At 39.9% G+C, this 123798-nt stretch overlaps 6 protein-coding genes across 7 annotated transcripts; 4 read left to right on the top strand and 2 right to left on the bottom strand.

The window, feature by feature from the left end:
* The first annotated feature begins 3622 nt into the window (after positions 1–3622).
* On the top strand, positions 3623–9834 carry LOC139478888 (beta-1,4-galactosyltransferase galt-1-like). Its single transcript, XM_071261563.1, has 2 exons — positions 3623–4748; positions 6431–9834. Exons 1-2 carry the CDS (start codon positions 3799–3801, stop codon positions 7311–7313), a joined length of 1833 nt encoding a protein of 610 aa, XP_071117664.1. The 5' UTR covers positions 3623–3798; the 3' UTR covers positions 7314–9834.
* Positions 9835–12684: 2850 nt separating this feature from the next.
* Positions 12685–51661, top strand: LOC139478973 (choline transporter-like protein 1). 2 transcript variants are annotated; one of them, XM_071261692.1, is made up of 21 exons: positions 12685–12770; positions 29539–29637; positions 33731–33832; positions 35460–35602; positions 37187–37426; positions 37578–37686; positions 38656–38719; positions 39436–39544; positions 40163–40229; positions 41543–41590; positions 42205–42276; positions 43207–43273; positions 43765–43823; positions 44379–44485; positions 45136–45189; positions 46263–46349; positions 46923–47038; positions 47943–48109; positions 48263–48355; positions 48756–48848; positions 49755–51661. In XM_071261692.1, exons 2-21 carry the CDS (start codon positions 29590–29592, stop codon positions 49815–49817), a joined length of 1908 nt encoding a protein of 635 aa, XP_071117793.1. In that variant the 5' UTR covers positions 12685–12770; positions 29539–29589; the 3' UTR covers positions 49818–51661. The 2 variants fall into 2 exon arrangements, with proteins under 2 accessions (XP_071117793.1, XP_071117794.1); XM_071261693.1 differs by lacking the exon at positions 12685–12770 and adding an exon at positions 20604–20662.
* A 1401-nt stretch (positions 51662–53062) lies between these two features.
* LOC139479222 (paramyosin-like) lies at positions 53063–59315 on the bottom strand. The gene is made up of 2 exons (XM_071262074.1): positions 58153–59315; positions 53063–53644 (listed from the first exon to the last, which is right to left on the bottom strand). Exons 1-2 carry the CDS (start codon positions 59231–59233, stop codon positions 53238–53240), a joined length of 1488 nt encoding a protein of 495 aa, XP_071118175.1. The 5' UTR covers positions 59234–59315; the 3' UTR covers positions 53063–53237.
* Positions 59316–85145: 25830 nt separating this feature from the next.
* On the top strand, positions 85146–86156 carry LOC139479276 (uncharacterized). Its single transcript, XM_071262139.1, has one exon. It carries the CDS (start codon positions 85146–85148, stop codon positions 86154–86156), a length of 1011 nt encoding a protein of 336 aa, XP_071118240.1.
* Positions 86157–100128: 13972 nt separating this feature from the next.
* Positions 100129–105706, bottom strand: LOC139478948 (protein mago nashi homolog). Its single transcript, XM_071261665.1, has 5 exons — positions 105604–105706; positions 103679–103737; positions 101995–102105; positions 101041–101123; positions 100129–100312 (listed from the first exon to the last, which is right to left on the bottom strand). The coding sequence occupies exons 1-5, from the start codon at positions 105698–105700 to the stop codon at positions 100213–100215; spliced, it is 450 nt and encodes a 149-aa protein (XP_071117766.1). The 5' UTR covers positions 105701–105706; the 3' UTR covers positions 100129–100212.
* Positions 105707–105943: 237 nt separating this feature from the next.
* LOC139479056 (WD repeat domain-containing protein 83-like) lies at positions 105944–120360 on the top strand. Its single transcript, XM_071261808.1, has 7 exons — positions 105944–106058; positions 108712–108936; positions 111350–111462; positions 111649–111781; positions 116980–117088; positions 118057–118171; positions 118842–120360. Exons 1-7 carry the CDS (start codon positions 105980–105982, stop codon positions 118983–118985), a joined length of 918 nt encoding a protein of 305 aa, XP_071117909.1. The 5' UTR covers positions 105944–105979; the 3' UTR covers positions 118986–120360.
* The last annotated feature ends 3438 nt before the right edge of the window (positions 120361–123798 follow it).

Here is a 123798-nt window from a genome sequence, read left to right as displayed (position 1 = left end):
GAAGTGTCATGGTGTGGGGTACTTTCTGTGGCAATGCACGTTCCAGGCTTCTTGTCATCCGTGGCAACCTCAACGCTGCTGCTTACCGCGACCAGGTACTGGCACCAGAACTTCTGCCTTTTATGGCAGCACATGGACCCGGTTTGATCTTCCAACACGACAATGCCAGACCCCACACAGCAATTTGGACGAGGAATTTCCTTCAGAATGCGGGAGTCAATGTCATGGACTGGCCGTCAAGGTCTCCCGACCTCAATCCCATCGAACACGTCTGGGATGCTCTTGGCAGAAGTCTGCGCACTCTCCGGAACCAACCACAGAATTTGCAAGATCTTGGCACCATTTTGCAGCAACAATGGCGTCGTCTTCCCAATCAAGTGTTCACAAGCATCGCAAGGTCCATGCGGAGGCGTTGTGTGGCAGTTGTCAACGCACATGGTGGCCATACACGCTACTGAACTTGTGTGCCATCAGATTCTCGTGCTTGGGACTTATGATTTAAACTGTTGATGTTATTACCGAATACCGTAGTTTCTTGGAACAAATTATGGTTACCACCGTTAAATAAAACCCTTCTTTGGACATAAATGATTAAAAATGACCTTCTCTGATACATTTGTCCATTGTAAATTATATATGGGATTACTTTTAAAAATGTTTTTAATTTGACTCAGTATATATCTTTTAAAATATTTGATTGTTACAGAGACACGTGACATCGAATAAGTTTCTTTGTACAGCTGCAGACGAGTGGGATATTGTTCCTTTGTGTGGATGTTCACGGAAACATTCCTCGCACAAGGAAGCTGCCTAAAATTTATACACATAAATTTAGTAGGTTGTAATTATGGTATTTGCATTTTGTTTTCCTTCATTTGCCGTAGCATTGAACCGATTCGTTCTTGTTCCTCTACGTCTTGATTGGGAAATTCTTCAATGCGCGATAAACGTTGTTTTCACAAGTCTTTTCCTTTGTAAGCGTGTATATATTACTGTCAATTTGTAAAATGTGATTCTCTCAGGCAATATATAAAATGTGTAAATATTTCAGTCATTTTGGCTGAAAAATCTGTCCAGATTAACTAAAGTTGATTAAGACGATCAAAAGGGCCTAAAACATCACAACAGATTACTATGTAGGATAAGAAGCCAAACAACATAGAAATATACTTTTCAACGTAAGATATTCAGTCTCTTGGTGATGACATGAAACATCAAAATGTTTGGAATTCGTCATCATTATGATACAGATGGAAATGTTTTTCAGTCACTTTGTAAAATAACTGAATATTTAGGCGTTTAATAAATTTGAAAATGTTACACATTTTGACAGTAAAAAATATATACATACTATAATCAAAAAAGCAATGCTCAGGTGAAATATTTACTTTGTGCTGCAAGTCAAAATAGTGTAAACGAAAATCGCAAAATTACCAAGCAAGTCGCCATTACCGATGCTACCCACAAAGATACCTACATTTCCTTATTATCTCGAAAACAGTAATTCATTTTGATGATCAATGTGACCATACGCCCATATTACTACCCATATTACTACCCATAAAAGTGACTAATGCGCTTACGAATGGCACAGCAGAGGTCGCGAACTAGTCTAGATTTCTGCTATACATCCGGGTACTCACTCGGAAAAAAACAATAACAAAGGCAACAACAAGTCCCGGGGAATTGCTTTAGATCAGTGCCCCTTAAATTCAGTGAATGAGTATGGTATTATGCCGCATTTAATAACACCCAGTAATATCACGGCGGGGGACAGTAGAAATTGGCTTCACACATTGTAACCATGTGGGGGATCGAACCAGGGTCTTCTGCATGACGGGCGATCGCTTTAACCACTAGGCTACCCCCCACCCACACACCCACACACAGAGTCTGGGATAATCAAACTGTTAATGATACAACATCCATTGCTTCAAACAACGAAAAATATGTCAGGTAATCTACAATTTAAGTCTTACATATACACAGAAAAAAATACTTGTGATATGTAAAGGTGCCTCAATTTCGGGTATCGTTTGCTCATTTCAGATGCTTTGTTTGTTGTGTAACGCCGCACTCGGCATTATTCCAGCTATATGACTGGTTTGCAAAAAATCGAGTCTGGACCAGACAATCCAGAGATTGACATCATGAGCATCAATCTACACAATTAGGATACGATGACATGCATAAACCAAGTCAGCGAGTCTGACCACCAGACCCTGTTAGTCGCCTAGTACAAGCATGGGTTGCATGGGTTGCTGAAGACCTATTCTCTACCCGGATCTTCATGGGTGCTATTTCAATGGAGGTCATACGAATTTGCAATTATATAGGAACTGAAAGAAAACACAGACTATATGTATTACATAGATGAACTCCACTATAATCTTGTGTGTACTATATATTCAGTTTTAATATACATATCTACAGACAGCATTTCCTTATTAATCAAATATCCTCTCTCTCTCACTCTCTCTCTCTCTCTCTCTCTCTCTCTCTCTCTCTCTCTCTCTCTCTCTCTCTCTCTGAACCATATTACTTTCCCTCCCGCCCAGCCCTTACTGTAATGATGTAGTTGTTTGTTTCTAGATAACTTAGATATTTTCATAGACTTAACGTTAGTCTACGAGCAACCGGTATGCCCCACCCTATCCGCGAACGGGCGGCACGGTAGGCCCAGTGGTCTAAGGCGCCGCGATTCGCTGTGCAGAGTTGCGTCCCTTGGGTACGCCAGAAACCTATGATTATGGGTTCGAATCCCGGTTCGACCCTATTATGTTTCTAGGTTTGTCAGCACCATACCCGTGCTCGTGGGTTTCAACGAAGTGGTACACGTCTAAGACCTGCATCACTTCGGGCTTTCCTCCCGCATTAAGCTGACACGCCGCGATATAACTGGAATACTTTTAAAAGCGGCGTTAAACCAAACTCACTCACTCACTTTCCGCGAACTCCAGGTGTCATAACTGATTTTCAGTGTCCCATTCATATAATTTTCACTGCTATTTTGCTCTTTACGCCCAATAGAATCTGTTACGGTGGATAATCAAGTCTGGTTATTCTCTTGCGTTATATATATACAATAAAATAATAAAGTCCACGTTAGTCCATCATCTTCTTTATATCAGTTTCAGACATAGTACTTTCGCTGTCTCATGACAGCGCTTTAGTTTATATATACAGCAGGGCATATATTACAAAAATGCTTGATTGGTGACATAAACGTTTACAAGCCCGGGTAACATATACCCCTGGCCGCGGGTAGGCCGGAAGTTTAAAGGCAGGTGTGTTGACTGCATGTGGAGAAGCATACGATACTGTGTTTATATACGTTTCTATTTATACTCAACATATATTCACACACTCACCGTACCGGGACCGGGTACGTTATTCTATGAAACAACACAAAGGTCGAACGGGACTGTGCATGGGGTATTTGTTGTTAACGTCAATGTATAAACCTGGGCATGAGAAGGCCAACTGTGACGGTTAAGACGTTTGATAGAACTCTTTGTATTCAATAACAGACATAAAGGCGGATAATATAATCTTTGTGTATTTGGGGTGGGCGTTGACAGACAACCCTAGGAGCTCAAGCACATAAACTGTAACGCGTCAACAGGTACAGGCGGGACTCGTCTTATTTCCTGCTCTGGATTAAAACATCACTGTGCAATGTCAGCTTTAAGATCGAATTCAAGGTCAATGTATGGATGCTGTAACCAGTGAGAGCAAGGATGCAACACAGAGTGCGTATTTAGATATGTGAAAACACGGTCGGCGTTTCGTATCAATATGTTGATGAGTAGACGAGAAAGAAAACAGTGGATGTTCGGGGGATTTCTGTTTCTGGTCGTGCTACTGAATCTCACAGGCCCAGCTCTTTTGTACTTCCAGACTAAAGCACGGGGCAGTATAGACTATGACGCCATCCAGGGTACAATCCTGTCTGATAAATTGAACTCAGCCACGTTCTCGTTTGAAGCTATCGAGAACAGGGCACTAGACGTGAAATCAGAAGTTAATAGAGCTCAAAAGAAGACGAGAGAAGACGATCCAGATAAACGACTAGGAGCACGTGACAAGAAGGTGAGCCCTAAATCAGCTGCTGGGAAGAGAGCAGGCGACAAATCCGAAGTTAAGGGACCTCCAGAAAGTGACAGGGGACATAATCCAAGAATAGCGATAGAGAAAGGACACGAACTCGAAGTGAAACATAAACAAGCTGCTGGGAAGGGAGTAGACGTAAAATCTTTCCGACAGAAACTTAGAGTTCCACAAGTAGAACCAATCGAGTTTGACGATGAAGCACTAGAAGGACTTCCTGAGGATAACGCTCCTGTAATAGTTGCGCTGAAGAAAAGGATAGAGGAGAATATCCCCGAAACTGAGGCTGATGTAGAAACAGATGTGGAGAATGAAGAGGCAGAAGAAGACAAGCGGGAAGATGTAGAAGTTTATCCCCGGAATGGCATACATGGTGATGATTACGCATTGTCAGGAACATTTGAGTATGACAGCGACTGGTTCCAAGCCGACGTTAACTTGGACGACGACGACGACAACAACGACGTGTATGCATTCTCCGCCCACTACGACGCCAGCGACGCTGTTGTCAGGGTCGTCGCCCTGACACCAACATTCCATTCTGTACCGCTATTTTGTAGATTCGAGAGCAAAGGACAGACACTCTTGTCTATCGAGGAAGGAATTGAAGTCAAAATGAAAGATCACCATGGAAAAAGGTATTTTTGAACTGTGTGGATGTGTGAATGTTGTTTCATGTCACAGGAATAGCGCAATACATGACGGCGACCTGTAAATAATCGATTACGTGCCAGGCAAACCAGTGATTGATAACCTGACCAAAGTTCTACTACCTGTAAAGACCCGGCTTAGAATTCCTCTTCGGCAACATGTACGTGTCGCAAGAGGCGATTAAGGGGATCGGGTGGTCAGGCTCGCTTACTTGGTTGATGTATGTCATCGTATCCCAATCATAATATTAGTATTAGTATAGTAAGTATCGTATTAGTTAAAAACCGCGTCAAAAAGCTGGCACATTGCTGGGTGCTGCGTTCAACAACTAAAAAAACAAAGAGAAAGGGATTCTTACCGTCGCCTGATTCCGGATCCTGTAACCGAGTTCGACGTTAAACAACAATTAAACAAACCACTATGTATTTCGGCCGGTCATCAAAACACTGAGGACTCTTGTCAACAGTCAATTGTGAGACGTTCATGCGAAGTTTAATTATTACGAGCAAAGACCGTCCGCATTTTTCGCAATATTATATATTCAGCGGCGCATTAATTTCAGCATTTACAGTAGTTCCCTTCTACTCGTATTAATGGAGCCAGCATGTATCTAATATCTGGCTGGCCTTGGCGGCTCTCGTAGCTCGACAGTGTGCCTGTATATTCACACAACATGCAGGCTGTTATAACATACCAGTAGGGCTGGGACGAGTCCAAATTTACTACCCGGGTACCCACCACCCTATTACCCGACCCTATCCGGGTACCCGCTGTAGATATTTAGAGATAGGTACAAACTGTCCGATTTGGAAAAGTTTGACCTTAGCCCTGGCAAAATGTATTAAGATACACGTGCAAAACGGTTTACTGCATGAAGTTTTATCTTTACGCAAACATATAAAAATCAGAAGGAATGGGTGCATTGTCAGAAAGAAATGGGAACATAAGTGACTTGTAGTGTAACCATAGAGTTTAAGATAATTTTTGTCATTAAACAATATATCACGTGACTAACCGGGTAGTCCTGTGGGTACCCGAGTCTTACTCAGGACCCATCCGACCCGAGTACCCGAGTTACACGCCCCAGCCTACATACCAGTATACGTAACTGTTATCTAACTACTGCATGCACTCAGATTCCCCTCTCCCGAATCATAACACAGACAGACATATATTATAAAACATCCAACGATCTATCTATACATCACCATCACTTAAACTGCTACAGGGTCGTTGAGGGCGGTCGGACAGCACAGCGGCGTGTTTCCTCGTCATCGATGTCGATGAGCCTGTTGTTAGACTCCTATAAGATTAAGTTTTCCTTCCTTGCTTGTGTCGTATGAATGTTCTTATCATTACTTGAGCTGAGTTGGATTTTAAACGCCGCTTTGAACAGTATTCATGTTATATCACGGCGTGACAGCTTGGCGTAGGAGGAACGCCCGAGGTGATGCCGGTCTTTTACCACTTTGGTGAAATCTACGAGCACCGGTATGACCCACGATCATAGGTTTCAGGCGTGCCCATGGGACACAACTCTGCACAGCGAATTGCGGCGCCCTAGACGACTTGACCATCCGTGGGTATTAAGGAAAACACACACATTTTATGTTGTGCATATTTATACTTGTGCGACGTAATTTATTATCGTGATTCATTTACTTTTCAGTTACACAGCCGCCGTCATTCTGTGCAAAGTCAACAAGGGAGGTCATCCAGCGAGATTAGCCGTTCTACAAGACAAAATCCAAACTCCAACAAAATACATGAAAGTGAATTACCCGAAGAAAGAGCACCATGCCTTCAGTGTCTGTGTGACGCCTTTCAGTCCAACTTATGGGGATGCTTACGAACTTGTTCAAAACACCGAGCTGGGTATTATACTGGGAGCAGAACATTTTACATTTTACGTCCAATCTGCATCTGGACCCGTCCCAACCTACCTGGACCGATATCAGGAAAGGGGGTTGGCAGAGGTGTTACCTTGGACCCCTCCTGTTGATGATGTTCACGGCTATGCCCAAATAGCTGCCATACAGGACTGCCTTTTTCGGAACAAAGCCACATCCGATTACATACTATTTCAAGACATCAATGAAGTATTTATGCCTCTAAAACATAAATCCTGGAAAGACCTTATCGAAGCTAAATTAAAAAACCAACATAAAGTGGCTGCCATTATCTTTCGAAAGAGTTTCTTTCCTTTGGCTGATGCTAAAGATTTAGAAGGACTCGAAGAATATGATATTCCTTTAGTTAAAAAGTATAAACTCTATGTCTTGTCCAATCCTTGGCGAGAATCCAAAGTGTGGAACGTGAAGATGAGATCTAAATTTATTGTTATTCCAAACAGAGTCGTTTCCCTTGGGATAGTTAATAACATCAGTAAGTTCAAGGACGGCTATACGTCCATCACCGTGGATGCACAGGAGGGTTTACTATATCAGTATCAAGGCCAGAAAGACGAAAGTAAACCCCTTGTTATGGATACCTCTGCAAGACGTTTTTCGGCGGATTTAATCGAAAGAGTTGCCGAATCATGGAACGGTTAAAAAAATAAAATGACAACACAACTTGCCGATCATAAAGAGAAAATAATAATAATAATAATACCGTGTAACCTCGTTTATCCGGAAACTTCATCTCCCGGACGATTACTGCTGGGAACGCATAAGTGACATTACTCCGTCCCCATGGTTCGTTAATTCAGACATTGCTTAATATGGACGACTTCATTTGGAAAGTTGCTGTTCGGATTATCAAGGTTCACAGTTTCGTGTTCAAAATACATTTTCATTCGTGACTTGTATTCGTGGATGCGTCAAGCATAAACACATCGTGCGGTGACGTGTTGCTTTGTGTGCAAGTGCCTCATCCTTGTATATTGAGATATTAGATATCGATATAGTGCTAGTCATTGTCGGTGCCCACGAAGTAGATTTTGTATCATAAAAGTCTAGCATGTAATGATGTTAACTCTCATATGATCCAAACATTTAGTAAAAGTGGCTTTTTAGTAGAGAAAATACCACTTTTGTCGTTACAACAGTGTTTATATCATGTTACCATAGCGACGCTGCAGCGTCAGTTTCCATGGAAATAAAGCCTCATTAGTTCCATTTTGATAAAGCGCAGATAATCAATACCCGTAGGAAATGCGAACAAGGGACATGTGATCTAACTGATTGTCCTTGTCTATCAACGCCAGCTTAATGAACAACGCCGTCGGCCATTGTTTCTCAGTATCGTGTATAATACCCTTCCTTATTATGCCAGCTGGTTGTTCTTGATATCACTTCAGATTCTGGCTTACTTCATCACCCCAGGGCACCCGTGACGACCCGGGTTAGAATTGGTCTACAAACACCCATGCATGTCGTAAGAGGCGACTAACGGGATCGGGTGGTCAGGGTCCGTGACTGTATGTCATCGTATCCCAATTGCGTAGACCGATGCTCATGGTGTTAATCACTGGATTGTCTTGCCCTGACTCGAGTATATGCAGACATATAGCTTGGAAATTGTTGAGTGCGGCGTTAAACAACAAACATTCCGGGACGAAGTAGATAATTTGTTCCGGATGCGTGTTGTTTTTCGATTATTTACAGGGTGTCGTGAATATATATACAATATTGATGACTCAGCTGTAACACAGCATTCACTCACATCTAATTCTGTTGATCAGAGAACATCACAAAATTCATATGTCAACAAGTAAGTGACGATAGTTTCAGGTCGCCATGGCAATATTCTGTCAACACTTTGCTACTCCAATATAGATGGAGCGTTTTCCCATCATCCGAAAGTTACTTGTGAAATAATCATATGTTTGTGTCATTTAGAAATGATTCAACAGCGAAAAGGCGGGATACGAGTCGCATTAAGACAATGTCGACTGGCGTTTGATCATCTCACACAACCTCTCACGTCTCGACAATAGTCTATCTTACAGACCCTCAAACAAATATATCCAATACAGCCTGTGCAAGTCTATAATGTTTGTCAAGACTAGATGACTTTAGCTTCAGGAAGATGAAGGAAGTCTCTTGGTCCCTCTTCATTCTGTTTTATACAACTTTAACAAGTGAACTGTTTTTTTTCTGTAAATTATGCTCATTTCAGAGACTAGATGTAAGTCTAGATGTTAGTCTAGATGTTTGTCTAGTCTCGACAAGGAAGTCGTCGGATACCGATAGCCCAGTGACTGTATTCATTATTTATAGCTGCTTTCAAAATCAAGCGGGTTGCGTGATGAAGTTGGTGAACTGGTTTAAGTAATTGGGCAGCCATATCGGAAGATAGAACAAGTATGACCTGTACCTGTTGTCAGATTCAGAATGTCACACTGCGCATGACCGTGACGACCCACTGCGCTCTTACAGGACTTCGTTCTCAAAGCTATTGTAGTTGTACGACAGCCGTAAGTTTGTTTATAGGAATTAACGACAGTCGCAACTCTAAGATCAATTTGTGAACCAGGTCTCCTAAATGACGTACAAACAACAAAATGTTATCGTGCTTCGTACATGAAGTAATTACGCTCCATTCATCGTCGGACAATGAAATTAACAATAGTATGTATGCAAAGGATATCAAACAAAGAGTCTATTAGATTTGCATTTACGTCTTAAGGGCTATCAATTTGATCTAATGAATTGTATTCACATTTTAACGCTGTTGGGTTTTCAACACAGGTCCGCGCATTGAGCCATAGACAATGCGGATACATAAGGTTCTAGAATTTCAGGAGATATTGTTGATATTTTTGCTATTCCAGCAGATAAGGTGTCATTATTGGGCATGACACGAAGGTATTATTGACCAAGGCTAACTGATACAGCTGTTTTTTATAGGTGTTGGGTGTGTTACACAACACAATCTGGCCATAGCTGTGATGTTCCTCGATGTCAGTCTATATAATTACCAAAACATTCTATAAAGCATAATGTTGTAAAAGTAAAATCGGCCATCTTGTGCATTATAACAGTGTCGATCACCAATAGGTAGTAATGTCTACTCCATATCTTATTGTCATTATAGGGGCTATAGGTAGCTTTCCTTGTTCAAATGGGCCACTTAAGGTTTGTGTTGAGCAATAAAGAAGAAAGAGCGTGTATTTTCTCTACTTGTTGACTGTGCGTGTTTGCACTAGGAATTACGCTTCAAACGTTCTAATGATACAATCTATGGGAAAGAAATGTTAAAACGCTAAGGAGTAACGTGTACGTACTATTTTGTGAGACTTTTGTAATTTGAGCTTTAAGTCAAAACTCCATTACTGTCGAAACATGAATGGAGGCTTCGCATGTATTGGATGAAGTTGGGTCCAATAATTTATATAATCACTTAATTAACAATTACATTCATAATTTACAGTTACAAACTCAAAAACGGATATACTGAAGCCAAACTGCGAAACAATATTCGATTATGCTGAAATAAATGCATACATATGGATACGCGCTGGCATAAACCATATCACATATGAACATAACATCGATATGGAATGTTTGCATTAAAAATCTAAGTTAATGTATTATTTCTTTTATAACTCTAGACATGAAATTAGAACAGTGGAATCTACAAAGCTTGTGTTCACACTTCGTGGGAACTGTTGGATATAATGATCTTCTCACACTCGACTATATGGCCCCGTGTTCCATGATTGATTTTTCTACTGATAACAATTAACCTGTTCAAGAACTTCGCGTGCCGTGGCCGCTTCGGTGGACATATTTCGCAACAACCTCTCTGGCAGAACTAGCAGACCAAAGAGAATATGATCAGATCGTGGATAGTATCAAATCGATAAAAATCGATGAATTTTGCAGGTTGAGCTGGAGCAAGGAGATTGGGTTATATTTGTTTAACAAAGATATCATTTATAATGTATTCGCGTGTCACCTTTCACCTACATGCTTGTGTGCTGTTTTCTGTCCTTGGAGGGTAGATCTAGTATTTATCCCCGTTACCTATAAAAAGTACGGGCTTCTCTTTAAACACATCAAACTGACACGCCAAGATAAAAATGATACTGTATTAAGGCGGCGTTAAACCCAACTCGCTCACTCGCTCACAAGCTACAGAAATGCCTTGCGATGACGGGTGCTTTCTGTTTATTCATCAAGAAAAATGATATTTACAGAATAAGTTAATAATGTTTTATTTATATAAATGTGAAGTTTTATATATTATAATTGAATTATTATGTACTGTGTAAATAGGAATTGTCTGAGGTTTCGTTGTCTTAAAGTACGCGGGTATTTGTAATGTCCATGATGGAAAGATTCATCTACTCATCCCTGTTATCTTTAGACCTCCGACTGATCACTCGACTCACCTCAATCTCCAGGTAATCTCGGCCAACCCAGGGAGGAATATATATTGGAAATGACGTTACTAGTTTCACTAGTTTACGTGATTATTACACAACACAATCTGGCGAGAGTCGCGATCCTTATATAAATATTGCTCGATATCAGATTGTAAACTAAATTTCTATTAAGCATAAAATTGTCAAATTAACATCGGTCATTTTGTTGTACAACTTACATGTTTAAGAACTATATGCGGATCGATCGGTCGGTGTGCGGTCTACAGTGCAATATCACTACGCCATCGCTACCCGAGGTATTTTGTAAATAATGGGGTGTGTCGAGTTGACCCGAATGGTTAGTGATGTAATAGTAAGGGATAGGGTTCATTAGTTATAAAAACCCAGGAATGGTATAATCCATTATAAACATTTTGTTTGTTTGTTTGTTGTTTTACGCCGCAATCAGCAATATTCCAGGTATATGACGGCGGTCTGTAAATAATCGAGTCTGGACCAGACAGTCCAGTGATTGACATCATGAGCATCTATCCACGAAATTGGGATAAGATGACATGCATCAACCAAGTCAACGAGCCTGACCACCCGATCCCGTTTTTCGCCTCTTACCGCAAGCGAAGTCGTCTTTTACGGCAAGCATGGGTTGCTAAAGACCTATTCTACCCCGAATTCACGGGTCTTATTTAGATGGGAATCATCGCAAGAATCACATGTGGATGTCGTCCTCGCCCAACATGACGATGATGTAGCTGTGGGGGCCCAGGGGCACAATAGGTCCCCAGTGACCCACGTTTGTCGTAAGAGCCTACCAAAATGAGGATCGGGTGGTCAGGCTCCGTGTATCATCATGCCCGATGGCGTGGATAGTTACTTACGCTTAGTCACTGGTGTGCCTGATCCAGACTCGATTTTTACAGCCAACATAGATATATTTGGAATATTGTTGACTGCGGCGTTACGCAGCATTCACTCAATGTTGATAAACCATTCGCGGGGAATCGAACATGGTGGTCGCTGAAACATGAAAGGTTATATACTTATTACATGAAATGTTGAAGGACACAAACAAAAATGTGCCAGATATTATACAAATCAGTTATATCAATTATGAAATCAAAATTTATGCGACCGTTACTTCTCACAACACTTCTAGCAATAATATTCATAAGGCACTCTGAATGATTATGATATGACGGATGAAACTAAAAAAGAAAACATTTCAGTTTTCCTTTTTATATAAAACGCTACCCTGAATACAGTCTGCAAGAGTATAACGCAAATGAATAAATTTTTTAATTAAGGTGTATTCCCACAACTTTGTACTATCAAACAACCATACATTCCCCTGCGAACATGCATGCAACAAAAGCTAAAAAAAGACATCTGTATATTCAAACAAAGCAAATACGCATACAAAAAACAAAAAAACCTTTGCATCAATACCGTCTTTAAGATTCATGAATAAATAATCACAACAAAGTTCAGGTGAATATATATCAGTCGAGCTGGCTTGGTTCAATATCGACGTCCATGTTGTTGTGACGTCACGGGCAGGTGAACCACGCCGGGTTGTGCTGAAGCGGATCCCAACACGACTCGCACGCTCCTCAATGTGCATTACCAGCCGATAAATAAGGATTTACTTACTGGACGAAGACACAGCTCAATATCACAGGTAGGTTTTCAGTATCATGTATGTGACAAAAGCTGCAAATAGGAACAACCTTCACGATGCGATTGATATAATATTAGCTGTGGCGAAAGCAGCTGCTGTTTTGTTTATCCTTAAATCAACGTAGAATAACATCTTGTTGCTGTAAGGGTAGAAACATTCTGTGATAGATAGATAGATAGATAGATAGATAGATAGATAGATAGATAGATAGATAGATAGATAGATAGATAGATAGATAGATAGATTATTTCAAATCTTCTTTAACAGTTTGTCAGAATGTGTTTGTAATATTTATGAGAATGTTTAATTTACGAGAATTAATAAAATACAAAGAAACAAAAACATTTATAGTTATAATTATAAAAAAAATACCTTAGGATGGTATACTTGGCAAATATTCGTTAGAATAAACTGATTTTGTAATTGTTCATATAGAATAGTGATAAATAGTTTTATAATTAGAAATATAACTATGCATTCCGAAATATTTGACCTTTTCTTTTATGTGGCTCGTATCGACATTAAAATTTTGAAATTGAATGAAATGAAGTTGTTTAATAATACAGGGAAGAAGGGTGGGTAAGACTGGAAATAGGCTGTAGAGTTCAAATATCTGTTGCATTTAATAATTCAGGTGTACATTACCATAGAAATATCAAACGTGCTTGGACTGCAGAACTATCATTAATATTCAAGCAATGAATACTCACATGAAATGTCGCGGAGTTACTATGTCATTTGTCGTTGATCATGGACAGTTCAGACGCTGTAACTATGGCAACCTTACCTTTTGAAAAATAACATCTAAAACAACGATTTTACTCTGTTATTACTAAAAACCTCGTCATTCTGGACATCCTTTAAGTGACATACCCCTTAACTATATATAGACAGTGGAACCCGTTGAAGGCGGACTTGACTAACAACTGATTTTTGTCATCACTTACGGTCCCGAATATACTTTGATGAATAATGATACACGTAGTTCCTTCAACCTAATGTTTATTTCATGTTTCTGTATCGCCTGCTATAATCATTTCTATATCTCCTGCTATAACCATTTCTATACCTCCTGCTATAATCATTCCTGTATCTCCCGCTATTATCATTCCTGTATCTCCTGCTATAACCATTCCTGTATCTCCTGCTTTAATAATTCCTGTATCTCCTGCTGTAATAATTCCTGTATCTCCTGCTTTAATAATTCCTGTATCTCCTGATTTAATAATTTCTATATCTCCTCCTATAATCATTCTATATCTCCTGCTATAATCATTTCTATATCTCCTGCTATAATCATTCCCGTATCTCCTGCTATAATCATTCCCGTATCTCCTGCTATAATCATTACTGTATCTCCTGATTTAATCATTTCTATATCTCCTGCTATAATCATTATTTTTCTCCTGATTTCATCATTCAATATCTCCTTCAATAATCATTTCTGCATCAACTTCAATAATCATTTCTACATCTTCTGCTTTGATCATTTCTACATCTCCTGCTAAAATCATTTTCATATCTCCTCCTATAATTATTCCTGTATCTCCTGCTTTTATCATTTCCATATCTCCCGCTATAGTCACTTCTATATCTCCTATAATCATTTCATTTTCTCCTGCTATAATCATTTCTATATCTCCCGCTATAATAATTTCTATGTCTCCTGCTATATTCATGTCTATATATCCCGCTATAATCATTTTTATGTCACCTGCTATAATCATTTCTTTTTCTCAAGCTTTAATCATTTCTATATATCCCAATGCTAATATATAATGCTAAAATCATTTCTATATATCCTGATATAATCATACTTGTATCTCCTGCTAAAATCATTTCCATATCTTCTTCTATAATCATTTGTATATATCCTGCTATAATCATACTTGTATCTCCTGCTAAAATCATTTCCATATCTTCTTCTATAATCATTTGTATATATCCTGCTATAATCATACCTGTATCTGCTGCTATAATCATTCTAATCCGGACCACTCTTTACACCGCACTGGACGGTAGGTTTTGCTGACTTGGGAGATTTTAAGGGGTTTCAGCCCGTGGGGATTTCGTGTCTGAATAGGTCCTTAACAACCTATGCCGGTTGTAAGAGGCGATGGAAATCGTTCAGGTGGTTAGGCTCGGTGTATTGGTTTCTATTCATCGTACCCCAACGGCATGGCTCGTTGCTGATAATATCATTCATTAGATTGTCTAGTTCAAACTTGATGGTATAAAGGTCGCCTTGATGTAGGCGTTGCTCATAATATCAGACACCAGTTGGATGGATTTGAGCCCGCCCTGATATATTGCAGAGTGCGGCGATAAACAACTAACAGTCTGTATTTCTTCATAATTACTCTTGGAATTCAACGTGAAAACACACAATAACGAGTCTGTGCTCGACTGTTATAGGTCAAATAATAGTAAAGAAACCCTCGAGTATTAGAGAATCCTCAAGTCTCTTAGTTTCTGACCTAGAGCTGAAGAGGATATAAGCGTGGAATTGGGGTGATTGTTAAATATATGCTCTGGCATTTGTAATAGACACTAGTCTGGTGCACGCAACATGATATGCATGAGATAAGCGGTCATGCTTAAAACATGTTCAGAACGTATGCATTGCCACACATGTCGTGTTATAAAAGCTGGACTATACGTGGAAACATTCAGTCACACAATGTATATCATGCATTGCAGGTAGACTGGAGAATCGATTTGTATGTTTTATATCAGCTGCTATAGGGATTGTGGTCTCTTAAGCATGTGCTTTGTAGGGTCTTTACATATGCTCCTTCAAACTGTCGAAAATATACCGTCATATAATTTGTTACCTCACGTCGCGATCAAGGGTTGAATAAGCGTCTGCTATCTCCTGTCAAAAAGTACTTCAGGGGGACTATGGTAATCAATAAAGGTACCTAAGTAAGTTATATAGTTTTTGGTCTTATCTCTAATTCTTGTTTGTTTTTCTTGCAACTCACTGCTCATACGGTTAGGCAGCGTTAACAATATATTCCGTTTCTCGTCCCATATTAATAAACAATGCCTAGGCTTGGTCACGCATTGTAACACCGGTACATTATTTAAGTCTGCTTTTTCAACATGCCACATCCGTGTGCGAAATACGCTGCAGTCGGAAAGCCCACGTTAAATCTCCCATATCAGTCAATCAGTCAGACATGCCTAGGTCTGGTTCACACATTGTAACACCGGTGCATTATTTAAGTCTGCTTTTTCAACATGCCTAGGCCTGGTCACACAATGAAATACCTGCACATGAAGTGCATAAAATATATAAAAATGCCCAACCCAAACCCCAACCCCAACCCCAACTCGAAACCAAAATTTACCAAACAATAAAAAAAACCCCCAAAAAACCCACAAACCAACAATCCAAAAATGAACCAAACAAAACATAGCAACAACAACATCGACTTACATTGACTTATACATGAATATATTATAATACATTTTGGGGATAACACTGTTCCTTCAAAAGGAGTGTCAGCACTATATGGAACAATGGCAAACGGTGTATGGTCGAGTAAGCTGTGATATTAATGTATAATCTTTAGTGTATTTCTTGTAAAGGGACACTGGGATCGGGCAATTTGGCACCCCCAGCAATTATTATAAACTGAGTCGTTATAAGTCGTGGAAACACTACTTTGGTTATCTGCATATCTCATTATGTGATCAATTTCAGTCTAGCCGTTATTGATAACCACGATTAGACGGAAGAAAATATCTTTTAAACACAGGTCACTAGTCGAACTGTGATGGGACACGAACACTAATGCGAGCGAACACAGTAGTTAAGGGAGAGAACTCTTTATTATGGTTTTTAAAATGGCCAATAGGAGCCTCTGCACAAACAAAAGTTTTGTTTGTTGTTTAACGCCACACTCGGCCTCTAAATAATCACTTCTAGACCAGACAATGAAGCGATTGATATTATGAGCAACAATTCACGTCGTCGGGGTACAATGACACGCAGTCAACTAAATCACCGAACCTATCACTTCGGTAACCTCTTACGACACGCATAGGCTGTTGATGATCACTTCAACTCGAGATCACGCAGGGGTCTAAACACAATGACGAGACATCTTAACCTAGACTGGAACGGCTTCCAGACAATGGTGTACAGTCCCTATTTAATAAATAGCTGTTGTGTAATTGGATCTGTAATCACATACAGAATACCGACCTTGACGGTAGACACTAGGCTTCCATTAAGATACGTGTTACACAGATCAATGCACTCACGTTACTCGATGTCCAGGTGGACGAGATGACCCCTGGGGATTATCACACTTCAGTGATTTTCTGTATCAGAACATTTGGTGTTGGGTAAATGGAAGGCCTCATCCCCTCTACACACTCAGTAGGATCAGGAGACTACACAAAGATATATAGATCCCCTGGCAGGATCCTTAACCCATGACGACTTAATGTCAATATAAAAACAATAACCAAAGCCACATTAGCCACATGTTTTCCACTTGAACAGCGATTCGCTGTGCAGAGTTGCGTCCCTTGGGCACGCCAGAAACCTATGATTGTGGGTTCGAATCCCGGTTCGACCCGATTATGTTTCTAGGTTTGTCAGCACCATACCCGTGCTCGTGGGTTCACCGAAGTGATAAACGTCTGAGGCCTGCATCACTTCGGGCTTTCCTCCCACATTAAGCTGACAAGCCACGATATAACTGGAATACTGTTAAAAGCGGCGTTAAACCCAACTCCCTCACTCCACATGAACATGTGATTTCTACTACTAAAATATATATTTTTGATATGGACATTTGAGTGAGTGAGTATGGTTTTACGCCGCTTTTAGCAATATTCCAACAATATCACGGCGGGGGACACCAGAAATGGGCTTCACACATTGTACCCATGGCGGGAATCGAACCCGGGTCTTCGGCGTGACGAGCGAACGCTTTAACCACTAGGCTACCCGACCGCCCCGATATGGACATTTGATTGTGTCATACCTTTTCGCGAACACCTGGTGTCATCACTGATTTTCAGTGATCCATTCATATAATTTACGCCCAATGGAATCTGTTTCGACATGTAATCGAGATTATTCTCTGGCGTTGACGTCTTGAATTTACATACATATTATACATAATCATGCCTGTGTATCCTGGAATATTAGGAATAAGCGATGCAAAGTTATGCATCCTCTTTTATGCAATGTATAACATCTGCATTCTATAACTACCCTGGACCCATTCACCACAAAAGCTGTGTTTTGGGCCTGATTTGAAACAAGTGACTTTAATAATAGCGGTCCAATCAAATTGCACCCACGAGCGAGAGGAAATGTGTGTGAAGCTTCTAATGGACAGTTGAGAATGGTGACGTCACTTCCTAAACTAAGGCGGGTACGAGTGGCCGAGTCGTCTAAGGCGGAGCAATTCGCTGTGCAGTGTTGCGTTGCGTTGCGTTGCGTTGCGTTGCGTTGCTTTGCTTTGCTTTGCTTTGCTTTGCGTTGCGTTGCGTCTGAAAACTATGATTGTGGGTTCGAATGCCGTCACTGCTCGATTATGTTTCGTGGTTGTCAGCACCACACCCACGGGTCTCCGCACCGGGAACATTAGCCACTCGGTCTCGATATGCGTTCTGTCAACACATTCCTTTTCGAACTTTCTTCCCCGTCAACAACAAACATGGCTGCTGTCTTCTTAAACTTCACAATGTGAGCTCTAGGACGCATGCATCACTTCTGGCTATTCTCCCACATTAAGCTAACACTCCGTCATATAACTGGAATACTGTTCAGGGCGGCGTTAAACCCAATTCACTCCTTAAGGAAGCTATGAGTTTGAGCCGCAGGATATTTATCATCACAGAATGAATACTTAATACACGTGGTTATCGAGGATGACAGTTATGTAGCTTAAATATAATTCATTTGAAGCTTATTTCTAGGCAATACCATAGTGGTTTAAGATAAGTGAGGTGAGGTGAAATGGGGTTTAACGTCGCGTCCAAGATTATTGCACTTATATAGCGACGTGCATGCACGTGTATGTGTGTGTGTGTGTGTGTCTACTTGTACTAGTCCGGACTGATGCCGATTTATAGTGCTAGCACACTGAGATACCATGCCGCAGTTTAACATCAATACCCCACTCAGACACACTATACTGACTCCGAGCCGACCAGTCCTTGTTTTAGCCCCTTAATGCCGAGCGCCAGATAGGGTAACAACAAGTACCATCTTTTAACGTCTTTTGGTATGACGCGGCTTGGGATCGAACCCCGGATCCTTTGGCTCTCAGGGCGGACGCTCTACCATTAGACCACGGAGGCGGTCCGTTTAAGATAAGTAGTCACAAATGATACCAGTACTAATCTCTTACGACAGAAGGGATTAAAGTATATTTACGATCATTTTAGAGTAGCTGAGTGGACACGCACGTCTCAGTTATCTGTTCCAAGTATACATCTCGGTCGCTTATGTAGATATGACGGGACATAAAACAATTACTAATGATAGTGAAGATGTTATCACAACTGATTTAAACCTTCCAAAGTAAAGTTGTTTATATTATCTATATAATCCCTGTCGTCTAAGGCGCCGCGTTCCGCTGTGCGGAGTTGCGTCCCTTGGACACTCCCGGAACCGATAATTGTGGGTTCGAATCCCGGTTCGCCCCAATTACAGTATGTTTCCAGGTTCGGCAGTATCATGCCCATGCTCTCGGTTTTCTGCAATGTTGTAAACGTCTAAGATCTGCATCACATTTGGCTTTGACACGTGATATAACTGGACTATTGTTCGAAGCGGCGTTAAACCCAACTCTCTCACTAACTCACTCAAGTAAACTGAGTCCAAGTAGGTGTATGCAGTTACTTTGACCATACATGTTTACTATTCAATGTTTTGTAAGGTTGTCCAACTGTTTCGAGAAGCTGGAAAAGCCATAGCTAAAGTCCCCTTCGCCCTGCTGATGCCCTTTATGGTAAGTGTAATTCAAATATACAACTAAATAAAATAAAATCAACTTTACTCGGGAAGAAAATTAATTCATCTATAAGCAACTCCACTCTGGGAGGATGAAATATTATCTACAGGAAACTTTACTCTGGAAGGGTGAAATATAATTTACAAGCAACTTCACTTTGGAATGATAAAAAATTATCTATCAACAGGAAACTTTACTTTCGAATGATAAGGTATTGTCTATTAACAACTTTACGTTGGAATGTTAAAATATTATCTACAAGCAACTTGACTTTCGAATGATAAAATATTATCAACAAGCCACTTGACTTTCGAATAATAAGATATTATCTATAAGCAACTGAACTTTGAAATGATAAAATATTATCAACAAGCAACTTTACTGTGGAATGATAAGGTATTGTCTATAAGCAACTTGACTTTGGAATGATAAAATATTATCAACAAGCAACTTTACTGGAAGGATAAAATCAGCCATGCAACTGTGTTCAAAGAATCGCACAAATAAACCCATATATCATGAGACTGTTGCTCTGAAACATCAATATCAAATGCTACATCTCAAACTATCAACAAGGACGCCATACACACTAACCATAACGAGTGTAGTTAATTACACCCCCTACTGTTTCGTATAGCTAGAGGTGTTAATTACACTTCAGACTTATTCTATCAATGCCTTGGATCGTAGCCACTGACACGTCGCCCGTTATTATCATTGCCCTCCGCTGGTATCACTCATTGAGCATTGTGAGTCATTGTGACATGACTCTACATATTCTACATTGTCTGCCGGGTACATACCCAGCTTAAAACTATAAGCCATGCAGAGCTGCCCTAGTGGTGGTCCGTCCTGTTTGAACGTGTGTAGTGTGATATACCACAGGGCGTCAAGAAGTGACTGTCGGTAAGTTGACGTGTTGTTTCTGATGCTTATAATTTTGTATCACATATGTAGATATTTTGCAGTCACAATTTCTGTCTGATAGTTGATGAACAGACATATCCCGCCTGACAGTTGTCATTTTTTAGTAAACCTTTTGGTCGCAAGCAGTATCAATTCTTGTATTGAGCAATTTCTATTCTCATTCTTCAGCTACATGTCTAATCATGCAATCTTGTAAATGCCTCTTGTTCACTGTTAGACACATGTACGTTCAAAAATACATCCTGTAATACCAGCAAAGCATCTGGCCTGTCCGGTCATGCTATTCAGATATGAAAGACACGCCAGTACCATACATGTTGGTTAATACATGAAGATTTCAAGAGATATTAGAGGTTCGACGCACAAACGAACATACTGGCATGTTGTGTGAATCGAAGCTCGTGAACGCATCACATGTGACGTCATAGATCCATGACTCGAGATGCACCATTTATCTTGCGCAGGATTAGGGTGTGAACATTTGAAATCACGTGCAGTATATCGTGATAAGAATAAAGACTCTCTGTGGTAACACTTGACTGATTGTAAGTTTTGTCATTAAATGGTACATATTGGAACCATCTCATCTTAACGTACATACTTTTCTATATGTTCCTGTGGTTCGCGTTTCTTTTGGCGGTGACTATATATCTCCTCCAGCCAGGTGAACATTTGTTAGCTCATTAAAATCAAAGCTGATTCAATACCTGATCTGACAAATCGACCACGTCACGGGAACCCTACGCGAACCTTGACCGGAGTAAAAGATCTGATTTAATGATATTGTAACATTTGTTGTTCAGTAGAGTTTTTGAGAACATAGCGGTTGGATGTAACAAAGACACGTATATAGCGAACCTGTGAAATAACACCCAAACTTATTCTTCTTCTACAATACTATAGTTCAATATTTCGCCATAAACGGAGTGTATTACATAAGAATCAATATAAATCGACACGCACGGAGTGTATTACATATGAATCAATATAGATCGACACGTGCCAAGTGTATTACATAAGAATCAATATAGATTGACACACACGGAGTGTATTACACGAGAATCAATATAGATCGACACACACGGAGTGAATTACATGAGAATCAATATATATCGACACATCACGGAGTGAATTACATAAGAATTAATATAGATCGACACACATGGAGTGTATTAAATGAGATTTAATATAGATCGACACACGGAATGTATTACATAAGAATCAATATAGATCGACACACAGAGTGTATTACATGAAATCGATATAGATCGACACACACGGAGTGTATTACATAAGAATCAATACAGATCGACACACACTGAGTGCATCAAATGAGAATCAATATAGGTCGACACGCACGGAGTGTATAACATGAGAATCAATATAAATCGACACACACGGAGTGTATTACATGAGAATCAATATAGATAGACACACACGGAGTGTATTACATGAGAATCAATATAGATCGACACACACGGAGTGTATTAAATGAGAATCAATATAGGTCGACACGCACGGAGTGTATAACGTAAGAATCAATATAAATCGACACACACGGAGGGTATTACATAAGAATCAATATAGATAGACACACACGGAGTGTATTAAATGAGAATCAATATAGATCGACACACACGGAGTGTATTAAATGAGAATCAATATAGGTCGACACGCACGGAGTGTATAACATAAGAATCAATATAAATCGACAGACACGGAGGGTATTACATAAGAATCAATATAGATAGACACACACGGAGTGTATTACATAAGAATCAATATAGATCGACACACACTGAGTGCATTAAATGAGAATCGATATAGATCGACACGCACGGAGTGTATAACATAAGAATCAATATAATTCGACACACACGGAGTGTATTACATGAGAATCAATATAGATAGACACACACGGAGTGTATTAAATGAGAATCAATATAGATCGACACACACGAGGAGTGTATTAAATGAGAATCAATATAGATCGACACATACGGAGTGTTTAAAATGAGAATCAATATATATCGACACACACGGAGTGAATTACATAAGAATAAATATAGATCGACACACACGGAGTGTATTACATGAGAATCAATATAGATCGACACATGCGGAGTGTATTACATAAGAATCAATATAGATCGACACCCATGGAGTGTATTAAATGAGAATTAATATAGATCGACACACGGAATGTATTACATAAGAATCAATATAGATCGACACACGGAGTGTATTACATGAAATCAATATAGATCGACACACACGGAGTGTATTTCATAAGAATCAATATAGATCGACACACACGGAGTGTTTTATATGAGAATAAATATTGATCAACACACACGGAATCTATTACATAAGAATCAATATAGATCGACACACACGGAGAGTATTACATGAGAATCAATATAGATCGACACACATGGAGTGTATTAAATGAGAATTAATATAGATCGACACACGGAATGTATTACATGAGAATCAATATAGATCGACACACAGAGTGTATTACATGAAATCAATATAGATCGACACACACGGAGTGTATTTCATAAGAATCAATATAGATAGACACGCACGGAGTGTTTTATATGAGAATAAATATTGATCAACACACACGGAATGTATTATATAAGAATCAATATAGATCGACACACACGGAGTGTATTACATAAGAATTAATATAGATCGACACGGACAGAGTGTTTTACATAAGATTCAATATAGATCGACACACACGGAGTGACTTACTTGAGAATCAATATAGATCGACACACACGGAGTGTATTACATAAGAATCAATATAGATCGACACACACGGAGTGTTTTACATAAGATTCAATATAGATCGACACACACGGAGTGTATTACATGAGAATCAATATAGATCGACACACACGGAGTGTATTAAATGAGAATCAATATAGATCGACACACACGGAGTGAATTACTTGAGAATCAATATAGATTGACACACGCGGAGTGTATTAAATGAGAATCAATATAGATCGACACACACGGGGTGTATAACATAAACATCACTTTAATGACCAAGTAACATTTTTGCAACGTCAAAATCCACAGTATACCAGTTTGTTTGTTTGTTTGTTTGTTTGTTTAGTACTATACGCCATAAATATTCTGGTGTCCCCCGCCGTGATATTGCTGGAATAGCAGTGTAAATTGATACTTATTCATATTTAAAATTCAAATCAGTTACAAGAAAAATGGAAACGACAAATAACGAAAGATTGACATGTGCATCTTTTTCATGATGACATAAAGTAGATGAGGACATCCTGTCATCTATTCGTTCAAACAGATTACCTTACCTTACCAACAACAACACACTCACACCGCACTACTTCTATTGTGTATGTTTCTTTGTCACAACGAAGCAATAAAATAACCTTGTTTGAACGAGATAGCACTACATGTCAGCACGTCCCAAGAACGCCGAGCCCCGAATCAGGTTGTGTTCAAACACATATCGAAACCAATCGCTATATCAGCGAAATTTATGATGCCATAAAGCTAACATAATGGTAATTGACCACGCGTGACCAGAATTGATTAGGAATATAGATTTGTCAATGACAGACAAGGCAATAATTAAGGTAGCGAATCGGCCAGAGGTCACAGCACTAGCGGGTTTTATAATAATAGATTACACCTGTTATTACTACGAATATACTACGAATATATTGCAATTTGTTTATCGGAAAATCTTAATCAATAATTTAATAAAATCAATATACCTTTCGTGAACTATGACCGACGAACGATGGTACTACTTAATTTCGTTTATCCGACATACTCGTTAATCCGACATAATCATATGCAACCAACCATGTCGGATTAACGGGACTTGACTGTAATTCAATTCACTTCAATTAGTTCCATAACAGTTTCATATGATTGAATTTATCATAATTCAGTAATTCACTAGGTTCAGATTTAAGTATTTCCATTGATTTTTCCATAGTGAACGAATATTCTATTCATGCGCTTCCTTGTAATAAAATGTAAACTGGCGTGAACCTCACTGTCTACAGAATACCTTCAGCAAAAAATGCCGTGAAAGGAAAACAATAAAAACCGGTCATCTTGCCCTATTGTTGTATGCGATTACACCTACACTGGTGAACAAACCACGTATCAGCAGTGTTACTCTCATTGTCAGTATATCTCCAGGCTGTGGACCGATGTTGCAAATGTCCGGAAACAACAAACACAATACGTTACAGTTGAGAGGTGTTTCGTGGGATTTGTTCCCGAGAATGCTAGAAACAATTTTTTTATGATTTTGTCCATAGGTCTGTAAACAATCGGGGACACGTGGGGTCCAGTCCTCTAAGGCGCCGCGATTCGCTGTGCAGAGTTGCGTCCCTTGGGCACGCCAGAAACCTATGATTGAGGGTTCGAATCCCGGTTCGCCCCAATTATGTTTCTAGGTTTATCACCACCATACCCGTGCTCGTGGGTTTCACCGAAGTGGTAAACTTTAAGACCTGCATCACTTCGGGCTTTCCTCCCACATTAAGCTGACAAGCCGCGATATAACTGGAATACTATTAAAAGCGGCGTTAAACCCAACTCACCCACTCATTCACTCACTGTAAACAATCGCCTACTAGACATAGTGGATATTCTGAAAAGATAATGTGCTAGGAATCCAAAAACAATGTTTGTCTCATCATTTCAGATAAAATATTTTGTCTAAAACAAAATTCCCAGGCCACAGAATTATAATCTTGAAGATGCGTAAAATGTATTGTGGGTGACTTGAGTGAGTTAGGTTTAACGCCGCTTTTAACAGTATTACAGTTATATCACGGCGTGTCAGCTTATTTATTTATAGACATGTAGCTATTTCATTTTTATATTACATATAAAAAGAATTGTTTGGGTCTTCCTATTTCAAAGATGCGTCATTCCCATGATATAACAGTTTGATAGATGCTGAACCATTCCAATTAAAAGTCGACACCTTCGACATCTTCACTACTAGAAATGATTAATTAATAATGTAATATGTGACTTTATTAAGAATAAATGTTTACTGCTTAAATGACATTGACCTAAACACTGAAAACGCGTCAATCCGAATATACATTTTCAGTAAAATCGTCCTATATAAACGAATCATGGGTATTAAGTAAGGTACGACATGTAAAGACCGTATCCGTTCAGAAGGCGACACGTGGATTCACTGAATACAAACGCTTGGAAACAGTTAAGCACCGCTTACTATATATTCGCTTACTATATAAATTTAGCCGAGTTATTAACGCGTCCATTCGTCACGCCGAGAACCCGGGTTCGATTCCCATCATGGGTACACTGTGTGAAGACTATTTCTGGTGTCCCCCGCAGTGATATTGCTGGAATATTGCTAAAAGTGGCGTAAAACAATACTCACTCACTCACTCATTCGCTCATGTAAGCGTATTCTGTAAAAGGTTTCTTTTGTTTTTCACAAAGTGATATACTTATATTGAAATACCACAACTAAAATCGATTATCCGATGACAATGTAATAGTTTACTAGTAATTTGAATACCCTTTCAGCTGATTCTACTGTTTATGTACATCATATGACTCGGTACTTGTAATCCTCTTGAGAATATTTCCATATTTCCTTCTTCATATTTTCAGAACAACGTGTTTGTATTGTTATCAATCGTGTAGTTGTCCAATTTTCGTTCATAAACGTTGATACTACTTAAGTTCGTTTTTCATACAAATTCGTTAATCCGACATAATCACTTGTAACCAACCGCGACTTGACCGTAGTGCTCTGGTACCAACATTTCAACAGGTATGGTGACATTTTTAGAAGTGTATTACAACAAGCTCAAGAACAATGTGATATGTGAATAGTTTCAAAACAAAGATGGAACTTCGGGAAATATTAAAATAAATAAGGGTTGTTTTTAATGTTCTATCAGAGAGACAGACGCACAGAAACACAGAGACACACAGTCAGACAGACAATGTATTTCAGTAACTGGCCACCGGCCTGTTGTGCATTAATATAGCATGATAACTCACGCAGATGAACAGGTGAATAGTTTTGCCCAATCATCGCGGCATTACCTAAACTGTCGTGTTTGCAGGTTACGAAACTGGATACCCATGTGTGTGTTAAACGTGAAACGTGAAACGTGAGAAAGAATAACCGGATAATACGAGTTGCAGCCATTGGTCACATACAACCAATCGAAGAAGCTTTGCCGTGGCTAGCCACACACACGTGACGTAAATCTTCTTTGTCATGAATACAAGATTGTCCCAGAACGACGGCCTGAACCTTTGTCACACAGTTATGGAGATGCTTAAGGCAGAGTAGCCGTCACATATAGATAGTATTTGCGTGAGAACATCTGAACGGAAATGTTGTCATTGACGTTTTATGTATATTATTGAGTTAGTGAGTATGTCCTATTTTTTTTGCAATATTCGAGCAATATATGGGCGGAGGACACCAGAAATGGGCTTCACACATTGTACCCATGTGGGCAATCGAACCCGGGACTTCGGTGCGACGAGCGAACCCTTTAACCACCAGGCTACCACATCGCCCCGTTTTATATTAGTCATAGATATATACATATATATAAACTGAACAAAAAATCATGAATATTTTGGGAAATCTTTTTTTGTAGTGAAGACTGAACACACAACTTCCTAAAAATATCCCCAAATCTATTCATGATCCCCTACTTTTTTTTCAGTATATAAGGCCCAATCACTAATATGACATCTTCAGCTTACTCTGGATATTTTATCTCTGGTTCAATTCCCTAAGTTGGGACAATGTATATAATCATGTTAAACGAAGGCGTTAAGCCGAACGTTAACGTATTAACACACTCAATCATAATGGGTACAGGCAAAACAATATGCTATCTTTTTAAGGCCATGAGAAAACGTAGTTCAAAACTTTTTCTTTTCCCAAATGTTGGATAGTCGTCGTACTATACATTTACTATACTTAACCGTTCGTACCGAATTATTCTTGTCTAGCATGTTAATCAAGGTATTTAACAGTTTGTGAAAGACAAATCTTGTGGCAAGATTTTCCAGGTAACCAGTGAGTATTACTGACGTTCTTTCAAGGATATAACACGTGTACTGTCAAAGTGCATTAGTTTTCGAAGATTGAAACGATTTCGACCCGGTTCTAAAAAAAGTGTTGAATGAGATTTCCGTGAACTCGCGTCAGTGCACGTGCAACATTTAAAACAACGTCTGAAGTAGTATTAGGGACGCCATGTATCGGGCTGCCATAAAATAGAGAGTCCACTTCAAGTAGCTAATAAATTAAACCAAGGAGTGGGTTTATAGTGTAACGTCACATCGGTATTATCTCAGTCATGAAGTACCAATGTTCAAAGGAGAACAGTGGATTATGGTAAGATTTGATAACGTCAAACATAACATGTCATTGCGTTTCCCGGAGACGCCTACAGTCTCGTGTTGCGGTAACTATGAGCTGCTCGAACTTGTCCGTGCAAAGCTAAAAAAACCATAAGTACACGATCTTGAATATTCGTTGAAAGAAGAAAGGGTGATTGGTTTTACGCCATCAAATTTCCAGCCATCATTCACACGTTGTACCCATGTCGGCGCGTCGAGCAAGCGCTTGAACCACTGGGCTACTGCGCCGCCTTTAAAAAAAAGAAATGTTTCTTTGAAATACAACACATAGAACAAGGACCTTTTCACGCATTCCCAAAACACAAGTATTTATATTTAATAACGAAACGTATTTGTGTACACAATTTGTGCCCGTTATCCTTTAATAAATGCACTAAAAATTAAGCATGAAAAAAACATCATGTTTTTTATTCCAAATAATCTCCCCGTTCACAAATTTGTAAAAACAAACCGAGAAACAAGGAAACACTATTTATGGCCTTATCTGTATGATAAAAATAATTCAACATGGACCATTAATAACAGGTTCTTAGACATAGAGATCTACATGATATACTTATACGACACTGGTAACAAAAGAGCGGTCCTATATTTTAACAACCAATAGGCGGCATAACCTCTCATCACATATGACGGGCAATAGTGTACCTGTTGTCATGACAACGTATATATTATTCACAGCTGAAATCAGCCTCGTTTCCGTTTGACTGGAAGCTTGAACGAAAGTGATCGATTTGGAATTAAATATATATGCTTAGAAAGAGCAACTACTTCAGTTGGACTTACGAGATGCATGAAAAGTTGCATGATATGATAACTGTGATAAAATGAACATATGAACAACAACAACAACAACAGCAATAATAATAATAATATAAAAAAAATAATAATAAAATGAAATGTATTTTTTGAAGTTTGAACTCTAAATGAACTATGATACAAAAGCAAAATGGGTGTGAGTAACATTAATAATATGAGACATGTCCTGTTCTACCCAGTGCTATGGAATCCTAGAAGGGACATTATCGCATTGTCGCCCTTACAAAAATCAAGCAAACAATGTCAAAAATAAAATCGCGACAACGCGATATTTTGACAATTTATATTTACCAAGAGGCTACAATGGGACAATGTCCATTCTAGGATTCCATACAATGTCTGTGAAACGGCACGTATATTTGTGTTTATAAACTAACTGTTCAGTTTACTCCATTTCATTTTATATCTAACTAAATATTATTGATCATGTTTTATCGATTTCACCAACCTCAGTGGATAGAATCATTAAACGCATACATGTGAAACGCGAGGGCAATAAAACAAGATGATTTCTATCGATATATTGACATTTGAAGAAAACAATATTGAACGTATTTTCCAACAAGGCTTGTCTATTTCAGATGAGTGATTCCAAGGCAGCCAGTGACCAGACACACTGGTAGCACCTCGCCATGGGGTGCTGTGGGGCTTATGACACGGTGGTGCAACCTGCGAAAGGGGTACGTGAAGATCACAGAGGAAGATACAGTGAAACTCTCGAACTCCAACTCCTTTAACTCGATTTATTGTGAAACAGATGTATCTTTATGATTCTTACCGGTTTTTTTCGTCATTCCGGTTGTTTCGAACTCTGGATCTTTCGAATTTTAAGTTCGAGTTTAAATTCGAGTTTCACTGTATTTGCTTCCCTTCAATAGACAAGAAACAATGTGTGCCAAAGGTCAACAGGTATCGACATGTAGACAACATATTTGTTATGAGATATGTTGATTTTTCAATGGTGGTTCTCTTGTTTTAATCATATTTATATATGGTCATATTTCCACCAGTGTCACAGATAACACTATATCTGATGTGTCTGGATAGAAGACAAACAGATTCCTTTAAAACTGTGTGATGTTCCTGAAAACAGATTTGTTTATAATGCACAAAGGAGCACGCCACGGTCGAAGAACACTGTTCCATTATATCACCGACTCTGTCATCACGTCACCTTTTCCAAAATAGTTAAAAGAGCAAGATAAGATGCGTTGGAATCGCGAATCTCTAAATCATCGTGTCCTCAAGTTAAATCAATGTTTCAAATCAAAATTCAATATGACCTGCAACCCTTGGGTCTGCTAAAATCTGCAACGTGTGAGTGAGTTCAGTTTTACGCTGCTGTGAACAATATTCTTGTTAAATGACGGCATGTTAGCTTACTGTGGGAGGAAAGCCTGGAGTGGTGCAGGTCTCAGACCTTTAACACCTTGGTGAAACAGTCGAACACGAGTATGGTGCTGACAAAACTAGAAACATCAATGGGGCGAACCGGGAATCGAACCAACAATTCCAGGTTTCTTGCGTGCCCAAGGAACGCAACTCTGCATAGAGAATTGCGGCGCTTTAGACGACCGGGCCACCGTTCCCCGTTATCAACAAAGAGATCTTTAGGGCAGAGATGTGCGAAACTGGATACCATGTTTAGTTCATTTCTGCTTCCAGGAATCTTGGAAGGACAACAAATTTAGTCCTCGGTAGCCATGATTCATTCTACATTATTTGGTCTTGACCAAGCCTTGAGCTATTTATCTTTTTCATGTACAGTAAAATACGTTTATAACGTACACGCTTATAACGAACAGACGGATATAGCGAAGTGTTTTTTTGCTCCCGTCCATTTGTTGAAAATATGCTTGTAACGAACTACGGTTATAACGAACTAAAATAAGTAGTACGTCCTGAATTGCATTGTCGGAATTGAGACGAACTACCCGCACACATTCTACTGATATAAACGGGTAGATATGGAAATTATATAATCGAAAGATGTGATAGGACATGAAAATATGTAAAAGTGGTTAAAAATGGTCCAGAATGACCTGGTCCAGAGAACCAGAACCTCTGGTTCTTCTGTGTGGTTGCCAACCACAGGACAGCCACATCCCAACTCAAAACACAGCTTAAGTTGATTATCGTAAAAAATATGCTATAGTGTTTTTTGGAGAATAAAATCATGGAGAATATGAGGCTAGTATATTGAAAATAAATGTACTACTTACTATTAATATGTTTAAATAAATCCTTAAACACTATAGGCTTGACATCTTCTGGGCATTCTATTGGGCCTGATTGTCCCCCTTGGTATGCCACGGCAATGCTGGCACTCTGACATTGCGCGCAATTTTTCATTTTCTGTCATTTTCATTCATTGTACCCGATCAATGAACCATGTGGTTGTGACGTTTATTACACGCAAGTAACCAGGATGTGAGACTGTGGACGGAATGTTTTACATGTGAAATGTGCAAAGTTTGAGTGAATTTACTTCGTGCGTTCACTAACTGTCTCGTGCAAAAAAATGGTCATTTCTTTCTAATAGCTGAAATGACAGGTTCCCTAAAATATAGTCTCTCCCGTATAAATTGCATTAAGAGAAGCAATATGCGCATTATCAATTTTCAGCAAGACATGACCTAACGTCATACACAAATAAGTCAATGTAGCTTATAGCATCAGCAGTGCTGTATCGTGTACGTCCGAACATACATAAGCGTGGTATAACGGGGGATTAGTGGTACACGCAGCTCAACATGTGCGACATGGTATAACATGGCAGGCACGTGTCGTATGTCAAAGTCGGGTTTACATACTGACAATGTCTCCGAAAGATGAGGTTGCTGATGTTGAGGCGGGGATGCAAGAGGAGAAACAGGTAGGATTTGATGTGTTCTTTAAAGTATTGTTTGCTGGATGGTGGGACGGGGTCCGTATATTCCTGAGAACGAGTCCACTTATCCTAACCATTATTTTAAAATTTTGGAACTGAGGATAAGATGCTGGGACGCACATCTGCAGACTACAGTAATTGGATGATGGCTGTGTCTATACCAGCAACAGTACAGCCGAATTAGCTCACTAAACCAGATAATCAAGTGATTGATAACACGAGACCGGCCGATGACAATTATGCATCACATCCCCTGTTGAAAACGAGTTCCGCAATATCTTAAGATGTGAACTCTTCTCCAAAAGGAGTATTATATCTACCACACGAATATCACCAATCTTCTAACTTATATACCCGACCCGTGAAGATCCGGGGTAGAATAGGTCTTCAGCAACCAATGCTTGCCGTAAAATGTGCCTATGCTTGTCGTAAGAGGCGAATAACGGGATCGGATGGTCAGGCTCGCTGACTTGGTTGATGTATGTCATCATATCCCAATTGCGTAGATCGATGCTCATGATATCAATCACAGGATTGTCTGGTCCAGACGCCATTATTTACAGACCGCCGTTATATAGCTGGAATGTTGTTGAGGTCGGCGTTAAACAACAAACAAACAAACAAATAAATGTAATATACCCGAACTACAGAAGCGTTTAACACCAACAAATCTGAATGATCTAAGAAAACCCTCTAAATTTGCAAAACCAAATTAAACCTCATAAAAATGAACCTTTTATAACCGTTATCTTTTAAGTGTATATTTATAAAATCTATTTTGTCATTGTTTATATTATTCATGAAGTGCACTTGCTTGACAAAAGTACTAGAATCTGTACAGAACGAATCCATTAATCAACTGTCTTAATTGATACTGCAATTTCAAACTCGACCCTCACAGATCATACATTGCCCATATACCACTGTTGGTGGGTTTCTTGAGAAATAAAAGCGACAAAACCCTTCCAATATTCATAAGAAATCTCTGCCAAGAACAGAGTCGATTGTACGATTCTGACTCATGAGGATGTGTTTATGAATCCCTATCAAATAGTGATTATATCAGGTGTTCGCGAAAAGGTGAGTCACAAAAACACGCAAACCAGGTCAATTGTTCATCTGAAAAAAAACCGTGGTAACACATGGTATTAGTCAAAATAGGGAATCGCATCGGGCATCATTTTACTACTGATGCGTCAAATTTGGAAATGTCCTCCATGTACGACTCTTGAAATAACATTACCTTTTCAAATGTATCCATTGTGAATAACTATGATTGAATTAAACAATAAAAAATAGAAATATAAAACGATACTTATACGTTTTGTAAATGTGAACAAACACTTTAAAGAATCAAGGGTCATTAGCGTAATAATGCTGTGATGAAAATTTCAGAAGAACTGGTTCAGTTTAGTTTCTGTTGAATATTACTGGTCGTCAAAATCATGAGGGGACAAGGGTGGTCAGTGATGCAAGGCACCGCAACTGGTTGTGCAGATTTGCGTCCCTTGGATACGCCAGAAACCTATGATTGTGAGTTCGAATCCCGGTTCGCTCCGATTATGTTTCTAGGTTTGCCAGCACCATACCCATGCTCGTGGGTTTCACCGAGTGGTAAACGTCTGAGGCCTGCATAACTTCGGGCTTTCCTCCCACATTAACCTGACACGCTGTGATATAACTGTGTACTGTAAAAAGAGTCATTAAACCCAATTCACTCACACACTTAATGTTAATAACATTGATGTTGCTCAGATTGAGATACCGACAGTCAATAATGTCTCAGTGTGTTTTCTTACTTGTTTATTGGGGTTTTGTCAGTGACTGACATGGAGTTTGATTTGAGAGGCAACGTAATACAGTAAGTCCCCCTTTTTCTTTAGGAGCCCCGACAGGTTGAGGATCACTTCACCGGTCCGACTAAAACCCGCTCATGTCGAGATGTGGTCTTCCTCATCCTCTTCATCGCCTTCATCGGGGGGCTCGTGAGTATTTAGTTTGGTTTTACTGTTTGTTTCATATTGTAATAGGGAGCACGGGTGGCCCAGTCGTCTAAGTTGCCGCGATTCGCTGAGTAGAGTTGCCTATGATTGAGGGTTCGAATCCCGGTTCGCCCCAATTATGTTTCTAGGTTTGTCATCACCATACCCGTGCTCGTGGGTTGCACCGAAGTGGTAAACGTCTGAGACCTGCATCATTCCTCCCACAATAAGCTGAAACGCTGCGATTTAACTGGAATACTGTTAAAAGCGGCGTTCAACCCAACTCACTCATATTGTATTGTACTGCAACGAATAGTCGTCATGACTATACTTACACTCACTTGATTTAACAATGACTTTATCATTACCTTATTTTTACCTGCAGAAAATTCGTATGATTACAGGGGCGGTCGGGTAGCCCAGTGGTTAAAGCGTTCGCTCGTCACGCCGAAGACCCGGGTTCGATTCCCGACATGAGTACAATGTGTGAAGCCACTTTCTGATGTCCCCCGCCGTGATATTGCTGGAATATTGCTAAAAGCGGCGTAAACCCACACTCACCCACTGTTATGATTACGGAAATTTACGGCTGATTCAAGTAATCAGTAGGTTGTTGAGTGGATAGATCAATAGATGGGTAGGTCAACCCGTAGAAGATATGCGTTCAGTTATCTTCACGTGAGGTCCATCGTTAGTGATGTCAAAATTGAATGAACTATTACATCATTGTACTAACTCACTTGGAACCTTTAGTCTTCGACGAATCCCGTGGCTGTGTTAGGAAAGAATTGATCTGTGCTGGCCATACACGTGAGAGGCGATTTAATGAGTAGGTTGTCAGGCAAGATGACTTGGTTGATCACGTGTCATCGTTTCTCGATGGGGTGGAATTTTACTCATAAGAATTCAAAACAATTAACAACAATTTCAAAACAACTATTTATAAAGAATTTTCTTAACGTTTGTTAGGGATACTATCGATTATATCAAAACATGGTACATAGATACATTGAATGGACTTATGTAATATTGTTGGGGCGGTGGGCTAGCCTAGTGGTTATAGTGTTCTTCCATCACGCCGAAGACCCAGTTCTGTTCCACACATAGGTACAATGTGTGAGTCCCGTGAAGATTCCGGGTTAGAATTGGCCTTCAACAACTCATGCTTGTCGCAAGAGGCGACTAAAGGGATCGGGTGGTCAGACTCGCTGACTTGGTTGATGCATGTCATCGTATCCCAATTGCGTAGATCTATGCTCATGATGTCAATCTCTGGATTGTCTGGCCAAGACTCAATTGTTTACCGACCGCCGTCATATAGCTAGAATATGGCTGAGTGCGGCGTCAAACAACAAACAAACAATGTGTGAAGCATATACCTGGTGTCCCCCGTTGTGATATGGCTGGAATATTGATAAAAGCGGCGTAAAAAACACTCACTCACTGTCCCATTGATGCATATGTGTTTTCGATCTTGCGTGTCAATATCCTGACAATAAATGCCTCATTAATCTGGACCACTGTCTTTCCCGGTTTAGATAGATTCCACTGTACGGGGCTAATATCAAGATATTTCTAATGTGATTTAACTTATATGTGCTGAAAAATATATTTGATTGTATCTGACCAGGGTTACGTCATCTACCGAGCAGTGGACCTTGGTCACCCCAACCGCCTCATCTACGGCGTGGACAGCTGGGGTAACACATGTCACACCATGAACGACCCCGTCGACGGAGCGCCCCTCTCTGGCCAAGATACGACCGGTCTGACGTAAGTATTGTACAACGTATTGTGTAATAAATGTTTATGACGGGTGACACCGGTGGGGCAGGATACGCTCACCTTTCAGAGAACGCCTTGTATCATCACAATCTGATAGTGATTCCTGAACACATGCTCATGATTAAGTCGTACAAACGACTCTTCTTTTTGTGTTGAGATTTTTTTTGTGAATATGGAAAATGTCTGGTCATTCCGGGGTTTATTTATTTTAAGAGATTTTATGAATGACGTGTCAAAATGTCTTAACGCCATGTAATGTACTGTAATGTTCTTAACACCTTAGTGTTAGTACTGACACTGACAGATTCTAGTCCTTTTTCGGGATTCGAACCCACACTCCCAGAGTGAGGCACCTAATCGCCAGCACACAAAGTCTTCGATCTAACCCACCCAGCCAGAGAGGATTCCACAAAACGAAAGTCTGGCAACTGGTAGTTTAGATAACGTGCTTTGTGTACCCCTCTGACAAGTGTAATTTGGCACGGCTCCTAAGGCCGAAAGCTATGATTTGTTTGTTTGTTGTTAAACGCCATCCTCAGCAATATTCAAGCTTTATGACGTTCGCTCTGTACATAATGGAGTCTGGGCCAGACAATCGAGTGATTGACATCATGAGCATTGATCAACACAATTGGGATACCATAACATTCATCAACCAAGTCAGCGAGCCTGACCACCCTATCCCGTAACTCGCCGCTTACGAGAAGCATAGTCGCCTGTTACGGTAAGCATGGGTTGCTGAAGACCTGTTCTACCCCGGATCTTCACGGGTCCGAAAGCAGAACACACGATGCCATTTAGGTAGTGCTCGAATGTAACAAATGTAATATTTGGAATAACATTTTTTTCATGTTTTGGACTGAGTCCCATCCCAGTCTCGAACCCACACTCCCCGAGTACGTGATCTAGACTACCAGTTGCCGGACTTTCATTTTGTGCTGGCGATTAGGTGTCAGTGGCGTCAGCCTAGTAACATGGTTGCGGGGGTCATCGGGTGTGCATAAGCTCCACTTAGAGGTCATATCATCTTTACAAGCAATGTCGTTGGATAAGCTCAGGGATGTTGAGAGTTTTCAATATTTGTTCGTAAAACTTGTTTCCGCAGTATAGAAGTACGGACTTTGGAATTACATAATGTGTAATACAACTGTATGTTATTAAACGGGTGATCTCTTCAAGGAGAGTAATAAATGGGTTTCATTAGACGACGATTGACCAATCAGACATATCTAGATTCTTTAACGAGTACTGCAAAATTTAAGTAATGCATTTGAATGTTACAGTAATTCATATCCAACAACTGAACGAAACGAGGTCTGATGTAGTTCAGCGTTGTTATCGCTTGAACAAAAACATATAACTGACATAAGCAGTCAAACTCCCCAGCAACTAACTGCCCTCACCATGACAACCCTTACACGAGACCCCTTTTATTCATAACATTCTAAAACACACCAACTCTAATTCCAACGATTCCAAACACTCGCCATCTTGGCTACAGTCACTTCCTTGAACAGCAAAGTATCAGAGTAACCTCCCTTACGCTTGACATAATGCTCATTTCTATCTCAGGCAGGTGTTCTACTACAACCCAAACTACATTGAAGCCGTCTCTAAACAAGATCTCACAGTGTCCACTATCATGATCTGTGTGAGCCAGTGTCCGGCGGTAGTCATCAACACTGTACAGGACTTGAAGGATCTGGCTCAGTCAGGGCCTAAACTGTGTGCTTACAATGTCGAAGTGACCGACTACCAGGCAGGACCTGCAAACGGATCCGGAAATTGTCCACCGCTTCCGGTTAAACAGCAGTAAGCTAACGCACATAGTTTGATTGGTCAATATAATATTTAAAAGTTATACTTATTTGTAAAATTAACATCTTGTAAACAAAATCTTAAAATTTGTTGATGTCATTCCTTACACTTCAGCAGTACATACTGTCTCATGTTCTTGTTTCAGTTCGTCGATATTCAACCGATGTATTCCTTCGGATCTTACCAACATCCTAAATCGTTTTGGAGACGTTTTAAATAAATTAATGGATCTCATTGACGAAAACTTTGCCGAGGTAAACTTTAATGAATTCTAAACTTCCTTCCTTTGTCAGTTTGAACAGTTTTCCAACTGTCATGATAAGTCATCACTCGGTACATTCGTGTCAATTATGAGATATACTCAGCTAAATTGTTTAAATGAATATCAGACCCGTGAAGATCCAGGGTAGAATATGTCTTCAGCAACCCATGCTTGCTGCAAAAAGGCAACTATGTTTGTTGAAGAGGCGATTAACGGGAACGTGTGGTCAGGCTCGCTGACTGGTTCATGCATGTCATCGGTCCCAATTGCTTGGAACGATGCTCATGATGTCAATCACTGGATTATCTGGTCCGACTCGATTATTTACAGACCGCCGTCATATAGCTGGATTATTGCTGAGGTCGGCATTTAACAACAAACAAACAAACAAACAAACAAACATTCTCTATTGCGCAAGACGGATATCTCGAATCCCGGATAATTCAATTCGTTTAGGTCTTAACTCTACTTTAAGCGAGTCTAACTCATAAAAAAAGAAACACAAACATATCTTATTGACGTTTTAGGAGATATCGGTGTTTGCATATGTTGCCATGGTGAAATGTAGACAGTGGTCGCCTGTGGGTTTACAGGTTTTACTCTAATGCTGTAATATAGCGATGCTGCGACAGTGTGATGAGTAACTCTACTGTCCCCACAATGTTGCTTCCCTTACATTATCTCACACGATGGCAAAACCAAACACATCCGCCAATTCCAAAATTGCTGGGGAAGGTGTTCTGGGGTTCAGGCATGTGTCGCTGACTATTGTCAGATAATTAATAAATGTAACTGCATGAACGTTTTCTGAATGGATACCCTCACAACTTTTGAGGTCAGGTATATTTTGATTTAAAAGGGAAGGTTTATGTTATTTATTATTGTTAAAATCGGGAAATGGACAGTTGCGAGGCTCTGACAATTCGTACAATCGTTACACCTTTATTTGTTCCACCTACAGAAGTGCGTGGAGGACCTCCAGAGGACGTGGCAGCAGATTGCCTATCTCTGCGGCTTTGCTCTCGGTAAGTTACGACGGTATATTTGCTTCTTGAAAACTGCCAGAAACAAAATAACCGTTTTAATTCATTGATGACAATCATTGATTTTGAATGAGATTGTCTCGTCCCATACGAGTTTAGTGATAGACCTTCAGGATATTAACTACATGGTCCTGTGGCAGATTGCACAATTTACCGTTATTTATATAAATAAAGATCAGATTACCGCCATTTCCTTGAAAACTAACCTTAGTTGTCAGAGAATGGATACATATATCAATTCATAAATGTCATACATTGACTCGTTAAAAGTCATATTTGTTGCGGGTTGACTGTTATATGTTAACATAATATTTTCGCGATCGAACTAGCACACCCGCGGGAAGCCTCGACGGAGACTGGTCAAACTGTTCAATACGTAAAAAGTATCCGGCAATAGGAGCTTGAATATCGGAAAGGGGCGAGTAGGGACGAATGAATAAAATCACCCAACTTACATTCCATATCAGGAACAGCGCTGACCAAATGCACCATGTAACCAGTTCAAATTAACATTATACGAACGTTTCGAGAAGAATTAAAAAACGCACGATTTTTGTATGATTGAGTACTGTTATGTGCAAAATGATGGCGGGAAAACCGAAGAAGTACCCATTCAGTTATTAGGAAATGTTTTGAGACAACAAGGATAAACAATTACACCCAATTTTTTTAAGTACATCCTTCTTTTCCTTCTGCAGCTGTCGCCATCGTGATGCTGGTCTTCCTCCGCTTCTTTGCCGGCCCAATTGTCTGGATGACCGTGATTCTTATTGCTGCTGGATGTGTTGGCGGCGTCGCCTTCTGCTGGTCAGTAGGCGTACACGACGTCTTGGTGCTGTAACCAATCAGCTGAAGGCCACACGTGATATATAGCTATGTCCAAGGGGTCTTGTAGCTCGTTGTTTTCTAAATGTGATGCTTGATGATGTAACCAATCATTTGAAGTCCACGAGTGACATATAACGATGTTCAAGGGACCTAGTAACTCGTCGTATTCTAAATGTGATACTTGATGCTGTAACCAATCAGCTGAAGGCGACGAGGGTTGGACAATGATGTCCAAGGGACCTTGATTCTAAGTGTGATACTTGATGCTGTAACCAATCAGATGAAGGCGACGAGGGTTGGACAATGATTTATAAGGGACCTTGATTCTTGCAATGTCCCAAATTTGCAGTATCCGAAATGGGAACATTTGGAGTATAAAAATTGGTTCAATTTTGGTTAATATTTTTCCTTATCAAGCTGTATGTTAAGTCAAGTCAGTAGGCGAGTGTCTCAGTTGCATACCGACGTGGAAAGCTGTACTGGAAAGCCTAAAGTAAAGCAGATGTAACAAAATTACCAACGCATGAGCACGGATATTGTTAAACGTGTTTATGTCAATGAAAGCAATGATGTACAAGTCGTACTTGTTTTCTGCAGGTACAGTTACACGAAGGAGATGACTAAGCAATGGCTGTGGGGATCCATAGGGGCGACCGTTGTTGCTGTAAGTACCAGATTTTTATAAAATCGCTTGGACGCGGAATCCTAACTGTTGAGAGGCAAATGTATTTAACACAAACGAATCTCTTAATCTTTTCGGTTTTTCGAGCACTTGTTCAAGCTCTGGGTCTGGTCACTCTGGTGTATTCCGTGTAAGAGGTCTGTTTGTGCGATAATGCTGGCAGTATAGTGAGTGGCCAATTCGTCCATCACAGTTTTGACTTCTTGGAGTAACCACTAAATAACATGCATAAAAGAATGAGGTGGTTGTGAGGCAGAGTCACCAACTAGTACCCCGGCCCCGTTCGACAAAGGCCGCCTCCGTAGTCTAGTGTTAGAGCATCCGCCTGGAGAGCGGAAGGTCCGGGGTTCGATCCCCGGCCGCCTCATTCCAAAAGACGTTAAAAGATGGTATTTGTTGTTACCCTGTCTGGTGCTCGGCATTAAGGGGCTAAAACAAGGACTGGTCGGCTCGGAGTCAGTATACTGTGTCTGAGTGGGGTATTCGTGTTAAACTGCGGCATGGTATCTCAGTGAGCTAGCACTATAAATCGACATCAGTCCGGACTAGTACAAGCAGCCATACAAACACACACACGTACATGCACGTCGCTGTATAAGCGCAATGACCTTGGACGCGTCGTTAAACCCCATTTCACCTCACCTCATCGTTTGACAAAGCGATCGTAGCGCTACGGCAGTCGTAAGTCTATGTTGAAGTATGGAAGTTACGATCGGCTTAGCGCTACAATCGCTTTGTGGAATGGGGCCCAGGTCATTCCAACTTTCCAATAATTCACAATCTGCACAACTATAGATATTATTATACGAAAATGTGTGTCAGAATTCTTGTATTCACGAACGAGACACGTGCGAGTGTAATAGTTTCTCTGTTGCCCATTATTTTTTAATCCCTTTGAGCTCCTCTTTAGAAAAAGGCTATGATCACGATCGCCGTCTTAAAAACACACAATTGTCGAATGACGTCAACCATGTTCAGCTATGACGTCATTTCTAGTGAGACCTCGCTCCGACTTACGTCACAATAAAAACTGAATGACGTCAACAATGGCGTCCGGATGACGTAAACAATACACTGGTAGGCGTTAAGTGATATTTGCACCAGCGCACATATACATTTTATGATAGGATATTTCTAAGGCTATATCACGATCTGCAATCTATAGTGGTATTGCTCTTTATACAACTGCCGAACACGACCCTAGCATAGCTATCATGTGGTATGGAGAAATATGATTATGCATATAATTTCGTCTTTTTGTCTTCTTACACCATTTTCTTTCAAAATTTTTTCAGGTCATAATTCTGTTAATCTTACTGGTACTGAGAAAACGAATCAAGCTGGTAAGTACCCTGATATATCTGTCAGAACTACAAAACAATGTTCATACACTGTCACTGCTGTACAAATGCAAATAAATACATTTCAACTGTTTGTGAAATGCATCTAATATATATTTTGTCATTACATTTGTTAGTATGTCGGACATCTATACCGCGTCTCTGACCAATTCGTATTACGCAATGCCCAATATGACGTAATAGCATATGACGTCATTACTGCTGTGACATCAGGTTGCGATGTTTGATGTCTATAAGCTCTGCCTTGGATGAAAACATGCCGCCGGTCCCGAATTCATTCCATTAATCTAGGGGTACGGGTGGACCAGTCGTCTTAGGCGCCACAATTCGCTGTGCAGAGTTGCGTCCCTTGGGCACACCAGAAAGGTATGATTGTGGGTTCGAATCCCGATTCGCCCAGATTATGTTTCATGCTCGTGAGTTGCACCAAAGTTGTAAAAGAGACCTGCATCACTTCGGGCTTTCCCATATAACTGGAATAGTGTTTAAAGTGGCGTTAAACCCGACTCACCGACTCCATTAATCTGAGTCCAAGTATACATTTACTGTATGCATTTACTCTGACCATACATGTCTACTATACAATGTTTTGTAAGGTTGTCCAACTGTTTCGAGAAGCTGGAAAAGCCATAGCTAAAGTCCCCTTCGCCCTGCTGATGCCTTTTATGGTAAGTGTAACAGAAATACATCTCCAGTCATAGAATAAATAGATCCAAGCAATGATATCCTGTCAAATCTAGTCAACGATTATTCAACTACCTCATTAAAAAAAGGGCATAATTCTTAAGACATTTTTTTATGTTAAATTCCAGTTTTCTCTAAATGTAGAATACTGTGTTGCTTTTTTGTTTTCCAAAAGAAAAGGTTAGATGTGACTAAACGCTATAACTATTATCTGTGTAGAATATGCCAGACATACACACAAGCATATCCTACCAGAACATTCCCTGTTAATACTGTCACATAATGGGGTTTGACTCTGTTGAATGTTGATATCATGTATCGATAACAATAAAACTCGATTCTAGGGCTTGATGGTTTTCAAGAAATTTTGACAATAGCCCATCCAAGGCTATAAATCCAAAGTATTATCGCAAGAAAATGTGAAACAAAATTTCAAATACGGCATCAATACATTTCTTATTTAATACCTTTTTTCGCATACACATAATCTGCAGGTGTAAATAAAAATGACAAAACCATTTCTTTAACCATAAAAAATATTTGCTAAAATCATAATCCGACGATCATAGTCATGTGAGCGCACGGTTCGCTGAGCATTCCTTGGGCAAGCCAGAAACCTATGATTGTGAGTTCGAATCCCGGTCAGCACCGATTATGTTTTTAGGTGTGTCACCACCATATCCGTGCTCGTGGTAATAGTCTGAGAGCTGCATCACTTCGGGCTTTCCTCCCACATTAAGCTGATAAGCAGTGGTGTAACTGGAATACCTTTAAACGCGGCGTAAAACCCAACTCACTCACTCATGCACTCATAAACACGTGTTTACATACTCAGCTGGTTGCTCTTCGTAGAAATATTTAAATGCAATTTCTCAAGTGACAATTTTCGAATATTTACTGCTGCCTTTTCGCAGACTCTGATCATCGCCGGGGGTGTGACGGCGGGCATGGTGTATGCATTCCTCTACATTGTGACAGCAAGTGAGTGGGAGATTTGTTCATGTCGACATTCCGAAATATAATCGTAGGTCTTGGCTCAAAAACATATACACGCTCTCATGGACATGTAATCAATGACGTCGTTTACTCGTCACGCCGAAGGCCCAGGCTCAATTCCCATGCTATATGTGAAGCCCATATCTCCATAATATTGCTAGAATAGTGCTAAAACGGCGTAAAACTTCAATCACTCACTCACTATTTCTTCTTCTCGAGTCTCCATCGGACAATATTTGCTAATGGAATGTCCATGAAATAGAAACAACACAAACCGTATCGCGATAACGATAGACGCTTTAAGGACAGTAACCTGCATTGTTTTCAATTGAATAATACTTCACGGTTGATAATTTCCTTTTCATTTGTACTTGGGTTACTTGACGTAACGATGAAGGGATGATAGAGGATGTACATATTGGATTACAATATTCCTATTCAATGCATACCCTGATTCTATATTATTACCACCACAGAGCATCCGGTCGCCAACTCAGCAGGCGTTGTCAGCTACAGAGAAGACGAAATATTAAAGGTATATAACTTTTATTTATTTATGATAACAGCGTTCAGTATAATAAGGTTCATCATTTCTTTCAGAACAGAAACTTGGTGCGTTCGATTCCCAGATTCGCCCTGATTGTGTTCTTGGTTAGGCAGCACCAACCATGCTCGTGGGTTTCATCAACGTGCCAAAAATCTAAGAGCTGAATCACATGTGGATATCCTCCCACATGAAGCTGGCACACCGTGATATGACTGAAATACCGTTCAAAACGAACAAAACCGAACCACCTCACACTTGAACTATTGAAATTATGATAAGTTATGCAACAGGAAACTGGACGTCTATAGTCGGTTAACTCCCTTGCCTCGGGAAGATGAATTTCAATGGCTCTAGTTCTTAACAGTTCATGTATGTAAGCAAGCAATTCGTTCTTCCATTGACTGGTTTATGTACTCCATGGTTAGGTTAAGAACCAGTGGACATCAGGTGTGTTTCTCGACCGTGCTCGGTTATTTACCAACCGATGGCAATGTTGTTGACAGCGATGTAATACTAACTGACGCTTGTCTGTTCTCTATCCAGTACCTGATAGCCTACTACATCCTGGGCTTTCTGTGGATCACCCAGTTCATCTTCGCTTGTCAGAGACTCGCCGTGTCTGGAGCTGTGGCAGTCTGGTACTTCACCAGGTACGTTTTCCAGACACGAGGACTACCTTCTTTGTGTATTCACGGTCCACAGTTGTGTCTCCTAGGTTGCGGCAATTGTGGGTTCGTATTTAAAGGATGACCGTCCTTCATGTGTTTTTCGGTTTCACAAGGCGGTAAACTTCTACGATCATTAAACGATGTGGTATAACTTGATTACTGTTCAGAGCGTTGTTGGTGCAGTGATGTATCGGAGTGGTCTAAGCGTTCGTTCGTCACGCCAAAGACCCAGGTTCGATTCCCAATCTCCAATTTCTGATGTCCCCCACCATTATATTACTGAAATATTGCTAAACGCGGCATAAAACCCTACTCAATCACTCCAAAAAGTTTTAAACCAAACCCACTTACTAGTGTTATTTTGTAGATTTATAAGATTTTATATATGACGATAAAGACAGAGAACTCTATCATCAGTTTTTGTAAAGATCGTACAATCCCTTTATGTTTATGTTTTTCTTTGTTTGTTGTTTAACGTCGCACTCGGCAATATTCCAGCTATATGACGGCGGTCTGTACATAATCCGTATACTGTGTGTATGCGTTAAACAACAAACAAACAAATCAAGCCTAAAACACTTTGATTTGTCTTCTACTAACCTGTATTAATTGGATGCAATCGTTATTTTCAGAGACAAGTCCAATCTTGGATGGCCAATAGCACTCTCTATCTCACGACTGGTCAGGTACGTTCTGCTTAATACCTCTCTGTCATCTGATGACATTGTGTATGCGCATAGCATATTGAGATAACATGTTGATCTGGTTTTTTAAGCAAAAGTAACAACGAATCTATCACTTTCTCCCGCCATGGGGCACATTAGAATTATGTTTGTTCATATACTAGTGAATATGAACTACATTATTAAAAGAGTCATCTAAAGCAATAAGACAAGATAGGCACGTGGGCCGCTTATGTCATCAGGGGTGAGGTGAGGTGAAATGGGTTCGAGGTGAGGTGAGATGAAGTGTGGTTTAACGTCGCGTCCAAGATTAGTCCGTAATTATAATGATACCGATTTTATAGTGCTACCCCAATGAGATACCATGTCACAGTTTAACATGAATACCCCACTCAGACACAGTATACTGACTCCGAGCAGACCAGTCCTTGTTTTAGCCCCTTAATGCCGAGCGCCAGACAGAGTAACAGCAAGTACCATCTATTTACGTCTTTTGGTATGACGCGGCCGAGGTTCGAATCCCGGGCCTTCCTCTCCCCGGGCGGACGCTCTACCACTAGACCACAGAGGCGGTCTTATGTCATCAGAAACAAATGATTAAATGTGAAATTAATACACACAAAAGACCTCTTCTCTGGAAAAAAATAAATCGGTCAGGATAGGTATCTCTTAGATAAGCTAACCTCAGTAGTTTCTGAGAAAACTTGTCCCTACTGCACACACTGTACACCAAGTACAATAACATAGATCAAGGGCCATAACTCTGTAAACAAAATTGACGGGACCAATTTTCGAACTCAGTCTTGACAAATATCTCTTAGATAAACATGCAAACTTTCATTCAAGTAACTTCAGTAGTTTCTGAGAAAACATGGCCCCATTTCACACAGTGTGCACTCACTTAAAAAGCACGGAACAAGGGCCATAACTCTCTTAAAAAATAAATGACAGGACCAATTTTCGAACTGAATCTTTACCCCGATGGTGTCGGACGTTGTTCATAATAGTTGTTCAGTCTCTGGTTTGACCATGTTATGGAAATCGATCTTTATCACATTATGGCGTTTCCCCTTCAGATACCATTTGGGCTCAGTGGCGATTGGCTCGCTCATCATCGCCATTGTGAAGTTCATCCGACTTGGGTTGTCCTTTATTGAAGGGCGGTGAGTGATTTCAGTCTGGTTTCGCCACTGTCAGTATAATATGGTCATGTTTGATGTGTGTAATAGTTATACATAAATACCAGGTGGATTCTACTTTAGTTATCATCTACTTTAGTGTTTGGGTAGCGTACTGGTAGCGTCACGCCAAACGCTCGGGTTCGATTCCCAACAAGGGCCGTATACTGTGTGTATATTTGTGTGCTCCCGATCGTGATATTGCAGGAATAATAATAAAAGCAGGGACAAATAAACCTCACTCAATATGTTTTCATTATGGGGCTAAAACGATTGAGTGAATGAGAGAGTGAGTTGGGTTTAACGCCACTGTGAGCAGTAGTACAGTTATATCACGGCGTGTTAGCTTGATGTGGGGGGAAATCGTTCTGGTATAGGAGTTGTATTAGGGCTAAAAAGTGCTACAATGGTGCTAAATAAGAATGATGGATGAAAAATGAGTTTGACAATTCTGCGTATGATGTGTCTCTATTGAGCGCACCAACTGATAGGATTAACATAAACATCGTGGCGTTCATTGATTTATTTATACAACTTTACGTTTTAATGTTTTCTCAGATTGAAAGGAGCTGAGAATTTTGTGGCCAAGTTTTTCCTCAAGTGCCTTGGATGCTGCTTATGGTGTTTTGAGAAGTTTCTCAAGTTTCTGAACGACAATGCGTATATACAAATAGGTAACTCATTGCTGTTAGTTCGATGCCAACGAAAGTAATACATGCACTCTAAACAGTAGATGTATATATATGTTACTGTATAGTGAAATATCAACATTAACTGTTGGTCAAAAGAATGAATACACCAATGCTTGACTGTTTATTCAATGGTCATGTATTTGAAATGGGTATCATAGTTGTGTTTTGGGTCGTAAGTTTGCAGTGTGTCGCTGACTGGTTTTCAGCCTAGTAAATATTCCATAACGTTTGTAATTGTTTGGTCAAATCCAATTTTCTAGTGTATACTTGCCCGGCAGTTGAGTTAAATATTCGTGGCTTGTGCTTTTATCCATTTGTTAGTCTGTTTTCATCAGATTGTTTACAGACTGCCGAGATGTATTGTAGCTATCAAATTGAATACGTGTTAATGCGACGATCTCAACTTTGAAGTATACACGTCTGTGTAAGGGAATGTGGTTTGGTGCTGCAATGAACTGTATATTTTAAAACAAATATTTGTCCCCGATAAGACTGGAACAAATATTTTGTTCTCAAGTTTTTAAATGTATTCGCTGGACATCCAAGCATCTCTCTATTTGCTCTGGTGTAAACATGGACCGTGGGGACCCGTGAAGATCCGGGGTAGAATAGGTCTTCAGCAACCATACTTGCCGTAAAAGGCGACTATGCTTGTCCTGAGAGGAGACTAACGGGATCAGGTGGTCAGGCTCGCTGACTTGGTTGATGCAGGTCATCGATCTCATTTGCGTGGATCGATGCTCATGATGCGCCAGACTCGATTATTTAATTACACACCGCCGTCGTATAGCTGGAATATGGCTATATATAAGTGTCGGCGTTAAACAATAAACAAACGGACCATACTTTGGGTATTTGCATGTATGTACACTGGTTTATGTTTCAGCAATAAATGGCTACGGCTTCTGCAAGGCAGCCAAGCAAGCGTTCCTGCTGATCGTCAATAACGCTCTCCGCGTGGCAGCGATAAACTGTGTGGGAGATTTCCTCCTCTTTCTGGGGAAAGTGGGTACAGTCGCTGTCGTTGCCGTTGTAGGCATCGAACTGTTTAGGGTGAGTAGAAATGTACGAAACAACTAGAGCGCGATCTGTCGCCCCATGGCGCAAGTACATTTATCAATTGTTCATCAGTATTATCTAAATATGTATTGGATTTGTTTCTTGAAGAACACTTTACGAGATTGTGATATTGATTTCTTGTTTCAGGATAGAACGGACGTCCACTACACCTGGGTCCCCATCACTGTCGCGTGCATCTTCGCCTACTTCATCTCCAGCTGTTTTCTGGCGGTGTATGAGGTAAGGGAGATAACTATTGTTTCAGAAATTGTTTGTGCACAGGACCTTCATGAACTGGAGGCCGAAAGGGCTGCTTCATGGCTTTTCCCCCCGCATATATTTATCAGAAAAAGATATTTTATATCAATACAACATATTTACTAGTTCCTTAATTCTTTTCAATTCAGTGGTGTGTCATACCAAAAGACGTATATGGACTGGCACTTGTTGTTACCCTGCCTGGAGCTAAGCCGTACCAGTACAAGCAGCCGCACACACGCACACACGCACACACACACACACACACACACACACACACACACACTCACACACTCGCTAATAACAATATTTCATATGTTGTCTTCTTGCTTGGAAGATCCACAGATCCACACTGATGCATATGTTCAACTTTTCTATCCAGATGACCATTGACGCCATATTTGTGTGTTTTGTGGAAGACTGCGACAGGAACGACGGTGTTCAGCGGCCTTACTACATGAGCAAGGGTCTGATGGTAACTAAATACTGATCCATCCATCTGTGCCAACTATAAAGTTATTTTATTCCACCAACTCTATATTCAGTTGGAAATTCATGAAATATTTCGGTAGTGGACATCAAGTATCAAGCAGAGCATTTCTAAAAACGTTTGCCTGATGAATATAGTTGACAATGTTTTCAATTAATCCCTGGTCATCAATCATCCTTATCATTTGAATTGTATACACAATTGGAAATGCCCCTTTTTTAGGAATATACATATATAGGAAAATATATTTCGTAAGGCACTACCTGCGGTTGGGTAGCCTAGTGGTTAACGCGTTCGCTCATCACGCCGAAGATCCGGGTTCGATTCCCGACATGGGTACAATGATTGAAGCCAATTTCTGGTGTCCCCCATCGTGATATTGCTGAAATATTGCTAAAAGTGGAGTAAAACAAAACTCCCTCACTCATTCGTAAGACATTATAAACATAGCAAAATGGAATGGTACTCATTTTCCGTTCCTAAAGTACACAATGGACAATTTCTCATTGAAGATTCAATCTACAATCATTGTTCGTTCAATTTAGGAGTTAAACTGGTATCTTCCATTCACAATAGGTTCCGTATTGATAACTGGGAGAATCAGGGCAGAACAACACAAAATATGACTCATTCCCGTGAGGATTCCGTGCTGGACTTGGTCCCCCAGCAATCTATGGGTGTGGTACGATGAGTTCCCCAACGACATGGGACATTGCTCGTAATACCAATCACTGGTTTGTCTGGTCCAGACTCTGTTATAAACAGTCCTCAGTCTGTTAGCAGTCATACTAGCTCATACCATCGACATGTTTCCACTAATCAGACAATCTGGGCGTAGCTGTACAGTTCCAACCCATTCTTCCAATGAAATGAGTATTAACTTTTTTTCAGGATTTCGTGAAGAACAGCGGAGAAGCAAAGGCCATGGCAAAGAAGAGAGAAGAGGTGTTTTGAGAGTCGGTCTGCGGCCGATGTACATACTGTTTATGTTATTGCAGCTATACCTACAAATTGGCGAGCCATCAATCAAATTTCACAATCAAAGAGTATTTTTAAAAGGATGTTTATGTCTACACAGTATTATACAGCGTTCACTCGCTGCCTTTCATAACGATAACATATATGCTGTATGTATGAATATACATGTACATTGTACATACACGGTCTCATTTCAAGCTCATGCATGTGGAAATGTCAGATTTGGGTTCAGCTCACACTTGAAGCGTCAGTAAACAGTGACTAACTCTGCCTACACAGAAATGATTAACCACATGCCCAATAACTAAATTTATATATACATGTATATTTATACCATTGCTGTTTCTGTATACGCATCGTACATTAACTTTCGTGCTGGGGGCATAGAGGGACAACCTGTCAAGAGATTTTCGAAATAATGAACTTTGAGATAACGAAGCTATCACTGTACTATGTGTGGTTGTTTTGACTTACTATTGCTTGTAAGTACTGACACTAACTGCTATGACGTCACTGTGACAAATGTTTGACTGACCTTTATTGATTTGTTATGGATGTATAACTGTATGCTGTGTTTTCAGGTATATTGTTAATCGAATTAATTGATCATCGGTATTTGTTTTTGTTTGAGATGTATGTATATATTGTTTATTAAAACGTCAACTCTTTATTTCAATCTGAATTGATTCATAAAACGAAAGTGCACGCCCTACTTTTGGGAATACAATCTTTTAATTTAACATTCATATTTCTATTTAAGATTAATCGTTCCACGCTTTATGAAATGGTCATCCTATTTTGAAAGATAACGAGTGGTAAAGGCTGCCCAGAGATATTTTACAGCAGTATTCTCTAAGACTTTCTTATGTTTTCCATGTAACATCATCGTCATGGACAACTATGGTGAGATGAATATCACAAAATAGGCGCATCCGTAACACTGTGATTGTTTGTCAAGGGAAGGTTCTGCAATTCGTGCCACAAACTCACGATTATTATATTTTGTCTAAGGCGCTGCGATTCGCTGTGCAAAGTTGCGTCCCTTGGGCACGCGAGAAACCTTTGATTGTGGGCTCGAATCCCGGTTCGCCCAAATAATGTTTCTAGGTTTGTCAGCACCATACCCGAGCTCGTGGGTTTCACGAAGCGTCCAAGAGACCTGCATCATTTGGATCTTTCCCCCACACAAAGCTGACACGCCGTGATATAACTGGAATACTGTTAAACCAAACTCACTCAATGTTTGTCAAAATATCAATAAAAACTGTAAGTAACTGCATTTATCTCATCCCTAAAAAAAGTTATTTTTCATTTGTGCGAATAAAAGTTTTTTGGTCATTTGGTTAGACAGCAACACCCACGATTATACTGTTGTGTGCATTACGATTTTTATAATAAGTATTGTTCCTTTCTCAATATAAATATGCGAAACTAACATTTACTTGTGTTGGATATTATGGTTTTAAATAACTAGTTTTATGATGTCCAACAATATCACGGCAACATGTACCTTGTCGAGTCAGTGGCCGAAAATAACAATGGTTGATAAGACGAACAAAAAGATGCACGACTATAAATGACAACCTATTACGCAAATATATTAAAATATACTAAGAATCTGATAAAAATGATATACATGTACATATCTGTTTCTGTTTACTAAGGTTGATAATGAACCATTTTGTGTGCCGAAACAACATGCCATATGTAACCCTACCATTACCACCAGTCCAGATCTGTAAAAGAAGTAAAATGTTTCCGACATGGGAAGTTAATTTTATGCACACAATCTATCTGGGGCTGTTTCATATGTTTTTATGTATTGGATGTTGATCTGGAAATAAACACATTTTCCATTGAACTGCTTTCTTTGATCTTTCCTCCGATATTAAGCTAGCCATCCGTAATATAAACCGGCTCACTCACTCCGTGATTGCTAATTTACGTACTCGTGTGGCTGAATGTGGTATGGGGGCATGAAGTATTGTATGTTAAGAATGTGGAGTTTTGGTGTGTGTGTGTGTGTGTGTGTGTGTGTGTGTTTATAATAATTGTGCATGGTGTGTGCATTTGATAATCCTTAAATAAAGGCAGCATGACACAAATAATTGAAATCAATGTAATCGACAAAACCCTTTCCATAATCATGAGAAATGTCCGTGAATCCATTGTACGATTCCGACTTTATCATAAGCATCTGTTCAGGAATCAAATAGTGATGGTACCAGGCGTTCGCGAAATTGCATTGTTAGGACAAATAGGTCTTGAAACATTACATATTTTTCTTTCAAATGTGCTCCACAACAATTGTTCCTCCGCATGATTTCCTGATGCTCATCCTTATGCAGGGGACCTTATAATTCTGTAAATAAAAGCGCCCAAACCCTCTCCATAATGATAAGAAATCTCTGCTGAAAGCCCATTGTACAATTCCGACTATCACGAGCGTTTGTGTTTGAATTGCTATCAAATAGTGATGATCGCGAAAAGGTGAACATATCCTGACCCGAAGGTAACACCCGTCACAAAAACATGACAAGGCAAGGCAATTGTTCGCCTGAAAATACACGAGAAGATATCGTAGAAGTCAAAATAGGGATTTGCATCGTTCATATTTCTTGTCACTAATGTGTCAAATTTGGAAATGTCCCCCACATGTCTACCATAAAAACTTTTGAAAGCCCCACTAAGGCTTTGCGTGTTGCAACCGTGATCAAACAACTTCTGAGCAAGAGTCGTATGACACTCTTGAAATCTTCGTAGAAGGAGCATGCTTGACTGTAACCCAAAAGTTTTGAAATGTAGACACCAAAGGCAGAAGCTGTTGAAATATTGCTGAAAATGGAAGTTGACTATTGGATATTATGTTAACTATAATCCAACGTATCCTTTCCTCGAGTATCCAGCGTTTTACATTCCATTTCTATTCAATTATATTAAAACCCGTGATCCATTCGCCACCATCGTTTCTTTTAAATCACCATCTACATTTCTATTTATGATCAAAATGACACTACTTCACGAACCTTCGGCATTGATCTACATTCAAACGTTCCATACTAAAAGCATATTAGAATATTTGGTAACGAAAGAAAGAGTCTTATAAACGTTTAGTTGGAAAAGATGTTTGGAGCATATTGAAGGCGAGAACTATTGAACATTATTGTTGGTTGGAGAGCTACTTTAGCTTCGTGTTTGGACTTAAATGATTAAAGTTGAGAATGTGTCCAGTGGTATTTATCAAAATACAATGGAGATGTGATATACTGGAATATCGACGATCACTCAGCTACAATATTCATCCCTGGTCGGTTGCGTTCACAATGAGGATAAACGGTTCCATACCATACAGTGCTGTCTGACAGTGTGTTGATGTTTCTCCCCAGGCAGATTAAGTCAGTCCACAGACAAGATAGTACCACCGAAGTGAGAATATGAGGAACCATATATCAAAGCTGTTAAATTGACCTGGACCCACACTTCTTCACCAGCCGTTACGTGACTGGCGGTTATAACCGAAACAACTTCATCATCACTATCTGTTGTTGTTTTCACCCATCCTGTTCCTATTGAAGTTCCTGACTTATGGATAGAGATGGTCAAAGAAACATCTGCCTGGTCAACATCCAACTGTGTCCAGAACAAGAAGGTTCCAGAGACAGGTGCTGTAAACCTTCCTGTTGTGCTGTTGTATCCAGACCCAGAATTGAGGAAGACACGGTGAAATATCAGAGAAGTGCCTGACTGGACAGTTTGTGTAGCGCTTAAATATGCTTGGAATGCCACGTCTCTGGTCTTTGAAGCTGAAGTAAAAGAATATAATATAATGACACAATGTAACTAATCATTTATGCTATGCATTATGTAAGAGACCCGTGAAGATCCGGGTCAGAATTGCTTTTCAGCAACCCACGCTTGTCGTAAGAGTCGACTATGCTCGCTGATTTGGTTGATGCTCCCTGATTTTGTTGATGCATGTTATCGTATCCCATTTGCGTAGATCGATGGTCATGATCTGAATCACTGGATTGGATCGTCTAGGTTAGATTATTTACATGCCGTCGTCATATACTTGGAAGATTGCTGAGTGCGGCGTTAAACAACAAACAAACATTAGGTGACATGACTGATATAAGTATGTACAGTTATTTTCATCACATCTATGCTTTTTCGGACGTTCATGTGTAACTACTATAAACAGGTTATATCTTGAACATTTATTACACGTTCTTGTTTCATCCCTTTAATGTTCAACGCCATACAGGGTAACCGCACAGGAACTCGATGATAGCGTGTATAGCATGATATATTCGTACAGAAAAAAATTCACACCCCTCTATATACATATAGACAAGGAGTGACACCCGCCATCCTGGTTCTTATTCAAGATTTCGCACTCGGTTCAAATCACAGCTCGATATAACATGAAATATGAATGTCACTTATTTCAACCTATTGGAACTTGCTAAACAAACCATAGGCTACACACTCATGTTCATCTGTGGTCACCTCACCTCGTATTTATTTTAAAACAACCCTAAGCTTCGCCGTCGAGGTAAACAAGAAAAATGTGTCCGGAAATTACGGCGCAACACGGGTTTGAACTCAGCAAACGTTTCTGATCTTCCACTTGACCTTAGAGGCAGTCAGGTTAATTGGGTGTTTTATAGTTCTAGCTTACTACCTATATGTACGTTATGATATTTAACTGAATTCCACTGACCAGTGCGTTTTGCCCTTCCATACATTTTTGTCATGGCAGATAATTAAGGTCGCGTAATATATTTAATTTACTTTTACTAATTATTTTAGGAATGTAAAGGATAACGAATAGTGATACCAACACGTTTATCTACTGCATGGGTTTATTGTCATCAATTCCAATGTATTAGGGTACAGTTTCGATGCTTAGAGTTATACAATGATAGCAATGATACAATTAACAGATAATGAGTATATTATTTCATGATGACAAATCATTACACTCTTCAAAAACGTATGGGATATTCGGAAATAACTTAAAATGTCAACTGTACTGTAACATATATTAGTTTCTAGTAATAGCTTGTACTTGTTCGGACTGATGCCGCCATATAGTGCTAACCCACTGAGACACCATGCCGCAGTTTAACATGAATACCCCACTTAGACACAGTATACTAATTTCGAGCCGACCAGTCCTTGTTTTATCCCATTAATGCCGAGCGCCAGACAAGGTAACAACCAGTACTATCTTTAACATCTTTTGGTATGACGCGGCTATGGCTCGAACCCCGGACATTCCGCTCTCCGGGCGGACGCTCTACCAACGGACCACTGAGGCGGTCATGTTAGTTTTGCGGTATCAAACGGAATTAGGTCACTGATTTTGACCAATCAGATTGAAATCAGTGTCATGGTAGAATTCAGGATAAATACGTCCCCAGATGACACCCGTAGTTCAAAGGTTCAGTGGTGAGTAAACACTCCACGTGCCTGGATGACGGTGTCATCCCTGCGTCTCGACACCCCAGTCAGACGTCGGATCTACTGAAGGGGAAAATGAAGTCACTGCCAATGCAAAATTGCTTTCATTCCATGCAGATTCTGTACAGTAAATTCTAGTGCCTGTATACGACCGCAAAGATGTCCAAGATCTGAATCCACTGGAGCATATTTCGGGCCGGCGTTGTTTTTAGGGTAGGTTGTCACTGCCCGGCAGCGATGGGGTCTGGCGTTATCATCCATGAACTGAGGTCCTAGGGCGAGTGGGTGATTGTCAAAATGAGAGTAGCTACTGTATCCAGGACATCTCGGAGGTACTGATTACCTGTGAGATTGCCTTGCATGGTGACCAGGTACAGCTTGCAATCGTGTAAGATATTCCCCAAATCATTACCGTGCCTCCAAATTAAGGAGGTTGCCCGGATGTTTATAGGCCCTATTCATGTGCCCCCAAATCCTCACTCGTCAGTCTGTGGCATCCAAAAAATGGCTCTTCCGCCGGGTTCTTAGATTCCAAACCCATCGTGCTAAACACTCTAATGGTAATTTGCGTTTGGGGGCGTTTGATGACTCTTCCGGACACCATTCCTGCTGCTCTGAAGTGGTACCTCAAGGTGCTGGTGCACAGACATCGATGAAAATTGGCACATCTTTGTCATTGACCCAGGTTCCATATGGCACACATGGAACAGTAGAATTACAAGGCCAGGGTAATCTTTTCTCAATATCTTGTATGGCCACCAAACTGTCCAAAGCTGAGTGGCATCGTCGTCCCATGGAAGCAATCAGATCCCGAATTGTAGTCTGGGGAGGATTGTTCACCCACTCTGCCTGCAGTGCTTGTGCCAACTGTCGGACATTTTGTGGTTGTTACTGACGTACACGCAGTCGTTGATCCAGTGCATCCCATAAATCCCCTGAAGGGCCATGGCAGGACCTGGATGTTGGGATTCTTGAAAAAAGGCTGTTGTCCGTTGGAAAATGACGTTGGCTTGTTGCATAATAGGAAGGAGGTGGGGCCGAAGAATCTCATCCGTGTAACGTTGTGCCGTTAAATTCTCCAGAGCTTGTACCAAATCTACTAGTGCAGGAGATGGCTGCCGACATCATCACACTACCACCACCAAATCCGTCCACTTCATGTATGCAGTTTCGTGCAACAAGACGTCTTCCATCCGCACGGCAAAGCATAAAACGTGTTGTGACCTTGACACCATTGACGTCGCAGCCGACGATGCAGGTCCGTTAAATATGACACCTCAAACTTGTCGTCTAGTGCGAATACCTTCAGCGCGTAAACGGTTCCTCACTGTCTGGGCTGATATCCCACGCAATCCTGGTATTACCGTAGTTATTGACGTGGCCGTGTTTGTACTTTCACGTAAGTGACGTAGCCGACGACTTCGAAACGAAGTTCAAATGCTAAAATACCCATCGCTAAAATAGGATTCCCTAGAGAACAATTTACAGCAGGTCGCGTCAGTGCTCCCATATTTTGTTAAAACGCAGTTACCGTTAATCCTATGTTAACAATGAGGATAAATCGCATGTTCAAACCAACAATGCTCTCAGTGGTTATTATTCTCTCAAAGCTGATTGGTTAAATAGTGCCGATGTGCGACAATGGGACACCACCAGTACCAAATATGTCATCTGCTCCTCTGACCTCGGCCCTTACTTCTTCCGCCGTTACAGGATGGACGGTTCCCTAGTTTGACTTATACTATATGTTCCCGTGTTTTTTCAGATGAACAATTGACTTGCCTTTGCATGTGTTTGTGACGGATGCAACCGGTTGGGCAGGATACGCCCGCCGTCTCGCAAACACCTGGCATCATCACTATTTGATAGTGATTCATAAACACAATCGAGATGTCTTACAAGTATGGATATGGTTTTGTCGCTTGATTTTACAACAGAATCAACTTCTACTCATTGTTTTCATCGGGTTTGTCCCGACCTTTGCCAATCACGTGTTGACCCATGCATTTGAAACTGATCGGACATCCTTGTGATGGTGCTGGGCGCTACATTGAAAACCCTGGCTACAGCTGATCGGGATTCCCCGGCCTGCAAGCGGCTGATGACGTTGTTTCTTTGCACTTCTGTTATTATTGGCATGTTGTCACTGTTCGATTGACGCAGATGCAAGGCAATCAAAAACCCTGTACTTTAATACCGTTCATAGTGCTGCTGCACGTGTAGTACGTGCAGCTCCATGGCTCTTTTGCTAATGCACTGGGCGCGTTTTTCCCGACTTGTGGTTTGTATGTCCTTGTTTTGATTATTGTGATCCGGGAAATTTATCACTGACACAATAACACATTAAACCTCTTCATTTTGCACCTCTTGGTCAGCTAATTTTGCTTTTATTGCCAAAAATATCAGTATTGCGTTACTTTTTTGAAAAGTATATTTATCATATTAATTTTCAGATAATAGTTTCATAATGAAATTAATGTATTGATAATTGGTCGATAGAAATACACTACCTCCTGGATTTGTGTGACACAATTTAGATCCAAATAAACAAGTACCACCACTTCATTCCTCGTAAAAACAAAGAAACAAATTAACATGTATATATATTCTGGCTACTGAACATTCTATAGTCAGTTACCATTTTGGTGGAACCAACGAACACCCATGTGGTGCATACCAAACAACCAATGATTGTAGTTTGGGTGTATCTGAGATTTAAACCCGCTATAAGCGGATCCAGGCATGACTGAGGGATGAATTGCAACTGTAAACTATGTTTCTTTGTCATAAAAAACAAGAAATGTGGGCATTTCAATAAATAAGTCCAAATTAGTGAGAATCTTACCCATAGTTTGAGCCACCTGTGCCAGGGCCTGTTTCACAGCTGTAGAATTTTTGTCGATATCAGACATAGTTTGCTTCATCGTCTGTATCTCAGAGCGCGTCATCGAGACATCATTCTGTACCACGTGGAGATCTGCGTCCATTGAGTGGAGATTCTTTTTGATATGGCCAACATCAAAGGAAGTTGCATTAACATCTTTCTCCAGCAGTTTCAGTTGAATGGACGTGTCTTGTGCCAGAGTCTTCACCGACTGCGTGTCCATGTTTTCCACCAGCTGCTTGTGTTCAAGGAGTTGTACCATAGAGGAAACATTTTTCGTCAACCGACGGGCTTCTGATTGCACTGCATACACTGTTGTGTTCAGGATGTCTAACTTGGCTAACACATTCACGTCCGACTGTAGGGTCGTTACGTTTGCTGAATTCGAGGTGACTTTATTATGCACATTTAAGTCCACATGAGACTTGAGGTCGTCGTAATCACTCTTTATAGTTGTCAGTACAGAGGACACATTAAACTTAAAACTGTGCAGATCTGACTGAAACCCTAACAGAGTTGAAGCCGTGGCGTTTAAGTCAGTGTGTACCGATTTCAGCTCAAGACCTAAGGCCTTTACATCAGCCGTATTGGCTTTGACATCATGACTCAAAGAATCGAGGATGGAAACATTCAAAGCCACTTTCGGGCTGGAAACTACCGGATTGACATTTTGCAGTTTTGATTTTACGAGAACGAGTTCCGTCTTTAATGTGGACACGTCATTTCTGAGAGACAAAATGTCCGCATCTGCAGATTGTTGCTTTGCCTCACTTGCGGCTAGTTCAGTCTGTGTATTCTGCAGGTCTTTCTGCGTTGTCTGTAGATCAGTCTGTGTAGTTTGTAGCTTGGCATTTGTTACCTGCAGATCTGTCTGTAACTGAACAGTGTTTTTCTGAAGGTTATCAACAGTCTGTTCGAGAAGTGTGACGTGACCCAGAACGCTGGTAAGGTCAGCACTACCGTCTGGTTTTGTCAACGGAAGGATCAGTCCTGAAACATAGGATGGCAGAAGGAAAAACAACAGTAATGGTTGTTCGTGCATCGTTACCCTCTCTATGTCATGTGTTGGATATACAACGGTACACCAGCACTGCTACCTGTCTGCAATTCTCTCGTAATTTAACACTTATCTCGGATCACGTGATGACCCAGTCCACGATGTCAGCGTAGGTTCATGCAGATTGTGGAGTAATGTTAGTCTTTAAAAATGAATTAACATATGCTATCCATGTAGACAAGTTTTCACTATCATACATCTCCTGCATAAAATGATTTGGGAATAAAAGACTTTAGGTATCTTATGTATAACACAATTGTTTGGAATGATCCATATCTTCCAAATATATAGAGGACTACCACTTAACATATATCTGGGCAAAGGGCAAGTCTATGACGTACAAATAGATAACAGACTCCAATGGCGTTTTCAAACTTCTGTTGGGAAATTTTTATATCATAACGGTAGTTTCACTTGTTTGACTCATGATGGCCATATTTGTTGCTGAGGATAAACTACAGCTTATCAAATTCAGTCGATTTGAATGGAATGATACTAATGATTCTAAAAGAAAACGTCCAATCAATTAACAATGTTCTTTTCAAACGACAATATCACCAATATTCGACTGTCAACCTTGCAGTAGTCAGACTTTTGTGCCCAATACTTTAGGGGGATGGCTTTCCAATGGTCAACTTTTCATTCGTGTCTAGCGGTTCCAGCAGCTCAAGCCTTTGGCGTCTACATTTCACAACTTTTGAGTTAGGTCGAGAATGCTTTTTCTACTAAGATTTCAAAGGCGGCATGTGACGCTTGCTCAAAAGTTGTTTGACCAGGGTTACAACATTCAAGCTCTTAGATGGGCTTTCGGAAACTTTTATAGCAGACATGTGGAGGATATTTCCAAATTTGACGCATCAGTGACAAAAATTATGCCGGATTCAGTTCGTTATTTTGACGTTCCCAATGTTTTGCTTGTGGAAATTAGTGACATATTAATGCCCTGTCTGTTACCTCGTTAATGTTATTATGCAAATGTGTTTATTCCTCCCTGGTTATTGGTTAAATCTTTCCGCAAACACAATAGTACCACCAAAGAGTGAGGTTGAATCATTAACATGGACTTAAAAGTTAACCCCTCGACTGACCTGTACCCCCCTCACTTCTTCATCTGAGTGACGATTGTAACAGAAGCAACTTCATCATCACTGTCTGTCGTTGGTTTTTTTCCGTAATCAAACTCATTTCAATGGTACTTGTAAGGTAGTCAGCTGAAGTGAAGCAGTAGTTTAGGTTGTACAAATTGTCATCAATAGTCACTGGATAAATCAGTTCTAAGAAAAGTTTTGTTATTGTGACGGTATTGGAGAGGTGAAAATGTCGAGCTCTCATAAAAATATTTGTGGTTCATTATGATTAGTTAATATGTAACAAGGGAGCTGAAGTGGAAAGTAAACTGTGATTAATTGTGCCTAAATCAGTTGGATCGTTACATGCATGTTTATAAATGATGGTACGTTTCAACCACATGTATGTATATACTATTGGTATTACTATATACGCTTTGATAGTATACGTTTTGTTTGACAGTATTTCAAATTATTGCAACTACATAATGAATTATATAGATAATTAGTCGATCTAAATGGACAACCATTTCTATACAGAAAGAATACACTTGCTAAAGGCTTCGCAGAGATTTATTACACCAGTATTCCCCGTAATTTCTCTGACTCTACAATAATAGTATGGATACCAAGTAATCGCCTCTCCAGTAACACTGTGATTGTTTGCCAACGGACAATGTAGGCCCAGTCGTCAAAGTCGTCCCAATTCGTGCCAGTAACCTACGGTCGTGGGTTCGATTCCATAATTCGGCCTAATTGTGTTTATAGGTTTATCAGCACCATACCTGTGATCGTGGGTTTCACCAAAGTGGTAAACGTCTAAGACCTGCATCACTTCGGTCTTTCCTCCCACATCATGCTGACGTGCCGTGCTATAACTGAAATACTTTTCAAAGTGACGTAAACCAAACCCACTTATTCAATGTTTGTCAAAATATCCATGAACACTGTAAGTAACTGCATTTATCTGATTTCTTATTTGCAAAGCTATATTTCAGTTATGTGAATGAAAGTATTTGATCATTTGCCTGGTCAACACCGTACACATGGCCGTGTTTGTGTATACTTAACGTTTATGTAATTCTATTTCTAATATATTTATGCCCGATAAGAAACTAACTTTCACATGTGTTGGGCACTTGTGCCCTTTCTGGGATAAAATCATGACCATCCCTTAACATCTGACAGGGAAAAGATAGCCGTATGGCGCGTTTCAGATAACGCTACAGAGTTTTCACATTCGCATTCATTGTAGATACACCCCTAGTTTTAGATAACACCTAAAGCGTCAGTGAATCAATCTACTACTTTTTGCAACTTCATTATAAATGAGCGGAACAAACCCGGGGCTTTAGTAGTAACGAATTAAATATTGTTTAAAAAATTAAATGTTATAGAGATTATAGATGTTTGCCACTTTGGTGAAACATAAGAGCATGGGAATGGTGCTGTTTAGGAGACTTCGGCAGCTGCAGACAATGTTGCTATAATAATATGTGCTCGCGGTCAAAGTAATTTTTTTTCATCATATCTATTAATGAGAAAATATTGTTTGTGACAATCATCATCGAATTTAAGTGTTTGAAACCATGCATTTGACATAACTATTTTCTTATTCCATTGTCCTTTGGCTTTGGTTCATATCAATTTTGTGGAAAGCCTGAAGACCTGGAACATCTGTCATAACAAATGTCATACCTGTGACATATTTATAGATAACAATACCAAAAGTGCGTCGATACTGTGCACTGCTGTACATGCAACATGAGGCCACAAACAAACACTTTCTGTTTCATGCAAATCGTGTGGATGGCGAGTGCTACAGGTAGGGCAGGACATCTCGTATTTTCAATGATCCAGTCATATAAATAGTCACCGCTAGTTTGTCTTTCACGCCCAATGGAATCTGTTTCGGCAGATATTCGAGATTCATTATTCTATGGTTTTGATTGTTTTGTTAAAACAACTCAGGACTATCACAAATGTCTGGGCAAAGGCCACATCTACGACGGACAGAGAGATAACACACTTGTGTGATTTAAGCAGTATGTTAAATTTATATATATACAATGTCTTTCAGAAAGTGGTAAAATGTAACATATGTTATGTTTGTGATCAGACTTTCTTAGTAAAGTACAAATCCTAGTATTTTGTGGGGGTTGTGTCCCATCCGGGATTCAAACCCACTTCTCAGACGAAGGCATCTCATCAGCGACCTTACCCACCTAGCCACCGATGCATTTCAAATAAAAAATGGAAGTCCAACAATTGGTAGTCCAGATCACATACTTTGTGCAGTGGGCATAAATATCAGGCAGAGCATTTCTGAAAACATTTGAATTATGAATATATTTTGACAACGTTTGTCATCAATCATCAATAACATTTGAAATATATATATTTGGAAATGCTCTAAACTGGAGCAGTAAATGCCTAAAACATATCAATATTGAATGGCACTCATCTTCTAAGAAAGAAAAGAGTGAAGGAAGGAATGTTAAATACATTAATGAGAATAGAAGAATATTACACGTGATTCTCAATGGAAATAGGTAACGGATGATTCAGAATTGATCTATGTTCTTTAGAGTCCCTGTGAGTGAAAAGTATTGTTACTATCTTTATCCGAAGAATATTTAGACTGGATGACACTTGGGATATTAAAGACGACACTTATGAGGGTACAGATAGACCGATGGTATGAACACCTAGTGTAGATAGATTGGGACAGTGGGGAAGTTTTGGCCCTGATGTTCAATGATAGTTTGAATTCTCAGTTGGTAGTGTGTTTAGAAGCGCACGAAACTGATTGTCTGTAACTTAATCAGTAGCATGGTTTGCAACTACAATCAACATGTGTATGTGTGTATTGATGTATTGGTTATATGTATTATATATATTGGTTATTGAACATTTATATCCATTTGTTCGAATCCCGGTTCGCCCCGATAATGAGGATGGAAGTGCGGAGTCTGAAAGCTCAGATGACCGAGAGACTGAGGTGCCGACCGGAGTTGACATCAGCGCATGGTGCACGTGCAGACGGCTGCAGGAGTGCAGTATATGTTGTTACCACGTTAGGAATATACTGGGTGATCAGTGAAAAATTTGGGTGAAAAATATGAATGGATCAATGGATTAAAATCAGTGATGACACCAGGTGTTCGCCAAAAGAGTATATAGGTATCACTCGCTAATCACACAATTGGTATAAAAAAAGTAAGTGTTTGTTTATGTCCTGACGCTGCACAGCTGCGTACAATAGCGACGCACTTTCGGTATCGATATCTATAAATATGTCACAGGTATGACCATTGGTATGACAGATGTTCAAGGTCTTCAGGTTTCCCACAATTTAGATGTGAACCAAAGCCAAAGGACAATGGAATAAGAAAATATAACTATGTCACATGCATTGTTTTAAGTGCTTAATCGATAATGCTTGTCACAAGTAATACTGCCTCATTGATAAACATGATTACAAAATTTCCTCAGATCGTCATCACTTATTGTCATTGCAACATTGTCCACATCTGCCGAAGTCTCTTTAATAGTCCGTATCAATGCCTTGGAAATATTTTACCCGCAGCCTGATGTTACTAGAGGATTTCCGAGTAAACGAACAGAACTAAATTGTAAAATTAGTTCATGGCCAGACAAGATCAAGGAATAGTCAGTAATTATATTTAAACGCACAGTTCTAGGTTTACAACTTAAAGAGGTAATACACAAAATATTTGTGCCCTAGGGTCATATCACGTCACGAGACAACAGTATATTGTTTTCGTCATCCCGACGGCATTATTGACGTTATTCGAATCTTATTGTGACATTTGGTCGGAATGACGTCACACTAGAAACGACGTCATAACTGAAGATCATTCGACAAATTGTGGTTCCGCTGCTGTTGCGGCTTGCCGTCCTTATAGATAAACACTCAAATTTGGAAATATATAGAATATTATAGCTCTCGCGCCGGAAATACCGGAATTTAGACATTCGTTTCGTAAACATAGTATAACATGAACACTCATATAATATCCTCTTTATATGTTCCCAAAGATGCAACTCTTGACAAGGAAATCAGAACCAAGGCAGGTCGCCCTCTATTGGAGGTACAGGCAGCCTTTTCGAAACTTCTAGAATGATTAAACCTGCCATGTCCGTGTACACAACAAGGGCTGATACCTCTAGTTTTAGTACAAAACCTGGAAATCTCCATGCGCTGTTATAGACTGCTGTTCAAATCTGACCATATCATATATTTAACTGGTAGTTGAAAAAATACTTTAAGGGAAAGTAAAGCCAATAAAGCAACTTTAATCTTTTAGTGGATACCTTATCACAAAAATAAATCTAAAAAGGAAAATACTGCAAAACGGAAAAAAACAAATCACCTCGAGGGTGGACTCCAAATATGTACAAATTCATTCAGATACTGCAAATCAAAACCTAGACAACTTATTGCCAACCAGAAACCTGTGAACTTTTATCACAATGCTGTTTCACGTTAGTTGGACTGTGTAATATGTACATGGCAATGTTAAATGTGAAATTAGAAAAATTAGACAATATTTTATACAGAGTTCATTCTATTTATCAATTGTTTATTTTACAAATTTAAGTAAACGAATGCTGGATGTACGGGTGAATATTGCTTAAGCAAACATGATGGGAATTATCCCTTGCCCAGCTTCTGAACAAGTAGGTAGTCGACGTTTATGGTACCCAAACAGAGTGTTAGTCGTAAAAAGCTCGTTACAGACATAAATTGTTATTTGAATTATTCACAATGACAAGATCAAAGGTCGTTTCACACACTCAGCTCTGTATGCAATGCTATTTTTGTAGGAATCAAAGGATTAAACACGTTTAGATTGACCCGCTTCCTGGCGTATCCGTTTCGCTGCCAAGCATCACAAGTCAGCCAACATGTCACCCTTCAACAACACATAACAATGATAACACATACCAAGAAAAATCAACTCGATCTACAAACCAGTGAGTATATCCTGCATCACCGATGGCACTCATCAAAAACACGCGCAAAGGCAAGTCAATTATTTACATGAAACAATCCGGGAACATACGGTACAAGTCAAAATAGGGAGCGGCATAGGACATCATTCTTGTCACTGATGCGTCAAATTTGGAAATGTCCTCCACATGTCTACCATAACAAATTTTTACGCTTTACTGAGGCCTTGAATGTTGTCACCTTGATCAAACAACTTCTGAGCAAGATTCTTATGACGCTCTTTGAAATCCTGGTAGAAAGAGCATGTTCGATTGTATCTCAAAAATTGTGAAATGTAGAGACCAATAGCTGGAACTGCAGGAATATTGCTCGACCTAAATATGGACTGTTTAAGATTGTGCGTCATAATTTGGGAACAATCCAATCATGTTCACTTATTAGCCAGGGAGCCAGCGTTCGCTCGTCGCGCCGAGGACCCAGGTTCGCTTGGGTGCGGTGTGTGAGGCCCGTTTCTGGTTTCCGGTCGTGATGTTGTTGGAATGTTGCTGGGGGCGGCGTGAAACCAGGCTCACTCACTCACTTATTATAATGCATTGACATTGTTTGAACATTGTTCTTATGGTCTATCATATTTCAAGATAAGAAATTGATGTAAGAACTGGTTTGAGCCCTCTAAATGTGTGAAAGTATTTTCCTCTCTGCCTTCTAGTATTGTTGTGTTGTAAAATTGGTTTTGATATAAATTAGTCTGATGCCTAATTTCTGAGGGGAGTGTAGCAGAAGTTTTTACGAGTGTTTCGATAACCCTAGAGTTAACTCCCTTTTGGAACTCTTCTATAAAAAGCTTCCTTGAGTGTAACGAACGAACGAACGCCATGTGGGGCAGAACGAAACTTGGCAAGAAAACGAAATTAACGTAATTAACGAAAGGTTTTGTGCGACAATGAAGCCATATGGTGTTTTTACGAAGCTATGAGTCTATGAACCTATGAAGAGAATTTTAATTCAGGCAATGAAGCTTAGAAGTTACGATATTCTCATATGCTTCTGTATTGCAAAAAACACCTCAAAATAAAGGTTTGAACTTTGACCACGTGTTTTCAATGAAAGGAACGCCGGAGAGCCATGGAAGAAAAAATGGAAATCAAAGAACAGAACAGGGATAGCTGACTGTTGGCAGGTTGAAGTCATTCCTCTTGTCATACAGTCTTATGGAGAGTGTTTTGTCACTCTGAATCTTTATGCATAGATCTAAATATGAAACATATCAGGCGGTCCCACGGGTCTCCTCTGTTTCTAGTTCAGACGAAATCAAGGGAATTGACTATTTGATGGAATTGTAAGATATGAGATCATCATTATATCTGGAGCCTGAGTTAAACTTCTTGGCCTAATTATCTCCTTCTGACTTTTCCAATCCGAGCAGAAATTCTGATAAAGAAACAGATCAACAAGAAGGGGACACAACTGGTGCCCATGGCGGATGCCTCCTTCTTGCCTCAATGTCTTTGCCCAAAATAGTACATAGATGTTATCTATGACGAAGTCAAGTATTTCACATATTGTTTTCTCAGTAAACTTCAGATGGCATTGGCTTTCATTTTTGACAAATTGACCGGGATCTAGGAAGATATATCTGTGGTCACCACGTTTTGTAACAAAATCCCCATAGATCAAGGAATGAAGCTTTCCCTTCGGGATGGTGTCGCTTGTCGCATGGGATGGTGGTGAACACAGTTGAAAATCAAATGTTTTCACAGAATTAAACCTGGTTCGGCATTTAAGGCTATTAGATGGATGGCATAATTTCTCTAATATCCTATCTTTCAGGGGACGGATGGTGTGATTTTCAGAATTGAAATGTTGGTAGACACAGTTGGAAACATTTCTGTTGATGTCAGATGTATGCTGCTGCAACAAATGTTTGCGAAGAGTTATCTCTGATCGTTGCTCATAATATCAATCATTAGTTCATCTGGTCCAGAGTCGGTTATTTACAGAACGCCATCATACAGCTGGAACTTTGTATAATACCTGTGAGGATTCAGGATGATGATATAACGCCCCTCACACTTGTCATGAGGGATCGGTTATGTAACTATATTTTTTGGGTTCAATATGAAATTACTATGACGATAGGTCAACACTCCCAATGATATATTCCATCTCGTATCCTTTATAATACACGATGGGGTAAGAACATAGGTCCCCGGGAAGTTCCGCAGGCTGCCTTGAAATGCAAACAAGGAAAACCATGATGCGAGGCATCAAAGAATGCATCATATGTTCACACGGTTAAGGCTGAGAGGCTACGGCACTATTTAAAATGAACTCCCCATTATAATTCAGCAAACTGTCTTGTAGAAATGCTAGAATTGAAGGAAGCGTCTATAAAAACTTGATATCTCTCTCAAATAAACTCCTTGTATACCTGCTTGCCGTAAAAGCCGACTATGCTTGTTGTAAAAGGCGACTAACGGGATCGGGTGATCAGGCTCGATGACTTGGTTTGATGCATGTCATCGATCCCAATTACGTGGATCGATGCTCAAGATATTAAATACTGGATTGTATGGTCCAGACTCGATTATTTACAGACCGTCGTCATATAGCTGGAATATTGCTGACTACGGCGTTAACAACAAACCAACCACCCAACCAACCATGTATACAACACATTTCACGTTAAAGCAAAAAATAAAAACAACACTTTGAACAAATTAACACTGCATTTATTTCCAGTTCAAATATCCATATGACACATAGTCCAAACGTATCACCGCACACAATTCCAGCCACTTCACACGGCTAGAAGATCCTATCTATAGTCAAGTCATGTCTTTCTTTCGTATGAGGCCACTAGCCCAGATACATAATATTTACATAAATGTATATACAAATCTTGAACACATCATGGTAAACCTGAGTAACTATCTGTCTCTTAGCATAGCACAAATTTACTTAGTTTCTTTTGCAATATTTCACAATTTCCAGAAAGCATCATTTTCATCATTAAACAACTTATTCAGGGCTGAGTATTGATATACATGTTCGGTAAGAAGACCCGGGTTCGAATCCCGACATGGGTACAATTTGTAAAGCCCATTTCTGGTGTCCCCCGCCATGATATTGCTGGAATATTGTTAAAAGCGGCGTAAAACCAAACTCACTCACTCACTCTTAGTCAAATAATCATGTCACGTTGTTTAGTGTTTGACATGACGAGTACATATTTTTCGGGAACTTTTAAACTTTCTGTACAATATGTATATGATCACTCAAAAAATACATAGAGAAGTTTCATTGTTTTACATGATATAGTAATCAATGACCAAATTATCATTTTGTACCATAATGATAGTCTTCGAATTATGTTTTGTCGAAGTCTCTGATACTTGGAGGGCCTTGTGTAACTTCTTGCTCTGTTTGGGGGAACAATACAGCCTACCTCAGTTTCCACAACGATGGCAAGGTTCTCGAAGGCATCCACCAGAAAGGAAGAAGTGGGACCCGGATGAGATTCCTGAGAACATTCAGGAAGAGTACACATCCCAATGTGCTCTGGTTTGACAGTTTTCAGGACGACGGGTATGAATTTGCGGCGGTCTTCACTCTGTATCTCCTTGCGTAGTTGTGTTGCTGCATCAAGCGCTGCCAAGTCAAAGAGTATGATAAAGGCATCGCCGTCTTCGATGATCTTCCGTCGGGTTGTTCCATCTTTGTCCCAAGGATTATATGTGACCATCTTGTAGTCCACTGAGACGCCTATAGTCCCCTTGCTGTAGATGCCTCGACCCTGCAGTGTCTCCTGTATTCTGGCCTGGTACAACACATGGAACTGTGTCCTTATGTCATCCGTTATCCTCGTGGAGAGTTGGCAAGAGAGCAGGTTAATGACCGTCACAGTGAACGTATCATTCATCTGTATCGTGTTAGTCGGGTTAGATGCCATAGTCAGTACGATTTTTGGGATGGGTAAAGACTTGTCAAATCGCAGTGTTCTACGAAGAATCAGGGAAATGTTCCAGGTAATGCAGTACTGAAGCTGTGTCACCAAATGCGAAGACTACTGAGATATTCAATAACATATATGCCTATCTCACGTTGCTAGGTATAGAGTTATGGCACGGCCTTAAGACGTGGGATTGGCGTGGCGTTGGCAGGGCGATACAAGATTTATTAAAAATATCCTTAAATGATTTTACCGTCGACCTATTAGTCATTATGTTTATCTAACATTGCAATATATGCTTATGAAACGGACATTGGGAGTGGCGTGGGTGGGCGATACAAGATGTGTGAACAATAGCTAAAGACCTTCAACAACAAAGCTTCCTTTGGTAATAAAAATTTCAAAACTACATTTATGAATACAGTGTAAATAGATGTAACAGCCACAAACATACTCATACCACAATGTAAGCTGAATATTTTTGAGTGTAGTAATAGATATATGATATACAGCACCAAAGAGAATCACTACGCCTTACGTTGAAGTTTGAAAGGAGAAGGCATGTGGGACTTGGTTTCGTCATGAAAAGAGTATTGTCATTTTGGTAAACAGAATGGGTCAACTTGTTTTTATTATTCTTCATTCATTTTAACCACTGTTTTAGTCATCATATATAAATATTGCGGTAAATTAGAATAATCAAAAGTTGTTGGATGAGAATTTCGAAATGTACGAGTCTAACTGACTGACATATCTAAACAGGAATACAATTGTCAAATATAGCGTCATCTTGAACTGATCTTCCAGAGCCAAATGTAACTGAGTTCCTCTATCGATGATAAATAATTTTTGCAATATTTATTATTGAAAAAAATGGTTGACATGTCTATGGTTATAAGAAATAAACAACACTGTTTTGTCTTGATACCATCAGTTGACAGAAAATGATTCTTGATATTTGAAGGTTCTTTATACAAAATCATTATGTCCCAAAATCAACACGTTAAGATACATATGCATAGATCAAGTACGTAATCAGAATGTGATGATCAAATGCAGGTAGTCTGAAAATAGTCGTGTCTGGACTAGACAGTCCAGTGACTGATAACATGAGCATCGATCTAGGCAAGTGTGTATGTGTGCGTGCGTGCGTGCGTGCGTGCGTGCGTGTTTGTGTGTTTGTCCTAATCGAGACTAATATCGGTCTCATAGTGCTATCCAATTAAGATCTCTTTCCTCCAACCGACATGTCCATTGAGTATACGTTGCTGGTTGTCACACATCAGAATATTTTCACGGAAATATTCGCGTTACAATGAGTAAGGGTTAAATAAAACTCACTCAAAGACAAAGACTAGAGTATCCCGTCACGTGGCATATAAAAGAAACGAATACATATAAGGGCGTGAGCTGAAGCGATATTGCTACTTTTTTAGAATGCACTTTACATATCACTGATTGTCATTAAAACGAGATATTAAACCTTGTTATTCATAATACCTACGGAGGACCTCCTCCGTGATATAATGGCAGGGCGTCCGCCCGGAGAAGCCGCGTTATACCAACAGACGTTAAAAGATGGTACTTGCCTGGTGCTCGGCATTTAGGGGTTTAAACAAAGACTGGTCTGCTCGGAGTCAATATACTGTATCTGAGTCGAGTATTCATGTTAAACTGCGACATGGTATCTCAGTGGGCGAGCACTATAAAACTGACATTAGTCCGGACTAGTACAAGCAGCCACACACACACACATACATGCACGTCGCTATATAAGTGAAATATTCGTCGGTGTGACGTAACACCCCATTTCACCTCCCCTCAATACCCTTTACCTCTCAAACACATTTTGCATCTTAGCATAACATCTATACATTATTTTTGCTTTTAATATGTCAACACTGACAAAATAGCCATCAAGATACTGAGCTCTTTGGCAATTGAGAATCTGAAAAGGACAATGGGACCTCAAATAAATAAAAGTGACAAAAACCTTTCATTTAGCCCGTGAAATCTCTGCTAAATGCAGAGGCCATTGTACGATTCCGGTTATATCAAAAGCATGTGTTTATAAATCACGCTCAGAGCTCTCCATTCTATTTCACCTCCTCAACAACATTATTATCATTTACCAAAAACACATGCCTATAATATTCAATAATGTATCCTTGATACCTAAATCTATATGTTCCACAAAATTTCACAAATACCTCTTGGAAATGTTAGCATTAGTAAGACCTGCTCGTAAAATGCGATGATAATCTTTCTGAAATCGTGCGCCTCATATTTCATTTTTTGGGGCATTAGAAATTCCAATTTCTTTAATGAGATTTAGAAAATGGCGCTGTAACACTTTTCACATCAGTTGAAGTAACAAACTGATCCGCAAATCCGAATAAGCCTGTCCCTGTTTGATAATTAGTGCAGGGTAAGTCACTAAAGTTTCTGGCCATCATTTGATTGTCTGGGTGGTTCGGGGGGGTGGGTGGTTGTAACTCATTGTACACCAAGGGAGATAACTATCCCGAATTCTCGAGTACCAGGTTACTACTCGAGTACTGGCTCTACCCGAATCGTACTCGTATGTCCATGTTCCCGTTTCAGCCCTAGTCACACATCATATGTACATTCATGTTTCTGGAATTCTTCATGCCAAAAAGAGTAACGACCTCTTGAAATTACAAATATTATATTGATACACACCGCACTCGGAAAATAGACCGGCTTTATTACAGGACCTGTAAATTATCGAATCTTGATCATGCAAACCAGTGAGTGATGTTATTAGCAAAGTCCCAACTTCGGGCCACGATGACACGCAAATCAGCCAAGACACAAACCCTGACCACCCCGTCCATTTATTTGCCTCTTCCGACAATCATATATGTAGGTTGCCATGAACCTATTCTAACCACTCCACCTGACCCTAAGCTGATCCCCACCGGAACGCGTAATCCTCAAGTGATCGGTTTTGTCAGTGGGTGTGTGATGTGTTGGCGATGTAGAGAACGTTCTGTGAATATGTTTGGAAATACTTTTCAGGCGGAAATCTTGATGAACGAACACTTAAGAGTATGTATTGTAAAACTCAGTAAGATACACACAGCTTGACATGTGTGGTTATCACGTACTCAGATTTGACACCTGTAAACATTTCAAATTCGAATGAATTTTGACCCGTGAAGATTTCGGGGTAGAATAGGTCTTCAGCAACCCACACTTGCAGTAAAAGGCAACTATGCTTGTCGTAAAAGGCGACTAACGGGATCGGGTTGTCAGGCTCGCTGACTTGGTTAATACATGTCATCGATCCCAATTGCGTGGATCGATGCTCATGATGTCAATCAGTGGATTGTCTGGTCGAGGCTCGATTATTTTACAGACCGCCGTTATATAGCCGGAATATTGCTGAGTGTGGTGTTAAACAACAAACATTTTACATTTTACAGGTATCGGCTTTCATTGCTGTTTTGCCTTTTCGTCCAGTGGAATGAGTTTCGGCGGATGGTCTAGATTAGTTTTTCTCTGGCGTTAACGATTTATATAATAGAAATGCTGGAATTCATATATGCTTGATAGCTTCTAAAAATAAACTCCATGCATACAACAACATTGTTCCTTTGAACACACCAGCAAAAGAAACAATTCGGCACAATCAGCACACTGGGGGCATAGGTGACAGGTTATCTTTAACGCAGAAACGTGAAATGATGCTGGTCGTTGGAACGCCCAAAACAGCCATAGTATGATCACTGGCCTGTCGATATCCGAGCTCGTCAGTGTAAGAACGAAGTCTTCTCATGTGTTAAACTGAGGCGCTCTGAAGAAGCACGTTGAGAAACTCTCAAGCCCTTAGGTTAGCGGGCTACTTGAATCTACGCATGTTCATCTCCAATATCCACACATGTGCTCGCTCGTTCATTTGGAAGCAATACTGTGTATACTGTGTTTTTGCGAAAATAAATGCTTACGACGAATTGTTTCCGAATAAAACAGTACTCCAGTCTATGATTTTCATCCTGCTCTGTCACCATGATTTGGGCAGAAATGTGGTCGTGAATAACGACAGCCATATGTGTAGAAATCTGCCCATAGAAACAAATATGTACACTGTCATTCTGTTAATGTAAATTTAATGTCAACTAAGAATCGTATAAAAGTATGGATTATGAAAGGCAATCATGATAATGCAAACTAGACAAGAACAAAGAACATTTATTAACACTCTAAAACCCAAACGTTGGTGAATTCGACCGAAGCACTAGTAACTTATCAATAAATTACAATCAGGAAAATAGTCCGTCATAATGTGATATTATGTCATCACCATGGAGAAGTCAATCCCGGACCTGGAATTCGATCTGCCACATATGTTTCATACCAGTCATCTCAAATGGGTTTCTCACCCCCAGGTATGTAAGAACAGCTGTGCCGTCACGCGTAGGAGCATGGGACAAAGAGGATAAAATCGACACCTTGGTTGAAAGGGAAGGCCTCTGAAGGTTCTTTTGGGAATAAAATCGGATGACAACTCCACCCAACATTTAGTTCAGGGTCTCCTCTCGGAAGCATTTCTTCCCATATATTTGGTGATAATTACACATGAACCGAATGTTTATATTCTTTGTAAAATAAAAATGTCAAAACTTTAGGTTAGTCATGCATCAAATTAGTGATATGGCAGTCATAAGTAATATATTCATACAGTTGTGTTCTTAAAATATCCAGAAAATGAAGTTTTTTTAACTTTTGACCACATGGAGAAATTGTGTGATTGGTGCGTTTTTTAAGCCCATGACATCGTTTGGTATTGGACTTGTGAACAACGCCACTATATTTTTGAATGTTTTTGCGGATTTACTTTTCTGTATATTTTTATCAGATTTCGTTTCCTCCTGTTGAATTGTTTTGTAATGTGGGTGTTAGATATTGACTTTGCTCGTTGCCAAGGTGATAGTCACATTTAGACCTGAAATAAAGGAAAACAGATAACCGAGTACCAGTGAGTCATCGCTCCCCAGTACACGTTGAAGGTCGCGAGGGGCCAATTCCTTGGCCGTGAAGCCATCGGGACATCTACGGGGATTCTGGGTGATGAAAAAAGATGATATATGATCGCAATGTATTGCAATCTGTGACTAGATCTTGACAAAAAGCTCGGTTCAAAATTTGGCAACCGAATATGAAGAAAAATCAACTTCCCAGAAATTCAAATAACAAATTAAAAGAAATATTGAAAAGTGTGAATTGCAACTTGTTCGTGTGTCAGATATTAAACGTACTGGCGAGGGTAAATCTGCTGAGACTTTCGTTAACGTTTCCACTTTTTCATCAAACAAAAGCAAAAGGTACTTGTAAATAGACGTATGGCTTTTGTCATTTTACAGTGAATTTACAATGTAGTGCCTCACATAACTCTTTGAAACCTTGTCCTTAAACAATTGAAAGGGGATGAATGGCTTTACCATTATCAAAACAGTTTTCGTAGTTGCATCTTGATAAACTAACTTGAACAGTGGTACATTCCGAATGAAAACATGAAATTGCCTTGTTGAGAGTCAAGGATAATTAATACTGCCCTACAAGATTATAACTTAAAAATCTTTAAGTTCAATTACTAACCTACGTAAAGCTAAAAGTCATGTGTGCTCAGCCTTAGCTACAAAAATATCCTTACAAATATTCACGATCCTAACTTTTTGTCAATATATTATACTCCGGATTGGCTTATTTGTCATGGCTTATTTGTGATGATTTTCAGACTGATCATTATTTATGAAACTGAATATACTTTTTACAAAATTAAATTCATATTCCCCTTCTTTTTAAGCACATTTCGACCACAGCACGTAAATAAGGTCCTTATTACTGGTATTTCGTTGGGAACATACAGTTTTTAATTTGAGCTCAGATATTTTAAAATATGACCATAAGTTGGATCACTTTTTGGGGGGGGGGGGGGGGGGGGGGTTGCGATGGGGGGGTGGGGGTGTGGGTGTAACTCATGTACACAAAGGGAGATAACTATCCCGAGTTCTCGAGTACCAGGTTACTACTCGAGTACTGGCTCTACCCGAATCGTACTCGTATGTCCATGTGCCCGTTTCAGCCCTAGTCACACATCATATGTACATTCATGTTTCTGGAATTCTTCATGCCAAAAAGAGTAACGACCTCTTGAAATTACAAATATTATATTGATACACACCGCACTCGGAAAATAGACCGGCTTTATTACAGGACCTGTAAATTATCGAATCTTGATCATGCAAACCAGTGAGTGATGTTATTAGCAACGTCCCAACTTCGGGGCACGATGACACGCAAATCAGCCAAGACACAAACCCTGACCACCCATCCATTTATTTGCCTCTTCCGACAATCATATATGTAGGTTGCCATGAACCTATTCTAACCACTCCACCTAACCCTAAGCTGATCCCTACCAATACAGCTTGTAGTATAGGTAATGGGGGTTCTGCCGCAACTCCACCGGAGCTGGATTCATATACCTATACCACCACTACAGATGGAATTTTTTATGTGTAAATGATTATGCGATTTAACGATAGTCATGAGATTAAACTAAATTGACTCTAGCTCACCACCACCTGGAGTCTATAATATAAATTTTTATAGGTAATGGGGGTTCTGTCGCAACTTCACTGGAGCCGGATTTATTACCTATACTGCTACTACAGATGGCATTTTTTATGCCAAAATGATTATGCGATTCAACGATAGTCATGAGATGTATTAAACGAAACATCAATATTAATTAATAATTAATAAAATTTACTATAGCCCACGAGGATATTGGAAAGGTATAGGAGCAATAAAAAAATTAGCCACCGCGGCTAAGGTATCTAAAGCTGTGGCCAAGGATTGGTTAAAGAAACAAGCATTGTGGCAAATATATTTACCGGCACCGCGTTATATACCGAGGAAGAAGTTTGATATTTTTACAACGAATGAAGTTCATCAGGCTGACCTCTTGTTTCTTCCCCACGATAAGGTAAAACGCAAAACGTATAAATACGCTTTAACAGTAGTGGATGTGGCTAGTCAATACAAAGAGGCAGAGCCATTAACTTCGGAAGATTCAACAGAAGTAGCTAATGCACTGAGCCGCATATATAAACGCGGACCGCTAAAATGGCCTAAGCTATTTCAAGTAGATCCCGGTCGCGAGTTTATGGGATCAGTAACTAAACTGTTAACAAAGCACAATGTCGAAATCGTCCATGGTGAAAGAGAGGCCCACCGTAGTCAAGCTATCATCGAAAGATTTAACAGGACATTAGCGGAACGTTTGTTTGGCTATCAGTATGGGATCGAAATGAAATCCGAGCGATTGAGATCAACCGAATGGGTGACACGATTATCAGCCGTTGTATCAGCGCTGAATAATGAAGTGACGAGATTAATAGGGAAGAAACTATGCGATGCGATTAAAATGAAATCCGTGACTTCCGAATCTTCATCACCGAGGAGAGGCAAAGAACAAAAACTTCCGGATAGAGTAAGGGTAAGATATTTATACCAGCCCGGTGAACTCGAGGGAGGCCTACGTCGCGCAACCGATCCCATATGGTCCCTTTAGACGTATAACATTAGTCGATTGGTTACAAAAGAAGGAGAGCCTATTCTTTATTATCTACAAGATGGACCGGGTAGGGCATTTTCCACGAGAAGAGTTGTTCATAGTTCCCGACGGTACGGTATTACCACCATAACCATAAGCATAGGTAGTTACACCATCATTATCAATCCATCTCTTTGTATCTAAGGGGGATAATGATGTCTTGTTCATTCTTAATCGATATATCCTATGACTGTAACTTCTTAAAGAGTTCATCTCGTGTTTGAACGTTCTACCGTTGAATAATGATTCTTTATACTGTTCGTGTTTGATATGCTTTTTTACCACATACTTCTTAACACCCTTAGCTTTCCTTATGTCTACATTATCGGACTTCTTTATAGAATACATCTTAGGTCTTAATCCTACATACTCCGCTATAGGCGTCCCAGCACATTTATCCTTCATCTTACCTAACACCTTTTTATTTACTACGCTGTGCAGTGGATTATCTTTAGGGTAATCGCTCGTGTCGTACATATCTTTTTTTTCTGCCATATCTTTATACACATCCTCGGTTTGTATTTCCATCAACAAAGAATCTGTGTCGGTATATAACACCTCGCATCTATCACCGTATTGCTTCTTAAGTTCGTTGTAATAAAAGTCATACATTAAGTGTTTTGACAAGTCGAGAATACTCATACCGACGTACACCGGTCTGTTGAATTTTATATTACTCTTCTGCATATGCAACGCGGCTAAGTCGTTATCGAATATCTTGCTTCTGTTAAAAGCTGGGCTGGCTATAAGTTTCCTGAGTCTTTCTTCCTCATTAGATCTGACTAATTTAACATCAACACGCTTCCTTAGATTCTCCATAGTTTTACCAAATACCGAGTTATTCATGAGCTTATACAGATTCTTTTCGAAATCGCTGGTAGCTATCTTTCTTAAATCTGTGTTCAACTTTATATAGGGCTCCATCCAAGGGCTTTGATCAAACTTTAGAACTCTGTGTATTTTCTTTAGTTTCATACCTAACGATAGATACAACTGGAGATTTCTGTAGTGAACTATATATTTTGTCTTATCCATCAAAGTTTTTCTACGTTAGCTAACCTACTATTACCCATCAATGAACGTTGATATTCCGACATCCAATCTTTATTAACCATTAATCTTTCGGGAGCTAGCGGATAACTGTTATGATCTTTATGTAACGAACTTGGATATTCCAAGCCAACTTCTAGTATGTACCCTTTATTCTCATTATTATTATGGATATTATGGATATCATTCACTTCGATATCATCGACCCACTCAAAACCACCCGTGGGTAAAGGTTGACTCATAGCCCATCCGTACAAATTGTTAGCGTCGAGATATAATATATGCATGTCGGGTTTACTCGGATCATATTCTTCCACTAATTTATTATTAGCCTTAATCCTTAATCTTTTCTCAATAAACAAGTGCATATCGTAATCTGTGAATAGTTTTAGGTCTTCTTCAACAATGCATCCCACGATAGTCCGGGACTGGAATAGTACCATGCCGGGTCCAAGCCGTATTGTTTTAAACACGTCTTTCTAAATATTTCGAATATATCGGCGAGTAACAGTACATCGGTTTTTAAGTACAGATCGTGATAATCACCTAAATTCTTACAACCTAATTTATCCCAGACCGTCAGAGCGTGTTCATAATCAGTATCTGTTATTTTAGATTCTGTTAAGTTACTATAGAATAATTCGAGGGGTGGTAATTCAGTTTCTTCGAATCTAGACCAATCATCCATATATTCGTAAGGATATACACCTTTTCTCAGCAACAAATGATGAGTTATCTTATCGGTATATTGATTTGTTATCGCGAAGTCATCGGGATTGTTCGCATTAGCTAAATTGTCCAGGGAAGATAACAGAAACTGTACGGAGTCTATGAATCTAAGCCCATTACTTTGCTTTATTCTAGATTTCCCATCCTTGTCCCTATAATGTATAGGTTGAGTCAACGAGAATGATATGCATTTTTCCATATTGTTAGGAATGCACGTTAAACCGCCGTCGGTCTTTGAGATAGCTTGCCTAATGAGATGTGAATCGTATCCCCTAAGGCTGTGAAACCCAACGGGGATGGGTATTGTTTGAGAATTCATTTTTAGTTTTATGTTACACTCGTTATGCGCGCCTCGCCGATAATTACCCGTGACGTTGCAATGATCTCTTACGGAAACCCCATCCAGGGGTTTATTACGAACATGACAACGAGTTGACTTCTTGTGGGCCCTCCAATCATCCCTCGTCATACGCATGGGTTTCTTACACGATAATTTTTCCCTGATTATTCTCTCTTCATTTTGTAGATATTCTAGGAACTTTCCCGCTGCATCGGGACCTCTGTAAATCACGGGAGTGTTTGTTTTCCCATCATACCTTACAACTATATATCCAAACCCACAAGGAATATGTTCTTGAGTTTTGTACGTAAAACTACTACCTTGATTGCTATGGTTGGTATTTTCTATGGGCTTGATAAGCGCTTCGAAGTCGGCGTAAATTACTGACGGTACTGGCATTTGATTACAATAATGTTCAAATTTTAATATATTTTTTCCCTCTTTAGGCATATCGATCCTGATAGCATTCTGTCCAACACCTCTACAGTCTTCTTTATGCACTTCTAATAGATCTTGTCTGCTGTACCCATGTAGGCATCTTTCGCAGAAATATTTCTTTTCCTTATGTTTTGTTTGATCGTATAATAGCCTGTTTAAACTCTTTATCCACGTATAATGATATTTACCATCTTTTTCGATCAGAAATGAATTGATTCTAGGAATATGTTCCGGAGCGGAGCTTATCCTGTGTACAACAATTCCTTTAGAATGTCAGAAAACATTTATAGCTAAATTATTTTGCTTTTCCACCTTATCAATTTGTGATATTGGTGTAGGTTCGTCTATACCATCGAAGTTGAGTCAATCATTTTGAGGATAGCTAGAAGGTTTATTTGCAATTTTAGAATCTACGGGGAACAATGCAGATCTTATCATCATTCTTAAACAGTCATCTGATTTATTTTTTACGTTAACTATGGCTTTTTTCTTCTTATAATACGGGGGTAAATCTATATAAGATCCACCTTTGAAAGGCATATAATTTGCTATATCTAAATATAAACTATCGATTTTATCCACAACCCAACCAGAACCTCTATTAGTCCAGCGTTCTAAAGTTTCCTGTATCCTCTGAATTGATGTATCTAATGATGCGTTTATAGTATCGGATTCGGTAATAACTTCTTGATTGCTACGGAAATATAGTTTGGTATATTCGACGCTATCGTCTGTGTTACTTTTACTCAATAACATTTTAATCGTCAGCTGGTATTTTATACTATGTAAATCATCTAACTCCTCGTTAATTTTACTCGATATGATTGGCTTAATATCTTTAACATCCATGTTGGAATTAATATCCATCTTCCAACCTCTTAGATATTACCAACGCCAGCGGATGTGGGTACAAATATTAATTCTTGTTGTTGATTATCAACATCATTATTATTATCTAGTAAAGCAATCAATTCAGCTTTTCTCATTCGAGAATAACCTCTCACTGTTTCTCGCTCGAGCTTTGAGTTCTCTAACAGTCTGGGGTTTGTTGTATTCCAAACCTAGTAAGGTAATCAATTCAGCCTTTCTCATTCGAGAAAATACATGTAGACCACGTTGCTTTGCCATAGCCTTCAACTCTCTGACAAAAACCATTGTGGTTAAATGGTATATGCAAAATGAGACAAATGTCTAATTGGTTGTTTTCATATATCTAAATACGTATTCTCCCCAACCTATTCCTCTCGTTGATGTAATCTCTCTTCCTAGCATAAATAATCTGGTTCCTGACCCTATCAGCACCGTGTTTCTTACATAAACAATAACGACCTTTGACCCCTATCCCACATTCAGAACACGTATAGTTTATGTTTCCGCGCTTGATGTAATAATTGTGTACGCCGCAGTAAACATCAACACAGCGTCGGTTACATAGAGTCGTCTTACCCATGAGTGTAAACTTGCAATTATTCATGGTTTATACATCTATCATATCATTTGTCTAAATGCAAATCACATCTACACTATTGAGATATTGATTTATAGATTAGCTGTCACTCTGACTCTCCTAACTAGCCACAGCTGTCACTGCGCAGCTATTGTATAGGTCTTTCTGAGCCTCTGACGGTGTATAAAACTGACTCATTGTTGGTCTCGGTATTGGGTCAAGTTTTTTCCCATAAACGAGGTAGTATTCGTGCATGGCAGATTCGACATCCTTAAACGTTGAATGTCCTTCCTTAAGCAGTTTTTCATGAATAAAGTCTAATCTCTTCATTCTCTGCCGAGTATATTGTGACTGGGCTGCTTGGAGTTGTTCCATTGCTTTGTTATGTCGTTTACGCTCCTCTTCAACTTCTTTAGCGTTTGATTCACTCATACTAGAAAATAAATAATTACTCCCCGAAAAAGCTAGAGCATTAACAATAGCTCCACCGACCATCATCGCAATTGTTGCCATATAAAATATTCAAATGTTTATATGAATATAAATATTCAAATGTTTAATTACTTTATTATGTCTTCCGGGATAAGTCCTTGTTTGATGAGCATATCCTTCGTTGCCATAGCCAATCCAATATCCAGAACCATCATTGGTATATCATAACTATTAAAATCTAGCTTGGGAGGTGTGGCTTTAGTAATCATTTTAGCCATACGAACATAGCCAATGGCCAAGCCGGTGACGACCGCTGAATGATAAGTTGCCAACAACTGGAGTAGTCATGCTTCTTATAGCATTATATGGGGGCTAACCGCTAATTGAACTTGTTGTTGTATTGGAGGTGATTTTTTCTCTTCTCCGGTCTTATAAAACAACCATACAGCCACTATACCAACAACTCCTACTAGTGCCCATGTTTTAATCGGATAAATATTTGAATTATTTATTAATTTCGCTTTCCTCGCCAGTCCTCCCTTTTTCCTGCGGCTATTTTTTTGGGTTCTTTGTCACTCTGGGTTGTTTTTGTGGTGGTTCCTCATTCACATGTGGTGCATTCACATCCTCATTCACTCGTTGTTCCGCAATCTGTTGTGTTATTTCCTCGTTCACAATCTGGGGTGTCACCTGTTGATTCTCCATTTATATTATTAAGTGGGCACGTATGTTTAAATTGACAATATCTAGCCGTTATTAAAGCTGTGGTGAGTGGAGCTAAAAACATTCCGTATCTATGATAAAACTCACAGCTCACTGCACTTATAGCGTGTTCGATGAATGGGTCTTTCTCTAGAGATTCGCATAAATACAGGCGATGTTCTGCCGGGATAGGGAGAAACGTACTAGCTACGACTGTGTATAGTTGTAACATAGATGACCCTATCGTTTTAGTCATGGTAGCTCCCAGTCTAGACTCGTAACGTGCGTACAGTTTTTTAATCTCTTCGTCGGTCATGTTATCAATTTTTTCGATGGTATAATTTTCTCCCAAATATTGGGAACATTTTCCACCGGCTACCAAAGCCGCGAGTCTTTCTCTATGTTTATCTAAAGATTTATCTACATTTTGATCTGCATCAGATTCTTTGAGCATTTGTTCGATGAGTTCGTCACATTCCAAAATGTGATACCTAAGGAGATATTTAAGTCTAACATAATATAATATGGCATATCCAATAAATCCCATAATAATGAACTGTTGCGAAAGAATGATGATTTCGAACCACATTTTATGTCATATTAACCGCTAATGTTCAATTTGCTATATTTGCTATAATTTTCCTATAATTTTGGTACAATTTGGTACATTTTGCTACATTTTGCTACATTTTGCTAAACAATTGCATAAGCAGCTGGTTGATCGGTTTTTAATACGAGTTTACAGTGCTTCGTTGGCGATAACAGTTTTCTGACTTTATCTCGGTCGAGCTTGGTATAAATGACATCATTTTCGCGTAAACATTCCTCGAATGAATCTCGATCTTTGCAATGAAACAACGCTAACCATTTGGTCTGCTCTCTGAGATCTTTCCTGACAGAGTTGTATTTTTGAGTAAGTACCCAAACGCTATGTTGAGTATGCCTTCCGGAGAATGCTAAATACGAAAGCATATCTTTCTTTTTTGTTAATTCTTTACCCGCGCTGCAGTTGTCTATTACGAAAAGGGTTGATTCTCCTTTGTATTTTTCGTGACATTCTCGGAGACAGTCTTGTAAACGATCGCCCGGATCGACTCTGTGTACCTCGTCGTCATTCATTACCCAATCTCTCGATAAGTATGTTTTATTAATGCTTATAGTCGGGCACAGAATAATAATATGATCGAAAACGTTCCGATAATGACTTTGTAAAATATCTAGAATAAAAGCTGTTTTTCCGCAGCCCGTTTGCCCACATATGATAGCGCAGTGCGGATCTTTAGGTAAAAGATTATTAATAGATTGCTTGCACGAATCTCCCATTCTGTATATTAAGTTGCGCATCCATAATCACGTACAAATATATGTTTAATTTACCAGCTGATTCCTGAAGCTTCGTTATCTGTAACGCCGAAGACCCGGGTTCGATTCCCGACATGGGTACAATGTGTGAAGCCCATTTCTGGTGTCCCCCGCCGTGATATTGCTGGAATATTGCTAAAAGTGGCGTAAAACCATACTCACTCACTCACTCGTTATCTGTATGGTGGCACCCTCGCTAGCATTTTCTATTCTCCTCCCACTGCCGTGTAGTTGGTCATCGTCCGTTGTTTGCATGATCTTTCACGACCACGTTAACTTCCAGGGAACGTTTCATAGAAGGAAGTTTTTTAATACCATCCCCCCTGGTGATACGCTAGCATTCCTTGGCTATATAGTTGATTAGGAATGCCCTCGATAGTCAATTCTACTTTTGTAATCTTGGGATTGTAGAACTTCTCGGTATTTCTTTTAAACGCATCGGAGGGGTCCTCGAACAACATTAAAATACCCTTCAACAACCTTGTGGGGACGTTTAGATTGATATTCCACATCGTATCTTTTTTGTCCCTCGTGATCTTTCGGTGTCGCAGCACGCGATCGTACAAAATGGCTAAACTTCCTGTATACTTGTTACGAATTTGTCTGGCTAAGTCGGGATCCGTTATCATATCGTACTCCAGCGAGATATTGTCAATGGAATAGCTAGCATCTTCAGCAGCTCTGATTACTATGCCTTAGTCATTAAAAGTGAGTTCGTATTCTAACCTATCGCCTAGGGATGCTTGATAAAAAGGCATGTGGGAATCTAGTAATTCAAAGTCTAGCGGAATATAGAATCGGTTACCCAATGCGTCGGCAACGGCCTGATCTTTTACGACAGTACCATCACCACTAGAAGCATCTACGCGCAGTCTCAATGTGTTCTTATTACAAATACCTTGGTATTGTAAGTTTTCCTGCTCTTTATCCGTTCTCCAGAGATCCATGTAACAATAGTATACATCGCTATCGTCGATACTCAAAACCTCATTACCGCTAATTTTAATGGCGATTTTCTTAACGATAGCACGACCTATGTTCTGAACGGGCTCCCTGTTAACGTCGGTAGAAGTCAAAATAATCGTAAATGCTAGTCGGACAGTTCCCGGAACTAACACATCGTGTGCGCCGAGATTAGGAAAGCGAACCAGAAGCGTTTGATTCTGATCGATGGTACTAGGGTTATTAGTTATAGTTACAGACTGACGAATTGCCTTGACCCCTAATGGATCTCGAAGTCTACGTTGTGGGTTTAACTTGCGTCCGTATTGCAAAGACATTGTTATATTGAAATTATATAACCATATGTTTAATATAAAAATGGGTGATTTTGAACTTAATGACTTTGATCTAAGTACCTTAGATGACTTTGATAACCAGAATCCAATCGAAGATACTGATGAAACCAGGTTTAGTAGTCTTAACGATGAACTTTTACAATCAAACGTCAATGATTATTACGATGCCTTAAAAGAAGATAAAAATTATGTTAACCTAATAGGTCGTGACTATTCAAAGTTTACAATAGATAGTAAAGAAATATTGCGAATACGAGGTGAACCTGATATTGATCTTATGAATTCTCGTACTCGTAAGCCCCTAGCCTTGTCTACGATAACCGGTAAACACGGCACCAGGTTTGTTCGTGATAAATTAGGTTTTGTAGACTACTCGCAGCTTTCCGCGAAGACTACTAAGGTTCTTCAAACCATGCGTGATGAACTCGATAATACAGATAATTTGGAAGCAGCCTCGATGGTGGCCTCGAACGGACTCGGAGAAATCTTGACCACCATTGATGATCCTCAGTTACAGGTACCACCATCCTTGGGGTTTAGTATTAGGGAATTACGAGGTCTTGACAAGGCAATGAAGCAGTATGTCACACAGGGTGGTCCAGTTGTGAAGAAGGAAGAAGCTTTCACTTTAGATTGTTCTCAGCCAGAACAGGTGACACTTAGTTCTAAGTCTGCTACACACTTCCCCCGGCATACAAAGGTTGCTTATCGTCACTTCCCTCAACTTCCTGTGTTTAGTGGTACGGCCGGCAAGGATGCTGACTATGATGTTTGGCGGTATGAGGTGAACTGTCTCATTGAGTCCAAGACCCATGACAACTCTGTTATCCTTCAGGCTATTCGTCAGCCTCTTAAGGGTGAGGCGGCTCTTATTGTGATGAAACTTGGTCATCATGCTTCCATCGTGGATATTCTGTCGAAGTTGAAGAGTGCTTTCGGTACTCTCCGCCGAAGTTCTTCGTTATTTTCGGAGTTCTACAGCTCTTACCAGCAAAATTATGAAGACGTGACTGCCTGGAGCTGTCGACTTGAGAGACTGTTATACCAGTTGGCGGGACAGAAGCAGATTTCTTCAGCAGAGCAGGATGAGATGTTGAGGTCCAGACTTTGGGATGGATTGGAGACTTCACTGAAGAGTCTTGCTGCTCATAAGTATGAGAGTATCTCCGACTTTGATGAGCTTAGACTGTGCCTCCGTGAGAATTTGAACAGAACTGAGCCAAATCAGATACCCAGAAGTCCAAGTCGAAGCATGGACTGTAACCAGCCCGCCTCTAAGTCTGATGACATCGCTGAGCTGAAGGGGATGATCAAGGATCTGACCACGAGTGTGGCCGACCTACGTGACCAACATCAGCAGCTGTCAGCCCAAGTGTACCAGCAACAACCTTCCTTTGGTTCTACCGCCCACGGACAGCAGTATGGGAGAAGACCACTGAGATCAAGAGGTCGCGGACAGGGAGGATGAGGATATTAGCCAGCTATGTATGATCCTCGATCCAGCCAGTATCCTCCTCCCTCTCCCGAGGGAAGGAGTGCTGCTGCCCCTTCCTACTTCTGCCTTGGGGCTGGAGCAAATGACAACAGATTTCTCACACCTGGACAAGCATCGGATCATGAGCCTGTGTGTTTCAGGTGTGGCTATCCCGGACATTTGTATTATGGTTGTCGTGTACGTCTTGACCATCTTAAGAGGCCTTTAAACTCGGCAACGCCTATGGCCCGAGGACGCCCGTAGGTGTTACATCTAGCCCTCGTGTAATCGCACACACTGACTTAGTTGGGAATTCAAATGAGGTAGATATACTTATTAAGAATATTCCTGTTAGGGCATTAATGGAAACAGGTGCCACAATGTCTATTGTGTCTAACTCTTTTTATGATAGGTATCTCACTCATATTCCCATACATTCAGTAGCTAGCCTTCTTAATATTGAATGTGCAGGTGGTAACTCATTACCACTCTGGTTACATTGAGGTTAAGGTCAAGGGCATTGGTGATAGTTGTGATGACCAAGATGACATCACTTGTTTCTTACTTGTTGTGCCTGACACTAGCTATAATGCCAAAGTTCCTGCTCTTCTTGAGACTAATGTTCTTGGAGTGTTTTTGGATGCCTGCAGAAAGGTTAATGGAATCCGATTCCTTCAGACGGCCAACCTCTACACACCTTGGTACCGGGCCTTTAGAAGTATGATGCTTCGAGAGAAGGAGTTAGAACGGAATGGTGGGAAGTTGGGCTTTGTTAGATCCATTGAATGTAAGCCTGTAATCATACCTGCTAATGGTTCTGCCATCATTCGTGGACAACTGTGCAAGGGGATTCCATATCCACAAGTGTGTGCCCTTATACAGCCAACTGTAGACTCTACTATTTCCAAGGACTTAGACATCATAGCAGCCGTTGTGAGACCAGATGAGATTCAAGTCCATGTGTCTAATGTTACAATCCAGACCATGATAGTTCCCACTAAGGCTCTACTGTGTGAACTTCAACCAGTGACAATAGAAGATCTGCCAGACATGAGATGTTCAGACTCTGAGAAGTGGATTGACGACATTGAGTTGGAGGAAGATAGATTTACACGTGATGAAGTTGCACAGGGACTTGGGGTTATAAGGAGATATGGTGACATCTTCTCTAAACACGATAAAGATCTTGGACATTCCAACATGGTCAAGCGCCGATGACCAGGTTCGGAGTCATCTTCAAGAACTGCTGTCCTCTGGTGTGATTAGACACTCTCATAGTCCTTGGGCATCCAACGTTGTGTTAGCTAAGCGCAAAGATGGCCGTTTACGTCTATGTATAGATTTTCGCCAGCTGAATAACAGGACAATTAAGGACAGTCAAGCTCTCCCGAGAAATGAAGAACTTCTAGATTGTCTCGGAGGGAACAAGTTCTACTCAGTGCTGGATATGAAGAGAAGCTATTACCAAGTCGAGATAGATGATGACCATAAGGAGAGAACGACTTTTACTGTTGGTCCACTCGGATTCTTTTAGTACAACAGGATGCCGTTCAGCTTGTCAAACGCCCCAGCGACCTATCAGCGCCTTATGGAGAAGTGTCTAGAGGGACTGAACTTGAAGATTTGCCTTATATACATAGATGGCCTCATCATATTTTCCCGGACATACGAAGAGCATGTGGAGAGGCTGGAGCTCGTCTTTAGAAGATTACAAGAATGTGGACTGAAGCTCGCCCCAAAGAAATGCAAGTTCTTTAAGAGTAAGTGAGGTACGTTGGGTATATTGTGTCTGCTGAGGGGATTGAAGCCGATCCAGAGAAGATAGATAAGATTCAGCACTGGCTATCACCATCTACGCCAGAAGACATCCGGAAATTCTTGGGATTTGCTGGATACTATCGGAAATTCGTCCAAGACTTCTCTAAGATCGCCAGACCTCTCTCAGAACTTATGCTGAAGTGTGCCACCAAGAAGCCGAGGTCTAAGACATCCCAAACTGCTTGGAACTGGGGTCCTGCTCAAGAGGAAGCTTTCCAGGAGTTAAAAAACAGGCTTTCATCACCTCCAGTCCTCGGGTTTGCTGACTTCTCAAGACCTTTCAGGCTGCACACTGATGCTTGTACCCATGGCCTAGGCTGGTCACCTACGAGTTATTGCCTATGCAAGTAGGGGTTTGAATTGATTTGAGCGGAACTATTCAGCACATAAACTCGAGTTTTTGTGTCTGAAATGGGCCGTTTCAGCTAAATTTCATGACTACTTGTATGGCAATGATTTCGTAGTAATGACTGACAATAATCCCCTGACGTATGAACTTACTACAACACGTCTGGACGCCACAGGACATCGGTGGTTAGCTGCTCTAGCAAGTTACAACTTTACCATCAAGTACCGGCCAGGGAAGAGCAACATGATGTGTCGTCTCGTTTGCCCAGCAAAGACCCAGTCCAGATGGAAGACCTGTCTCGTGATGTGGTGAGTGTTTTCTGTAACAAGATTTGTGGACCTAATCTTGTTGAGAGTTTGTGCTTGTCGACAGAAGGGGTTCCAGGAAGTGAAGCAGGTGTAAGTGACCATGTGTGTGCTGCCAATGCTAAGGATTGGCGCCGTGCTCAGCTGAAGGACTCATCCCTTGCTATTATCATGGAGCATCTGGAGAATGCCACGAGACCTGACAGAACTCAGTTCCAAGGAGACCCGGGGATGAATACTTTATGGAAGACATTCGTACATTTGACTGTGAGGGAAGGTGTGTTATATAGAGTCACCAGCATGGATGGATGTTATCATGAACAGCTAGTACTACCTTCCAGATGTAGGATTTCAGCACTCAGAAACTTGCTTGATCGTGTAAGACATCCAGGCAGAGATCGGACCTTATCCCTACTCAAGGAACGTTTCTACTGGCCTGGTATGACCAAGGATGTAGATGACTACCTAAAGATATGTGAGAGGTGTATGAAAAGGAAGAGAAACATCCATCAGAGCCCCTTTGGTGAGCATCCAGACGTCGCAGCAGATGGAACTGGTCTGCATGACTTCTTGACTCTGGAGCCATCCGAGGGTGGTCAACAGTATGTGTTGGTCATTATTGACCATTTTACCAGGTACACTCAAGCCTATCCGTGTCGGGATACATCAGCCAAGACGACATCTTCCCGAGGCAAGAGAGTAAACTGACTATAAAAGTCCAGTTTCCACCCTTGCCAAACTAGGCTGGTATTATGGAGTTACATTTTGTCTGGACTAACGAGTCTATGCATAGTCCAATCAAAATCGCGAACCGAAAACAAAATCCGGTTCATAAACTGTCGTGCAGATTTCGATCAATTGCAGGATTTGCAAAACATGTGCACCGCCAACTCGTTGTCAGCAGATATTTTCCAAATCCTTTCATGTTTTTAATCAAGGTGCTCACGTGATTTGATGCAATTCGCGATGTAAGACCCGTTTTATCACAATATAGATCTTGATTATCGATCAGATTGTCCGACTGGGCGCCACTATTTTGTGTGAAGGAAACGCAAGTGATACGAGAGGTGGAATCTGATTGGTCCACAGGGGAGGTTTAGAAGGGACATAATTTGTAATAGCCACTGGTGGGGCAACAGTCGAGCCCAGTATTTCCAGCCTAGTTCGGCAAGGGTGGAAACTGAACTTTTAAAGTCAGTTAACTCCCATGCCTCGGGAAGATGCCAAGACGACAGCAGAGTTGTTTTTCAACAACTTTGTAATCCATTACGGTCTACCCAAGAGGATTCATTCCGACAAAGGAGCCAATTTTGTTGGTAAGGTGATGACAGAGATGTGCCTGCTGCTTGGGATCGATAAGTCATCCACAACACCCTACCATCCCATGGCTAATGGATGGGATTCAACCGGACCCTATGTGATATGTTGGGGACTCTGGAACCAGACGCCAAGACCGACTGGAAGGCTCATGTTGGACCCTTAGTCAATGCATACAATTGCATTCGACATGAGTCTACCGGACATTCACCCTTCTTCCTTATGTTTGGGCGTCACCCAAGACTTCCAGTGGATCTAGCATCTGGACTTGACATCCAGCCAAGCAAGCCCAAGTCACTGCAGCGGTACAAAAAGTCATCAAGAGATCGACTCCAAGATGCATACCATCTAGCTTCACAGAACAGCAAGGAAGCACAGCAGGATCAGAAGACCTACTTTGATGAGAAGGCAAGAGCAGCAGTTATAGAGGCTGGTGACCGAGTTCTGGTTAAAACCGTCGCCTTTGAAGGAAGACAGGTGGGTAGGTGACATATTTATAGAATAACCCACTCGGTACGAGTGATTACGGAAAATATGTCACGAGTGAAATTAATGTTTTAAGTTTCGAGCTTTTTAAGTTTCCGTAATCACTCGTACCGAGTGGGTTATTCTATTTATTACCCATATTCATATTAAAGACATGTTTCAAGAAAAAAACAATCAACTGTCGCTGATCAAGAATCAGCTGTTTTGAATCAATCCGCGTGTGAAAAAACACTGTCCACTCATTCCAACCGCATTACTCAATTAACGTGTTGTTACGTGTGAAAAATATAGTTCTGTTAAAAAAATGTAAAGATCACATTATTGCAGTTATATTTCTGTCCGATTTACACAGCGTACACTATTTAGCATTAATAAGGAAGACGGATTTCCAAAAAGGTTCATCAGGTTTACTAAATCAAAGCTTGTTTTGACAAGATCTCGTCACTGACAGACAGCCCCCGTCGTGCATCGGCAGATACATGCATTTCACATTGAGAAGAGGAAACATTGAAAACCTGTTTTTTTATATGTCATTTGACAAAAATGCCAAAAGCTATAACAACAACATAGACGGAATTTACAGAAGTCTTGTTTGTTAGAGAAAAGTTACGAAAAGAAGGTAAACTTTGAAAAGTACGATTGCTGTCACAGTGTCGGAATGAATGACCCGACTTGACCCAGATATGAGACAGCCGAAACCAGGAATGACAAGAGAACCGGCGTTACAGTTTAATCCGGACAACACGTTTAATGAACATCGTGTGTGATTTGAGACAAGTGTCACTGATTGGAAACATGTGCATGTGGGATTCAGGAGGATTTGTCAAACGCGGAGTGGACACAGTCAGATGACGGGAGTTTGTTGATATTTTGATGTGATTCATAATGGTCGAATACCTGTTGATAGACAATCACGGTATCTGGAGACTTGGTGCTAAGCTGTCCGCATGAGTTCATTTAGTTCAGTGTCGGACACAAGATCAGCTCGCTGGGGTAAGTTTTCTTTTCCTTGTATTTTTAATAATTATTTTTGTTTTGATTTCAAAACCTCTCCAAATTCAGCAAAGTGCATCGATTTCGCAACCAGATGCTGGTAATCATGTCGCTAAGGTAACACTCTATGCTACCCTTGATCTGAATTCTGAACTGTCTGATGTGCATGCCTAAATGATACATTTGCAAATAATAATGTTTAGTTGCACCTTTCCTGTGTCATTAACCTCATAGTCATATTGTCCCCGGACGTCAGTCAGCCTGCATACCGCTCAGCGCCGTACTTTGCAGACGTCGCGGTTACGAAAAACGTATACATTGTATAAAAGTGTCACGTTCTTATTTCTTCACACAACGTTACAAAATTGTACGAAATAGTGTATCTTTATGATGTCTTTCGGAAAGTCTAAATGTTGTTGCAAAATGAATTTGTTTTTATTCTCATGCCATCGTTGAAAGTGTTAGTAGTCATATTTTTCGTGTTTTTCATTTGTGAACTAAGTTCATGTCAACTTCACAAGTTTGGTCTTTTTCATTGTGTTTTCATTTTCATTGGCAGTTATCGATGTCATCATCGTTCACAAAGGCAAACCTGTCTATACAAAGTCCGATTTTTGGATTCGGGGTGTCGAAAAATTCATCGAACAGCAAGCCCTCTAACACAGACGCAAACCAGGACTTGGTGGTGATGATCTTGGCGCCCTAGAGACAGTTTCTGGCAACATCACAATCTGAATCTTTGAACTTCAATCTGGCCATATGCAGTATTGACAACAAAGACATTAAATGTGTTCAGAGGTTGAATTATACGAATAACTTTTTATGTCAGTCAGATCTCCGAGGTAATTTACTTTGACAGGTCTCAAATGGCCAGCCATATGTTTGTTTACAAACGGGGACGTAGTTTTGGTTTTTACTGTAAAATGAAAATCATGTGAAATAAATGAAAAAAATGATAATGTGAAATCATGTTGTGAATATGAAACTATGTGTCTTGTCTTAAAAATCTCGAATCAGTGAGATTGTAGCACGTAAAACATCTGAAGGGAAAGGCGTGGATTTGGGAATGAATGGGATGAGAAAAAAATAGTTCCGTTGTCCAATGAAAATTGATCTTTGTTCCACTGACCAATCTGCTTCGAGAATCACTAACTGCACACTGTGCAAATATCAAAAAGTTATTACACTGCATATTTGAGCCCATATGGGTAATAAACACAGTTCTTCGTCAGCCGAACCCCTCCATCCCTGTCTATGTGGTCGGAAAGGAGAATGGTGAAGGTAGGAAGAGAGTGTTACACCGGAATCTTCTACTTCCCATTGGTGCACTCCCTGTACAGGATCCACCAGCACCAGAAGCACCGACAACTGTCCCGAGACCAAGAAGATCAAAGAGACTTGCTATTCCAGTCGAGGAACCAGAGGATGACGAGTCAGACATATATTTCCCTTCGTCTGAGCCGTCAGTGTCAGCTGCGGATACAGCCAACTGAGGCTAGAGTAGAAGTTGAAGATTCTGCATTGGACGAAGATGATTTAGTTGGCGACGCAGTTGGGAGCCAGCAATACGACCCTGAAGATGTTTCAGCTGAGGTTGATCCTGCTGCAGAGGAGACATCAGATATGCAGACCACTGACGCAGATCCTGGTGCAGCCCCAGAAGAACCTGAAGAGATGTGGAAGATGATCCTGAGCTGAAGATGTGCCGGCACAGCAACCCAGAAGATCAGGGAGGACTCGGACACAGTCATGGTGGATGTCTAGCGGTGAGTGTGTCATGTCTGCATTTCCGCATCCCGACTGGAGGGACAGAGCTGAGTATCTCAGTTCTCTTATCAACGCTGGAGTGCTCGCCAATGACAGTACTGATGTACAGAATGCATTTCTCTCCCTTGTTTTAGGCAAATGATGAGGACATCATTTTCATGCCGGGGGGGGGGGGGGGGGGGGGGGGGGGGGGGAGTGTATAGCAGGTGTATATAATTGTATTTTAGCTTTGTTTGTAAATAAAACTATTTCAAGTTTTGTTTCTGTTGAACAATATTCAACAGAGGTATGTTTTCATCCCATCATTTTAAGTCCAGCCCTCAGCTCAGACCTCTACTGATCAATCACATCCCAAGCGACCCTGTGATTGGCCAAATTCAAACTTTACCCTCTTTCTCTGACTAACTCCGTATTGCCACCTTCACTATGCACTGCACTGGGAGTATTCCTAGATCACCACAAAAGGTTAGTTTATAATTTGTCTTTACTTCTAAATAGGATTAAATAGTAATCAAAGATTAGGCATTATAAATAAGCATCTAAGAAGTAATTATATTTACATTGAATCATATATTTCTATTAATGTTGATGTTTTGAATGAATGTATTTTAGAGGCTAAACTTTAACCTAAGCAATAGTGTATTTTAATATTGTCTTGTAAACATGCTAAGTTATATCTACAATTATGGAAGTGCACAAACTATGCATTTTGTTATTTATTTCATTGTATTTAGTCCTGCTCTTTCTCCTGCGGGACATATCATGAACGGTGACATTTGACGGGTGTCACGTTTCACACCCTTGTGCCACACATAGGGTATGTGTAACCATTTTACTTAATATGTATTGTAAGCCATTTCTATCATATCATCTAATAATACTTCGTTGTAAGTAATAACAGAAATGATTTTATTGCTTTGATGATTACATGTATATGATATATATACTGAACAAAATTCCATAATTGTAGATATAACTTAGCATGTATACAGGATAATTTAGTGAACCAAATTAAAAACTTCACAATCCTAAAATTTTAACATTTTGACCAGTTATCATTGTGGGCCCTTATTGTGTATTTAAACAATAATGGCCGCGCATTGTCTTCGGATAACACCCGTTTTTGTGCAGGTGAATCGATCAAAATCATGTGCACAGCACTATAGTGGCAAAAGTGGGTTGTAGTCGACGGACTGTTTGTGATTTACAGACGCGTCTACAGAAAACGGGTACCACCGCTGATCGCCCTCGGCCAGGTTGACCACGTGTGACGTCACATGCAGAGAATCGTCAGTTTGTCTTACGTCACCTCCGTAACCGATTTTTGATGGCTACATCAACCAGAAATGAACTGTTCAGGGGTAGACTGAGTGCGTAAACTGTTCGAAACCGTCTGAGAACTGCTCACCTTCATGCACGACGGCCATACTGCGGACTCAATTGCACAGACGTCAACGTCAATTGTGGGCACAACGACACTTACGATGGACTCAGAGGAATTGGAATCAAGTCGTCTTCAGTGATGAATCCCGATTTAATCTTCGATTTGCTGATGGTAGGGCGAGGGTGTGGAGGCGCCGTCATGAACGTTACGCCCAGTGTTGTGTACATGAAGTTGACAGATCTCGAGGCGGAAGTGTCATGGTGTGGGGTGCTTTCTGTGGCAATGCACGTTCCAGGCTTCTTGTCATCCGTGGCAACCTCAACGCTGCTGCTTACCGCGACGAGGTACTGGCACCAGAACTTCTGCCTTTTATGGCAACACATGGACCCGGTTTGATCTTCCAACACGACAATGCCAGACCCCACACTGCAATTTTGACAAGGAATTTCCTTCAGAATGCGGGCGTCAACGTCATGGACTGGCCGTCATGGTCTCCCGACCTCAATCCCATCGAACACGTCGGGGATGCTCTTGGCAGAAGTCTGCGCGTTCTCCAGAACCAACCACAGAATTTGCAAGATCTTGGCACCATTTTGCAGCAACAATGGCGTCGTCTTCCCAATCATGTGTTCACAAGCATCACAAGGTCCATGTGGAGGCGTTGTGTGGCAGTTGTCAACGCACATGGTGGCCATACACGCTAATGAACTTGTGTGCCATCAGATTCTCGTGCTTGGGACTTATGATTTAAACTGTTGATGTTATTACCGAATACCGTAGGTGCTTGGAACAAATTATGGTTACCTACGTTAAATAAAATCCTTCTTTAGACATTAATGATTAAATATTACCTTCTCTGATACATTTGTCCGTTGTATATCATATATGGGATTACTTTTAAAAATGTGAAGTTTTTAAATTTGACTTAGTATATTATGTTTTAATATGCATATACTATATTATCTGTGGTTTCTTATTACAGGGTGTATATCGTGATTATAAATAAACATAAGCCTCACACCCCGTAGCCGTCTTGGTGTCATCTGTTTAAAATAATGGATAAAGCCAAGAAGACCTGGTTACAGATTTTCGCATTTTGTTTTCCTTCATTTGCTGTAGCATTGAACAGATTCACTCTTGTTCCTCTACATCTTGGTTGGGAAGTTCTTCGATGCGCGATAGACGTTGTTTTCACGTCTTTTCCCTTGTAAGCGTGTATATATGTATTTCTCTCAGGCAATTTATAAAATGTCTTTTTGACTGAAAAATCTGTCCATTTATTTAACAGATTGACTTAAAATGATAAAAGGGGCACTGGTCTAAAGCAATTCCCCGGGACTGGTGGTTGCCTTTGTTATTGTTTTTTCCTCGTTGGTACCCGGATGATACGCAACGCAATTGAGCGTGACAAGAGACTGGGCTACCGTCTGCAAGGACAGCTGAATAAATTGCAATAATTGTTTTACTCACTTTTTAACACTGATTGGACAAGAGGTGCATGTTAATTAATTTCTTCAGCCTAAACAAACAGACAAAAAGAAGCTCATCGGATGTCGTCATTTGGAAATAGTTATATGATTGTTATAATTTAATAATAAAAGAGTATCCATGCAGTGAAAGCATTTTCGGATTTCGGATTGCGTCGATAATACGATTACTCCTCCCTTGTTGTCATCCACGTTTTCTCGTATAATCCTAGGTTCACTCTCAGTCTGCCTACATCTCAGTCTGCCTACACTGTAAATTAAAGAGTAGGCACAATGACAACACCCCCATTACAATAATAACAGTGTCCAGACTGTTAGACAAACAAAAAAGAATGTGTAATATTTAATGTAATATTTACTCTTGAGTTGGTTGAACAATCTTACATACGTCAAACTAATTACCTGCGTCAATACTGGCAAAGGTTGGTGTTGTGGCAGCTTCTTCAACACTTCATCGTAAATCTGCTGTATGGGCTTGATATCTTCTTTGACTCGGCACCGTAGATTACTCATGAGGCGTAAGGTTGTGTCGTCTTCAAAAACTTCGTGGTTGTGAGGGGATGAATTTCGAACAAATTCACCAACTGTGCTAATTTTGCCAAGACAGTTAGCCAAGACACACTTCCAGTGAGTTGCAGTCTGTCGGCGGTTGTTCAGGCGATACCTGAAGCCTCCAAACAAGACTTCCTGACCTCCAGCCTGAGAGGTGATGAACTCAACTCCCTGTAACGCCGCCATCTTAACAGTGTCACCAAAGTTTTACACACACCTTTTATACTATTTCAGGGATTTTTGAATAAAATACTCCTAAATAAAGTAATAGGTTAACAATATGAGTAGAAGTGTGAATAGGATTAACTAATAAAAACAAACAAAGTAGATAAGTAAGTGTTTGATCTCTGAGTTAATTGGTTAATCCTTCTAACTGAGAAGGCATTGAAACTCAATAAAGTATTTCGTTAACTCACCAAAACAAACAAAGAAACATTGGCATGTCTCACATTATACTTTGAATTATTTTGTGTCTGATGTTGTTTTTTAATCTACTGTTGATACCACGTGTATGTAAAGCAACATCTTCCTCTTCTCTCGCTGTTACATGGTGGACCATTCCATTTTTCACCAGGTAAGATAGCATTTCACTACTCTCAGTCTGCCTACACTAATTACTAATTTATACTCAGTCTGCCTACAAAAAAAGTGTAGGCAGATTGAGATGTAGGCAGACTGAGAAGTTACCTAACCCTACACTTGTGTGTATTTGTCGTCATTCGCTTGATGCTCAGTTAATGAATTTATTACAGATATAATTAGTGGTAGCACTGCTCAGAATACCTGACAAAGGTTCCAATTTGGCATTTATTGTGTCTGGGGTAATTATTCAATCTAAATCCAGGTTTCAAGTGAGGTGAAATGTGTATTATGTAATATGCACGTGGCAGCCCAGCAAGAGATGAATGATCAGTTGATTTACTTTTTTTTTGTAAATCAACGGATCGTTCCTAGTCATCAAAGGATTAACAGAAAATACATTGATTTATTAATCACTGTTATCTTGCACAGTGGATATGTCAAAAGTGAGTGTTTACATGTCTAGGTTTACTAAAACAAAGGGAATACAATCATATCATGGCGTGAAGTGCCGTAAAGTGTAAAAAGAACATACTTTGTTCAAAAGGTTAACCGATAATATATTGATTGATTGCTCATTGTTATCTAACTCAATGGATATTTTTAGGAACCGTTGACGTCAGCCGACCTTTGAGACATGAAACCTATGTGAAACACCTGAAACAATCTAAGTGATTAGTTGAGAAACGAACACTAGTCCAACTGAATAACGCCCGGGGCGTCCGGAAACGTCCGTGAGCGTCCGGGCAATGCCAGGGAACATCCGGGAGAATGATACTAAATAATAAAGTGTATTCTATACAATTAAGTTCTTGTATTAATTATACAAAATAACATATAGCTGGAAAAAAATTACATACACCCCTATTCTTTTTAAATGGTGAATCTGCGAAGCAAATACGATTTTATTTTATTCGAACTGACGAGGTATTAATACCGTAGGTTTTGAAGGATACAATGTAAAATTGCTTATGGAACAAAAATAGTGTTCTTTTATAGTGTCATATTCTGTACACTTTTCCATAACTAATACTGAAACACAGACGTTTTCAAAAGTTCATGCAGGTGGTTCACTGAGTCCGGGCAACGTCGGGGAGCATCTGGTGGGAGCGTTTCCTCAGACGTCCGGAAACGTCCGGGAGGTTTCATCAGACGTCCGTGAGTTTTAAAATACAGTGCAGTCAATAAAACACGTCTTTCTCAGTTTGGTAAGATCGTGAGAATTGTACCCGGAAGTTTCTGGCAGCTGCACATGGCAAACACGTCTTGGTTGGGAAATTCTTCGATGCGCGATAGACGTTGTTTTCACAAGCCTTTTCCTTTGTAAGCGTGTATATATTACAGTCAATTTTTAAAATGTGATTCTCTCAGGCAATTTATAAAATGTGTAAATATTTCAGTCATTTTGAGGGCCTATAAACATCACAATAGATTATTATGTAGGATTAGAAGCCAAACAATATAGAAATGTACTTTTCATCGTAACATTTTCAGTCCCTTGGTGATGATATTAAACATAAAAATGTTTGGAATTCGTTGTGACATAAAAGTGACAAATGCGCTTACAGGTCGCGAACTAGTCTAGGTTTCTGCATATATCATCGGGTACTCACGGGGAAAACAATACCAAAGGCAACAACCAGTCCCGGGGAATTGCTTTAGATCAGAGCCCCTTTAAGACGGTCAAAAGGGCTTAAAAACATCACAATAGATTAATAATGCTAGGATTAGAAGCCAAACAATATACTAAAGTACTTTTAATCCTAACATTTTCAGTCTCTTGGTGATGATATTAAACATAAAAATGTTTGGAATTCGTTGTCATAATAATACAGATGGACATATTTTCCAGTCAATTTGTAAAACTGAATATTTAGGCGTTTAATAAATTTCCTAAGTGAAAATTTTGCCAATTTTAACTGAAAAAATATAAACACGAAAAAATAAGCAATTCTCAGGTGAAATACTTTGTGTTGCAAGTCAAAATAGTGTAAACAAATCGAACAATTACCAAGCAAGTGACTTATCAAAACTTTGTCACCATTACCGATGCTACCTACAAAGATACCTGCATTTCCTTATTATTTCTAAAACTGTATTTCATTTTGATTATCAATGTGACCATACGCCCTTATACTATCAATAAAAGTGACAAATGCGCTTACGAATGGCGCAGCACAGGTCGCGAACTAGTCTAGATTTCTGCATATATCATCTGGGTACTCACTGAGAAAAACAATACCAAAGGCAACAACCAGTCCCGGGGAATTGCTTTAGATCAGAGCCCCTTTAAGACGGTCAAAAGGGCTTAAAAACATCACAATAGAATAATAATGCTAGGATTAGAAGCCAAACAATATACTAAAGTACTTTTAATCCTAACATTTTCAGTCTCTTGGTGATGATATTAAACATAAAAATGTTTGGAATTCGTTGTCATAATAATAAAGATGGACATATTTTCCAGTCAATTTGTAAAACTGAATATTTAGGCGTTTAATAAATTTCCTAAGTGAAAATTTTGCCAATTTTAACTGAAAAAATATAAACACGAAAAAATAAGCAATTCTCAGGTGAAATACTTTGTGTTGCAAGTCAAAATAGTGTAAACAAATCGAACAATTACCAAGCAAGTGACTTATCAAAACTTTGTCACCATTACCGATGCTACCTACAAAGATACCTGCATTTCCTTATTATTTCTAAAACTGTATTTCATTTTGATTATCAATGTGACAAATGCGCTTACGAATGGCGCAGCACAGGTCGCGAACTAGTCTAGATTTCTGCATATATCATCTGGGTACTCACTGAGAAAAACAATACCAAAGGCAACAACCAGTCCCGGGGAATTGCTTAAGACCAGTGTCCCTCTAATATTCAACTGAAGACACCAAAGAATACAAAAACAAAGCACTTTAACTTTTGTTCAATCTGTTTATTTACATGTAAAATGATGAGACTAAAATGACATAAAACGACAGTAATGTGAATGAAAGGTGTCCGGATGGGCTTAGATGGGCTTAATTTTGAAGTGTAGACCGATGAGAGAGAAGACAAGACACTTCAGATCTTGTACCAAGTAGTAGAAGGTTCTCAATCCCTCGGGATCTCTGGAAGAAGAAACAGGATCATTAACAGAAAATAACAACAGTGAGCAAGGCTATATAAAAATAACATGATTGATCCACGGACCCTGTAAAAATGCAAAGTGGTAAAAAAAACCTAAATTCTGAGCTTTTTTGTTGCCTTCCGCTGACTTAACACCAACAATGCTAACAAACCAAAAATAAAACATGGCGTATTTGGATTCAAACCCATGATCAAAGGGTCCTGGCATGGCTAACGAATGCAACACTGCACAGTTAATAGTATCTCTTACACTAAGGAGTAAAAATCAGCATTAGCTATGGCACTTAACAAGCATGAAAGAGTTACCTCCCCTGCATTAAGATCTGAATGATCTCCAATGGCTTTGAATGAAACACTTGATGTTTACTTATTACCAGAAACAGAATTCCATAGGTGTTGTTCTTTTGCTGCTTACAACAATGTACAATTATTGAATGATGTCCATATTTAAGATATATTTGCTTGTTGTTTCACAATGCAGTCAGTAATGCATCCCAAAGTCATGTCAGGATTCGCTTATCATGGTCAGAATATTGGCTCTAATAATGGCCTGTCAGGACTACACTAGTGACGGTGTGTTCAACCAAAGAGGTAGACATCTCATCTATGACTTTGAACTTCCTTCCACAAAAACAGGTATTGACTGCATATGACCTGTAATTGCATATAGTTTGTTTTTTTCAAATCCCTGCCTCTGGAGATGACTCACTTGCTCTGGTTGACATCAACAAGGGAGCCAATCTTTGATGTCGTGAAAGAAATATGTTCATCTCCAATCACAATCTCCAGCTCCTGAAACCAAAACAAACTATTAAGGGATCTGAGGTCAAATGGTGGAAAAGGCATGTTGTACGAGAAACATTTTGGCAGTAATTCTGTATTTAAAGTAAGGATGTGGCCATCATGAGCATCCATGACGGTCCAGTGTATCATATCTCAACTCTATTGTGCTAACCACCCTGGACCTATTTGCCACCATATCTTCGAAATGACGTCATCATTTATCATCTCTTTTTCACAGAATTTCTCATAGTGCCCATGAGCATAAATTGATATGCCGGTTGTTTTAAGCCTTGCTTCCTTTGAATTGGGCTCAAAATGAAGCTCTATGGTAGCGGATGGGTCCAGGGTATTTATCATATTAGAATGGACAATGTTGATGACATAGGGCATATGATGCTTACGTGAGTGAGCCCATAAATTGGGCTTTACACATTGTACCCATGTCGGGAATCAAACCCCCGGGTCTTTGGCGTGATGAGCGAACGCTTTAACCACTAGGCTACCCGACCGCCCCTGTGATGCTTACGATATGAGAATCTTTTGAATAGACAAATGTTGGGAACCATGTACTCAACTGGCACACATGACATATTTCTTGCATCATTACTGAAACAGATGTGTGAATAACATGATACCCAGTTCTACTGTGAACACTGGACTTATATGGACTACATGAAAGCAGTTGTAGTCCTCTAGTCCTTATAAGGATAACATATAGTGAAACCCTCAAAAAGAATTAATAGCTACTAGTCCTTATGATAGTGCAGAAACCTTAACTTTTGGGCAGTTTGGCAAGGACTAAAGAACTAGTGCAAATTCCTAGTGAGGTGAAATAGGGTTTAATGTCGTGTGAACCGTGTTCAACAATACCGGTACTCACTTGTCTGCCCACTCTGTCTGGTGCTGGCCACAAGTTGTCGTCTTCTTGCATAATCTCGGAGTCCTCGATGATTCGTTTCAGCTCCTCCATGACTGACTTGTGGACATAAGCCTGCAACCACAGAAAAATGACTTTTGTTTGTATGTTGTTCAACATCAGAGTACTATTCCTGCTATATGATGGCAGTCTGTACACAATTGAGACTGAAGCTGACAATCCAGTGATTGACATGTACATCGAGCCACACAATTGATTGGGGCATGTAACGACATGCAATCAACTAAGTCAAGGAGTGTGGCCATTTAGTCACCTCTTACGACAGCATAGGTTGCTGGGGACCTATATCATGTCTATCCTTACCATGCCTACCTGGAATCCCCTCTAGTCAGGCCTCAAAGTTTAAATTTTTACTAAGTAGCCATATGGCTACAAGTATTTTTTTCCAGCTAGCCAGTGGTAAAATTAAGAAGTCAAGCCAATAATGTAGGTAGCCAAAAGCATTGAAATTATCTTTGATCAAATAACTATTATTGTATATTAGTAGAAACTTTACTCGAGTTTTGTTAATATTTGTGACTCAAACAATGATGCAAAAAAAATTATGTTAGTAGATCATATAGTAGACTAACATTTAGTCTCTGAAATCTTATATAACACAATATCCTTCTTGACTCTAAAAATAAAATAAAAATCCCTATGCTGATTTCAGTGGAATAGAGCTAGCTTGAGCTGGCTAGACTTGCTTTTGTATGCATTTCTAGATTATTATTTTTTCATAAAATAAATATATTCCACGGTCATGGTGCACATGGTGCAGGACTAATCATATAGGTATATCCTTACTTATCCAATAAACTATCAACTAAAATAAAATACTAATTACATTAATATTTATGTATTTCGGTTCATTGTTGACTTTAGGATGAATTATTTGTGAGTACAATTAGTAGCAGACATGTTTATTTTGGTGTCTAAATATGTGTAGCAATAGAATATAGTCGCCACAAGATATTTTTCAAGGTTGTCATTTGGTTACCGGTACCTCTGAATTTTAGACAGTAGACAAATTGAAATTTAGGTAGCAAATTTGAGGCCTGCTAGTGGAAACTAATGATGAACCATGAATCAAAATAATATGCCTGTTACCATGGCAACCAGTATGAAAAGTAGTTTCAGTACTGGCCATTGACCACTGCTTCAAATTTATCCCTTATCTTCTTATTTGGTAAGAACAAGGATGATAAGTCAAGGGAATGAATTCAGATTACAGATTTGACCATTAATTGCTTTTTTTCATTTAGGCTTCTTCTCAAATCATATAGTGAGTATGTTTTTACGCCACTTTTAGCAATATTCCAGCAATATCATGGCAGGGGACACCAGAAATGGGCTTCACACATTGTACCCATGTCGGGAATCGAACCCGGGTCTTCGGCGTGACGAGCGAACGCTTTAACCAGTAGGCAACCCGACCGCCCCTCTCAAATCATGAAATAAAATGCTGAAGCATAATATTTTCAGTCAACATATATATCTATCATGTACATGACGTACAGATAGAATGACAACAGGTCAAACAAGCAACTGCAAAAAGCATGTTCAGAAACACATATATTCATTGTTAATTTATACAATGCTTAAATAATTCATTGAGCACTGCTGAAAGAGTTAAATATTTACCTACCTCTTTTCTGATCATTGTGTCATTTTTGTAGTTTGAGTTGTTGGCATATCTTAGTTTACCTGCAACACAACATTTCACACTTTAAGGAGAATTCACTTCAATTAAGAATTGACTTTCACTTTGTGTAAGGTCACTGGACATCAGAGCTTGCAACAACACATATACAATGTTTGACCCTTTATTGAGGCTGAATCAGTGAATGGCTCATCATATTCAGCATGTTGAGCATTGACTATCACAGAAATGTGGCTGAGGTGCTTGACCACTGTCTTTTCTGTCTACAGAAACCTACTTGGTTCCACATGTTCAAGGTCAGTGTACAGTAATCTTCACTACCTTACAGTTACTACTTTCGGCAAGTCAGTTTTGTTATCATGGTTATAGCAAAACTGTTTACCAATACCATTTCTTTCTTCAGCATGTTCAGGCATATATAAAAAAGGTGCCAAACAATGAAACTTTTGTTCATCAGAATGTACATGGTGCGTCTACTGGTATTTGTACTGTCAGCGTCACTATTATTATTAAGATACATCTTAAACGTTTGGTTATGCTGAAGTGGTTCCAGAATAGGATTGCGATAGCTCATTGTTGGTACCATTGGATAGGGTTCAGATTCATGTACACCAGGTAAAATGACATAGAATTAGAACCAGATAGGTTTCTGTATACATAAAAATACCAGCTGTGGTCACCATACATCTGTGCTGCTCCTTAAAAATGATTTAGAAATTGGCACTAGTCCTATAGTCCTTGCCAAACTGCCTAATGGTAAAGGTATCATAAGGACTAGTAGAAATTTGCCCTTTTTAAGGGTTTTGCTATATGTTATAATTAAAAGGACTAGTGGACAAAAACTGTTAGTTTTTTCTGCTGCTAAAAGATTTCTGACTTGGAATATACTGCATTAAGAACCCTGAACCATGAAGCTTATAGCATGTATAGTGTTAATCATGTTCATTGGCTCAGGCTGCTGGCTCTCACATCACAGATCTTGTGTGTCACTTTTAATATCCTCAGGGTTATTGTAGGGTACTTCCAACCATCCTTAGCAGCCTTAGAAACTAACAGTTTTCATCCACTAGTCCTTATAATGGTTACATATAGCAAAACCCTTAAAAATGGCAAAATTTTCTACTAGTCCTTATGATACCTTTACCATTGGGCAGTTTGGCAAGGACTATAGGACTAGTGCCAATTTCTAACCCTGCTTAGCCCTTTGATGTCCGACAAAGCACCCGTTTATGAGAGTTAGTTAGATTCCCTCTTCTCATGCTTCTGATAGTTGTGAAATATATATAGGTAAGCTATAACTTTTAACATGCTGAACAATTAATTCAATGTAATTTGAGGGAAATCCTTGATTTTTTAAATCACGTTTCGAGGGGAAAATGGCTATTGCACATTCGCAATAAACATGATAAAGGTAAACAAATGGTTGCTGATCACTTTGTAAACAAGCACTAATTATTTGTGGAGCCCGTGGTAAAGTGTGGGTCAAGACATTTCCCCACATTAGATTCACTCCTCAAGGCAGCGCAACTGAAACCTGGTAAAGTGCAGTACGTATTTCTGTAATATTAGTACCCTTTCAGGCCTTCTGAAAGAAATGTTCACAGTCAGGCGTCACAGATAGAAATCGTAGTGTTTACTGATATGTTTATCATGTTTATGGGATAAGGTGAAAAAAGAAAGTGAACGCTTCCACCTGTAACGAATGATATTCTAGTTTGTTGTCCGCGTTTAAATGGAGGCGTACAATTCACGATAATCCTAAATCAATATTCAATTGAAAAAATCGCGGATACACTTTTCGTATGAGTCGCACGTGTGGCTTCACGTATCCCGATATTGTCTTGCAACGAAGGCTGTAAACAACATCTACATTCTTTAAAATAAACCAACATAACTTAAATATTGCATACCGTCTGGCCTAAACTCAAATTCAAGGAATTCATGTCCAAATTTTCCTTTGTGTCCAACATAATATCGGAGGTAAAAGTCGGTGCTTCCCGTCGCCATTTTTGAAAGTATGAAACCGCACTTTCGTATCCATTTATTAAGAGGTCCCAAGAGATTAAATAAAAACAATTCTTTTTATAGAATTATTTATTTATAACTTAAAGGGGATATTCTTTTTCGATGTAACATATATGTCAGATTGACTGTTATATTACGAAAACATATTAATTTCGGACTGCTTTGCTTAAAGTATTCAGGGGCAAGTAACTCCCCAAATTACTTTGGAGCCAAACGCCTGGAAAACGTTGTGCATGTCTGAATGACTGCAACTCTGACACTATGTCCGAAGATATACCAGAAAAACTTATAACTTCTGTTGACTGTAAACAAGGCGCAGTGAGAGCCGTTCGTTTTAACGGTACAACACACATCACTCCTTTCTTATTAATAAAGTAAAAGGAAACATATTCATGATAGATTACTCGAAGCACAGGATCATGTAACTAGTAACGTAACCAAAACGAATTCGTACAAGAATGAGAAATGTACCCCAGGTCGTAAGTAATTTCGTAACCTTAAGCAATGAATACACTACATAAAATATTAACTTAGATTTAGATCTTAACAGTATATGATGTAAAAGCATACGGGCGATATGTTACTTTTTCAAGAGCCTGAAGAGGGAGCACGGGTGGCCCACACTAAGCTGACACGCTCTGATTTAACTGTAATACTGTTAAAAGCAGCGCTAAACCCAACTCACCCACTATTTGTACAAGAACAAATGTTTAAGAAAACACCGTTTCAATTAATTATTAGGCCTACTTTAAGAAGAATACAAAAAATGATTTATTAAGATACCATGTGCTGTTCAAATGCAGTTACAATTACTTCGAGTTATATATCAGTGGATGAACAGCACTGGGCCTCACGGGCATATGAGACATAAATTCTCATTAATATACTGCACAAAAGCAGTTGATATCACATAACACAACAGTAAAAATACAGTCACACGTGTATATTCCATTAACTTAGAGGTCAAAATGATCCAGTCATATTTCCTACAATACATACTAAATACCCAGCATACTCCCCAAAATATTACACCCAGGGGACGCTGATCAGATTTGGCAACTTCAAAATGTAAAGTTCAAATCTGGATTTTCATGCAACCTAAAATTCCAAAACAAGAATATAATCAATATTTGTTTTGGAGACCTATAATCCAACGATAATATTATCTTATGAACGAATATTTAGAAATACGAAATAGGGTTACAAGGTTTCTTATTATTTAGGGTTACAAAATTTCTTGGCGTACAAAATGTCTGTTGGTACAAATTTGTTTGGGTTAAAAAATAACCGCAACCCATGAAACGAGAGCCACAGGCTAGTACAAGCAAGCACACATACACACACATACACACACTAGCCCTTGGATCCCCTTTCTTATCAAGCACCCTTCACAAGTTTTATCATGTTAAAGCAGACCTTTCCGATCAAAGACCCCTTCATGATCTTAGGGTTTAGTTGTGAGTTGTGATCACTCTCATCATTATACGATCTACTTCCAGAGCTCCAGATAACTTTTTGAGCAATTGAGTTTTTACTCTGGGGTTTCTATTTTAATTAGGTCATTACATTTTTCATTGGGTAAGCAATATTTTTTAACTCATCTCCTCATCACTCTATTGGGTATTTCCCCCAAAGAGTGAAATAATGAAATGAAATAATGTTTTAGATGTACATAACCATGATAATTGTTCTAAATATATAGGCTTGACTCGGAAAGTAAATATAGCTCGTAATTGTGTTTCAGAAATAAGCTCCATTGTACACATGCTGAAAAAGCTTCATTAGTATTTACGCGTGCTGTTTTATGCATTTGAGTTTTTCATTAAATGCATGCGTTTCTGTACGCATGTTAATTGAAAGTAATTGGGTTTTGAATATTTTTGCTGCTTATCTGTAACTGTGTACTTCTCCGCATCCATATTCTACCTCTCTGCACCCAGATTGGAGAACATCTCCATAGGAGATTGCGTCACCTGAACCCTGAACAAAGCTTGACCACCTGGTCTAAATGAAGGATGTGTGGGTTCTTGAGCCCACATTACCTTGCATTTATGTAACACAAGAAAAGTTGTATAGAAGGGGGTTCATATTATGGTATTCACACAGATATTGAGTTTTGACTTTAGTGAGGAAAAAATAATCTGAAGTACCGAAATGTGTGTGACAAAGTGCAGCACTTGTAGATCAGGGTAGGTTCAGAAGGCTGCAAAACTGATACATGTCGTCAAAGACTGATTGTTCTTTCAGTGAAACATTGTGCACATAGTTTGTAACTATTAAAAAGGAGATTATCTTAAGAGAATTCAACACTGAGCTGATACACATGATAAATGGCAAATTAGAATCAACCCAAGAAACCTGAATCAATTATTTATATATAATTTCGATATTTATCCAAGCTCTTAACGATCTGTTGATTAACATTTGCATTTGGTATCTGTTTATACCACACTGCCTCACATGACATTTTACCTCACATCGAACTGACACACCATGATATAACTGCAATACTTTTACAAGGCAGTAGCTTGGCAAATATATGAAAAACAACAAACAAATACTCAGTTTGATATATCACTGGGTAGGGTTTGCATGTATGGAACACCTTCAGGAGTCCTCGACCAAAGAGTTTATAAATGAAATTTCAGTGAAAATGTATTTGCCTTGGGTGGGTGGGGGGGGGGGGGGGTGGAGTCTGAGTGTGTTTAATATGCACCTTCTTCGACACAACTGTGTTTTCTCTATTAAATTCTCAAGTTAACTTTAGGTTTAGTATGGGGCACTTATAGAGATTAACTACGAACTGGTCTGGGCTCAGAAGCTTCATAAATTTGGCTATGTGTTTTTTGGTCTTGTTCATGTTTTGGTGCATTAGTAGAATAGACACCCCCCCCCCCACCCCCACCCCCCCTTGAGGGTCTTTCAAGAACACAAATTCTTTGCCTTGACATCAATAATTTCCTTTTAGTGTCTCTATTTGTTTGTGTTGACAGCTGATGGCAATTATTGCCTAACATGTGGCAGCAACAAGACAGTCAAGTTGTGGAACCCTCACACAGGGGTTGTACTGAAAACCTACATTGGACACGGCTATGAGGTGTTAGATGCTCAAAGTTCTTCAGACAACAGCCAAATCTGCTCTGGTGGAATGGACAAGACTGTAGTGGTCTTTGATGTTTCCACTGGCCATGCAGTGAGGAAGTACCGAGGTCATGCAGGTACACCTTATCAGTCTTTAGTTGTTTGATCACAGAGGTACTTCATTGGGGAGGAAAACAATACTGTATTCAAGGTATTAAGTGACCCGCTCTAATAAGCGCCCACGGCGATATTTGCTAATATATGGGCTAGTATTAGGGGTGGTATTTAGATGTATAAGCACCCCTTCCGATTGATCAATGTACACATGACTTATTTATTCGTGTATAATACGCACTCATGTGTTATATACACTCTTAATTATGGGCAATTAAATTCTGGAAAAATATATCTGTCGTATATAAACATGTCAGGCTGTCGGCATAAACCACGAAATTTACAATCTTTCAACTCTGTTTTTTTTCACCAAAATAATATTCTAATAAGAGCCCTAATTCTAATTTTGAGAGCGCCCTGGGCGTTTATTACGTCAAATATGGTAATTCCACAAGTAGATGCTCAATATGGTGTTCATATTTCGCCAAATCGATTATTGATACATTCTGTGCTTAATACACCTGTTCTGTGTCTTTGTTCTTAATTTGCTGATTTTGCCGAAATCTTTCTTCCAAGAAAGGCTGCCATTTCACATACTTATGGAGTTTGGAAATCAAAGGAGCCTAGGTTGAGCCTCATGTAATTGAGCAGCCCCACATGTCTCGTAACTTGCAACATCCCTAGTTTGTTTCATTTTTTCAAAATAAAATCCTTCCTCCCATGCAACTTTGGCAGAAAAATCTGTGATTCACAAATAAGAGCATTATGGTCTTAGGGTGTTAAAAACTTCTCAAAGAGTTTACTTGACCCTGTTTACTGATCCATAATTAATATTCACCAGATTTCATGAGTTGTTTGGCTGCTTTTTAACCAGCTGTGAGGTTGTGTAGTCGTACTATCACTTGAATGATATTAACATTTACATACATGTATACTGAAGCAGGGAGTGACGAAACATTTTGGTCATATGGTAAGGCAAAAAAAGAAAACAATTGTGTTTCAGGTAACCCGACCAATCCCTTGTGACCCAAATGGTTTTATCACAGCTGGAAACATACATAAAAGAAATCCATAGTTCACGTTTGGAAAGGAATTGTTTGTTTACCCTTATTTTCATCACTGTAGCTTTTTTGCAGGGCTACAGATAAACTATTTTAGACATGAGTATTTACTCACATGCTACCATTCACATGGATATTGTTAGTGTTCTTGGGGTATTCGGTATATATGTACCCTCTTGGATCCTGTCTATCAGCATATGTTAGTGTGCTGTCCCAATTTTGCCACATCTCGCATAACAGAGCGATACATGTTTAAGTCGCAATTTGCTAGATGTTGCACACCTGTGCATTATTCACTGCAGTAGAGGATGTATACATGATATACATGGTTCAGAATTATGGTCCTCAAATACTCAAGTCAATGAGAGAACTACCATCTAGGATGTTTCTTTGTCCTCAGGAGAATTTTGTTGTCTCTGGCTAGTGGCTATGTGTGAATTTGAGTGACTGGATATACCTAGACCTACCTATATAGGTAAAAAGCACAGTAAAGTTTTAAATCTCAGGCACAATATAGTTATAATTAAATAAGTGGAGTAACAGGGCAGGAGAACTATGACGTCACAATACCAAGGTGACAATGGACAAATATCTTACACCTTTATATTTAACATAGGCGCGTATTTATGAATGAAATGTTGCTCTTTTCATAAACAGTGTAGGTTCATGATAAAAATTTAGCTTATATAGCAGGAAAACTTAAAGGTTGCCGTTTCCAAATGCTTCTAAATGTTCACTGCGTGGAATCATGCAGTTGTGTGGCTGCTTTATTTGTGAACGGTGAAGATTTATTCTTCTATTTAATTTAAGTTCTGTCTTCCGGATATACTTTTCATTGCATCCACTACACACAATCAAGTAAATAACATTTCTAGTATCACAAGTCATATTTTGTTTTACAGTAAATTTAGTGTCCTTTGTAATTTGGACTGAACAGCCTTCAATTATATTGCTGCAAATAAGGCAATGTTTGTCACCGCACTTAGAAACCTGTGGAGTGATGAATATACTGTACTACTCAAAAGAAGTTAAAGAACACCCAATTCTTTCATATTACTATAGTTAATCTCACATGCCAAGACAGATTAACTACAGTAATATGAAAGAATCGGGTGTTCTTTAACTTCTTTTGAGTAGTATATATGATATAGTGGAGTGATGAATATATAATATATATTGCAATATATATATATATATATATATATGTATATATATATATATATATAATAAAATGCCTGCCAGTCAAATTTAATAGATTTGGATGAACATCAAATAATTACTTTATTGGGGCAGAATTTATATATTAACACTGAGGAAAGACATTTAACACACTGTCAATTAAAAATATATCATTTGTTATTGATTCTGTTTCCAGGAACAGTCAACTGTGTGAAGTTCAATGAGGAATCAACAGTTGTATTGTCTGGATCTTTGGACAGCACTGTAAAAGCCTGGGATTGTCGTACAAGGAAAAACACACCCATTCAGGTACGTCAGCCCACACTAGAAACCCTTGTTTGTGTTTGTGCTTGTGCTTATCACTAACAGCAGCAGGGTTCCTCCTCTGCTGCATCATTTGCATCCTCGACCACATCTTGTCATCTATGCTGCTGCAGTTCCCTACAATAGTAAACTATGTTGGCATGTGAATAGTAGCTGCTTGTCTTGTCCTAGGTGATGGATGAGGCAAAGGACAGTGTGACGTCCATCCAGGTCTCGGACCACGAGATACTCACTGGCTCAGCTGATGGACGTATTAGAAGATACGATCTCAGGAACGGAAAACTCTTCTCTGATTACATTGGGAGTGAGTGTCTTAGTTCAAGGCTCCAGATAATGTTTTGAGCCCTTGAGTATTTACAGGGGTGAGAATCTTCTGCGGATCGGCGAATTGCCGTGAATTTTAGTGACCATAAATTTGTTATAATCTCATGGCTTCCCCCTAAACACCCCCAAATTATGGACCATACTCCATTGCAAAGAAGTATTAGCATTCACTTTGGGTGTGCATAGTTTTCTTTGGGTATTCATTATATACTGTTTATTCCATTGGTTTCATCATAACACATAAATTAATGAACTTATCTTATCTCACAGTATGCATTTCTTCTTTCTTCTTCGATCCTATGTTTCCGATCAGAACAGAGTTTCCAGCCTCTAAAAAAAGATTCACCGGAACACATCTCAGCATCACCATGGTCACCACCCATACAAATTGGTCACACTCTGTAATCCTGTGCATAGCAACCTACACGGCCTGATCACGTCATTCCCCCTGCCACATCATTCTCTTTCTCATTGCCACTCAGTGTAATGAGTGTAATATGTAATCTTCTTACAGACGAAACATTCAGCGTATATCTTCACAAGTGTCATCAACGTGAGGTGGATTGCCGTTCAAAGTCCACGGACTCGGTCAAGAAATCGAAGGAGAAGTTGTCTACAAACAAGTCGAAGAGGTTACAGTTGCAGTGCCTCTGGAATCTTCCCTGTCAGCTTCTTGACAGAAGACGTTGTTACTTTACCTCATCAACAATCTGTTGCTGAAGAACGAACGCCCTGTCGATCCTTCCAAAAATGCATCGTCTTCAATTTTGGTCGACCCTTCTACCACTCTTAGAATGCCTGATACCAGCCTCCTTGCATCTCCGCTCCTTCCTGTGTTCTTCCAGTTGTTGATGGTCACTCCCTTCGCCTACAGACGATTGTGCTCCTCCATCGATGGTGTCGAACAAAGATTGTTGCTACTGGTCGTCAGGGGAGTAAAGATCAGTCCTGTGCCTCTCCCAAGCATTTAATTTAAAAGGGTAGTTGATTGTATGATCGATGCTTGAAGAACCACTCGCCTAGGGAACCACTCATTCTCAGGATCGATGATGGATACTAATACCTGCTCTCGGCATCGGCACTCAGATAGGCATTCTTAGGATCGACATTCTCATGATAGGTTTCGACTGGTCACTCTCGGGATCGGCAGTATAAAGCTTGACGTTCTCAGGATCAGCACTCAGGGGATCGTCTGGCTCGGTTGAATGCTCTTCAACTTTTGGTCGCTGCTTGTCCTCCAGTTATGAGGATCACCATCATCGTTCCCACTCCTATGATTATCGGCATCAGCGACAGGAATTTCAAGCTTGGGATTCCTCTCGAGATGGCACCGATGCTATCCATTCCACATGGATGGGAGAGCTACCCCCACACTTAGACTCGTAACCACACTCACGCGTACCCTCATCCTATTACCTCATCCTATCCTGACTTCTGCTCCCGCACTGGATATTACCGTTCTCCTCATCGGGATCCACCTTTCGATTGCATTCAACATGAAGAACCTCATCATTCCTCTCCTTCTCATAGATGTTCATCACCATCAACCACTCATAAGGATCACCGTTCTCCGAGTTGCTCCCTATCTGCTTCTCCGCTTTCAGTTCGTGTTCCTTCTACCTCATTGGTATCAGCTTTTGTGACACTCCCTCCGATCACGCAGTCGCTCCCTGCCTCATAGGACCATAAAGACCAGGCTAACAATCTGTCACTGACCCAAATCGTTTCTGCGAGTGAAGACCACTGCCCCCCAGTATCCTTGGTCTGGATAGCGCGAACTTCCTGCTCCGACTCCCACATAGTCCTCTCTTCCTGGCACAGCTGTTCCTCCGATTGTGGATCATGCACAGGCTGACAAAGATATGGATCATCAACCCTCCCCTGCATCGTCTTCAAAGAGTTTTGAACCTGCCGACTCTGCGCTGGTCCTTCATTGGAACACGGACTAGCTTCGACTTCATAGCATTACATCGTCGAATGATCGGTTGTCGTGCTTCGTTGTTCCCTCTGCCAGCTCTACGAACATCAGGCTCCCTCCCAGGCCTGGTTTGACCAATATTTTTCAACTAATCTCGACAGGGCAGATTTTAGCTCCAGGACTTGATGTTGACACCTCGACCCTTTGCCTGAAGCTTTTGTTGACTATCAACTGGGGAGGATCGTGACCTGGCTCATCTCTACTCTACTGACATCCATCACCCTTTCGGCAATGGAGGCTATTACGACTTTGATTTCTCCCTCTAAATCACATGAGGCCTTTATTTGTGGATCAGTACTTTTGATTCAGGATAAGATCACGGCTATCTGGCCCTCATCTCACATGACGCAGATTCTGTCACGGCCTTGCGATGCAGGGATGTTCCTCAACGTTGCCATTGGGATGATCCTTTCAAAGCCCGTTTGTACCAGCTCCCCTTCTCAGAGTTTCTTTGAGGACCACATGCAGGATATCAGCAGGATACCCATCTTCAGGTGTCAGTCGATCTCCTGCGTCTACCGATGCATGTATCCAGTCTTGCTCTTCATTCTACAGTTCATGTATATACAAGATAAATCTTATAACTTTAGATTCTGTGTTTATTGGGTTTTTTATTTTTATTATCAGGCTCCCAGACTGAGTACCCATCGGAGGGTGGTTTCGCTGGTCTGTAGAGACTTAGGTCTTCGACGTTTCTCCAACATTCATCCTGCTCACCTCTGCCTTGAGCATGTGTTGTTCGGTACTGGCTCAAAAATCCTCTTGTCGATATTGTTGTTATTGTACTCTAGTTGTCTTGGCATGTTTCAACCCCTCAGGTGTGAGTGATAGTTTTGACGAAGCGTTAAAAGAGATGCCGAGCAGCCCTACTCAATTGTCCATGGGAGATAGTGTTGTGTTCTGTCTTGTAGAATCGATTGACTGGAGACTCCTTCCAGATCGATTATAAGTTATATGCTGTATCGCTTGTTCTATACAGATACACGGTCGTTCATGTAACTATGTCATGTGTGAAAACACCTTCTGCATGTTATGCCTGATTTCATGCTGTTACATCCGATTGACCAGCTTTTGTGTGTTTTCCCTCTCACGACTCATTGTCTTTACGATACTAGGCAGTGTTTTCAATTCTTCATTTTTTTTACTGTTCAGCACCAGCTATCTTGTGTACCGGTAAGCCTCAAGGTTGTAGTCTCTACAGGCTAGGGTTTCTGTGCCCAACCATCCAACTGTGAGATAAATGCATAGTGTGAGATGGGATAAGCCTTAGAATTTGAAAAGTTTACAATAACTTGTATATTTTAATACTAATCCTATCTCACACGTAATATGTCCTCCGACAATCTCTGCATCACAACTCTCTAGCCTGTAGGTTCTGAGGAAAGAGAATGATGTGACTGGGGTAGTCACATGATCAGGTCGTGGAGGTTGCTATGCAGGCATTACAGTGTGTAACCCATTTGTTTAGATGTTGACCATGGTGATGCTAGGATGTATTCAGGTGAATATTTTAGAAGCTTTCAAGCACATTTCTACATGGGATCAAAGAAGAAATGCATAGTGTGAGTTTGGATAAATATATAAATATACAATTTATTATTAAATTTTCAATTCTGCTAAAACCATTCTGTTTACTTCTAACTGCATCTGTCCTTGCGATGGATGCCCCGAGTGTGTCACATCTTGCATAAGCTCACAACAGAGATACATATCTTAGTTTCCAGAAGTAGCACGTTTTTGCCTAGGCTAACAAAAATAATAGTCTTGGTTCTCAGGCACCGCTTGCCTCATCATAAAGTCTGCCGCACATTTTGTTTTTATTTCTATTTACAAAAAAAAAATTGAAATCCTATTAAATGCTTTATCAAAATGTGATCCAACATAGCACGCAGTTACTTCCCTTTAGATGTGCTTTTCTGTACTACCCATCTGGTGTTATGGTCATGGCGGCATAGGAGTTAGTATGCTTTTTTATGTAGGGAGGCCCTTGCCCAATTTCATGGTACATAACTGCATATTTGGTTTCATACTAGTTTGAACAAGCAACCTAAAAAAAACACCGCCCACCCGCACTATATTTTCAAAAGTCATTGCCTGAGAACTGTTTGTTTTATTTTATTTTTTTCCTTATTCACGGAAGTAGAGTTCATGTGAGTGATCATTCGTATTTGATCAGTTAATGAAGATCTGAAACAGCTACATTGAGTAATTGCACACAGCGCATTGTGCTATTTATTTAGATTTTAAAATGTTTTCATACATATTCATTTGCAAGGAAATCATAATTAGTAGGATTTGGGTGATTTATTATTACCGTATTCAACATAATAAGCACCCCTCTTTAATAAGCACCCACTGTGATATTTGCTAATATATTGGCAAGTGAACAATCCCAATTATCACCCCTTCCGAACAATCAATGTACACAAGACTTATATATTGGTGTATGATACGCACTTGTGTATTAAATGCACACTTATTTATGGGCAATTAAATTCTGGAAAATATATCTGTCGTGTATAATACACACCAACTTTTCTTTTGTATCATTTCAGGCTGTCAACATAAACCATAAAATTTGTAACCAAAAAAATTTCTCATCAAAATTATATTCTATTAAGAGCCCCCTATGTCTAATTTTGATAGCACCCTGGGTGCTTATTACGTCAAATACGGTATACTATTTTACTCAAGTGTGCAGCCCATCAGGGGCTCTGCCAGCTAGAGAGAATTGTTCCTAAGGAACTTATGCTGGTTGAAAGAGGCAACTTAATGGATCAGGGCCCACTTGCACAAAGCGATCTTAGCGCTACAACTATTGTAAGCCTATGTTAAAGTATGGGAGTTACGATCATCTTAGTGCTAAGATCTCTTTGTGCAAGTGGGCCCAGGTGGTCAGACTTGGTGACCTGGTTGATAGCATATCTTTGTATCCTGACGGTGTCAATATGGCTTGTAATATCAATCACTTGATTGTGTCGCCCAGACTTGAATATTTACAGGTTGTCGTCACATAGCTGGGATATTGCTGAGTGCAGAGTTGAATCACCAGCAAAATAAAGAGTATGGGATGTAGCTCATGATATCAGCCACTTGTTTTTCTGGCCCACAAATGTCCTGATATAACTTGAATATCACACCAATCAACAAACAAACCAAACTAATGAGTGTCATATGTTGATGTATTGTGTACACTTCAGCCTCTGTTACGAGTGTGACATTCACCCGAGACAGTCAATGCACACTGACCAGCACCCTGGACAACAAGCTCCGTCTACTGGACAAGGATACAGGGGAGCTCCTCAATGAGTAGGTGTCCCATGATTTGTTGGGGGTGTTAAGTGTGGTTTTATAAATGGGATAGTTTTCGCCTTCAATAAGTAATAATACCAAAGTGTGTTAATTATTATTCAGGACTTATGTGCAAAACTCTTTCAAAATCTCTTGCTATTAGTGCATTATTGACAATGGTGGTTACCCAGCATTTTAAGTCTTTTCTTTGAGAAAAACACCTCATAGGAGGGAGAAAAGATGGTCATTTAACTGTATGAAGCATTCATAAAATGTTCGGTGTATGCCTGGAAAATGTGAACTGAGATCAGAGTCAGTGAGTTAACATTGCAAAGGCAATATCTCGGCCATAAAGCGAATCAGCTGAGTTGGCCTTCTTTGGTAGGTGATTATGAGAACCTCCCCATGACACCATCCGAAGGCAATGGCACTAACTGACTTAAAAAGCCCAGTTTCCACCCTTGCTGAACTTGGCTGGAATTTTGTGGCTCGATCATAGTGCCACCAGTGGCTAGTACAAGATCGATATTGATATTGTAATAAAACAGGTCTTACTTTATGAAGTGCAGCAAATCACCTTCATTAAAAACATGAAAACATTGGAAAATGCCTGTTCAGTTGACAGTACACATGTTTTACAAATCCTACAGTCGACTGAACTCTGCATGTTGAAGTCCATCTTGTTTATGAACCAGATTCTAGTTTGTTACGCTATTTCGATTGGACTATGCACAGATTCGGTAGTCCAGCCAAAATGTAACTCCGGACTTCCAGGTTTGAGTTTTTGCAAAATGTAGTGAATATGAATTACCGGTCTACTTTTTTCAAATAGATGCAGAATTATGACATGAATCGATAGATTGTATCATCAAGTCACATTTACAATGCATCAATGTATCGTGACAAGCCTAGTGCAGATTTTTGTCAAGGGCATGTTAGACACAAGAAGATGTGATATAATGATGTGTCTGTGTTGCACCTTACAGATATGAAGGCCACAAGAACAAGGAGTACAAGATAGACAGCTGTCTCAACTGGAAGGATACCCACATCGTCAGCGGCTCAGAGGACGGCTTCATCTACGTCTGGGATCTCATTGATGTAAGACGACAACATATGGTCTTTAAAATTCACTCTGTTCTGCTGGCCGAGACTACTAAATTATGCTGAGGACATGTAAAAACCCAATGATGGTGGTCCTCATTGACTAGTAGCATTTGAGGGCTATAACTCAGACATAAGCAGACAGAAGATTAAACATGGTGAATATCTTTGTCTTGTTCAAGCAGGACTAGCTACAAACTGACGACCAGTTTAACTATGTTTACTCTAGTTCTCTGGTAGCAGGTTAAAAATGGGGTCCCCAGCTGCAAGCTTGGGTCCCAGAGAAATGTTGAAAGTTGAATACAGTGGTGTAAGGCAGTTTGTTACAAATAGATACAACTGAAACAAATCTACATGTGCTAGTGCTAGAAGATTGTGAAGCTTTCACCTATGTATTGTAAATGATTATGTGCATAAATTAATTTTGAGTGGTACCAAATTATGGATGCAGGGTAGATTTGGTTGATAGATGTTTACTGTCTGCCTTTTGTTCCACTTGCAAGTTATCCATTAACATGCAAGGCTTATTCAAGGTTCATATATCTTTCAAGAGTAGATTGTGTTTAAAGGTGGTATGGAGGTTGAGACAAAAACAGTATTTGTAACAAATACTTTCTGAAATGACAATGACATTATTTCTGACTTTAAATTCTCCCTTCTCTTTCAGGCCAAGTTATTGCATAAGTTGGACCACAGCACAACCCGTGCCGTCCATTCTCTCTCCTTCCACCCCACAGAGGCTTGTCTTATCTCAGCATCTGGGGATAAACTATTTGTATGGAAGAACAGATATGCTGCCTCTCAAAGCTGATCTCACAAACAAATGCAGCTCCTTCAAGTGATGACTTATATGGAAGGCCAGTTGTACATGGAAACATGACTGTCAAGAGATGACTTGTGGAAGGCCAGTTATGCCTTCTCCCAGAGACTGATACACTGTATGTATGGAAGACCAAACATGTATCTTCCTCGGGCTGTTCACAGAGACTGATACACTATGTGAGGAAGATCAAACATGTATCTTCCTAGGGCTGTTCACAGAGACTTATACACTATGTGTGCAAGATCAAACATGTATCTTCCTAGGGCTGTTCACAGAGACTGATACACTATGTGTGCAAGATCAAACATGTATCTTCCTAGGGCTGTTCACAGAGACTGATACACTATGTGTGGAACCAAACATGTATCTTCCTAGGGCTGTTCACAGAGACTGATGCACTATGTAGGGAAGACCAAACATGTATCTTCCTAGGTCTGTTCACAGAGACTGATGCACTATGTATGGAAGACCAAACATGTATCTTCCTCGGGCTGTTCACAGAGACTGATGCACTATGTATGGAAGACCAAACATGTATCTTCCTAGGGCTGTTCACAGAGACTGATACACTATGTGTGCAAGATCAAACATGTATCTTCCTAGGGCTGTTCACAGAGACTGATACACTATGTATGGAAGACCAAACATGTATCTTCCTAGGGCTGTTCACAGAGACTGATGCACTATGTATGGAAGACCAAACATGTATCCACCTAGGGATGTTCACATTGTATGTATTGAAGACCAAATGTGACACTCCATAGGGCAGTTCACAGAGTTGGGTGCATGGGTAGTCCTTTCTAATGTGCTGTTAAACTCTACGCAGAGTTTTGTCTTGTAGGAGTGCCAGAATTATATGATCATGGGTTTGAATCCCAGAATTGCCCTGATTATGTTTCTAGGTTTGCCTGCACCATAACCTTCCTTTTCCTGTGAAGATCTGGGTAGAATTGGTCCTCGGCAACCCATGCTTGTTGTAAGAGGGGACTAACAGGATTGGATGGTCATGCTTGCTGACTTAGTTGATGCATGTCATCGTATCCCAATTGTGTAGACTGATGCGCATGATGTCAATCACTGGATTGTCTGGCCCAGACTCAATTATTTACAAACCACAGTCTTATAGCTGGAATATTGCTGAGTGTAGTGTTAAACAACAAACATTACCATCCTCATGGGTTTCACTGAAGTGGTAAACTGCATGGCTATAGGTTTTCTTCCCACATCAAGCTGACACTGGACGATATGACTGAAATACTGTTCAAAGTAGGGTTAAACCAAACTCACCATCTCACAGCGAATGATACCTTTTAGAGCTGATCACTGAGAAAGGCACATGAGCAGGGGATGAAATGTATGTAAGTCCTACAAACTTTGAAAGTGAATAAATGACTCTATTCTTGTACTTCTTTGTCACTGATTTGTGCTGTGTGTCACAATAGACGTTTTCTTACAAACTGTAAGTAGTAGCAAGCTGTAATTGTGTTCCACTATTCAGATGGGGAATAGTTGGTCCAGTGGGCTGAGGCTTTTCTATACAGATGCAGCCCTGGATCATCTGTGTTTGGGTTTGGATCCCAGATTAGGATTCTTTGGTTTATCAGTACCATACAGGCGTGTGTGGGTTACATCAAAGTGGGAAAAAGAGTTGAAACCTGCACAACATGGAAAGACTTCTGCCCCCTCTCTAAAAGTTGTATATGACACAATGCCGCTCAATCCTTTTTACATGTTTTGGAGGGGGGATAATGGCAGAAGTCTTACCCACAGCATTGGGTCTGAGCAACTATCCAGGCACTGGTTGCCTTGACAAGACACCCAGGCACTGGTTGCCTTGACAAGACCAGATCAGGACATTGTTACTACCCGTCTCCTCAAAGAGAAGGCTCTCCCAACAAGCATGGCCTTGAGAAACTGTTGTGTTCAGGAGACCCTGCGTGAGTTGCTTTCAAAAACAGCAGAAATATTAGTTTATCGTATCGTGTATGGTCATTTTATATCCACTTCCAGGCAGATTGGTCTTGAAACTGAAAGGGTAGTATGTGCGACAATAATTATAGTATATAGAGTTACCTCCCCTACTCCACTAACGTTACAACAAACATGGCCGAGTGATGTGTTATCTGACGAACCTTAGCGTATGTAATACATCACTTAGACCATAGCCATACCTGGCAGTCAGAACACATATATAACCTTTCTTCTGGTTGGGAAATACGGATCACCCCAAAAGCATGACATTTACAAAAGTGTGTACTTGATCTATCATCTGTTTGCCCAGAAATTTAAACCAGACTAAAAACTAAAACTTTTCTCAAGTTTCCTTCTTTTTCTCCATCCTTCAAATGTCTTTCGTCATTTGCAAGACAGCTGCCATGCTTTCTTTGTTATCTCGGAATGTCAACATGCATTGTTCTGAAGTCACCATTTCCTATTACCCTGGGTTATTCGAAACTAATGCATTCGTCTCGTGTGTTAATAATTCATACATCTTGCACAATATCATCAATAAATACCACCCTCCCGTCTCAAATTACGCTCAAGTGAGCGTAAACTTTCACGGCAATGAGTGCTAAGGCATTCATTTGGCGAACGACAGTTCTCGTAACAGGCGTTTTATATAATGTGGTGTAAATAAATTACGAGATGCGCGACGAGGCGTGCGGTGGATAGTTTATCTGATAAACTTTAATCGGATTATATTCGGATTTAGCACTGAATGAAAGGTACACGAGTTCGTGTTTGATGAAGCGTTTGACTGGTGTAAATAATAAATGGAGTGTAGTCGTTGAAGTCTTGCAGGAGGGATGCTGCACTTAACAATGATGAGCTTCAGGGTCGATGACTGTGATTGAAAACGAAGCTCCCTGCTTAATTGACTGCATCTGTTCAGATTTTCGTTTCAAATTTTTTAACTGCACCCCTAGAAAACCACATTTTGTATTCATTGGTAAGTCCTGCAAAGCTGGTATCAATTTTATCTTTCAATGCTTTATTACCACACTTATCTTTTACTTGACTTAAAATGTATTAAAGGAGGCTTGTAAATAGTATTTAGTCTCCATCCAACTTATCTACCTTAAGTTCAAACGTGTTTTATATATTTATTGCAAGAAACATTCCATTACGGAACAGAGGCAGTTTTGTAGACATACACATAATCAAATGACATAAACATGCATGTATCATTTAGAGAGTATTTGCTGAAGAAGTAAAAGAAACAGTGGTAAGGCATTTATTTGGCAAACGACCATTCTCATAACAGACGTTTTATATAATGTGTAAATAAATTACGAGATGCACATACATACATACATACATACATACAGGGGGCACGGTAGGCCCAGTCGTCTAAGGCGCCGCGATTCGCTGTGCAGAGTTGCGTCCCTTGAGCACGCGAGAAACCTATGATTGTGTGTTCGAATCCCGGTTCGCCCCGATTATGTTTCTAGGTTTGTCAGCACCATACCCGTGTTCTTGGGTTTCACCGAAGTGGTAAACGTCTGAGACCTGCATCACCTCGGGCTTTCCTCCCACATTAAGCTGACACGCCGCGATATAACTAGAATACTGTTAAAAGCGGCGTTAAACCCAACTCACTCACATACATACGTAGTAATTACATACATACATATTCCATGTTAGATACGTAGTTTGTATATATGTGTCCCACAAGCCAGGCTCTTGTCTGTCTGTACAACATTGTTATTTTATTGCTGTGAGCATAACGCGAGACACAGAATCTCTCATCCCATTTATATATTCCCTCTCTGTGACTTGTGGTGTGGATTGGTTCCTTGGATGAACCGCCTGCGTTCAGACTGCATGTCATAGTGTTATGAAACAGGCAAAACAAAATTAAGTTAAGGTGTGTGTGGTTTGGGTTACTAACGCCGCATTGAACAGTTTTTGATTTGTAAGATTTTGTATCGCATTGACCGCCTCTATGGTCTAGTGGATAGGGCGTCTATCCGGAGAGCGGAAGGTCGGTGGTTCGATAAACGGCTGCGTCATTCTTAAGCCGTTAAAAGATGGTACTTCTTGTTACCATGCCTAGCGTTCGGCATTGTGCGATAGAACAAGGACTGGTCGGTTCGGAGTCAGTATACTGTGTCTGTGTGGGGTATGCTGCATGGTATCTCAGCGGGCTAGCACTGTAAAACCGACTTTTGTCCGGGCTAGTACAAGCAAACACACATAAGCACACACTCATACGTGCATGCATGCACCTATGTAAGTAAAAGACGACTATGCTTGTCGTAAAAGGCGACTAACGGGATCGGGTGGTCAGACTTGGTGACTTGGTTGATACATGTCATCGATCCCAATTGCGTGGATCGATACTCATGATGTCAATCACTGGATTGTCTGGTCCATACTCGATTATTTTACAAACCGCCGTCATATAGCTGAAATATTGCTGAGTGCGGCGTTAAACAACAAACAAACAAAACCTATGTAAGTGCAACTATCTTGAACGCGACGTAAACATCATTTCACCTCACCTGATATACTGACTCCCCGCTTTCTGTCATCAGGCGTGTCAATTTATTGTGGGAGGAAAGACCGATGTGATGCAGGTTTTCGACCACCAAAGAGCAAGTGTGATGCTGACAAAGCACGGATCATAATCAGGGCAAATCTGGGATTCGAACTCGGGATCACAAGATCCTCGCATCCCTAAGGGAAGCAACTCTGCACGGCGTATGGCGTAGCCTTGGACGACAGAGCTACCGTGCCCCCTGTAAATAAGGATGTAGCCATACAAGACCACAATGAACTAACGGACACGGTATGATGA

Source organism: Haliotis cracherodii, unplaced genomic scaffold (assembly GCF_022045235.1).
Source record: "Haliotis cracherodii isolate W230 unplaced genomic scaffold, xgHalCrac1.p SCAF_4, whole genome shotgun sequence".
Classification (NCBI taxonomy): Eukaryota; Metazoa; Mollusca; class Gastropoda; order Lepetellida; family Haliotidae; genus Haliotis; species Haliotis cracherodii.
Note: the sequence above shows the minus strand (reverse complement) of the source record. Positions and strands in the feature narration are given on the sequence as shown.

Excerpts from the sequence above, each read along its gene's own strand:
- LOC139478888 (XM_071261563.1), top strand. The coding sequence starts at position 3,799 with ATGTTGATGAGTAGACGAGAAAGAAAACAGTGGATGTTCGGGGGATTT. Across the intron at positions 4,749-6,430 it reads AAAGATCACCATGGAAAAAG|TTACACAGCCGCCGTCATTC; the intron begins GTATTTTTGAAC and ends TTTACTTTTCAG.
- LOC139478973 (XM_071261692.1), top strand. The coding sequence starts at position 29,590 with ATGGGGTGCTGTGGGGCTTATGACACGGTGGTGCAACCTGCGAAAGGG. Across the intron at positions 29,638-33,730 it reads TGGTGCAACCTGCGAAAGGG|GAGCCCCGACAGGTTGAGGA; the intron begins GTACGTGAAGAT and ends CTTTTTCTTTAG. Across the intron at positions 44,486-45,135 it reads GCAGTCTGGTACTTCACCAG|AGACAAGTCCAATCTTGGAT; the intron begins GTACGTTTTCCA and ends CGTTATTTTCAG.
- LOC139479222 (XM_071262074.1), bottom strand. The coding sequence starts at position 59,233 with ATGCACGAACAACCATTACTGTTGTTTTTCCTTCTGCCATCCTATGTT. Across the intron at positions 53,645-58,152 it reads ACAGGTGGCTCAAACTATGG|CTTCAAAGACCAGAGACGTG; the intron begins GTAAGATTCTCA and ends CTTTTACTTCAG.
- LOC139479276 (XM_071262139.1), top strand. The coding sequence starts at position 85,146 with ATGGTGGCCTCGAACGGACTCGGAGAAATCTTGACCACCATTGATGAT.
- LOC139478948 (XM_071261665.1), bottom strand. The coding sequence starts at position 105,700 with ATGGCGACGGGAAGCACCGACTTTTACCTCCGATATTATGTTGGACAC. Across the intron at positions 101,124-101,994 it reads CAGACAGAGTGGGCAGACAA|GAGCTGGAGATTGTGATTGG; the intron begins GTGAGTACCGGT and ends TTTTGGTTTCAG. Across the intron at positions 100,313-101,040 it reads GTTGATGTCAACCAGAGCAA|AGATCCCGAGGGATTGAGAA; the intron begins GTGAGTCATCTC and ends TTCTTCTTCCAG.
- LOC139479056 (XM_071261808.1), top strand. The coding sequence starts at position 105,980 with ATGTCCGAAGATATACCAGAAAAACTTATAACTTCTGTTGACTGTAAA. Across the intron at positions 111,463-111,648 it reads GGAAAAACACACCCATTCAG|GTGATGGATGAGGCAAAGGA; the intron begins GTACGTCAGCCC and ends GTCTTGTCCTAG. Across the intron at positions 111,782-116,979 it reads CTTCTCTGATTACATTGGGA|CCTCTGTTACGAGTGTGACA; the intron begins GTGAGTGTCTTA and ends TGTACACTTCAG.